The 127,102-nt window shown below is 42.4% G+C and overlaps 2 protein-coding genes across 6 annotated transcripts; one reads left to right on the top strand and one right to left on the bottom strand.

Moving 5' to 3' along the window:
• The first annotated feature begins 12,154 nt into the window (after window positions 1–12,154).
• On the top strand, window positions 12,155–30,056 carry IRF5 (interferon regulatory factor 5). 2 transcript variants are annotated; one of them, XM_003407266.4, is made up of 9 exons: window positions 12,155–12,461; window positions 17,507–17,712; window positions 21,633–21,822; window positions 22,216–22,280; window positions 22,724–22,757; window positions 22,912–23,175; window positions 23,384–23,776; window positions 23,863–23,981; window positions 24,696–30,056. In XM_003407266.4, the coding sequence occupies exons 2-9, from the start codon at window positions 17,518–17,520 to the stop codon at window positions 24,939–24,941; spliced, it is 1,506 nt and encodes a 501-aa protein (XP_003407314.1). In that variant the 5' UTR covers window positions 12,155–12,461; window positions 17,507–17,517; the 3' UTR covers window positions 24,942–30,056. The 2 variants fall into 2 exon arrangements, with proteins under 2 accessions (XP_003407314.1, XP_023400372.1); XM_023544604.2 differs by lacking the exon at window positions 12,155–12,461 and adding an exon at window positions 12,909–12,994.
• Window positions 29,186–120,294, bottom strand: TNPO3 (transportin 3). Of its 4 annotated transcripts, XM_064289740.1 has the most exons (26): window positions 119,799–119,903; window positions 110,252–110,470; window positions 108,734–108,894; window positions 106,284–106,355; window positions 91,226–91,426; window positions 90,232–90,305; window positions 87,330–87,486; window positions 71,392–71,535; window positions 68,023–68,198; window positions 67,355–67,493; window positions 65,486–65,632; window positions 63,124–63,231; window positions 61,312–61,403; window positions 58,905–59,044; window positions 56,810–57,001; window positions 54,308–54,399; window positions 52,982–53,058; window positions 50,988–51,048; window positions 50,053–50,193; window positions 47,131–47,247; window positions 46,151–46,245; window positions 44,818–44,974; window positions 42,582–42,749; window positions 37,355–37,467; window positions 31,887–31,978; window positions 29,186–30,344 (listed from the first exon to the last, which is right to left on the bottom strand). In XM_064289740.1, exons 5-25 carry the CDS (start codon window positions 91,346–91,348, stop codon window positions 31,918–31,920), a joined length of 2,574 nt encoding a protein of 857 aa, XP_064145810.1. In that variant the 5' UTR covers window positions 91,349–91,426; window positions 106,284–106,355; window positions 108,734–108,894; window positions 110,252–110,470; window positions 119,799–119,903; the 3' UTR covers window positions 29,186–30,344; window positions 31,887–31,917. The 4 variants fall into 4 exon arrangements, with proteins under 4 accessions (XP_064145810.1, XP_023400374.1, XP_064145811.1 ...); XM_023544606.2 differs by lacking the exon at window positions 106,284–106,355; XM_064289741.1 differs by lacking the exon at window positions 110,252–110,470 and having other exon boundaries at window positions 119,799–119,886.
• Between the last annotated feature and the right edge of the window lie 6,808 nt (window positions 120,295–127,102).

Below are 127,102 nucleotides of genomic sequence, written 5' to 3'. Positions count from 1 at the left end.
CAATGGAATACTACGCATCAATAAAGAACAATGATGAATCTGTGAAACATTTTATAACATGGAGGAATCTAGAAGGCATTATGCTGAGTGAAATTAGTCAGTTGCAAAAAGACAAATCTTATATGAGACCACTATTACAAGAACTCAAGAAATAGTTTAAACACAGCTGAAAATATTCAAGGGTGGGGAGGGAGGGATGGAGAGGGGTATTCACTAATTAGATAGTAGACAAGAACTATTTTAGGTGAAGGGAAAGACAACACACGATACAGGAGAGGTCGGTACAACTGGACTAAACCAAAAGCAAAGAAGTTTCCTGAGTAAACTGAACGCTTGGAAGGCAGGGATGGGGGTCTGGGGACCACGGTTTCAGGGGACATATAGGTCAATTGCCGTAATAAAATTTGTTAAGAAAACATTCTGCATCCCACTTTGGTGAGTGGCATCTGGGGTCTTAAACACTAGCAAGCAGCCATCTAAGATGCATCAATTGGTTTCAACCCACCCGGAGCAAAGGAGCATGAAGAACACCAAAAACACAAGGTAATTATAAGCCCAAGAGACAGAAAGGGCCAAATAAATCAGAAACTACATCAGCCAGAGACCAGAAGAACTAGATGATGCCCGGCTATAACCGATGACTGTCCTGACAGGGAACACAACAGAGAATCCCTGATGAAGCAGAAGAGCAGTGGAACGCAGACCTCAAATTCTTGTAAAAAGACCAGACTTAATGGTCTGACTGAGTCTCGAAGGACCCCTGAGGTCATGGCCCCCAGACCTTCTGTTAACCCAAGACTGGAGCCATTCCCAAAGCCAACTCTTCAGACGGATTGGACTGGACTATAAGATAGAAAATGATACTGGTGAGGAGTGAGCTTCTTGGCTCAAGTAGGCACATGAAACTATGTGGGCAGCTCCTGTCTGGAGGGGAGACGAGAAGACAGAGGTGGACAGAAACTGGCTGAATGGACACGGGAATACAGGGTGGAGAGAAGGAGTGTGCTGTCTCATTAGGGGGAGAGCAACTAGGAGTGTACAGCAAGGTGTATATAACTTTTTGTATGATAGACTGACTTGATTTGTAAACTTTCACTTAAAGTACAAAAAAAAAATAAAAAACTCAGTGCCCCTTAACCAATAACTTGTGGGATCTCGGGAGGTTATTTGGCCTTTCTAATGTGAAATGGGGGCAGTCGTAGAACCTCTTGTCGAAAGGGTATACTGAGCCTGGGTTCCCGGGAAGGCAGAGCCTGAGGCACAGGCTTACGTGCACGTTTATTTGGAATATGATCCCAGGGAGCAGGGAAGCGGGATGGGCAAGGTGGAAGAGGAAAGCACAGAGAGCCAAGAGAAGGGTGCATTGTGGGGTTGGCTGCTGCTGTGGGCATCTGATGACGTAGTGGTTAAGCGCTTGGCTGCTAACTGAAAGGTCTGAGGTTCAAACCCACCAGCCGTTCTGTGAGAGAAAGATGTGACAGTAGGCTTCCCTAAATATTACAGCCTTGGAAACCCTATGGGGCAGTTCCACTCTGTTCCATAGGGTCACCGTGAGTCTGAATTCACTAGATGTCAATGGGTTTGGGCATCTGAAGGAGCCCCGATGGTGCAGCGGTTAACTACTCGGCTTCTAACCAAAAAGTTGGTGGTTCGAACCCACCCAGCAGCTCCATGGGATCGACTCCCGTAAAGATTACAGTCAAAAAAACCCTATGGAGGAGTTCTACTCTGTCATATGGGGTCACTATGAGTCGAAAATCAGGCACCTAACAATGACAACATGGGCATCTGATCATCCAACCCATGGGGCCATCTGAGCTGGACTGTCCACCAGGGGCAGAAAGTGGGAGCATTTACCCATTGCCATCAGTCCCCCCTTGATCAAGGGTGACCCCAGTTATGCATGGGTAAGTGCTCAAGTAGGTGTTGGAGGTGTCCAATGCCGTGGCGTTGGGGAAACTCCAAGGCAAGAAAGGCGAGATTCGCTACAAGGGGCTGAGGTGAGATGCTGTCCAGATGACCCTGTGTGGAGCTGCTGGGAGCCTGTGCAGAGCTGGAATCAGGGGTGTGGCTGAGAGGCTGTGCGAGAGAGGTGTCCGACACGAGGAGCAAATGGGATAACGCACGTAAAAAACTTTTTACAGCACCTGGCACATTTTAAGCACCCAAAATATATTATTATTTTTATTGTTATAATTATCATCTCCTCCTGAGGGCCAACCTGGAAAACCAATATTAACATTCCTTTATCTGCAACAGAGGTAGAGAAGCTTCTGGAAAACTCATTCAACATCCCTTGTTGATTCTCCTAACCAGGTCCGCAGATCTGTAAATCATCCCTTCTTCGAATTCTCTTTAGCTAAACACTTTCAAGGGGAATTTCAATTTTCTACTGGGTCCTTGGCTGGCGTACTAGCCTTAACCACTTACTCCACCAAGTTATTCAGCCTCCCCAAGCCTAGATGGGAAACCCTGGTGGCATAGTGGTTGAGAGCTACAGCTGCTAACCAAAAGGCTGGCAGTTCAAATCTACCAGGTGCTCCTTGGAAACTCTTTGGGGCAGTTCTACTCTTTCCTGTAGGGTCGCTATGAGTCAGAATTGACTCGATGGCAACTGGTTTGGTTTTGGTTTTTAAGCCTAAATGGTTCCTCTGTAAACGAAGTCATTAAAAACAGACAAACATTGCCATCGAGTAGATTTCAACTCATAGAGACCCTATAGGACAGAGTAGAACTGCCCCAGAGGGTTTTCAAGGAGCGCCTGGTGGATTCAACCTTTTGGTCCGCAGCCAAGGTATTAACCACTGCGCAACCACAACCCCAAGTCCTAGCCCCTACCTTATGTTGGCAAAGCTCAATGAGGCAATGAATGCAAACCTGTGCCTGCTCTATGTGTGGCATCTGGCACAGAGAAGGCCCTGCATAAGTTACTTCCTGTTCCTGATCACCTTCAGGATGTACTATCAATAGGAGCAGGTTGGTTTTCTCTCTGGATTTGGTGGAGAGAAGGACTGTGCTGTCTTGTTAGGGGGAGAGCAGCTAGGAGTACATAGCAAGGTGTATGAAAGACTGACTTGATTTGTAAACTTTCACTTAAAGCACAATAAATTAAAAAAAAAAGGTTACTGTGGGGAGAGAGGGACAGGAGGGATCAGTAAATGATTACATTTTTGTACTTCATTTGATAGTTATCAAATGACAACAGTTATGACAAATGAAATAAGATACTACAAAAAAGTTATAAAGGCAAAGCTCACCATCACACCTGCTCCAGCCCCTTTCCTTGCCCTTCTTGCTCCCAACGAATAACCAATGGTAACAGCCTGAGATGTTCTTCCACACCCTTCCCCTGGCTCCGGCACCCATACAGAAACTTGTGACTGAGTTTGCAATGGTATTTTTGGGACAGGCTATGCAGGATCCCAGTCCCCGTCCCACGCCCCTACAATCCTTGGCACCTTGCCTCCCAGTCACCTCTCTCAAATTCCTCTGAGGTTTCTACCTTCGCCAGCACCCCCTCTCTCTACTCCTACATCTTGTCTCCTTCTGCTCCACCCTAGGCAACAGGACCCCCAGGCTGAGCAGCTGAGCAGCTGCAGAGGGTGGTTATCATAGATCTGAGATGCTAATTCCACAACTCATACCCCAGGACCCAGCTACCTCTCCCACAAATTCAGACAAGTAGCCCACCAGGCCCCTTCTAAGGAGGACCTCTGTTATGGATTCGGTTGTGCTTCCTCCTTCCCCGAAATTTATGTCGAAGCCGTAACTCCTGGTATCTATGATCATGACCTTGTTTGGAATTAGGGTCTTTGAAGATGTTATCACTTAAGTTAACATGAGGTCATTCCAAAGTGCGGTGGGTCTTAATCCAATCTGAGTGCTGTCCTTACAAAAGAGAAGAGACGCAGAGGCAGACCGAGGAAACACGACCATGTAACCACAGAGCTATGCTGTAGCTATAAGCCAAGGAACACCTGGGGCCACCAGGAGCCGGGAGAGACAAGGGAAGATCTTCCCCTAGAGCCTTTGGAGAGAGCGTGGACCTGCCAACAGAGCTGTTCTTATGTCGTTAGTTGCCGTCCAGTCAGCTCTGACTCATGGCAACCCCAAGTACAACAGAATGAAACATTGCCTGATCCTGTGCCGTCTTCATGATAGCTGGCATGCTCAAGTCCATCGTTGCAGCCACTGTGTATTTTGAGTGACTTCCAACCTAGGATCAACCTTCTGAACTCTTTCCTGGGCATCAGGGGCGCAAGATTCTCACCCTGCTGTTCCTCACCCCCAGGGCTCCCAGGGGGATTCAGGACCCCATGAGGGTGGGATTATATTGATTCACATTACATGCTCATGCCCCAGCCTCAGATGGGGGTCCCAGGAAGCCCCTAGCAACAAGGAGAGTTACCTCAGCACCCCATTCCCAGACTCAGGGATGCAGGGGAGCCCCAGGAAGAAGATGAAGGTGGGTGTTGCCTGTGGGCCTGGAATATAAACTAGATCTTGCCTCAATTTCAGATGTCTGGTCAGTTTTCTAGAAGGGCAGTGGAAGGGAGGCCCCTCCCAGACCTCAGAGCCGCAGTACATTTGCACTGGCCTCTGTACACTCCCATAGGCCAGCCTCCCACTCCAACAGTCCCTGCTCCAGTCAGAGGGTGAGGGGGCTTCCTGAACCCAATCCAGTCCCACTTTCTGCACAGGTAGGGCCATTCTCTTCTCCCATGGATGGAAGCCCCCACCTCCCGGGCCCCAGTGCAGACTCCACCTCAAAACTCCTCAGGCTTCAAATGAGGATGTGAGGGGACAGGGAAACTAGATTAATGGAAATGGAACAACCAGAATGGAAATAACGAGAATGTCCACGCACTGTGAAGAACGTAAGCACGTCACTAAACACTTTAAGTAGATGTTGTTGAGTGGGCCCCTAAACTGCTGCGTAAACCCTCTCCAAAAACACAACAAGATGTTATTAAACAAACAAACCAACTCCAGGCTCAGGTACTGCTAGCCTTGCCCTTGCTACATGCCATTCAGCTTCCCACTTGTCCAGGTCCCATGGCCCACTCCACAGGGCCGCTGGCCCTCCTGGGGGTCTCCACCTACCCTCGGGCCTGTCTGACTCCTGAATGGCTGCAGAGTTTCCTCCCAATGACTGAGGAGAGACTGAGTTGGCAGCAAGACCAAGCGCTAGGCAAGGGGATCAGGAAGCCGAGGGACCGGTGCCTCAGAGAAGGAGCTGCCAGCAGCCATGCTAGAGAAGCAGCCCATCTCCAACACCCTGAAGAAACCCCCGCCTCTGGGCCCCAGGCAGGAGCCTAAGCTGCACCGCAGGCCCACGAAAATGAGCCTCAGCGAGCTCCCTGGGCTGTCTCTGTGACTCCCGCACCCAGCCCCCCGAGGCGGGAGTGTTGGGGGGCAGCAAGGAAGCTGCTAGAGGCTTCACATCTGAAGCTGGGCAGCAGCAGTCTCTTCCTGGACACCCCAGGCTCTGGGAGCGCCTTACCTCAGCCAGCAGCTCTGCTCAGAAGCACTGACGCTGAAGTCTACCTGGATGGGACAGGAAGGCGGTATGGTAAGCCGTCCACAGGAAAGGGCCTGGGCAGAGGGTGGGCAGGAAAGCTGCATGAGGAAGGGTGGCCCTGGACTAGGGGAACACAGAGAGGAGGAGCGAGGCCTTGAGGCGGCCACAGGGTGGCAGCAGTGAGCAACACAAGGGTTTTGGCAGCGCTCTGTTAGGGCTGATCTCAGATTGTATGAGTCATGACAGATGCCCAGTGCCTTCCGGAATCAGCCCCTCCCCATTCATTTTGTCACTCATCCATTTACAAGGTCATCATTCATTTAGTCTTTCATTTATTCTTTCCTTCCTTCATTCATTTATTCAGGAGTCCCCAGCCTGAAAGAAGAGCTGGGACACTTGGCTGACCTGGAGAAGCCCAGGGCAATGCAGGCTGTGGTTCCCTCCACTTGCCACCCCTCCCCAACTGTACCTTCAGCTTCTTTCTGCCTTACTCTGTGCCCAGAGCACTGGTCTCTTTGGCCTACATGACCTGGGCTCCTTTACCCTCTCGATTCTGGTAGGAGTTGGCTAACGGGAAGCCGGGAGGACAGAACAGAACTTCTCTTTGCTCCCTACCTTGCTTCTGCCACAGTGCCTGAGGGCACCCCCTGGAGGGTGGCAATTGTCTCCACTGAGGCTCATCCCCAGATGCCCAGCAGTCCACAATGGCTTCTGTAGCCCTGCCCACACTCTTACAAATGCTTCCTACTCTAAACTTTCCTCCTTTTAATGCTACAGATATCCTGACAGGACCCCAAACAGGTACACCTGTCACCAGAGCCACTCACACTGAGGGTGGGCCCTTTCCTGGGTCTTTGAGGCAGTCAGGGAGCTGAGTGGAAGTCATCAAACCCTTGGAGACATTGCTGAGCCTCTGAGAGCTGGAAATCAGGCAGGGCCAGCAGGGCAACTTGGGAGGGTCCACAGGAGCCAGGCTGGGGTACAGGGAGGGAGGGACAGAGAGGACCGGCCCCTGCCGCATAGTGAAGGACACTTCATGCACCTGGAATTTTCTTTGTTTTTACTTAGAATTTTTACTTTAGACTTACTTAGAGAGTTCTTTAACATATTTAGCATATATCAGACTTTTGCTTACATAAGAAGGAAAATACAATTAAAAAAAAAACCTGTTGCTGTTGACTCGATTCTGACTCATAGGAACCCTGTAGGTCAGAGTAGAACTGCCCCATAGGATTTCCAAGGAGCGCCTGGTGGATTCAAACTGCTGAGCTTTGGGTTAGCAGCTGTAGCTCTTAACCACAACAGCACCAGGGTTTCCTTGGTCTCTATCCATTTGCCCGCTGCAGAGATTCGATATAAGTGAAATCATAGTCTATTTGTCCTTTGTTGGCTGACTTGTTTCCCTCAACATAGTGTTTCTAAGGTTCATCCACGTGGTAGCATGTATCAGAACTTCATTTCTCTTTATGGCTGAGTAATAATCCATTGGATGTATGGACCACAGCCTGTTAAGTCGTTCACCTGTTGATGGACCTTTACGTTGTTTCCACCTTTTGGCTATCTTGAACGGTGCTGCAATGAACTTCAGTGAACAAGCATCTGTTTGTGTTCTTGCCTTCAATTCTTTTGAAAGGGACCTAGACCGTCCCTGCAGGTTTGCATGAGCCCGGTCCTAAGGTGAGGTCAGCTGGGGAGCAGTCAGGTTCTTTCAGGGGCCATGCTCATTCCTGGGAACATGGACCACCTTTTCTTCAAGGACACTACCCCAGGCCTGAATATGAGGAACGAGGTCCCTGGCCACCAGCCCTCTCTGGCTTCTCCATCACTGTGTGGGGCCCAGTGGAGGGAAGGAGAGAGGGCGAGGGTGTTATGAAATGAATTATGTCCCCCCAAAATATGTGTTGTAAGCCCTAGCTTCTATGCCTGTGGTTATAATCCCATTTAGGAGTGGGTTATCTTTGTTATGTGAATGAGGCAGGATAAGTGCAAGGGTGTGTCTTGAGTCAATCTCTCCTGAGATATAAAAGAGATTAAACAAGCAAGCGAAAGAAGCAGAGATGGGGGAAAAGAGATGCCAAGCCACATGAAGATCACCCAGGAGCAGAAGCTCAGAGACAAGGACCTTCCTCCAGACAGAGAGAGAAAGCCTTCCTCGAGAACCGGAACCCTGAATTTGGACTTCTAGCCTCCTAAGCTGTGAGAAAATAAATTTTGTTTGTTAAAACCACCCACTTGTGGTATTTCTGTTATTGCAGTACTAGATAACTAAGATGGGGGGGGGGTGCAGCTTGAGGATAGCTATAGGGACCTCTAGGCTGCCAGAGTGTAGGATCTGCCTGCCTCCCTGGCTTGGCCTGACCCAGGGACTCGGCGTGGGCAACTGGTCATGGCAAGGCAGCTGCCCAGAACTGACAGAACATAGGAAGCGCTCCATGGAGCCGCTGCCGACATCTTACCCCACCCCCACTACCCCACCTCAGGGAGGGGGCAAGCAGGCAGACTGAGGCTGGCTTAGGAAGGGGCGGGGCAGGCAGCTCCAAGAACTGAAGTATGCCCACAAGGTGGAGTGGCCACTTGTCAGCAACATGACCTCGGACACATCACTCAGCTTACTTCTCTTAAAATGGGGATACGAATAATATCCACCTCATGGAGGTGATAGTGGCAAGTCAGTGCAGTAAGTATGGGGACTGCTTGACAGTGTAAAACAAATATTGGTGGTGTTGTGTACCTAAAATGTTCAACCCCAACCCCCACCCGGTCCACCCCTCAGGAAGCCAGAGAGGGTCAGCCAGGACATCCCCCACCCACAGTGAGGTGTCAAGAGGTCACAAGGCAGGAAGGTCCTCCCAGGACCTCACACCTCATCTACTCCTGTCCCTGAAGTCCCCTTCCTTCCAGATGACTCTGTCATACCCCCACCACGTGAGCTGAGGAAGACCCCATGCCCCTGCCACCTTCATCCTCTCCCACCGAGTGTCCACCTCAGAGGGACAACTGTCTTGCCCCAGGAAGGACTCCTAGCCTGGCTCTAGGCTGAGGGACTCTAGTTGGAGCTGGTTGATAAGCATTCCAGAGCCTGTCGCCCAGGCCCCCTGCAATGGGTGGATGGGACCCCTCTTCTTGAACCCTGTCCCCAGCAGAGGCACCTACAGACCCTGAGCTTCAGCCAGGTCTGTCCTGGGACAAGAGAGGACACTGGACGTTCCAGTTGGTTCCTGGGGGGCAGACTTAGCCTCTGCCCTCACAAAGCAGGGCCCACCAGTCCCTCTGCAGGCGTTCCAGAAGGCTGGGGTCTCCAGGTTGGGGGTTCCCCCTCTTCTTTTTCCTCCTTGTGCTCTGAAGGAGGTCCTCCAGACAAGCCAGCAGGATGGAGGCCCTGACCCTTCCGTGACAGAGCCCAGGAGCCAGAGGGAAGTGGTTTGGGTGTAATGCTGAGCTAAGCAGAGTTTAGGAGTGCTTTAATCAGACCAATTAAAGTGCTGCTGATGGAGGAGATGAGGATGTCTGGGAGAGGTGTGGTGTCTAGACGGTGAGGACGGGCAGGGCAAGGAGGCCGCACAAGGACCTAGAGAGGTAGAGAGACAGGGCGGAGTAGGGAGGATGCTAACAGACCCAGGGAGCTGAGCTAGGAAAGAACCCCAGGGAAAATCAGAAGTCTTCACTGCCTTTATTTAAAAAGGTGGTGAGAAATCAGAAAATAGTGAAACCCCAGAATCTGAGAGTTTAAACGAGAAAGAGAGGCAGGCACAGGAGGTCAGCAGAGATGGGGGTTTCTGGGGAGCCCTTGAGGATTTCCGGGCCTGCTCGGGCTGTGGGTGCGAGGAGAGGTGCGAAGCCAGGGGTGGATCAGTGGAGGTGGGGCGGTCCAGCTTGCAGGGGTGTAGGTGGGGAGAGGAGGTAACCCGTAAGAAAAGGGAAGTAGCGTGTGTTCCTAATGGGCTGATGGGCGAGGGCGAGGGAGCCAAGAGCCAGGGCCTAGAATGGACATGTGGGCCAGCTTGACCTCGGCCACGTTAAGAGAACAGAAAGCGTAAATCGGACAGGTGGGGACTCAGATCTAGACAGGGGATCATGTGACAGTGCTGGCTGCTAGGGGGACTTCCAGGTTATGCCCCAGAAGGTAGCAGTAGTAAGAAAGGGAGAGAAAGCCCCAGTGGCTGCATCCTGGGCATTGGTCACAATAAAGCCACCGCTTGTATGTGCTAGGATCGTGAAATGCACTTTACCGACAAGCCAGAGTGATGGCATTAAACCTTAGTCAGATCATGCCTGCCTCTGCCCTCCGGCGACCTCCCCTCTCACACAAAGCCAAGGGCCTGCTGGCCTCACCCAAGGCCTAGTCAAGTATGGATCATCCACCTCGTGGCACAGAATGGAAGCTCTGGGAGGGCCAGGTTTGGTCTAGTTTGTGGTGCACAGAGGGCGGGCAGTAAGTATTTGTTGAATTCAAGCCTCACAGCGCAACGGGGACACCAATGTCGTCACTGTCACTTCACAAACGGTAAGGAGGCTCCAGGAGAGTAAGTGGCTAGCTTGAGGCTACACAGTCCCTGAGTGGCAGGGCGAGGATTCTACTCAGTCCTCTTAGGCCTCAGAGCCTACTGTCCAGCCAACAAGCTTCCAGAAACAGGGAATCTGAGAAACAGGCCAGCCTGGGGAACCGTGAGAGCCCAGGCCAGAGGGATGGGTCTTCTGGAGGCCCAGACAACCGCTATCCATCGAGGCCTGCATGGACGGGGCCCCATGCAGTTGCCGCTTGGGCCTCTCTGCCCCCCCTCCCTGTCTCTCACTCAGGCCTTCTTTCAGTTCCCTTTGGTGATATGGCTGTCCCATCCCTACCCCTGACTCATGCAAGCACTCTGGCTGCTACCGGAATGCGGCGGGGGTGGGGGGGGTACCTCTACCACACCCTTAGTCATGATGCTCCAGCAAGGGGAGTTGGGGGCAGGGCCGGCTCCCCAACGGGAGTGAGGGGCCTGGACAGCATCTCTGCTGAGGCCTTCTGGTGTTGTGGAGATGGAGTCTCCCTGTTCCCCACGCGCCCCTACCCACCAGGGGGAACTGGGAGTGATCACATGGGGGGCAGGCCAAGCCTTACTTCCCCTTTGCTTGTGTTTCTGAGGGCAAGACAGTGGCGGGGGGGGGGGTGGCCCTGAGCAGGGACACCCTTCAATTTGGGGGAGCTTAGCACTGCTCCCTGCCCCAGCCCTGGCCCTGGCCCCTTCTCCCCTTGTTCTGATTCTGGCCCAAGGTGGTTCCTGGTCAGGCTGGCTGAGCTGAGCCCTGCACAGCACCATCCCTGGGCCTCCTGCCAATGCGGTGAGCTGGGTCGCATCATCCCCATCTTACATTGAGGAGTGAGACAGCACCTGCCTAAGGACTGAGCTAGAATGCAGCAGAGATAGATGCGAGCTCAGGTGTAGAACTCCTCTTGGATATGGCTCTAGGTATGTTTTCTGGGCCGGTGTAAATATTTTCCTTTTAAGCGTAACTGACCTCTAGCGGAAAAAGATTCCCATTTTGTGGGTGGCCACTCTCAATTAAATGGCAGTTTCTTTTGTAAAGAAAGAAATAGGAGACAATTTATCCATCTACTTTTTCATCATCCACACTTTAAATTGCTCATGGAGGCAGCAATCGAAAAATCAAATGACATATGGCTTTGGGCAAATCTACTGCAAAAGATTTCTTTGGACATGTTATCAGGAGGGACCAGTCCCTGGAGGACATCATGCTTGGTAAAGTAGAAGGTCAGCAAAAGAGAGGAAGACCCTCAATGAGATGGACTGACACAGTGACTGCAATGATGGGCTCAAGCATAACAACAATTGTGAGGATGGCACAGAACCAGGCAGTGTTTCATTCCATTGTATATAGGCTCACTGAGTCAGAACCAACTCGACGGCACCTAACAACGACAACAATAATCACCTCGTGGGCATTAGTTCCCTTGGTTTGGGGGTTTAGGGCTGTGTTCTCATGGGAGGGTGGTCCAGTCAACTGACATAACATACTTCGTAAAGTTTATGTTCTACCTCCCAGTATGGGGAGTAGGGTATGGGGTCTTAAAAGCTTATGAATGGCCCTCTGAGATACAACTATTGGTCTTTATTCATTTGGAACAAAAGAGAAAGAAGGAAACCTAAGAAGGAACTGGACTATGGGATTAATTGTCTGCATGAACCACTGTCTCCTCTGCCCTGAGACTAGACCTACATGGAGCCTGGCTACCACTACTGAACACTCTGATCGGGGGCATAATAGAGAAATTCTGATCAAAAGGGAGAAAATGTGGAGCCAGACTTCAAATTCTTAACGAATACAGACTTACTGGACTTACTGAGTCTGGAGGAGTCCCTGAGACTAAGGCCCTGAGTTGCTCTTCAAACCTTGATCTGAAACTGTTCCCTGAAACCCGCCCCTGAAGTCACCTTTAAATTAAGTAACGGTTTTTAGCCCAAAGAGTACTGCTTGAGTACCCTCGAGTACTGCTAAGACCAAAGGATCAACAGCTATTTTAAAGCACAGACAAGAAGGTTGGGGGGCAGGGAGACTAAGTAAATGGAAGTGAAACTAGGACAGAAATAAGGAGAATGTTGTCACAATGTGAAGAATGTAACCAATGTCACCGATCGTTATGTCTAGAAACTGGAATGGGGGCGGATTTCGCTGTGGCGTGGCCCCTGAGTAAAGCTGAGTCGAGTAGGAATCAGACATAAAAATCACAAGGAAAACCAGCGAGGGGAGCAGAAGTCTAGGTAGACTTCCCGGAGGAGGTGATGTTGAAGCAGAAAATTTGAAGAGCAGGAGTTACTAGTGGAGAAAGAACAGGATGCGTGAAGGTTGAGGCCGGCAAGCGAGGCCCGTTTATGGAACAGAGAAGCGCTCGGAACGCCGATGAATGGTTAATGTGAGGAGGTAGCCAGCAAGCCAGGAGGTGGGACTGGAGACCAGGGCTTGACCCCGAGAGGCCCCGAAGGCGACCTGGGAGGGGGCTGGGGTGAGGATTAGTAAGAGACATAGTGGCCTGAGAGTCACCGCCTGCAGGCGCGTCGGGGAGGGGGTGTCCGGGCTCGTGTCTGCAGCCGGACTTGAGCTCCCGGAGGGCGCGGGCTGAGGAAGCTCCGGGGCCTCGCGGAGCACCGCGGCGGGAGGTTTGTAGAGTGACTGCTTGGCGGCTCCAGGTTGCGAAGGATCCAGTGGTCCCCCAGGGCCCCGCGCTGCCTGGCGTCTCCCGGAGATCCCGGGCTGGGGGGCCCGGCCCGGCACCACGCCCCGCCCGGCCGCGGTCCCGGGTCAGTGCTGGCGGGTGGCTAGGAGTGCGGGGCGTGGCGCTGGCGGCCCAGGGCGGGGGCGGCGCGAGGCGGAAGTGGTGGCTGGCGGCCCGGCGGAGGCGCAGCCTAGGAGATCGCAGCGCCGGCGGCCGCCCGGCCCGGGCTCGGCGCGCACCACGCGGCGCCCCGCACACAGGTAGGTCCGCCCGGCGCGCCCGAGGGGCGGCGGGAGCGGTGCCGGGCACTGCCACCCCCTCCCCAGCCCCAGAGTGGCAGCGCCCCGGACACCTGCCGGCGGCGGGTGGGGGCCGCGTCTAGCCCCGCCTCGCGCCCGGGCCCAGGTGGGCGCCTCCCCTCAGGGTGCGCCCCTCGGCCCAGCGGCCTCCCGAGCGCCTCCTACATCCCGGGAGCTTGGGGTGCCACCACCGCGCGTTGGGGCACCCGGGCCGCCATCTCCCTGCATCTAGTCGCGGTCTGCCTCGCCACCGCCGAGGGCGGGAGCGTCCGGGCGCCCGCGGGGGTCGGGCTTGGTCAACGAGGCCGGCAGAGCGCAGTGCGGGAGCGGGGCCCGACCTCCTCTCTGGGCTTCCTCTCCCCTGTCCCCGGGTATCCCTCGCCCTTTCGGATAAGAAGTTCAGGTTTAAGGCTTTCATCCTCCCAGCGTCTTAAGACCACGGAGAGCAGCTCCAGTGGCAGGACCCAGGCCGAGTTCGTGCGAAGGTAACCCAGAAAAGGAGGTTACGACCCTCCCTTAGTGGCGAAGAACTGGGGGCGCACTTCTTGGGCACTTTCATTACGTTCTTCTCCCGAGTTTAAGAACGAAACAAGAGTCAAAGTGGAGGGAACAGGGAAACTGGTGTGGCGGTGAAGTGAGAAGGAGGTGGAGACACCTGTGCCGCCTTCCCCCTCCCGCGGTTGTCGTCGGGACCCCGCGAGGGCCAGAACCGGTCCGGGACCGGGCGGGGGAGCGTTCTTGGGCGCATCAGGGTGCCAAGGATGAGGAGCACTCGAGAGGCCGACCCTAAGCCAGCGCCCGGGGCTCGCCCTGCGGCCTGACCCGGCACGGTGGGCGGTGCGCCCGGGCGGAGCCTGCGGGGGTGGCCCGGAGGACCAAGTCGGGCTTGAACTGTCCGCGGGCCTTAACGGGATAAACGACCCGGACCAGAAAGGACTCAGGCCGGCGTGGGGAAGCGCGAGGCCCCCAGGAGGGGGCAGGCCGGGAGGCCAAGTCCCCTCCTCTTAGCTGTCAATCCTGGGGCGTTGGGCTGAGGGGATCCCCCGCAAGAGTCTAGGGAGGCACGGGGAAACCACCTTCTTTTCCCAAAGAAGCTACTTTGGGGTTTCCTCCTTCACCTCAGCCTTCCCCTAACCCTACTGTTAAGAAACCGCGGGAGGCTTCTTCCTGACCCATCAGCCAGAGCCTTAGCTTGTGGGACGATGAGGGGAGCAGGACCCGGGTGTGGTCAGCTTTCAGAAAGGCTGGGAGGGGTTGAAAGCCACGCCTGGGGCAGAGAACCCTTTGCTTTCTCCCTGAGCCTGGAATGGGGTTTGCGGGGAGGGGAGGCCATGTAACTAGACAAACCGGGGAGGGGCGAGGGGTGGGAGTATCAGGGAGTAGGTGATAGGGCCTGGTGCCCACCCACCACCCTGGACTGCAGAGCTGCCTCCAGGCTCCTGAGCTGCTGTGCCTGGGTGTGAGCTTCGGGGTCTCTCCACCCCAGCAGGGGCTCCCGAGCTGCCCCTCTAGATTCTTCACACCCCACTCGTGGGGTCTTCCTCAGGTCCTGGCAGCCCACCTCCTGTTGATATTTCCATGGAAGTTGGTAGAGAAGCTACCGGTTTCCCCCCACTCTCTAGGGCTCAAATCCCCAGACCTGGGTTACATACATTCACCTCAGGCTTCCAACCCTTTCCTGAGAAGGCAGACCTGGGTTGTCAAGGGGTCAAGGCAGACACGGTGACCAGGGAGGGAGTGTCGGACTGGACTCTCTGAGGGCTGTGGCTTAGCTTTTGGGCCCCCTGGGAGTCTGGGTCGCTATGAGTTGGAATGGACTCGACGGCACTGGGTTTGGTTTTTGGTTTTGGGAGCCTGGGTCTTTGTTTCCTTCGTCTTTTTTTTTTTTTCTTTAGTATTTAATTGTTTCATAATTTAATAAACAATTTGCATACTGGGGGAGTGCATGAAGGAAATGAGAAAAACATGCTCCCTGGGTGATTGTTTTTATCTGGAGGGAAAGTAGGGATGGGGCACAAAGGCAGAGATTCGGAACACGTGGGCAGTCCCAAGTTAGGACCCTCCCAGTCAGGCCTCCCGCCCAGATAAAACACCCTAAGGGCTAATGCTGAGCCTGGTCCCGCCCAGGGAGATGCCCTTGTGGACCTGGCTCCAGGCTAAACCCCTGAGGCAAAGATCCTTCTGTGGAGGGGGCCCCTTCTTCACACCCTCCCCATGCAGCTGACAGACTGCAGCTTTCTGACCACGAGGCCAGAGTTAAAATTTAAAAACCTTTCTCTGAACTGAAGGGTGGTGCTGGCCAGGCAGCTGGACTCAGCCAGGCTTCCCTCTTGGCTGGGGCAGTTGGGCGCAGAGGAGGAGTAGATCTGTCTGGGCTCCCCAGCTGCTCCGTGCCCCCACCTCACAGCTACAGGCCTGTGTGCATGCATGCGTGCGCGAGTGTGTATGTTTGCTTGTGTGTGTTTGCATGTGTGTGCTTGCATGTGTGTGGGTTTGTGTGTGTATGTTTGTTTGCATGCATGTGTGTTTGCATGTATGTGTATGTATGTTTGCATGTGTATGTGTATGTTTGCGTCTATGTGTGTGTTGATAGTGCTTTCTTTTGCCCACCCCCGCTTGGCCAGAATAGAGGAATGACTCTCCACCTCTATTCTAGGACCGAGGCCTCTCAGGAGGCTACAGATGCAAATACAGTGGAGGGCTACCCAATGTGACCAACCACACCCAATGCAAAGACTGCAGGCTGGGGTTTGAGGGTGAGCTACAGGGGTAGGAAAGTTAGAATTTGGTCTTGGGGACCCACTGTGGATTTTCGCCTGTCCTGTTCTCCCCAGCTCACAGTGCCTCAGTTTCTGAGTTGTCTGGGCTGGCCACTTTCATTTCCCCTGGGGCTGGGTGGAGGCTGGTGCAGAAAGGGGAACTGAGCCACTGGCCTTCCGAGGCCTGGGGGTAGGGCTGGGAGCTGTCCCACCCTCCCTGTCCCAGCCCTGGGCAAGGGAGTGGCCATACCCTTCCTGGGTCTCTGACAGCTCAGCTGACACTGTATTGAGGAGAAGCCACAGATGGAGTCTCCTTAGTGGTGAGGTGCCACTTAGCACCTGCAGCCCAAAAAGGTCCTGGGCAGGGAATTGGAGGGGAAACTGAGGCTCAGTGCTCCAAAGCTAAAGTGGGCCTGGAATGACAGAGGGGGCTCCAGGCCTGAGAGGTCATCTTGGCTAGTCTCCCACCCAAGACCGGTGTGGAAGCCCAGCAGGGCTTGATTACCCCAGAGGGGGAGGCTTCGGCCTCACAGGCAGCAGTCCAGTCTGCGGTTTGGTGCCTTTAGCAGTCAGAAAATTCTTTAACCTGGGCCCAATCTGTCTCAGCGGAGGGTGTTTTGGTGTTGACTCTGAACCTAGTTCATTTGTCACATGGCAGTACCTCGAATGTTAAGGATAGCTCTCTTCCCTCCTCCCGCCTGGCCTTCCCTTCACCAGCCTGGGCACCCAGTGTCCTTCAGCCATTCCTCCCTGACAGCCCTTCCTTTCGGGCCTGGCCCTGCTCCTCTTTCACTTTCCCCTCCGCTGTGATGTGGGTCGGGAGGAGCTTGAGAGAACAGGCTTGGGGGTGGAGGATAAGCAGCTGAGGGAGGGGTGCAGGATGCTTCGATTGTTTCTTAAATCCTCCTTTCGTCCAATACGAGGCAGGGGATCCAGGGAGAGGGCTGGGGGAGTGTGTGGAAGGATGCAGCAGGGACACTCATGCCCACTTGGAAGGTAGAGAAGATGGGTGGGCTAAAAGCCTCAAACCACTTGTCTCAGTGGGAAGAGTTTGGGGCCATTCGTGGCACTATCGAGAGTGGAGTGTCGGTGGAGGGGGGGTGGTGGGCTGATGGGCTGGGGGTACCCACCCACAAGGGGCATTTTTGGTACATGCCCTCACATCAGCCTTGCTCCAGGCATCATGGCCTCCTCGGAATGCCCCCACCCATCCTTTCCCTATCCCACCCTCATTGGTTACCTGTTTTCCTTACTTATGGGGGGTCCTGAGGGAACGCAGATTCCAAGCAAGCGGGAGAAGTGCATGGTCCCTGGGGGCAGTTGTGTGCCCACGAATTCACACATACATGCATGTCTACCACTCAGTTCAATCCGTAACAGGTGGCCTCCCCTCTGGGGTACAGCAGTTGAGAGCAGTTCTCTGGAGGAGGGGCAGCTCTGTTCCGTCAGCAGCCAGTCCTCATGGCAGCAGTGGAATTGCCACCCCAGCCAGTAAAGGGCACCTGGGTAGAGGACCACTACAGCTGTGAACCCCTCCTCCTCTCTTCCCAAAACCCAGAGCACAGACACTGATGGTTGGAAAAGAGAACTGGCCTTGGACACCAGGACCAGTTAGAGGGACTCCAGCACTCCATTCCCGGGGGTAAGGAGCACCCTGAGTGCCCCCTAGCGGCAGATTTGCTGAGGCCTGCCCCCCTCCTGCTTTCTCTTGCAGACACCTTTGCCATGAACCAGCCTGCCCCCGGGGCGCCCCCCGCACCTCGCCGGGTGCGGCTGAAGCCCTGGCTGGTGGCCCAGGTGAACAGCTGCCAGTACCCAGGGCTCCAGTGGGTCAACGGGGAGAGGAGATTCTTCTACATCCCCTGGCGCCACGCCACGCGACATGGCCCCAGCCAGGATGGGGACAACACCATCTTCAAGGTAAGCCCTAGACTGGAGCTGCTGCCTGAACCTCCAAGGCACCCCCCTTCCCAGAGGGGAATCCCCACCAAGTCTCCTTGAGGCTGGGCCACTGTCTCAGCTGCAGGTGGTCCCGGGCCTGGACTAAGAGGACACAGGCATAGCCACAGGGTACACCTTTCCTAACCTGCACCTCAGAGCAAGTTGGGGACCTTCCTGTAACTCCTATTACCCACTCACTGTCCTTGCCTCATTCCTTCGTCCTTATTACATGTGACTACATGTTCAGTGAGCAAATACACATAAGCCAGAGAAGATAACCCATAATCTTAACCTTAGAGGGTAACCTGTTGCTGTACTCACTTTGTTTTTTCTCCTTTTTTTTTTTTAAATTGTACTTTAGGTAAGAGTTTATAGCTCAAGTTAATTTCTCATATAAAAATTTATTACTCATATTGCTGTGTGACAGTAGTTGGAATCTCTATAATGTGACAGCACACTCCCCCTTTCCAGCCCCCATTTCTCCTGTCCATCCAATCAGTTCCTGTCCCTTCCTGCCTTCTCATCCTGCCTCCGGAAAGGAGCCACCCATTTGGTCTCCTGTATCTGCTTGAACTAAGAAGTATACTCTTCATGAGTATTATTTTATGTTTTATAGACCAGCCTAATGTTTGTATGAAGAGTGGGCTTCGGGAATGTTTTAGTTCTGGGTTAACAGAGCGTCGAGGGACCATGGCCTCAGGGGTTCCTCCAGTCTCAGTCAGACCATTAAGCCTGGTCTTTTTACGTGAATTTGAGTTCTGCACCCCACTTTTCTCCCGCTCTGTCAGGGACTCTCTGTTGTGTTCCCTGTCAGGGCGGTCATTGGTGGTAGCCGGGCACCATCTAGTTCTTCTGGTCTCCGGCTGATGGAGTCTCTGGTTTATATGGCGCTTTTGTCTCTTGGGCTAATACTTTCCTTGTGTCTTTGGTGTTCTTCATTCTCCTTTGCTTCGAGTGGGTTGGTACCAATTAATGCATCTTAGATGGCTGATTGCAAGCTTTTAAGACCGCAGACACTATTCCCCAAAGTGGGTTGCAGAACATATTCTTAATAAACTTTATTATGCCAATTGACCTAGATGTTCCCTGAAACCGTGATTCCCAGACCCCAGCCCCAGCTACTCTGTCCCTCAAAGTGTTTGGCTGAGTTCAGAGAACTTCTTAGCTTTTGGTTTAGTCCAGTCGTGCTGACTTCACCTGTATTGTGTGCTGTCCTTCCCTTCACCTAAGATAATTCTTGTCTACTATCTAGTTAGTGAATTCCCCTCCCCCTCCCTCACTACCCTCGTAACCATCAAAGAATATTTTCTTCTATGTTTAAACCTTTTCTTGAGTTCTTATAATAGTGGTCTCATACAATATTTGTCGTACTCACTATTAAGATCCTTTGCTTATTTATATTTTCAGCTTTCTGCATGTGTATATATGAAATGCAAAAATGGAATCAAACCATACATTGTTTTATTACCTGCATTTTTTCACCCAATATCAGGAACAGCTTTCTAAATCCCTCCAACGGAATGTTAGTTACTCAAAGTTATATGGACATACATTGGAAAGGAAAGCATCTGTGCACGTCACTTTTACCTTTTGTGGTCCAGTCAGTTCTGATTCATGTTGATCCCACGTGTCAGAGTAGAACTGTGCTCCACCCACGGTCACTGATTTTTTGAAGTAGATTGCTAGGCCTTTCTTCCCAGGCACCTCTGTGTGGACTCGAACCGCCAGCCTTTTGGTTAGCATAGTAACTGTTTGCACCACCAAGCGACTCTACTGAAGGGGTCACGCAGTCCCCAGGTTTGGGACACTTTAGGTTGCTTCAGTGTGAACATCTAACCGCCATGCACACCCTCCCTCACCTTAAAAATTCAAACCCACTGCCGTTGAGTCGATTCCAACTCACAACGATCCTATAGGACAGAGTAGAACTGTCACATAGGGTTTCCAAGACTGTAAATCTTTACGGAAGCAGACTGTCACATCTTTCTTCCGCAGAGTGGCTGGTGGGTTTGAACTGCCGACCTTCCAGTTAGCAGCCAAGCGCTTAACCATTATGCCACCAGCGCTCCTCAACTCTCACCTTACAGATCCTAAATTATTTCCTTGGGATTAGTTCCTAGAGTTAAAAGTTGCTAGGTCAAAGGGAAGGCATATTTTTAAAACTTTAGATGCGTATTTCTTAACCTTTGCACTTCATCTTTATCCTTTCAAAGTACTTTTTAAAACTCATTTATTATTTCTGAATAGGTAACATAGTCACACAGTTCAAGATGAAAAAGGTATAAAATGGTTTACAGGGAAAAGCCTCTCTCCTTCCCTGTCCCCCAAACACCCTCTTTCCTCCTTGGAGGTAATTGATGTTACGGATTTCCTTTTTTATCATTCCTGAGAGGTTTTTGTACCAACATAAGCAAATGTGCACCTCTCTCCCATTTTTGAGAAAAATGGCAGATGTATGTACCCTCCTCTGCAACTAATATTTCTTTTTTTTAGAAATAATGTTTTATTGGGTTTTCAGTGAAAGTTTACACAGTAAATTAGGTTCCCATTTGACAATCTCTGTACAAATTGTTCAGCAACATTAGTCACATTTTTCACAATGTGTCAACATTCTTTTTAATTGCATTCTGGTTGTTTCATTTCCAGTGCTCTAGTTTTCCTGGTCCATTATCTTCTCATCTTTGCTTTAGGCTAATTGTTGACCTTTTGGAATCATATAGATGTTTTTTTAATGGAGCACCGTACTCACGGGTAATATCTTTTATTTTGTGTGCCACTTTGTTATTTTGCTAAAAGGTGACCTGGCAGGGTGGGGGGCGGGGGGGAGGGGATAGTTTCAGTTCAAAGTTTAAAGAATATCTCAGGGTGATAGTCTCAGGGAGTCCTCTAGTCTCAGCTGGTCCAGTGAGTCTGGACTTTTTAAGATTTTGAGTTCTGTTCCATGTTTTTCTCCCGTTCTGTCAGCATCCACCTACTGTGGCCCTGATCAGAGCAGTTGGTAGTGGTAGCCGGGCACCATCTAGTTCTTCTGGTCTCAGTGTAGATGAGGCTGTGGCTCATATAGGCTGATAGCTCTGTAGACTTCTGAGGCTTTGATTTCCTTCTTTCTTTCTCCTGACCTGTCCCTAATATTTCTTCAATATCACTCCATGTCAGTGTAAAAAGTGTCCTCTTTTTTTTTTTTTTTTTTTGCTGCGCTGTGTTCTATTTTATGGTTTAGCTGTAATTAATAATTTACCCAGCCCCCTATTGATAGACCTTTAGGTAGTTCGGGTCTTTTGCTTTTACTAACAATGCTGCAGAGAATAACTCTGTGTGTGGATAATTGTGCATGGATGCTTATATATCTGTAGGATAAATTCCTTGAAGTTGAAATGCTGGGTCAAAGGGTAGAGATCAATGTAATCCTGATGTCACGAAATTACCTCACAGTGATAGGATAGCATGTAGAGGCTTCCTGCCTACAGGCACAGTGTGAGTGCTTCATGGGCATTAACCCCTGTAGTCTTCGCGTACCACCTTGTGAGGTGAGACAATGGGGAGCCTGAGGCAAGGAGAGGCGAGTGACTCGGCCCTGGCGCACAGCTGGCAGGTGGCAGATTCCAGATTCACACTCAGTCCTGATCTAGATGCCTTTTTTCACCACGTTCCGCTGCTCTCCTTAGAGACTATAGCTGTTTGCTGTCCCAGAAGCAGCATATTCGAATTCCTGCAAAAGCCCTCCAGTTTCATGTGGCTTATTGGAACCCTGAGGGCTGGGGATGGGCAGGCGCCAGATCCCCCATGTGGCAGATGGAGGCTCAGGTGTTGCTGAAGCGTTGTGGATGGGTCAGGCACAGGCTGGGGCTCTGGTGAGGGGTGAGGTTCTCTGTGGTCAGCTGTCTTTTCTTCTTGCCCAGGCCTGGGCCAAGGAGACTGGGAAATACACTGAGGGTGTGGATGAGGCTGACCCGGCCAAGTGGAAGGCCAACCTGCGCTGTGCCCTTAACAAGAGCCGAGACTTCCGGCTCATCTACGATGGGCCCCGGGACATGCCACCTCAGCCCTACAAGATCTACGAGGTCTGCTCCCATGGTCCCGCGCCTACAGGTATGACGCCTGGCTCTCCTGCGTGTGGGAAGGCTCAGGGCCCCTGCAGTGGACAGTGGGCAGGGACCTGCCTGCTGGGCTCCCAGGAGTGGCCAGGGAGTGGGTCATTTGTGGCATCAGACCACGGCCCTGGAGCCCTATCTGGGGTGTTTGTGTTCGTCACCCTGCCCTTGTTCTTAGTGCTTGGAGGGATGTAAACACAACTGCTGGGAATGGGTCAGGGAGCTGAGTGCCATGCGGTGGCTGGGCCCTTCCCCTCCTCCTGGGTTTTGAGGAGGTGACAGCCAGAGCTGGAGCTCCAGACCACCTCTCTGGCTTCCCAGATGAGCCCCAGTGGCCTTCCTCCTCCTCACCGGTTGACTCCCTCATATCTTTCTCTCCCTCACTATACAGAAGCACAGCCCAGTGAGGACTATGCTATTGGGCCAGGAGAGGAGGAAGAGGAGGATGAGGAAGAGGTGAGTAGGGCAGGGACGCTGCTGCTCTGATGAGGCAGGGCCCCTTTTAGGAAGTTTCCACAGCCCTATGCTGCTTCGGGATCAAGCAGCCCCATTCCTGCTGCCATTCCTGTCTCTTCTCTTGGGAGTCTGAATGGTAGGTATGGGGTCAACACCTTGTACCTCCTGGGCTTTACTGTGACAAGCCTGCTCACCCATGATCTGGCCGATTCTTGCCACAGCTGGGGCCCAGTAAGTACTACTGCCTGCAGAGGGCAGGTGAGAGGAAACTAAGGCACTGAAGCTTTAATGCTTAGACGACAGGGTTGAGCAGGAGTCAGGGTCAGGGCCTGCTGAGGTGGACTGCCAGGTGGCTCTCCTATGTCATTTCTTCAGTATCAGATCCGTTTAATGACTTCTCTTTCCTGACCGCTTGCTGTCTCCTCTGCCTGTCTTCCCATTAGCTCCAGAGGATGTTACCAAGCCTGAGTCTCACAGGTGGGCCAGAAGGTGGGGTGGTTGGGGGCTTAGTGTAAGGTACTGGGAGGAGGGTGAAGGGAGGTTGGGGAGAAGCCCAGGGCTGGGAGCAGGTGGACCTGGGAGAAAGTTCTAGAAGTGGCATTAATGGTTCTGCCCACCCCATCCTCTGCAGAAGCAGTGCAGCCTGGCCCCTCCATGGGACCCTATTCTGTACCCAAAGAAGAGCTCAAGTGGCCCCCCACCCTCCAGGCGCCTGTGGTGCTGGGTCCCCCTGCTCCAGAACCCACCCTCCTGGCCCCTCCCCCCAACAACCCTGCTAGCTTTGGGGAGCTGCTCCCTGAAGTCCTGCTGGAGCCTGGGCCCCTGGCCGTCAGCTTGCCCCCTGTAGGAGAACAACTCCTGCCTGACCTGCTGATCAGCCCCCACATGCTGCCCTGTAAGGACCACTGGTGGGCTGGGGTGGGAGCGGACTCCAAGGATGGTGGAGGGTGGGGAAGAAGGAAAGAGCAAACGTTCATGGGTTCCCTCTCTGGGGGGAGTAAGTGGGAGAGCTGCGGACAGGGCGGGCAGGGGATGCTCAGGGGCTGGGGATGGGAGGCCTGGGCTGGCTCAGGAGTGGTGGGCAGCCTGTCCTCTGCCCACAGTGACCGACCTGGAGATCAAGTTCCAGTACCGCGGCCGGCCGCCCCGCTCCCTAACCATCAGCAACCCGCATGGCTGCCGGCTCTTCTACAGCCAGCTGGAGGCCACCCAGGAGCAGGTGGAGCTCTTTGGCCCGGTGAGCCTGGAGCAGGTGCGCTTCCCCAGCCCTGAGGACATCCCCAGCGAGAAGCAGCGCTTCTACACCAATCAGCTGCTGGACGTGCTGGACCGCGGGCTCATCCTGCAGCTGCAGGGCCAGGACCTCTATGCCGTCCGCCTGTGCCAGTGCAAAGTGTTCTGGAGTGGGCCCTGTGCCGAGGCCCACGCTGCGTGCCCCAACCCCATCCAGCGGGAGGTGAAGACCAAGCTCTTTAGCCTCGAGCAGTTTCTCCACGGTGAGGCCCCATGTCGGCTCCTCCTGGCCTCTGTCACCCAGGAGTGTGGTTCTAGCCTCTGACTTGGGCTCTTGATCTTGCTTCAGAGCTCATTCTGTTCCAGAAGGGCCAGACCAACACCCCACCACCGTTTGAGATCTTCTTCTGCTTTGGGGAGGAGTGGCCCGACCGCAAACCCCGCGAGAAGAAGCTCATCACTGTACAGGTCCGCTTACACCCCAACCCTGCCTTGGCTTGAATATTGGGTGACCCTGGGGCTAGATCCTTGTCCCTGGGTGGAAGCTCTGTGCTCTCTGGTCTGTGGGAACTCAGCTGCCAGAGATAATCAAGGTGCAGGGCTGCCCGCACATAAGCAGCCTTTGTGCAAAGTAGAAACAGGCACTCCTCCTTCTTGGTGGGGAGCCCTGGTGGCACAGTGGTTAAGCGTTCTGCTGACCAAAAGTTTGGCAGTTCGAATCCACCAGCCGCTCCTTGGAAACCCTATAGGGCAGTTCTACTCTGTCCTATAGGGTCGCTATGAGTCAGAACTGACTCAATGGAAATAGGTTCGTTTGTTTGTTTTTGGTTTTCTTCCTCATGGAGTCCCTGGGTGGTGTAAATGATTAATGCTTTTTGGCTGCCAACTTAAAGGTTGGAGGTTTGAGTCCACCTAGAGGAGCCTTGGAAAAAGGCCTGGCAATCTACTTCTGAAAAGTAACAGAACCCACCAGAACAGCCATTGAAAACCCTATGGAGCACAGTTCTACTCTGACTCATATGGGGTCACCATGAATCAGAGTCAACTAGATGGCAACTGTTTGGATGGCTTTCTTCTTGGGGGTTGCAGTCCACCACCTGTCCCCTGGTGGATGCCCTCCTGCACAGCTGGATCCAACAGCCTGCCAAGTCCTTCCTGTCCCCTCTGCTCTTCTCCCCCCAGGTGGTGCCTGTGGCAGCTCGGTTGCTGCTGGAGATGTTCTCAGGGGAGCTTTCCTGGTCGGCTGACAGTATCCGGCTTCAGATCTCAAACCCAGACCTCAAGGACCGCATGGTGGAGCAGTTTAAGGAGCTCCATCACCTCTGGCAGTCCCAGCAGCGGGTGCACCCCGTGGCTCAGGCCCCTCCTGGGCCAGGCCTCGGGGCTGACCAGGGGCCCTGGGCCATGCACCCAGTTGGCATGCAGTAATGAGGCTGCACATAGTGACTGGCCTGGGCTTCACGGGTGGCTGTGAGGACTGAGGTGGAGGTGCAGTGGCCCAGTGGGCACTGGGTCTGGGTCTCCTAGAAGTAGATTTGGGCCAAGAAGGTGAGGGAAGAAAGACCAAGCCCCGGGTCTTCCTTGGATCTGCCTCTCCTGTGCTAATTCCCGTGTGCCTGGCTCTTGGGGAAACTTGGCTCTGAGCGCCAGTGAGCGTAGAGGGACTCCCCAACTCAGGTGCCTAGTTGCACAGGGCGGATGGTCCCAAGGCTGGCCACTCTTGTGGCTGTCCCCATTTCCTGTGGCAAAAAGAGCAAGGAGTGCTGTGAGCTGAGTTCCGTCTCCACCCCTCAACCCCGCAGCAGGGCCTCTGCAGGGCATGGGCCTGATTCGGGGGTTCCCTAGTTTGAGCCTCACTTCCTTGCCTTATGGCCTTCTGAGACAAGTATGAGCACTGAGGTATCACACCAGATGCTTAAGGCTGGCAGCTGTCCCTCCTTGAAAGCCTAAGAACCTGGGGTAGAAAGTGGAATTTTATGTATTTTTGGATTAATAAATGTTAAAAGCAGAGCTGGGTATTTTTTCTCCAGTACCGGTTGCTGTTCTCCCAGACCTTAATATTTCTGATGCCAGCTGCCCCTCTATCCCCTAGCCCCTGCCTCCATCTCAGGCCATTGACATACACCTTTCCTCCCATCCCCTCACCCCCTAAGCTGAAGAAAGTCAGCTGGCCTTCCTTCCTAAGCCTTCACCTGGCTGGCTTTGCTTTCCAGAAGGTGGACTGGAGCATGGGTGTGGACAGTCTAAACCAAAAAACCAAACCTGTTGCCGTCGAGTCGATTCCAACTCATAGTGACCCTACAGAGTAAAACTGCCCCTAGGGTTTTCAAGGAGTGGCTGGTGGATTCAAACTGCTGACCTTTTGGTTAGCAGCTGAGTTTTTAACCACTGTGCCACCAGGGGTTCAGACAATCTAAAAGCCTGTTCAACTCAAGAAACGGCGGAAAAGGGTTGGTATTCCAGCTGCGTTTGGGCATCGTCACCATCTTGTTATCCTCACATATACTCATTTGCTGTTAAATGAGGATGCTGCTTGCAGTTGGTAGCTTATGTTTTGAATCTGGCTCACAGATGTGATTTTTCTGGCCTCAACAGTTTATTTTTTAGATCTCTTTTATTTTGGGAGATTCATTAAAGTAGGGAGGAATGGTATGAAATCCCATGCATCAGCTTTGACAATTAAGTCATGATCAGTCTTAATCTTCTCATCTGTGCGCCCATCCACGCCCCCACTCTGAGATTATTTTGAGGCAAATCCCAGGCATAACATTTCATGTGTAAATATTTGAGCATGTATTATCACACCTAAATGTGAAGATGTTCTTACCTCATAGTGTCTAAAAAAAATTAAGATAATTGGAGAAACTTACAGTTAGAATGGGATCCAAGTAAGGTCCATACAATGCAATAGATTTTGTTTTATTCTATAGGTTCTACCTCTTAAGTTTTTATTCCCTTGCAATTTATTTGTTGACAAAACCAGTTTGCTCTGGATTTTGTTTTTGCCCAGATGTCATTGACTGTGCTTGTTAACACCTTGTCTCCTGCATTCCCTGAAAATTGATACTTAAATCTAGACTGGATTCTAGAGGCTTGGTTGGATTTAGGTTTCTGTTTTGATGACCTACTAATGGACATTTGAGTTGGTTCCATCTTTAAAGAATTCTGCAGTGAATAGGTTCCACTTGGCAGTGGCCTGTGTCGGTGCTTTTTAAGTCCACGGAACACTGATCTCGTGGCCCTGGGGGTGAACACAGCCCTCCAGCATCCAGTACAGTGGATCTCCCTTCCTTCCTCCAAGCCCTTTCTCCCCACCAAGCTCATCCTCAAATCCAACTAAATATTCCCTTTTAATTCAAGACTCCTTCCTCTTACTCAGCTTTTCATTGACATAAAGAACCTAACACTTCTCAGTCTATGAAGAGTAGAAGATATTGGCTGTTCCCATTTTTGCTAGGGTTACGTTCTTGGAAGACAACTTCTTCGTCTGCTGGTAAAAAAAATAATAAATTAAAAAAAATCAGGCATCTCCCTGTGCTGGTCACCTTGCTCGAGAAGCTCAAATTTTAACTTTTTTGGAGTTTGGCATTCATTTTTGTAAAATTATTCAGTTAGCAAATGCTTACCAGGTAAATAGGTACATTGCATTTGTGAGGCATTGGTGCCAGTCAAAAACCCAAGCTCCTTATGTCCATGTATCCTACTGTTTCAGTCACTGACCTTTTTACAAGCATTCCCTTCAAACCAAAAACCTGTTGCTGTCGAGTCAATTCCGACTCATAGCGACCCTATAGGACAGAGTGGAACTCTCCCGTAGGGTTCCCAAGGAGTGGGTGGTGGATTCGAACTGCCGACCTTTTGGCTAGCAGTAGAATTCTTAACCACTATGCCACCAGGGCTCTGCCATGAGTCAGAATCGACTCCACGGCAACAGCTTTCCCTTCGAACAGCACCTAAAAATTACAAAACACTTTAATACCTGGAAACCCTGGTGGCATAGTGGTTAAGAGCTACAGCTGCTAACCAAAAGGTCGGCAGTTCAAATCCACCAGGTGCTCCTTGGAAACTCCATGGGGCAGTTCTACTCTGTCCTTTTGGGTTGCTATGAGTTGAAATCAACTCTACAGCAAAGGTTTTTTTTTTTTTTTTTTTAATACAGTCTTGTTGGGAATAGCCCCAGTGGGTAATGTTCCTCATGATCACGACCAAAATTTCTCGGCTAATCCCGTCATGGAAACGAGGGAACAGACAATTCTGTGGGGGACTTGACTTAGGCGAGTTCAGCTGCATGATCAGTTGACCTGCAGGCGAGGAAGAAAGATGCCCGTTCTACTTCCACGAGACAGTGCCATGCAGGAACACAGCATCTACCTTGGAGTACCTGATCCCAAAAGGGTCTTTTTTGAATTAAAATTTAGGTGGGTATCCTTGAAAACCAGGAAGTAGTAAAACTGCTTCAGAGTAGCTCATTTTCAAATAACCTGTAAGGCTTCCAGTGAACAGTGGGCCCCAAAGACCAACAATGAGATAGGCTCCGGGCATTCTTGGTATTAGCCAGGACATGCATCCACAAGACGCTCCAGCGGCTAGGAGGGTTTTTCAGTCCCAGATAACCACTTCTTGTGACAGATACCCAATTCCTTAAATAAAGCAAAGTCAACTTGTTGTTGCAAGGACCTAGGCTTGGACTAGGCTTAAAGGTTTTATTGTTTCGCCAGAAATTGAGAGGGACGGCCAGGGTAATCAGATCTCACTCCTCCCAACACTCTTTAACAGTTTTCTCTCCCCGCTTCTAATAAAACTGCTTTAGAGTAAAACTCTTGAGTTTTTGACGCTGTGCAGGAAGCTCTGTCTCACTGATTCCAAATACTGCTCTGGGGTTTTCCGAGTCAAGCCCAGGAATGAAAAAGTTAGTGATGTGGTGAGGAAAAGACGGCAAAATGTCGGCATCGACAGCTCCGCTGGATGCAGCTCTGCAGACAAGGCTATTAGCTCCAAGTCCAATTACTCTAACATACTATATGACCCCACTCACAGAAAACTCCAGAAAACGCAAACAAACCTACAGAGAGCAGATCAGCGGTTGCGTGCAGATGGGGGTGACGGGAAGGGTGGGAGGCAACACGGGGATAAAGAGTATACTCAGGACCTTGATGGCGGTAATGCTTTCACGGTGTCATGTACATTTCAGCAAACGGTACACTTTAAATATGCACAGTTTATTGCATGTCAATCACACTGCAATAAAGCTGTTTTTTAAAAAAAGACTAATTACTGTAAGTTAGGGAACGATCTGCTTGGTGGCCACCGAGGAAGGAACATACCACACACCTAACGTGCAGGTGTGACGAGGAAGGAATATACCCCACGCCTGTCTAACGTGCAGGAGTGACGAGGAAGGAACATACCCCACGCCTGTCTTACGTGCGGCAGTGACCCTCGCTTGCCCTCTGGGGGTTACCTCTGAGGATGAGCAAGCGTTGTTTCAGGTACGAGCCACTTGCTAAGTATGAAGGCTCTGGCATTTAAGGCAGGGGCCTGAATTTTACCTAGAAATAAACTGCACACACGGATGTATACTAGAAAACAACCAAGACTGCTTACTTAGCTGGTCTAGCTGGGCCACTTCAGAGCTGAGGCAGTGAAAGGAAGTGAAAACAAAGAAACACTGATTAAATTTTAAAAATTTATTGTTGTTGTTTTCCTCTTATTTGTTGCTGTTGATTCGTTCTTCAGACGGCTGCAACCCCAGACAGAACAGTGCCCTACCGTCTAGTCCCTGTGCAGGACTGCACTCCTTCAAACATCAAGGCCTGCTCTGGGCTCCCCTCTCCCGCCCACCCCCCTGAAGTAAAATAATTTCCACGTTTTTTAGTCAAATACAGTCAGCCCTATAAAACTCTTTTTCTCCATATTCCCACCCTCATTTTTTCTCTCTCATCTATGGGGGAAAAATTAACTAAGAAAAAACAACACCGTTAAAAAAACTAAAACCCAGAATATAGATTTATATCCCACCACCTGCCTCAATTTAGGCTCTTTTCTCCAAGGCTGACAATGACCCAGTGTGGACTGGAACTGGGTTTGGAGACTGAGTGCACTCAGGTCTGGGATCTCAGTGAATTCTGGCCCTGGCAGGTCCTGAGTGTTGCCGAGGTGAAAGAAAGCAGAAGACACTCTGTGCTTACTTCTCTTTGTCTGAACAACTCAAAAGGTGGGAAGAAATAGCTGAGCAGGGTGGGCGAAATGTCTACTCACTTGTGTTAAAAGAGGAGGGGGAGAGAGAAAGAACAAACAACAGGAAACTCGAAGAGATGCATTTTACCTTGACTTTCTTTCCCATTGCAGCAATTTAACTCATTTGAACTCCCACATTTTCCCTAAGTAAATGTTTGTTGTTTCACAGAAAGTCTGTACTTTTATTTTTTGTGTGCACACATGTGCGCTTGGATGGGTGTGTGTATATGTGCATACGTGCGTGTGTTATTTGCTACCAGGCAAATGTTTCAGTTCTGGTTTCAATTTACTTTTGTTTTTTTCCTTTTTTATTTCCTTAAAAATTTTTTTTCCTTTTAGAAACAAGTTCACCAGGAAACCAGCTTCCCTCCCACCATGCCGGCCAGGCCACAGCCATCTTTTTTTAAACCGCGCTGATTTCCCCTCACACTCCCAAACAGGAACTCCTCAGGACGGCCTGGGAAGGCTGGAGTCTCTCCCTGTCTGACGGGACGCCCTGGTGGCGGTGAAGGCCCCTCTGCCACATGGAGGTTTCCGATTGTGGGACACAGTCTGGATTTTGTTTTCTTCCCGTCTTCTAATTAAAAGACATTCCTGGCAAAAGAGAGAAGATAATAGTCAATCACTGTGCTCGAGGAGATGGTGAGCATTTTATAAACTCAACCTCAAAGCAGAGATTTCTACTCTTGCTCAGGTACTTCATTCCGGCCTGGCCTTAAGAATTCAGTTAAAAAAAAAAATCAAATAAAAAGCTGGATTTTTACTTGTGATTTCAACTTCTGAAGGGGTTTTCTGTTTTTCCGAGACTGAGTAGTGTACTGTGGAAACAGGATTACATGAGGGGGTAAAGAGTGAGCCGGCAGGTTTCAAGGCCTCCCGTTCCAAGCCAACCAGAAGAGCTCCACTCAGTCTGCTTAAATATTGGGGTCTCAGTCGCCAACAGAAGTTTCAAAAACACTGATTTACACTACTCACAGGGTACTGCGTAAAGGTATTAAGTGGAGTGGTTAGGAGTGAGGACTGTGGTACTGCGAAGTCTACATCTGAATTTTGGCTCTACCAATTACAGACTGTGACATCAAGCCAACTTTGCACCTCAACTTCCTCATCTGTAAAACGGGAGTAATAAAAGTGACTAACCCAGAGAACTGCATGAGGGTTATCTTAGTCAGTAAACATGAAGCACTGAGAACAGTACTGACACCACTAAAGGCCTGTAACTGTTGGCTATAATTTACTCATTTAAGCCATCAACAACCTATGAGGAGTATCGATGTTAGTTAGCTATTACAGATACTATGCAAAACCCGACGGGCCCAAATGATGTTATTACTCATCAAAGAACCAAAGTTTAGAAAACATTTCTGGTGTGGCGAGCCACTGCTGACCACCACGTTCACTTAGTGCATTTATCACAGAAGTCACCCATGAGAGTGCCACTGTGCATCATGACGATGGCCTCTTGGGAGAATTAGTTCTGCTTAAGCTGTCTACGGATGGGCTTAGAGGAGAGGGGCTTTTCTTCTCTCAGTCAAGAGATGGCACCCATATTCCACTACCTAGCCTTTCTTTCCTCAGCTAAGCTTCTTGCTTTGCTTCAGAATCAGGAGTCAGGAAGCACATGGGGAGGAATGATGACTAGAAGGCTGCCAGAGATGCTAGCTCCTTTCCTGTATCTCCTGCCTTGGTCAAAACCGCATTTCAGCATTCAAATCCAGTGATAAGCACCTTGGCTCACTGAATCAGTTTTAGGAGGCTGGTGCCACGCATCATGGACAAGTTTAGGTTAGCACTGCTTTCACCAAAAGAGCCAGGTTTAAAAATAATGTTGGTTGATTACCATATATATTTACCATTCTAGAAGTATCTCTAAGGGGAAGTGGGGAGAAATTTTCTTTGAGGCATTCAGCAATTTCTTATGGGGGCGAAAATGGCACCCAAAAGAAGCTGGTAATTATTTGGCTGTTCTGGTTTAAGAAAATCCAGGCCTTGCATTTCCCAGATGCTCAGCCATGTCACACCAGTAAGTTTTTCTGTGACTAGCTTAGGACTGCTCCCACAATGGCATTAAAGTCAACCCCTACCCCCAAGCATCCCTGCCAGCCAGCAGAAGCACTGCAACTGTATCCCACTCACCTGGGTGACAGGCACAGTGCAGGAGTGCGAGCTATCGAAACAACCTGGTGAAGTCTCTCAAGGCCCAGCAAACTTGCTTACATTCCTCAGCACTAGAAAAGACAGATACAACATGCTGAACAACAACAGCGACACTGAGGTGCACAGGACCGTTCCAAGTCTGCTGGGAGCTCTCTTCATCACCTCGTGTCACCATTCCGGATCTTTCTGTAACTCTAGGGTAAAACTAACCATCGTCTGTGGGAATAATTATAAGCTTGACGGTGCTTAAAGAGTGGGCTGTAGAGACAAACTTCTTGGTTCCACTGTGTCCTCAGGCAAGTTACCTATTACCTCTGCCTCATCTATTATCTACCTCAGAATGTGGTTCTGAGTACCAAATCAGTTCACATGTGTACTTACACAAGAGCAGTGAACAAAATGGTAACTAACAACATAAACGTAACAACAACATTTGGTTGAAGTCATTTATACAAATGCAAGAAAGGCAGAAGCCCTGAAAGTAAACAAGGAAGCTGTTCACTAAGGCTCAGATCCTTGTAACTCCACCAGCTGAGCTAACTCAGGTGCTGTGCTTTCCTCATTCTCCTCCGAAGGCAGATTTTGTTTACTTCGCCACGTCCAGCAGCTAAGTATCTATCAGTCATCGATTTTCTAGTTGAACAGGCTTCCTCCTGGGGGAGGAGGACGTAGAGGAAGGGGAAAGGGTTAAGGCATGGAGGAAAGGAGGAGGAGGAAGAAGGATCTGGCCTTCAGCAAACTGAGATGTGCCGATGGTACAGGTTTTCAAAAAGCCTCAGTGCTCATCAGACCCTATGTTTTCAACAGGTCCCTTTCTCCAAAATTGTCACTAAGAAACTAGTTGATGCTGGCTTCCTTCTTTTGTGTTTGTCTAACAGTTTTTGGTAACTAAACACGAGGCTAAGCTAAAAACGCTGGACAAGGAAGGACTTTCTAATATGCTCTCCCTTCTGGGGACCCCCCTCTCTGGATGAGAAATGCTCAGAGACCAGTGCCTACCGCCAGGACTCAGTGCTAGATTAGAAGAAAGCTCTCTCTCCATCTTGCAATGATTAAACAGCAGGGAGGCAACTGTAAGGGTGATCCAACAGGAAAGAAGGTGAACTGAGAGCTATCACCTTAAGGGCCTACGGCCAAACTTCCCATCTATTCAAAGGTCTACAACACCATTAAGAACCTTGGTTTAGACCCCAGGACTTGATTCAAAAGAGTAGTCTAAAAATTTTCTTCTAGTCTCTCTCCATCCTAAAAATGTAATGAAAATGAGGAAGTTCTTCTGGTTTAATTGAAATTCTGTCACTTGCTCTTCTGTGGATTTAAAAAGCGCCAATAAAAGCGTTACATTTCTCAGTCTGTTTGCAATCTGTACTGACTGTTAAGGAGGCAGGCAGGACAAGGGAACACGCACGTAACTCAAGACAAGTCACTGTGTGGTGGCATTATCACATGGGACTAATAGGAAATCCTGGAACTTAGGGTCATGCTCTACACAAGGTTCTTTCACCATCCTAACATCTCTTACATGTTTTACATCATCCCCTTCTTCACCCAGAAATCTTGGTTTACTCTGGAAAAGAAACGATAGCTCTATCCTTAGCCCCATTTGTGACACATGACAAAAATACTGAAATCGAAATGCAAGTACAGGGGGGCTGCAGTGAGACAGAGGAAATGAGGGCCCGGCCACTGTGTCTCAAGTTAGCTCAGCTTTTGCTCCAACCCCACCAGCAACTGCCTTGGCGTCAAGAGCTCCAAACAAATGTCTACCCCAAGTGTCTTTGGTGATTTAAGCCCTATGAAACGGATTAAAAAAAAGTCCCCTAAAAGCTACAACTATTTTCTGTTCTCAGTCTCAGTCCTTTCCTCAAGCCCTGCAATTCTAGGGGCGTGCTAAGAAACGCAGCCCTTTTTTTCTGATATTCAGGTAGATAAAGGAGACTAATCAAGCCTATTGATGATTCAAGCAGAAAACCACCCCCACGCCGGCCTCTAATTCCAGCGTCAGTGCTTCCTTGTTCAACATCTTTCAACCTTGAAGATCCTTATGTGAGTGGTAAGGGTCACAGAATGCCAGGACAGAGAATGTGAAACAATTGTAGGATTCCTTCTAGTAACTATTAGTTTGGGTCAATGGTGGGCTCATTCGGTGTTTGGAAAGCAAAAATGTTATTTTAGAACGAAATGTCCCAACTTTCTTCAAAATGACCAACTAAAAAAGTTAGGGAATTAATTACTAGTACCATTTAGAAAACAGGCTTGGGCTTGCTGAAATGAAACTCAACCAGTTCATCCTCCCTGCTAGGATGGCAAACAAAGTAGCATGTTGAGGCAGGAGCTGCAGGACCTTAAAACCAAAAGGGAGACTGAGTCATGCATGGACCTGAAGGTTCAAGGGCAGCAGGCATACTAGAGAAAAAGAATTACTAAGAGCAGGTGAGTAGTCTCAAACCCTTTCTTGTGCACCTCAACATTACCTCTTACTTCTGTTCATTTCCCACCGTGATGTCACAACTTAATACAGGAGGAGCGGCAAAACTTGTTTAGCAATGAATGATCAAGTAGGCCAGGTTGGTGGTGCATCTTACTTATCACAGGTATTTTTGTTCACACTATTGCATTATTTAGGCTGTCCCTTCTCCTTGCTCCAAGATTTTCCTTAGAGAATAATGTCCATGACCTTGGTTTCAGACTCACCCTTTTGTTTCGTCTGTCATATATTAGCCCTGTCAAGGGTTATGGGCTTGGTGGAGACTTATTCCAGAATGTGTGGGTGGCTGCCTTAGTGCTGGCAGGAGACATGCCCCAGCTAGTTCTGCAAGAACCTAACAACGCTCTAGCAGTTTTCTTCCCAAGGTGAAAGGAGTTAACATTCACTGATCACCTACTATGTGCCAAACCTTCTGATGGATCTCCATTTGGTATCTCATAATAACCCAGTTTTACAGATGAAGAAACCGAAGTCCATAGTGACAGAGTCAGTAAGTGGAAAGATTCGAACCAACATTCTTGGCTCGAAGCCAGGTCTCTACATTTTACACATGGGCTCTGACTGAAATGTTAAGACAATGCTCCTTTGAGGGTTTTCCGCAGGCTTCCATTTGCACTGAGGACATCAGAGCCAATATGATCCTGCCCTTCTGACCAACATTACATGGGAATCAAGCAGAACCAGAGAGAGGCCACTGTTAAACCTCTTTCCCCTGAGATAGACTGCAGGCAAAATACTACTTCTCCTGGAAGATTCATAGTTAAAAAAAAATCAAATCATTTTGTAAAGCCACCCCAGTCAATGTACACCTACCTAATGGAGGGGCTGCTGGGTTCTAATGGCCCACCTTTCCACCAGCAGTTGAGTGCTTAACCACTGAGCAACCAAGACCCCTTAACCTCTTATTAGGTTAATAGAATTTCAGTTCCTCTAATTGTGCCTACTACTTGATTGTGATGGCATTAGGTATGCAGGAGAAAGATGTGGCAGTCTGCTTCCAAAAACATTACAGCTTTGGAAACCCTATGGGGCAATTCTACTCTGTCCTAAGGGGCGCTATGAGTCAGAATCGACTTGAAAGGAACGGGTTTTGGTTTAATGGAGGGGAAATCTCCACTTGTGGCAAAATATGTCATGAAGACAGTCAGGTGTTACTTTCTGGTCATGCATGTCATTTGATCTATGGCTAAAAATCAGTAACTTCTAGGGCATGACAGTAAGCTATTTAGTAAGCTACAAAATAACAGTTCTCAATAGCTTGGGATTAAAAAACTGTTGGGACACTCTGGCAGGTAAGAAAACAAACTTTTGGAAAGTAACATTAAGAAATCAATTCTCAGAAAAGAAGATTTACTATTGTACCATTGTCCAAAATTTACTTTCTCTAACTTTTAGAAACTAGTTTTTAAAAAGATTATAAAATTAATGCCTGCTCATAGGAAAAAAAAAAAGGGCAAAATACTATGGAAGGTTAGGAAATGAAAAGTCTCCCTTTCTTCCCATTCTGGTCTCACTTGTGTATCTTTCCAGAAATTTACTAAGCATTAAGTAGCCTGTATATATAGAACATACACAATAAAATAGCTTTCAAATGTGTAAAACAGCTTTTAAATGTTATATGAGAGATGCTGTTATTTTCCCCCTTTACAACACAGCTTGTATATCTTTCTGTATCGCTGTATTTTTTCATTATTCCTTTTAGCGACTATTTATAGGTATAGAATAGCATTAATTATTTTACTATACTCTATTGATGGGCAGTTAGAATATCTTCTGCTTTCTCACTATTATCAACCCCACCGCAACACTGACTCTTGGCCCCTTCTACACCTGTATGAATATAACCCATTGCCTACAATTTAGTCAAAATTCTAAAGACTCTAGATATAAAAGGGAGTATCAGGGCAAGGTAACACACAATTAACCAAATTTAAGATGCTGTCAATAATACTATTGAAGACTATTAAAGGTTCAAAACCTTTGGCTCAGTGATTACATTTTATGAAAAATACTAAAAAATGAAGTATCTAGACTTTTAGAGGCAGTGTAAGGAAATCAGGAAACACTGGTGGTGTAGTGGTTAAGAGCTACGGCTGCTAACCAGAAGGTCATGCAGTTCGAATCCACCAGGAGCTCCTTGGAAACCCTAGGGTGGCGGCTGTACTCTGTCCTATAGGGTCGCTATGAGTTGGAATCGACTAGATGGCAAGTCTAGTTTTTTATAAAGAAATCAAGTAACACCTTTGTAAGACTTACACTTTTGTTTCGCCTGTCATATATTATTCCTGTCACAGGAAGACTGTGGAGCTACATTAAAAATGTTTATATGTTCAAGGCAAAAAATGCTCATGCATCCCTAACATCTCAGCTAAACTGTAATCCAGATTGTGAACTGCTGCCCCTGGGCCTGAGGGACCCCAGAGAGGTTCTCTGGCTGCACCACTTCTTTGAAATTAGAATTGAGACGTCTTCAGATACAACACACTTTCTCCAATTTGCTGCTGTCTACATCACTTTCTAATGCTTTACCACCACTGCTTCCCCTATTTAGGTACCTGCATTCTTGACCTCTGAATACGGAAAAGAACTGAAATAGGACTTCAGAAAGAGAAAGACAGCACTTCAGTGGGCTGCTCAGTGCATTTTTCTTTTGGGAGAAAAGAAGTGCTGCCACCTCCCCTTCAGGATCTTACACCAGTTAATGTATATGTATAACACAACTGATGTACATACATGTAGCGCCATTACGATGTTTCCCCCCATTTGGCTTCCAACACCAATTTGTGCTATTCAAGGTGAAACAGACACTAAATTGTGAATTTACAAGGGCATACAACAAGAAACATAACTTGTGGGTAGGTCTGTAACTAAGATGGCATAAGAGACAAAGGTATGCTTTTTTTCTATACATTCCAGCTGCTGTTCACAGTGGTGTTAGGAACGCCCAGCACCCCCTCACCTCGTGACTTGTTTGTGGAAATCTGTAAGTTGTCTGTGTGTCACTGTGACGGCTCCCACGGTTGTCTCCTTTGGTAAACCTTTCAAAGAATTCTCTAACCATCGGCAAAAAGTCTGTAAAGGGAAAAGGGATAATAATTTTAAAAGGCAGGGCTTAACTCAACTGAGGTTCTACAAACACTAACGAAAACCCAGCAGGCTTTCCTCAGCAGCATTTGCTCCCCTAGAGTCGGGGGCCAAAGGAAGGTCATGACAGGGGGCCTATCTTCAGGCCTCAAATCCCCTGGGTTGAGGCAGTCCTCAGGTCCAAGCCTAGACTTCCTTTCAAAGGGGCAGCAGGCATTGTTTCTAAAGCTGAAGTCTCTTCTGGATGAAGCTACTGTTCTGTCCCTATCCTTGAACTTAGATAATTTAAAGAACAAGTACAATCCAAAGCAAAGGTTCAGGTACCAACCAAGAGCAGGAGCAAGAAGTATACTAAGTGAACGGATGCCAGAATGTACACATATAACATGAACCCAGAGTCTTAAAGATTGTAAGGTCATCAACCTCAGCAGAAGTCCTAGTCACTCAGTTCCTTTGTGATATTGGCCTGTTCTTTGTGTTAGAAAATTCTTTCTCTAACAGAGATCTTATGCTTGCCGTGATTTAAAAATTTGTTTCAAGTGGAGAGGGGAAACACCTAAGCATAGTCTCTTTTTATCTTTCATATGCACAAAGTCTCTCTGCCCCCTTGCCCCTACTTCCTGCCTCTTCAAAGTCTTCAAACTATGAATCAAAATTTTAGAGCCTTTCTTCGAATTTGTATTTTTTACTTGAATTGTTCTCCTTTGGATCAGGTCTAGTTTATTTTCATCCCTTTCTTAAGTGAAATGTATACTTTGGTCATAGTTTTCTGACTGTGAAATTACTTTTTTTAATTTTTTTTATTGTTCTTTAGATGAAAGCTTACAGAACAAACCAGTTTCTCATTAAAGAGTCAGTACACACATTGTTCTGTGACATTGGTTAACAACCCCATGACATGTCAACACTCTCCCTTTTCAAACTTGGGTTTCCTATTACCCGCTTCGCTGCTCCCCCCTGCCTTCCAGTCCCTGCCCCTGGGCTGGTGTGCCCCTTTAGTCTTGTTTTGTTTTATGAGCCTGTCCAAACTTTGGGTGAAGGATGAACCTCAGGAGTGACTTCATTACTGAGCTGATAGGGTGTCCAGGGTCCATACTCTCAGGGTTTCTCCAGTCTCTGTCAGGCCAGCAAGTCTGATCTTTCTTTTTGAGTTAGAAGAATTTTGTTCTGCATTTTTCTCCAGCTTTGTCCAGGACCTTCTATTATGATCCCTGTCAGAGCAGTCAGTGGTGCTAGCTGGGCACCATCTAGTTGTACTGGTGGTGGAGGCAGTGGTAGAAGTGGTCCATTAGTCCTTTGGACTAATCTTGCCCTTGTATCTGCAGTTGTTTTTTTTTATTGTGCTTTAAGTGAAAGTTTACAAATCAAGTCAGTATCTTGCACAAAAACTTATATACACCTTGCTGCTTACTCCCAATTGCTCTCCCCCTAATGAGACAGCCCGCTCCCTCCCACCACTCTCTCTTTTCATGTACATTTTGCCAGCTTCTAACCCCCTCTACCCGCTCATCTCCCCTCCAGGCAGGAGATGCCAACATAGTCTCAAGTATCCACCTGATCCAAGAAGCTCACTCCTAACCATCATCCCTCTCCAACCCATTGTCCAGTCCAACCCATGTCTGAAGAACTGGCTTTGGGAATGGTTCCTGTCCTGGGCCAACAGAAGCTCTGGGGGCCATGACCACTGGGGTCCTTCTAGTCTCAGTCAGACCATTAAGCCTGGTCTTACGAGAATTTGGGGTCTGCATCCCACTGTTCTCCTGCTCTCTCAGGGGTTCCCTGTTGTGTTCCCTGTCAGGGCAGTCATCGGTTGTAGCCAGGCACCATGTAGTTCTTCTGGTCTCAGGCTGATGTAGTCTCTGGTTCATGTGGCCCTTTCTGTCTCTTGGGCTCATAATTACCTTGTGTCCTTGGTGTTCTTCATTCTCCTTTGCTCCAGGTAGGTTGAGACCAATTGATGCATCTTAGATGGCTGCTTGCTAGCGTTTAAGACCCCAGATGCCACTCTCCAAAGTGGCATACAGAATGTTCTCTTAATGGATTTTATTATGCCAATTGACTTAGATGTCCCCTGAAACCATGGTCCGCAAATAAAATTACCTTCTCATCCCTAAATTTTTTACGTTGTATATTTCCCCATCATTTTCATTTACGATCATAACAAAGCAGAGCAAAAGTAAATACTGTAATATAAATGAGTCCTTAGGAAGTACTACATGATTCTCCAAATGTGGCCCTTAGGGAAGACAGAACTCCACTCAGAAAAGACAAGCAGGGGCAAAACATTCAGGAAAGGCCCCGTAACTGAGAAAATTTCAGTATCCAAAAGTGGCTCCAAAGTTAAGTATAACACCCTCCAAAAGAAAAACAATGAAAGACAAAAGTAAAAAATAAAAACAAATTAGCTAGCATATAATGGTACTTTCATCTTCCAGTAAAGGAATCTGAAAAATTTGGTCAAAACCACAGAATAAATTTGCCACAAATGGGTGCCCAACAAAAAAGGGGGGAAACAGGGAAAGCGTTTTAACAGTTTATTCAAGTCAAAAGAGAAAGCTGGTGTGTTATCTTCTGTTGTATGAACTTTGAAAATGCTATGATTAAGAAAGTGGCCAAGTCTTAAAAGCCTGTGAGTGGCCATCTAGGATACTCTACTGGTCTCGCCCCTTTGGGAGCAAAGAATAATGAAGAAAACTAAAGACGAAAGGGAAAGATTAGTACAAGGACTAATGGACCACATCTACCATGGCCTCCACCAGACTGAATTCAGTACAACTAGATGGTACCCAGCTACCACCACTGACTGCTCTGATAGGGATCACAACAGAGGGTCCCAGACAGAGCTGGAGGAAAACGTAGAACAAAACTCTAACTCAAAAAGAAAGAACAGGGTTGCTGGCTTGAAAGAGACTGGAGAAACCCTGAGAGTATGGTCCCGGGACACCCTTTCAGCTCAGTAATGAAATCACTCCTGAAGTTCACTCTTTCGCCAAAGACTGAACACGCCCATGGAAGAAAACAAGACTAAAGGGGCACACAAGCCCTGGGGCAGGGACTGAAACGGAGGATGGAGCAGGAAAGCTGGTAATAGGGAATCCAGGGTTGAGAAGGGAAAGTGTTGACATGTCATGGGGTTGTCAACCAGTGTCATAGAACAATGTGTATACTAACTGTTTGATGGGAAGCTAGTTTATTCTGCAAACCTTCATCTAAAGTACAATAAAAAAACAAAACAAAACGAAAGTGGCCAAGAATGTGAGTTTTCTTTGGACTCTTAACCTTAGCTACAATCCCAATCAATTTATAGGGACAGACAACCCAAATTTATTTAAGAGTTCCTTTACCAAAACTCAGATATAAGTTGATGGTTATAGAAGACAACCACTTTAAATTACTTGACAATTAAATGGGTATCTATATAGTAAACTCTTAAAGAGCACATGGCTACCTGGTTTCTGTTCCTGCCCAGACTTGTTGTTCCCATTTTTTATGTTTACAAATCAAGAACGTTTTTGTAAAGTTGGATTTACATAATGAGTCTTGTTACCTGGGGACTAAGCATAGCTGAAAAAAATGAAAGTGGAGTGTAGAGATTTTCTCTATCAAGGAGTTTTGGAATTAATCTTGTTGGTTCCCAGGGATTCACAAAAGAACACTTACTTTAGGAAAAACACAAAAATACTACTGGATTAGACTGAAATGGAACATATGGATTGAACAACCAGCAATGGAAACTACAGGTACTATCCATTCCTGAAGCACCTGAGCTCACATAGAGCTGCTGAGCTATCTGATGAAACCGAAGTTGCATGGGAACTTCAGAGAATTTGGTGGTAAAAATTAAACAGAGTTCATCTGGCTCCCTCTCAAGTACAAACCTGAAGAAAACATTAGAAATATCAAGCATCTGTCCTACCTGTGATTCTAATTTTTGAGGAACTGACTAAGCTAAAGTATGTCCACTAAGACAATATACACCAACCCTCGAATTTTGGAAGTAAATATGCAAGTCCAAGAATCATCCAGAACTTCTGGTTCAGTAATATCGGAGTCTAACTATCAGTAAAGTGCACATTCTCTTGCTGAAATTGAGGCTAAAAACTGCCAGCGATGATGCTATATGGTGGGAGACAACATGAGGATACACACGGGCTACCCTTACAAGATACCTCTGTATCTGGACTTAATACAGTCCATGGTTCTGGGAGAAAGCTCACTGTAACTAGGTCCAACTGTGCAATCTTCTGTACAACTTTTGTATTAATATTAAAAATTAGAGAGAGGGAAGAAGGTAAAATTGGCACGAAACGAGAGACTGTAAGGGCTGACTCAATAGGGGGAGAGCAAGTGGGAGAAGGGAGTAAGATGTATGTAAACCTACATGTGACAGACTGATTGGAATGGTAAATGTTCACTTGAAGCTTAATAAAAATTAAAAAAAAAAAAAAAAAAATTATAAGTTCTGTTTTTAAAATAGTTTACAGGCAGCATTATATTTTGTACTATGCTCAAAACTTTCACACAGTACACATAATGTGATTTATGATCACATGGGCAAGTACTGAAATTATTTGGATATTACTGAATAGCCTAAAAAAATTTTCCATCCTCAGGTGATAAAAGACTTAAGAGCTGGGCTGCAAATAAATCCAAAGGTGAAATAGGTCCAAGTGTCTGGTGTGGGTCAGTTTTACATTCTGAATGCTCTAGCTAGGTTTATTACCAAGGAACAGTACAATGCTATATAAGGAGTTTGATGTGAATTAATACTTCTCGAGTAATCTCTAACTCTGTATAACCGCCATATGGGCAGCTCTCATAAGCGAACACACGTCTCATCGCCAGCCAAATGGCTGAATTCAGTGCTTAGTGCTCACTTCTGGTAATACAGAAACCCTCTGACAATGACACAAACATGCTTCAGGAACACAATAATGCATTACTGACTGACCATCTATGGGCCCCTTCATCTATCAATTAAATGGAGTAATGTGCCTAACTTAGGCTCCACGGACATATAACAGGGCCGGTTTCAAAGTCAGGGCTGATGTCTGTGAGGTTTAGGGACTGTGAGGACACGTTCCTTGTGAAAATGATCTTACCGGTCTGTCAACCTGCATGATCTCCCAGAGCACCTCAGCCACATCAGGAAGGGTGTAGGGGGGGAGACAAAAGCAGCATGTGTGGAGCAGCTGGCTGACAAGCTGCTGTCCAAGCTGGTTCATCACCTGTCCAATCAGTTCTTTTCGTAATTCAAAGTCTTCTTCATGCTATAAGAAAGCAGGAGCAACATATAAGTTCTCGTCTCAACTTTCCAAAGACCAAATACTCTTTCTCCTTTAGTTTAGCAATTTCTTTTTCCTGGGGAAGGAAGTACATGTATTTTACAACAGCTGGATTCACAAAGACCATTAAATATTTTGTCATTAGAAGGGAAATGTTTTGAGTTTACCATCAAGGAAGCGGGCTTGGGTTTCATCTGAGATTAACTTTAACCCTTAGAGTTTTCATGAACAATAGTTAAGGAGTAAAAAACCCATTGCCATCGAGTTGATTCCAACTCATAATGACCCTATAGTTAAGGATTAAGGGTGGCAATTTTCTTAATCTTTTCTCTGTGAAAAATAACTTAAGTATCCTTATTTTCTTTTTTTTAAACAGCTTTATTGAGACAAAATTCACATACAATTCAGTGGTTTTTAGTATCTTCATAAATGGATGCGTACAACCATCACCATAGTCAATTTTAGAAAATATTCATCACCCTAAAAAAAAACCCATATCCTTTAGCTATCGTCCCATACCTCTCCACCTCCCAACCCCCTCACCCTACGCAGCCAGTACACTTTGTCTCTATAGATTTGCTCGTTCTGGACATTTCATATGAATTATATAATATGTGGTCTTTTGTGAATGGTTTCCTTCACTTAGCATAATGTTTTCAAGGCTGATTCATGTTGTAGTACTTCATTCCTTTTATGACTGAATAATATTCTTTTGTATTTATATACTATATTATGTTTATCCATTCATTGTCCGCTGATGTACATTTGGGCTGTTTCTACCTTTTAGGTATTATGACTAATGCTGCTATAAACATCTGGGTACAAGTTTTTGTGTGAATATACTTTCATTTCTCTTGGGTAGATACCTAACAGTAGAATTACCAGGGCCTATGGAAACTCTAAGGACCCCAGTGGTATAATGGTTAAGTGCTCAGCTGCTAACCGAAAGGTCTGCAGTTTGAACTCTCCGTGGGAGAAAAGGCCTGGTGATCTACTCCTCGATGGCATGTAACACAGTAACTCTATGTTTTAATCTTTTGAGAAACTGCCAGACTGTTACCCAAAGGGCTGCACCATTTTACATTCCAACCATCAGTGTATGAGGGTTCCAGTCCCTCCATACCCTCACCAACATTTACTGTCTTTTTTAAAAAAAATAATTAATTTTTGTTATTAATTAATTTTTGTTATACACAGCAAAATATATCTCATTTCCTTTTTATAAAAGCAACTAAAATAAGAGTTGCTTGAAGACTTCTATCAGATATCTAATCCTTTCTGTCAAAAAGATCTTATTTTCTTCCTTCTTGTAGTCTTTGTATACACAGGTTTATAACATACTGAGTATTAAAGTATCTTTTTAAAAACTACCTTTCACTTCTAGTCACTTTCTTCTCCTTCTCTTTTGACCGCCAAACGTAAATAATTAGCCTATTCACAGACCTGCTTACAACTTCACCACTCTTTCTTACCTTCAATTCTACTCCACATCCAGCCAAAATCTACCTTTGAAAAATTTGTGAACCACTTTACTGTTGCAGCCAAACAGCTCTGTAGGTTCTCTACTAACACTCTCAGGGCCAGCCTGGCCTTCTTTGATCATGGTTTATTCCCCAGTTAGACTGTCCTCCCCTCTCCAATCCATCCAATCTTATGGGCCCTTTAAGTCTCTCCTCTTGCAGAAAATGATCCCAAACCACTTCTGCCCAAAGAGCTTTCCCTCCTCTGAACTCACAGCAACCATGACTTTTATTATCACTTACCTGACAATCAAATACTGCCTTACTGTTATTTAACTCTTCACGCATCTCTGTCTCACTAACCAGACACCAGATGGCTTGGGAGCAGGGGTAGTTTTAGACTGCTTTGTATATCCTATAGCACTTAGCACAGATGTCTTAGATCTAACAGTTGATATTTGGCTTACTGAATGATCAACTATGCCTACTAATTCAAATCAAATAAGGAGATACTGGGTTCCCTCTAAGCATCTAGGAAGAGGTATAAGGAGATAATGAGCTGCAAAGTAGAAAGGTACAACGTTTAAACTTACATCGTTGGCAACCCCTGTATGGATGAGATCTCTCAGGAACCTCATGACACTACAATTGGCATCTCGGTGGTCCAGGGTGGTAGAGGCAATGGCCCACTGTAAGATAGGGATGACCACCTGGCTCCTCAGTAAGGTGACAGGGCTACGCTGAATAAACCTGGTGTGGAAAGAGAGGCTAGGTATAAATGACAAGATCAGGCTATAAAAGCAGTCAGGGCAAGGAAGGGACCATATTTTAGATTATCAGCATACGAAAAAATGTGTCCTCGAACCCTATTTCCAACTAAAATTTTATAAGTTAAATAAAACTTGAGTTTCCAGGAAGATTAGTCAAAAAGGGCTTATATATAGAAACTCTCCTAGGTTAGAAAGCCAAGTCTTAAAAATCCTGAACAGCACTTCCCAAACTGTATCTCACAGGGTACTAGTTCCTAGGATGTTAACAGGAACTTCTCAAAGAAAAGGTTCCATGGTCAAGTAAGTTTGGGAGCTGAATTTAAGATAAGTGTTTCTGCACATTTGTTTTTTCTTTTGAACTACTATACGGAGTACCTTGCCAAGGAACACACCCTGGAAAAACAGTGGTTGAAAGTCCACCCAACAATTCTGAGACCAACTAAAAAAAGCTTTTTTCTAATTGTACGAAAACGAACAAAGTGTTCAATGTTCAATCTTGAGATGAAATAGTCAGTACTACTTTATTGGTATTTAAAAAGTAATCTTTTTTTTTTTTTTAATGCTTTTATGCTCACTAACTCAACTGGTTCAAATTCCTTGGCTAAGGACCAAGAAGGAATTCAACAGAAGTTGGGCAGTCATGTGTCCGCTGGGTAGTCAGTACTGGTAAAAGGAATTTAAGGTGGCAGCCTGGAGGTAAAGTTGGGAAATGCAGTACCAGATAACTTCTAAGTCACCTTAAAATCCTAAGGCTTTTTTTAATTCTGATATATGATTATATTTAAACAATGCTGAGCTTTTAAGGAAAAAGTTGAGGGGAAACATGAAACCACAGTAGCATAAAAAGTTAAAACTACAGGGGACTGTAGAGATTAGGTAGTCAAGTGTTTTTGCTAAGCACATTTTTATTGTCTTGTGCTTGCTTCCTCCTTCATGACAAGAACTCAGCAAATTCTCTCCTTGATCCCACCCAACTCTTCTTCCTCACTTCTAGGGATCTACTGGTTCACAATTTAACTCTGGGTTGTGAACTATTAATCTGTCTACTCCAATGACCACATTCCACAGAGAAGGAAACCGCCAAGCACCAGAGGGCACGACCAAGCAGTGATGGGGATGAGCAATAAAAAAAAGGTTGCTGTTTGGTGGGGCTTACCTGGTGGCTAGCCTAAACAGGTCATCTACGGTGTCTGGATGATTCTGGAGACCATTCTGCTGTTCTAACAGTTGAAAGGTGGGGATGCACAGTGCCTAAACAGGACAGTGATTTTAAAAGAAGTGACATATATAAAGTGACCATATATAAAACCCACTTCAGACTTGCTCGATATTACAACAGGTACAAAGTGAACAGAGGGGGAGCACAGGTGGGAAAATAAAAGACTGATGAGAATAAGATCAGGAAAAGAGGTAAATCTTTCTCAGTTGACATAAACGCTTTTTACATTTGAAGTCCACATTTCAGAAAGAGTTGAGAGACCACAGATTTTAGTTGGTGAGACCAAGTCAATGTCATTTCAAAATCCTGGAAGTTTCTGAAAGCAGACGTTGTGCTTATATACTATATATGGATTAGTTCACTAAGGGAATAGAATTTCTAGTTACAATACTAAAAGAACAACTTGAAATTGAAAGACATCTTGGGAAAAAGGAACACTATAATTTAACTCTATTTCCCTTCTCTGACCGGGAGGGGAAAAAGCCTTTTCCAGTAACTGCTTATTACCCTAAGACCCTCCCTGCTGCTAAATAAATGAATCCATTGGCTGTTCCAGGCAAGAAGTTCATGCTATTCAAATCAGAATCATGTTTGAGCCTAGAAAGCTTTCATTTTAAATCCACTTGCTGTCCCACTCCCCCCAAACAAAACGACAACCACAACCACCCTATCTCTGGAGAGCATAGCTCAGCAGTAACATCTGTAATGATCACTACACTGGTGTGGGCAATTCTCCCAAGCAGGCCTGTCCAGAGAGAAACTAGGAAGTCTCTACTTCTTCAAAAAATGGTCCTAACTGTTGATAGGAAATCAGCATGCCCGAGGGCAAGAGAATCAGAGACCTGTGAAGAGCACAGTGGCAGGCCTTCAGAGCCCCCAGGCCCTACGCATCTACAACACCCTCCAGGGAAACGCACCTGCAGCATGTCCAGCAGGCCCTGCCGACAGCCCCCTTCCATGCCATACTCATCCACGAGGATACTGCCAAGGTAGAGGAAACAGGAGTGCTGATGTGCGTGGTAGACGTTCACCATCTGCCAAGGGGGCACACAAACCATTAGCTCCACCCTCTACCCCTCCAAAGAGACAACTTCAGCAGCTGTCTCAAGGAAGAAATGCAAAGACAGATTGGTCTCTTCTCTTCAAGGCAACATAGTAAACCTTGGTGGCAAAATTCTGCAGAACATAGGGCTCAACTCCTCCATGATTTTGAGGCCTTTATTTAAGAGTTCTTTCAAACCTTTGATCTTTTATTTCCCCAAGAAATATTGTAAGAAAACTGTATAATACTTCAAGTTGGAAGCTGTGATCCAAGGCTCGTGCTTGATTTGCAAAACCCTAGATAGTAAACTTAAATTTTCTAACACCTAAAGGTTGCTCTTATTTGCACTGTAAATAAATCATATTTCTTAAATGGCATATACAGCCGCAATGTAGACAAAAATATCAAATACCCTTGTCATGGAGAAGAATGTGAAAGCATGGCTTAAATTTTGAGAGTTGCTCTTAATCTCCCTATTTAACCTTTTTAAGTAAAAAACTGCATTTACAATCAAGATACCTGAATCTCAGCAGCATAAAAAATTTCAATCAACATACTTATATAAATGTAATTGATTTTAGGATTTTTACCTCGCAATGGGTTTTATCCTCCAAAAGGGGCTCTGGTGGCGCAGTGGTTAAGGGCTCCGCTGCTAATCAAAAGGTCGGCAGTTCGAATCCACCATCTGCTCCCTCGGGAACCCTATGGGGCAGTTCTACTCTGTGCTATAGGGTTTCTATGAGTCAGAATCGACGCAATGGAAATGCGTTTGGTTTTTTTGTTTTGTTTCGTTTATCCTTCAAAAGGGGACCCTGATGGTATAGTGGTTAAGTGCTTGGCTGCTAACCAAAATAGGTTGGTGGTTTGAACCCAGCAGCAGCTCTGTGGGAGAAAGATATGCCAGTCTGCTTCTGCAGAGGTTTACAGCCTTGAAAGCCCTATAGGACAGTAGTGCTCGGTGCTACAGGGTTGCTGTGAGTCGGAACCGACTCTATGGCAGTGGGTGTGGTTTTCGGTTACCCTCCAAGAGTCCTTGGATGGTGCAAAGGGCTAAGCACTCGACTCCAACTACTAGCCCACGGTTTGAACCCACTCGGAGGCACCTCAAAGACAGGCCTGGCTTCCAAAAGGTCCCAGGCTTTAGAACCCTATGGAGTAGTTCTACTCTACACACATGGGGTCACCCTAAGTCAGAACTAACTCAACGGCCACTAACAATAACATCCCCCTCCAAAACTAAGAGACATCTACACTGTCATCTATTTAAAATGCTATCACAACACACATATATTGATCTTACATCAATATTACTCTATGAATGTGATGGGGGCTGAAGAAAAAGGGAAAAAGTGAGTCCAGTTTAAACAGATTAACTGGCTCTTCTATCAGCACATGCCAAGGAATGCGTGTGAGATGGGAGATAGAATCTGTTCAGTGTTGTACTCACAAACTATATATTCTACTTAATGAATGATTTAAGGTAGGGGGTTAAATTAAACTTTTTCTTAAAGGGCTAGATACTAAAAACTTTAGGTTCTGCTGGTCAGCTGGTCTCTGGCTACTCAACTCTGCCAATGTAGCCCAAACCAGCAAAAGAAACACTTAAATTAATAAGCACAGCTATTTCCCAATAAAACTTTATTCACAAAAACAGGTGGCAGGACCACTGGCTGTTCTTTGCTGACCCCTGATTTAAGGGATTTTTAAGAATAATTCTGATATTTGTCACAAGTACTGACTTCAGAACGTATCTCCTGTATAAGGTGCTACCCTACTCTATTGGGTTGGTCACATTATCAGGAATAAAAAACAACATCAAAGTCAACAGCAAAGGTGGTAAATAGTTATATTAAACCTGGAATGTACTGCACTGAGGGGGACACTTAACCAGAGGTGGATAGATCTTAAACATGAACTTATATTGTTGTACTCAAGATACTACGAATGTGGAAAATCACCAACAATTAAAATTCTGTAAAAAATTTGCCTATGTAAAAATTTACCTAAGTGTGTTTTACTCAAACACACAATTTAAGGAGGCAAGGTTGGGCAAGCGCACTGCATAAGGCTGCCTGAAGTAGTGCTTCCTTTAGAGTGAGCCACCCTAGATGCCTGGCCCAGGTGAAGGGCAGGTATGGAGCTGTTTTCCCCATAGCATGGGAGCATAATTTAAGAAGATGGTCTGTCAGAACCCTGCAGATGCAGGACGGGCACTTGCACAATCCTACCTCCCTAAGTTTTGTGCCCTAAGCCCCTCACTTGCCTCACCCTATTCTGGTCCTGCTGTAAGATCAACATCAACACAAACTGCTAAGTGATCTAAGCAGAGGGTCTCATAGAGAGCAGCTGTGGGTGTGAATATGATCTTGGAGAACATTATACAGTGAGTCACGCCACCATAATTTTATATCAATCTTTATGATTCAAAGAGTCCATTATATTTTTTGACAAGTAAGAGGCTACATAAGCAACTATGACCAAGACAGAAAAACATCCCCTTGGGCCAAGAAATCACAAAGTTTGATTTGTCTTTTTCAAGGAAATTGAAAGTAAGATGCGCTAGCACTAGTTACTTTTTAACATAATTTCACACTGAAATGTGTTACTACTTAGAGTGCCACTATACAGAATACAGACTTACTTATAGACAATATACCTACCATAGGCACAATGTATCATTCTCAAATATTTGGTAATTTGTATTTAATATAAATACAAACTCGTTTCACTTCATTAGCAGAGCTTTTGTCCCAAAGGCTCCTATTTCAAATTCTGTACATTTACCATTTTCCCTTACCTGTGTGACTAGTGGCTGCAGTAAGGCTGCAGATCCTTTGCCTACACAGCGAACAGCAAAGCGGAGGCACCTGCAACAACGCTCTACAATTCGATTATCAGCCCGGTGCTTATTTAGCGTCTCGGATAAAACTGGCCATATCTGAGTCAGAGTGAAAGGGCACAAGAAAGAAATTAATGAACAACTAAGAGCTGGAAGAGCACCCTATGATGATAACATTTGATTTGGCTCTTCAGTGACTTGGATAAAGCTTTCTTTATAGGAGTATGTGTGGCCTATCTTTAAAACACACCACTTCTTAAGAGAAACATAACATGGAAGTGACTCTAGAACAGAAAGAAGAGTATGTCTTAGCTTTACTAAAAAATATACACATTTTCCTTAACTTTGGACTTCCCGAATTAGGAAGAAAAGAATTAGTATGTGATAGAGGAAGAGATGAGTAAAGTCAGCCCCAGAAGTCAGAAGACCTTGAACAAAAAGGAGTGGAGTTCAGGAAAGGGCATCATTTAATCCCACTGAACACTTAAGAAAATGACATAAAAGGTATTTATGTCATCTTCTCCCCTGAAGTCTGAAAAGCACATCTCAAAACATGCCCCTAGATTTGGTGAAAAAAGTTATCCATGGGGAAACTGAAGGCACAGAGTTAACTGGCTTTGCCTAAAATACGTTGCTAGTTGATCAGGGATCCTATCAATTCTAGGAGTCATACAAGTTACTCCCTTTCTACTTTTCCCTTAGCCTTTCAGCTGGTTTTCTTATCAAATATAAAATATTATTTGGATGGTTCTACTCCTCATCTCATTGAAATTATAATCATCTCAACAAACCGAACCTCTCTGTGAACCTGGAACCTTCCTGCTTTAGTTGCGCAAAGCCTTGTAAGGAAAAAAGAAGAGAGCCTCAGTCTGCAGGCATCCAGTAGCACTTACTTCCTGTATGACTTTTTGGCACGGATGAGTCTGTCCATTTTCCACAATGGGATTAGTGTGTCTGGAAAGATAACAGTCCAAAACAGTAAAAGAAGAGTAGTTTCACCAAGGACCCAGAGCCCTGTTCACTCACTCAGTATCACTTTCACCAAATAAAGATAATCAGATAATCAAGTCATTCTAAAGACTCAACGCTTTTACTCCTACTTTACTCAGAGAAACACAAGCACAAACTTTAAATCATCCTATCATTTTTTCTACCTTCAAGTTACTCCCATTAGAACCTGCAAACCCAAGTCAAGTCTGGGCTGAGGGGCACAAATACCTTTTCCATCTTTCTCCCTTTATAAACTTGAATATGCAGTCAATGAATCAGAAATATGCACAGGATGCCCCTAAACACCCTTTTAGCTCAGTAATGAAGTCATTCCTGAGGTTCACCCTTCAGTGAAAGATTAGACAGGCCCATAAAACAAAATAAGACTAAATGGGCACACCAGCCCGGGGGCAAGGACGAGAATGCAGGAGGGAACAGAAAAGCTGGTAACAGGGAGCCCAAGGTTAAGACGAGAGTGTCGACATATCGTGGGGTTGGCAACCAATGTCACAAAACAATTTTTGTAGTAATTGTTTAATGAGAAGCTAGTTTGTTCTGTAAATCTTCATCTAAAGCACAAAAAAGAAATATGCACCAGTTGTCTGAATCCACTATGAGAAACCAAGAATCGCTCCGTTCCCACCATTAATAGAGTCAAAGCTGGGGTTTCAATTCAGGACAAAAGGAAAATAGGGAACCTAAGAAGGAAACGGGGGAGAGGGCAGGCACATTGTGGGGAACGGAACTAACGTCATGGAACACTTTGTGTACAAACTATCAAATGGGAAACTAATTTGCTACGTAAGCTTTCACCTAATGCACAATAAAAAAAAAAAAAAAAAAAAAGAGTAAAAGCTTTAAGAACTCTAGTCTACCAAAGCCATTTCTCAGTTTTAATCTGAACCCAATGGCACACAGTACAGGCCCACCCACAGTACGTCAAGTCCAACTCCTTTGTTTAGTTCCAGAGTTCACTTAATTTGTAGAAAAAACAGGGAAAAAAATTTGCATGACTAAGTACCAACCTCTTGAAAGGAAAGCAATTCTTTAAAAAGCCTCAGAACAACACAAAAACCAACTAATTTTAATTCAGGCATTTCCATCTATTACGGATTTTCATTCATTTATTATGAAACAGGAGTTATTAATAACAGGGTCTCAGACTGGCATGTAATAGGGCTCTCCTAATTAAATAATTCGGAAAGCATCTCACCAGCTCAGAGAAAGATACCTGCTGACAATAACTAATAAGCAAAACAATGGCTCCATTTTGACTTCTACGCAGCTATCACTCTGCGCCTCACTCTACCTATGGGGCTCACAAATGATAGATTACGTAATTCAGTAAGTATCATCTCTTGAACATTGTCACTTAAATGCCTTTTCCATCATTAAATGTCTATTGACTTCAAAGGATTAATATCATTATTATTTTATACTCATGCACTGTATGGCAATGGCTCTCAAAGCATGGTCCCTGGAACGGGAAGCAGCAGCATCAGCAGGACCTGGGAACTTGTTAGAAATGCAAATTCTTTGGTCCTAGTCAAGATCCAATGAATCAGAAGCTCTGGGGGTGGGACCCAGAAATTTTTGTGTTTTGATAAGCGCTCCAGGTGATTCTGATGCATGTTAAAAAGTTTGAGAACCACTGAACTAGATACCAAAAAATATCAATTACCTTCTTAAAGGATCTTTTGACAAAGATCTACCAACAACAAATTATTAGAATTTGTCTTTGCCCCAGAACTTTAGGTAACAACAGGCTTAATTAGTCTCCTGAAAAGGGAGATTATAGAAGAGGCTTGCAAGTTTGAGAAAAAAATGCTTGCTTATTTCAATACAGAATATTTCATTTGAGCTTTTAACCCAATGCACTCGGAGTCTCCTCTCTTACCTAAATATTACTGCAAGGCGATCTAAGAACACAGTGGGATCTGAGGATATGCCATTGCTGGGCTCCTGAGACAACAGCTGAAGAGACAGAGAGATATCAACACCCAGTAGTCCCACGTACAAACCTATAGCAAATACTGTAACATATATCTTTATACAACAACCTTGTCTCAATCTCTGCTTATTTCCTTATAATAGGTTCCTAAAAGCCCCTACTCATCTTGTCAAATTACTTTCTTCCATCTCACTGTATCCTGGCCAAGACTAAAAACTACAAATGCTTTATTATCTGATCACTGGGCAGTGGAAAACAGTATCATTTGATTTTTCCATTTCCTTTTATTATGATTAAGATTTTTTTCATGTTTAACAGCCATTTGTGTTCCCTCTTCACTGAATTATCCATTCCTGCTCATTAATATCCATTGTCCATTTTTCTGTTGTAGTCTTGAATATACTTCTCAGCCATCTGCGTGAGCTCTTCAAATACTATGCGAATAGTGTCTCTATCACGTATGTTGCAAACAATCCCTAATTTGAGGTCTGCCTTTTTTATTTATAACTTATATAAAATTTAAGTATATAACGTTTCATACCATCAATCTATCATTCTTCGATTTCTTCCACTGCTTTTACACTTAGAAAGTTGCTACCCATCCAAGCTGTGGTGTGAGGTAACCATCTGAGCCTGTCTTTCCCCACAGATTTTCAAGTTTCTTAAGTATTTACTGAAATGGCCATTTCTTCCTCAGCGGTTTTTGACACTTTGCCATTTACGTAAAATCACACACACATACACCTATGTATTAGATATTACTCCTATGTGTGAACCTATTTATGAACTAATCTGTGAAACAAATGCTGTTCATTCTTGGTACCAGCATCATACTTCAAAAATCATTATCACTTTATAAAACATTTTAAGAGATGAAAGGACAAATTGCCTCTCATTCTTTTTTTTTTTGTCTAAAATATCTTAGATGCTTTTATCAGTATATCATTAGAGATGAACATCAAAATCATTACGTTAAGTTCTCCTAAAAATCCCACTGGTATGTATACTGCATTGCACTACACACGTAACTTAAGACAAGCTGACATCTTGACAATATTTATCAAGGAAACATGGTAGCTTATGGTTGCTAATACAAATGGGAACTCTTCTGATTATATAATTGGTTACTACTGACACAGTGAAACCTACTGATTTGTATGCTTTTCTAGGTAGATAAAAGATCATCCGTAGATAATTGTCTTTTTCTTTCAAACATGTAAACACCTTTCATTTTGTTTTCATTTGTTTCACATCCTACTTAATTGGACTCACCTTTTTCAATGCCATAACCTGAACAGAACACAGTTCACTAAGACATTCAGTAATCTTATCCAAAGGTAATCTGGCTAGGACAAGTGCTGTTCCTGAAAAACAAAGGAAGATACAGAGAAAACAAAAGCTGAATTGAGGTAATGTACTGGTCTACATCATATACTTAACAGATTAGCCGGCTGGTTCATTTTTTTCAGATGAAGAGTACTACTTCAAAAATTACAGTATTTTTTTACTTATGGTTGTTTTTTAATTTGGCTCGGAAGACTACAGACTCATTTTCACATTGACATTTACAACTGAAGTTACTGTTACAGTGTTTCCCCTCAGCAGCCTATTAGTGTAAAGATATTTAAAATAAGTCTCCCCTTCCAATTCTTTAAAGACTTTTAAAAACTCTTCACAAAACGAATGCCAAAGCTTTCCAAACCTCCCAGGGATTCTGACTCAAGGAGTCTAAACAGCCTTTAATTTTGACTTGTATCTCAGGGCAACTCTTATTATCCTAGAAGTCTGAGAAATGTTGATATAATGCTTTTAGAAAAGATGGGCTGAAGTTAAAGAGATCTAATTCTAGTTGTACTACAACGAGAGGAGCCCTGGTAGTACAATGGTTAAGAGCTCAACTGCTAACCTAAAGGCTGGCAGTTCAAGCCCAGCTGCCCTGCAGGAGAAATATGTGGTAGTCTGTTTTTATAAAGATTTACAGCCTTGGAAACCCTGTCAGGCAGTTCTACTCTGTCCTATATGATCACTATGAATCAGAATTGACTTGACTTGACAGGGTTTGGATTGGTTTTTTGGTACTTTCTTGGTACGCTCATTGAGCTTATGTAAAGCATTCTCTCTAGGCTGCAGTTTATCTGTGAAATGAGTGGTTTGAACAAAAGAGTAACGGTCAAGTTTGCCTTTCCTGCTTTTTAAAATAGTTGCAAAGTCTTCCCTCTCTTTTCTTTCCCCCAAATAATAATTTACTTGGCGCTTACATAAAATACACAAAAAAGAGGTAGTTACGATGATGTGGGGCTAGAAGGCCCAGGCCCTTTCAACTCTGCTTCCCTCTTGCTACTACTGTCTCCTCTCCAATCCCACCAACTGCTAAAGTATCTCCTCAAAATCCAAAAGATTATATACTAGTTTTAGGTCCCTTCTAGGAAAAAATTCCTTGACGATGACTTTTTCCCACCTCCTAAGGTTTTATTCAATAAAACAGTAATTACTCCTTAAATTTTCAATTTGAATAAAAAAACAAAATGATTTTTCCTGGCAATATGAAAGTCATAGGTGAGTTAGACTTTTATTTAAAACCGAGGAGGAATGATTTTTTGTTTTAATTTATTCCTATAAGAAAAAAAAAAGTTTCTGACACCTACAAGATACCATTGATAACATATGCTAACAGTAATGCAGGATTGCCACGGTCTACTATAGGTTAGATGTCACTTCGGTATTGTTAAATTTCACTAGAAAATGATAAGATGGCAGCAATGACCACTAGCAGTAGATAGTTAAGTAGTAAGAATCTCTGACTTCGTTTTAAGCCTTATCATCTATGCCTATGGAGGAAACAACAAAAATTCATGGTACAAAAAGAAAAACGTTGTAAAACGTGTAATCACACCAGTTGGTAAGGAAACTGGTCACAAAATGAGAAAGAACAGAACTAGTTGACACACAGGTTGCCCAATCTTGTCAAGGCTAACTCTGTCACTCACAGATGTTTAGAAGAGATTGTACTGGTCATATTACACTGTCCTTTATTTGATATACCCAAACCCCTTTAAACCACCAGCTATAAGGATTTCACTGACTCATGGGAGACTCCAATCTGTTTTCAGAAAGTTTGGTTAGAAAGTGTTTTCTTTCACTGGGCCCGTATATGCTTCCCTACTAATTGCCAACGATCGATTATTCACATAGTAAATCTGATCCTTTCTATAAGATAATCTTTCAAATACTTAAAAATAGCCATCATGTTTAAGGTCTGCCCAGAGTCTTTTTTCCTAGCCTTGGAATCTCTGGTTCTTTTATTACTCTGAGCCTGACCCTCACCCTGAGCCTCAACAAACTCTGGCCCGCTGCATCTGGATAGGTAATCCAGTCAGTGGAAGCTGATCAGTACCTGTTAAAGTCTACTGAAAGACCAGCACCCTGGGCTTCTACTATGGTACTGAACCATGCACACTACTTTAAAAATCTCCACTTACTATTTTAGCATGGCAATGCTAATTTGGTTTCCTTTTTCATTCTTCTCCCTTAAAGTGGAACTACCTTAATTCAAATGTGCTCTCTCTACACAAAATCTAGGTCTGCGCTATACATACCACAAGCAGTGTGAATTAATTACATAGCCTTAAAATATTCTAAGAATGCATGTGCACATAGCCCACGCCACGTTCACTAAGTACCTTACAACTGAAAAACTGGGCTATGACTGAGGTAAAATAATCACCAAGAAATGGCTTACAGGAGACTACTACTGGTTACTCTTGTAGTAAATACCTTTCAGCAAGCCCACAGCAGCTTCTGGAGACAACATGAAGGAATCGAGGGAACGGGCAATCTCTAAGAGTCCATTAAAGTGCTGAGCCATGTGATCTCGGCAGACAGAGCAAATGTTATGAATGGCTTTGGCTGCAGCAGAAGCCAGGGGCTTTTCACACAGCCCTTTCATCAAGTAGCCCAACACCGGGTCTAGGGATAAAACCAATACAGCAGAGATTATATGTCTGAAACTTGAGGAAAGCTTCTAGTTTGTCACAGCAGAGATTTACATATCATCTTTCCTCTTTAAGCAAAAGAACCCTTCTGAAAAATGAAATGTGATTCAGAACCCCAAGATGTGAAGCATAAAAATGGAGCCAATCTCGCTGGCATAGTGTCAGGAGGCCATGAGCCCATCTATTCATCTTTCATCTTTTCCTTCATGGCAGCTGACTGCTCCTTGCAACCTTAGGGCTTCACAGAGTGGTTTGAAAACCACTGACTTAAGAGCATATATGACCATTCCAGCTATTAAGAATAGGGTGATATAAGAAAGAAGGCAAAGCTCAGAGAACTATCATTGTTCCCAGAGACGAATTACTTGGTTAAAAATAGCCTACACTGATTAGGACAATGACAGTTGCCTAAAGCTGATACTTTTGTACTTGCTTCTTTATAGTTACAAAAGGTCTTAAAACATACAGATTAATCTTCAGCACTTCTAGATGAATTCAGTCATTATGTCTTACTTTTTACGAAGAGTTCCAAGAAAGCTGATTATAAAGGAGAATTTCAAGAGTAAATTATACTTATCCTTTACCTTCCTTTATAAAAATCAGAATGCTTTTCTATGGAAGGAACCCTAAGAAAAACCATATGTGGTTAAAGAGCATGTTATGAATACTTTAGAGCAACCTTACAGCAAACCATCAAAGAACTGAGGAATCAAAGGATTAGAATTTTAAAGCCCATTTAAAACAGTAATCTCCATTTCCAGTACAACAATTGAATATCTACCCAGCCAAAAAAATCAAAAAAGCCTATACAGCCTAGAAATCAGAAGTCCTAGAACCTACTTCAAACAACTCTAATGCTGTAGACTTTTGTGATTGTCAAATTGATTATTTGTGGTTTTGACTATTCTGGTGTGAAAGTCCAAGATATAGCAATCTGTCTTCCTGCTGGGGCACAGATCTGAATGAGAAAACTGCAAGGTGGTACTGAATGGTAAGTCTTGCTAAGAGTCTGCATTTCAAATTAGCTTTGCTGCTTACTGGGCATGATCTGAAAAATATTAAATGAAACAAACAAACAAAAAAGCCATTTTCTTTCTTTGTGAAAATGGTTTAGAAAAGAAAGCCAAATGCTGAGGCAGATAATAAAAGTGAAGAAATCTAATAAGGATTAAAAAATGGGCATTTTGAGTAAGTTTTAAACTGGTATGTTGAAGTGAGGAGTGGCCCAGCTAGGACGTGAGTGTGTTGAACATAAGCTCTGTATACAGAAATGGAGTACGTATCACTCTTTTCAGCAAGTGCTTCAGTCACTAAAAAAAGAAAAAAAAATCACGTACAAAATAAAATACAGTCCAAATGGTGGTAATAAAGATACATGCAGCAAACACATCAAACAGTGATATAACCGTATTCACAAATATGGATATTATTTAAATTCTCAGAACATATCACTCTTAAATGTCAGGGGCTTAAGATATATCACCCTGGACAAGATATTTAGTTTTGAATGATAAGTCTCAAGTTTTTAAATGGACCATGTATTTAACACTGAAAAAACTCTCTCCTTTAACTTACAGGTAGCTCTAATTAGCTTAAGAATATGCCAAAGACTGAGAAAGAACGCTGGTGCTTATGCAGGGTTCTAGAAGCAAACTGTATCCCTGTCCGGAGCTAATCTTTTGAAGGTCCTTCCTCCGAGGTTGAGCAGATTATAAATGTTGCTTCAACTAAGCACTAACTTAAAATATTTAGTCTCAGTATCCACAAACATTCTACCTGTCAAATAAAAGAGAGAGTGGGAGAACAAGAGCAAAAGTAAAAGAGTAGAGAGAAGAAAATCAGAAGTTGCAGCAGCAGAGTGGAGAGCTCACACATACCAAGAAACTGAGGATTTCGATCAACCACTTCGCTCATCTCTCCGACCAGTTCAATGCTGGTGTATCGCACAGCTGTATGCACTGTCTCTGGCAGACGAACAACTCCTTCCAGGACCTCGACAAGCGTAGGATTGTTCTCCCTAAATACAGAAGGCAAGTACTCACGGTTACGGATTTCAGGTTATGCTCTGGCCAAAAAACAGGCTGCAATGATGCATATCTAAATAAATGGTATTCGAGTAAAAGTATAAAAGTGTTCAACACTGGGCATGAAAGTTTTTCAAATTCTCAAAAAGGGAGAAAGACAGAAATGGAAGATATCTTTGTTGCAGGAGAAGCAGACTATTCCTTAATCTTCAGAATGACAGTAAAGAGTCTAAAGCCGTATCATGCTATTAAATAGAGGCTCTTCAAATTGGAGAGAGGCATTTACTGCAACAAAAAAAAAAAAAAATTTTTTTTTTTAAAGAATCAGTTTTATTTATTCCTATATCTACAGCACCTAGAACAGTGCCTGGCACATAGGGGCACTCAACAGCTGAATGGCTACAAGAATAAATAATACTCACAGACCATTTTCTATTAGTTGTTATTCTCCAAAAGATTTCATATAGCTGGATACTGGAAACTCTAAGGGCATTAAAATTTTCCTCACTAACTTAAGGAGCAAGGAAACAAGCAGGAAAAGGTAAAGGTGGCCCAATTTGGAATGCGAGGGAAAATGAAAATTAACCACTTTCCACAGCTCCATGAATTTACTTTTCCCTTTCCCTTTCTTCTCTCCTCAAGTATACTGAACGAAGTTCCTTTGAGCAGAGTGGAGGATGTCCCCAAAATGGTAGAACTTAATCCATAAATGAAAGAAGTTTCAAATGGAATAACACCCTGGATTAGAGCAAGAGCACTCCCTGTTGATAAAGTAAGTCTATTAAGTCCTTTATACCAAAAACCAAAAAAAACCCACTGCCATCGAGTCAACTCTGACTCATAGTGACCCTACAGGACAGGGAAGAACTGCCCCGCAGGGTTTTCAAGGCTGTAAATCTTTATGAAAGCAGACTGCCACATCTTTCTCCCATACAGCGGCTGGTGGGTTTGTGCCACTGACCTTTTGGTTAGCAGCCAAGTGCTTTGCCACCATGCCACCAGGGCTCCAAGTTGGCTTGAAATGTGGATAGATAAAATATATATACAATCTCTCATTTATGCTTATGTTTCTTAGGGACACTAGGCTAATTATTGAGCCTATCTATTCATCCTTCTTCAAACCACATATAATTACTAGAATATCAGTGATTTTAATAATCTTTAGATTTATTAAACCCTGGTGGCATAGTGGTTAAGTGCTACGGCTGCTAACCAAAGGGTCGGCAGTTTGAATCTGCCAGGCATTCCTTGGAAACTCTATGGGGCAGTTCTACTCTGTCCTATAGGGTCGCTATGAGTCGGAATCAACTCAACAGCACTGAGTTTGGTTTGGTTTTTGGTTTAGATTTATTACCAACTGAAAGTTTCAAAGGATACTAAAATGGGTTTAAGAGCAAATAGTATGGTATGAAATTAAGGACCAGAACGTCTTGATAAAGAAAAATAGACCTACTATACCTCCTTGAATATTTACTGGATTAGAAACAATATAAGATTTTATTGACTAGGCCCAGAAAAGCTGCTAAGAAAAAAGCACTGTACTTTTTATAAATATCTGCCTGAACCATCTCTCCAGTAGGGGCTCAACTGTATGCACCTGATCATAATACAAGGTAACTTGTCAGATATTAATTACTGATTTATAAATTCATGTCACAAAATAAATTTTATCTTTAGGAATTCATGTTAAGATCATGTATAGAATTTCTATGCTAAGCAATTAAAAATTGATTCCAATAATTAAAAAAACTCCCAATGGCAATGTAGATATGTAGATTTTCTAACTACCCTTTAGATTCTGCTGTTCTTTTACGGGAAACAGTGCCCATGCTGTCTGCGCCTCTCTCAGACTCACAAATGATTCTCTAAGACAGGAATACAGAGAACAACATAATGAAAACATTTGTAAGGATAACTTACCCGAGGTTACAAAAGCAGATGAGACCAAACTAGTTCCTATTTAGTACCAGCAATTAAATTCTTAATCAAAACAAACTTTCACAAGGGCACCTCAGTTGGAAAAATAAATCAGTATTCTATTCCTAGCGTCGATGACAAAATAATTTTAACTTTAAGAAATGTTGATCTTAGCAATGTAGGCTGTCCTGGACTAGATTCTAGAAGTAAGAAGACTAGACGGCACTATAGAAGTAAGACGTTCTAAGGGTTCCCGAGCATATACCATGTAAGAGAAAAATGGTGTAATTTTCCTTCCTCTCAATATTTAGCGTTTCCAGCAAAAGACTTGTTAGACACTCACGGATCAACACTCTTTGCTATAGCAGCCATGATAAAGAGAACCGCTTCTGTCACCTCCCAGGGTGGGTTGCCTTCTTTCAGAGTAGAATATAACTAGAGAAGAAGAGGTGGATTATGGATCCATTAAAAGGAAAATAGAGCAGAAGTCCAAAAACAAATAAAACCAAAAACCCTGTTAGTTAAAATACATCCGGTCCCTTGTTTCTAACTAAATTATCTCTCAGAGCCAGGGGAGAATATCATTTCCATTCTTTACATCCTCATTAACTAGAAGCAACTAGTAATTTAACATCTGAAATAAACTCATTTAGATCCCCAAGAGTATATCGAGATTATCATCTGCTCCTAGAAAATGAATATTATGGAAAAAACAAAACATATCACATGAGTGTCTTCTCCTGGTCCCGTTATCATTAATGAATACATAAACACACCAAACATTGATACGCAGCGTAAATCCTCCACATACGTACTGACTTTACATTGCTATTGTTTTAACTATTTGTCCACATCAGCACTGGTAGTAGAGCTTAAATTCCTAAAAAGCAGCCGTTTAGAAGCGCTTATAACAATACCATATCCAAGCAGAATTAACAAAAATCAAAGTAGACCTAGCAGAATACTCAGAGATATTCTAGTCAAGAATTTCTCGAAGTATATCCACCTGTGGAATGCAACTAGGTGTTAGTCTAAATAAGATTTCTGCAGTCAAATAATGGGCACAGGTAGGTAGAACAAAATTGAGCAATTCTCTTGTAGAACTTTACAGAACCTTTGATACACTATTTATACCATTCCCCAATTTTAACTGCTTGAACTTTTTTTTTTTTTTTTGCCAAAGAGCATCTCATGAGGCTGGTACTCCAAAGAACACATCTTGGACAATGGTGCTAATTTATATAAATTTGTAAAGTGAGGTCTGGAGAAGATCAAGTGACTTGTTCAAAGGCACAGAGGCGGTTGAGAGCAGAGCAGCTCATCTGTCTTGTGACTCAAGGATCTCGCTCCTAAGAACCCCAATTTGTTGTAGGTAGGTCATTAAACACACATTGCTTAATACAATAAAAAAGTTATAATTCTGTTAACATTTCCTAGATCAGATTATTCCCAAATATATACAAAATGGCTAGATTACAAAAAGAAAATTAGGTTAGTTCAGTCTTGCTCTGACAAAGCATTCAATCTAGATTTCAGAGCCCATTAGAGCATGATCTAGTGATGTGAAAACCACCTGAAATTATGCTGATGTTAAGTGACATGGAATGGGGATGGCTGCACCACAACATCTTACAAGGTAAAATGTTACTCACTGCTTGTCAGGGAAAACACAGGACTATGAATCTTCTACTCTAGCTTAGTCACCTTGGGGATGAAACCTCACAGGAATCTAACCACAGTGTGGACAAAGGAAATGCCAAATAACCAACAGAGTTGCCAGGAATGGGTACATAATTATTAAAGCAGGAAAAGTTGCCTATTTCTCCTGCACTAGTCCAAATTCCCTGTTAGTATCCTGGGAGCTTTAATGCTTATCTATGGATCTTCCATACCAGTTGCAAATGCGGAACAGCTCTCATTAGCAAGAGTAACAGAGTAACCCATTACTGAACCATCCAATAGACTGCAACTGGCTTGTAAGATATTAAATAAACATAGCTACTATATGCCAGGCAGTGTGCTAGGCACCTGCATATCTATGATCCCACTCAGCCACTGAGATTGAAGACATAAGATGGGACATTTACAGAAGACATAGAAGTAAACATAATTAGGGTGATCAGTAAGACTGACAGTAATCTCCAAACGGGCTTACCTGAGCAAAACACTCCATAGACCCAATCAGGAAAATTAAGTCCTTCACCAGGTCTGATACCCTCATCCGGAACTCTCCAAAGTCATCAGTCTCCTCAGGAACCCCCTCCTGAAATTTCAAATAAGATGACCTTTGTTTTAAACTCACTGAGGCTTTCACTGACCTCTATAAAATCAAGAAGAAAAAGTCATCAAGCAATCAAGTCCCAATGAACAGAAGATAAGTTGCCCAAGTCATAAAAATATTTTACTATAGACACAGGTCTCCCAAACTATTAGGTATGACAAGTCAATACCATTTATCCTCTACTTTTACTATGAGAAATGTTTAAGTTTTCTTAAGAGTCATAAGTCTATCTAGATAAGGTCCAGCTCATTAGTCCTGATCTAGCCTACGAAGCTTTATAGCTCAATAGCTACCAAAATCAACCATTATCACAATAACTTCACAAAGAACAGATTTTAGACTTTAAAAAGAATTTCATACAGGAGGACAGATATATCATAGAACTAGTATAGTAAAATATTAATGGTAGAATTTAGGTGGTGGGTATATAGGTGTTTATTATAAAATTATTTTACCTTTGCTTTATGTTTGAAATTTTTCATTAAAAAATTTAGAGATCATTTACATTCTCTGATCGTAAATTTTTCCTATTCTACTACACTGCTATGAGTAAGCAAAGGTTTACCAATTGTGATATGGTTGAGGACGTGTGTAAGAGCCTTAGACCAGGAATAACTGGAAAAAGTTCTCAGTACTATCAAGAATTGCTAATCGAGTTCAACCTCCTTATTTTAAGATGAAGAAATTAAGGTCGACGGATGAGGAGGAAATAAATAATGGCTGTCTCAGATCCGGAAAAGGATAAAATGATAAACACTATACAAATTACTAAGCACTTGACACTTGCAAGTGTAAGAAATTACCTGAAATGGTCCATGGAACTAGCAAAGGGAAGACAGAGACCAAACAATCAAAGACATTTAAACCAGAGCAGTCCTGCTTTTATTTACATAGCGGGCTTCCAAATAAGAGTTAACTGAAAATAGGGCTCCTCAGTTAAAAAAAGTTTAAAAACCACTAGATTAGATCATCTTTACAGTTTCTTAAAGATACAAAATACTATGACTCAAACAGTAATATTAACATTAAAATTAAGAGAATGAACAGTTTTTATTTCAGATTTAGTTGTGAGCAATGCAACAACAATAAAGAACAAACAACGTCAGGTCCTAGATTAAAAGATGAAAGTTAAACAAAAAATCAAAATGAAATAAATGAGGTCCAAATTTGAAGAGACTAAGCAAAGCAAAGCATGGAGCTCTGGTGGTGCAATACTTAAAAGCTTGGCTAATAACCAGAAGGCCAGCAGTTCAAATCCCTGGAAACCCCGTGGGGCAGTTCTACTCTGTCCTATAGGGTCCCTATGTGTCGGAATTGACTTGATGGCAATGGAATTTTTTTTTTTTTTTTCTTTTTTTAAGCAAAGGATGGAAGGTGAAGAGTTTTCTCATGGACTGTTTTATAACATTTTTAGTATTTTTTTTTCTATATTTTCCTTCTAATTATAAGATCAATATAAACATATAAAGAAAAAAATGTGTGTTGTGTGTTGGGGAACTCATGTAATTTTCAACATCCCTATACAAATATTTCACTTTTATATTTTAGTCCAACCACATATTTTGCACTATTAAAAACAGTATACATTTTACATTCTGATTTTTTTCACTCAGTATACAAACTACCCTTTTTATTTCAGTAATTATTTTTAACTGCTGCATAATGGTTCATTAAGTTGCTATGTCAAATTTATGTAACTCTTGTTATACAGCTATTCATGGGTTTACTACCATTTTTTACATTTGTAGATAATGCTTTGTACATAAAATAGCTATTTTTTTTCCTTCTGCAGCATAATTTAAGATAAATCCCCAGGAGAAGAATTACTGGTTCAGCAAGAGTGATTTTTTTCTACACAGTTCTAATGTTAGCTGCTGTTGAGCTGATTCCCACTCATGGTGACCCAGTGTGTGCAGAGTAGAACTGCTGCACAGGGTTTTCAAGGCTATGACCTTTCTTTCAGATGCAGATTACCAGGCCTATATTCCGAGGTGCCTCTGAGTGGGTCTGAACTGTTAACCTTTTGGCTAGGAGTTGAGCGCTTAATCATTTGTGCCACTCGCGGACTAATAGTCTTCATTACAATTGTACTGACGTCTTCAGTGTAGGCTGAAGAATGACAGGGAACTTGTAGATTCTATTAGCTTTGTTTTGATGGAAAGATGAGGAAATTAAGAGGAAAAGAGGAGGAAATAAAGATAACCAGAGATTTGAAGACCAAGAGAAGGGAGCTTACATGGTCTGGTTCCAGCTGGCAGTGTCGAGCCAAGGCATGAAGCAGTCTCTGAATGTACGCTTTGAAGATACCATGAATAACCTCATCGTTAGTTTTGTACAAATGTTCCCCTAGTCGGTACCAGAAGTTAAAGGAAATTTCTACTACCTGTTAAAAGAGAAAAAGAAAATACAGTTTATTTGAATGGAAAAGGGAATGGAATAAGAATACAGTTTTATTATTGCTAAGGCCATATAGGAAAGAAAATATACTTAAAGTAGCATGAGTGGAACTAGGTAAGAAGCCACCTTTTCTCTAGCAGCATTTGTTTTTCTTCGTCACAAGCAGCTTCCCACTTTAGGCCTAAACTCCATTTAGCATGACTGGCTTTACATTCCTTATTTAGCCCTAGAATAACGTCTCCAAAAGTATATCAGATTGTGAACTTAGAAAAACATACAGAAAAGGAAGCCTCTTTTAAAGCCTTTTTCCTAAATTCTAAAATCATTTCCTTGTATGCTTGAAATTAGAACACCTCTTACCAGGCAAACAATCTATACATATAATTCCCTGAACATAAATGAATCAGTCTCATAATTATGTCACTTTTACTCACCTGCTTTCTTAAGTGGAACCCTGGTGGCTCAGTGGTAAGAGCTTGGCTGCTAACCAACAGGTCGGCAGTTGGAATCTACCAGCCACTCCTTGGACACCCTATGGTGCAGTTCTACTCTGTCCTATAGGGCTCCTTTCTTAAGTGGGAGAAAAAGTCCTGGAATTTCATCCACAGTCTATCATGTATATGGCACTGCCTAAAGGAGTGGTACTTAGGAAAACCCCATGGAGCACAGTTCTACTCTGACATACATGGGGTTACCATGAGTCAGAATTGACTCCCTGGCAAGCGGTACTGACAGTATAATTATTATGTAGTCCTACACTTCCTCCCAACAATGTTTTAGGTTTCATCGAACTCTAGATACCCTCGTGAGATTATGTCAAACAAGTAAACATTTGTGGGATAACAGAAAAAAGGGTTGAGAATCACAGCATTAGTGTGCCTCCTCCCTAACAGTGCCCCTCCCCGTATCCTTTTTCCATCACGGATCTAAAATAGAGCTATTTAAAACAGTAACTCAGCTGGGGAGCATTTCTTGTCACTTCCGCTGTGGAGAGGAGGTACAACTTGTCAAATGAATGACTTTTGAATGACGAAGATTCTTAAGTTCTTTCAAATCCCTTTCTCACTCCCATCCTTCATTTGGAGAAAATGTGGGGTGTTAAGACTTGTGAGGTACATCTAGGCTGAGAGTATTTTCAAATTGTAAAGCTCTAGTGAATAACTGGAGCTAGAGCGGCCTGGGGGATCAGTAGAAAGGGAATAGGCTGCTTAAAGAGAAACAGATAATGGGTTCCTTGAGGTGCCTATAAGGAGCCCCGATGGTACAGTGGTTAAGTGCTCAGCTGCCTACTCAAAGATTAGGAATTTGAACCCACCGGCTGCTCCATGGAGAAAGATGTGGCAGTCTGCTTCTAAAGATTTACGGTCTTGGAAACCCTTTGAGGCAGTTCTACTCTGTCCTACCAGGGTTGCCATGAATCGGAACTGACTTGATGGCAACAGGTTTGGTTTGGATTTGAAGGCACCTACAATGGTCACAATGGTCAGCCCAGCTAACAAGGTAAGAAAAGGATTCAAAGCAGAAGCCCAAATCCAACACAAAAAGAAACAGAGGAAAGGTCCACAGAAGGACAAATCTGGCTGTCACATTAATTAAAAACAAGACTACAATTTACCAAGAGTAAAAATGACAGACATGAAGCCATGGAGTACAGATAATACGTAACGTCACTCAGAGGCTAATGGCGTTAGTAGACTATAGACACTACCTCATACTGAGGATGTCCTGCACAGATAAGAAGCAGTTCCAGAGTTCGTAGGTCCCCGAGACCTTGGCCTGGAGTACAAACAATTTTTTCAAGAAAAGTTTCACACAGTTCAGTGAAAATACGGCAGTAATTCAGAACCCTGTAGAAGAAAGAATGAGAACATCAAGCCAGAAATCTGGATATTATAAATACGTATTCACAGGCATAGTTAAATAAAAAGAGGCTCCTCAGCCTAAGGATATCTGATCATTATCTCCTATGCTGTGATCACAATGCTCACGATAGTCACCTTTACTTAGATCATAAACTTCCACACATGTAAGTCAGTTCAAATTCTCAATTACCAAACATTTGAATAAAAATTCCCATTAAATCACACTTGATGCTTTCAAGTTCAATTCTACTTCTTAGAGCCTTATCCATTATTAAGTGCAAAAAATTACTACTTTCCATGACTGCTAACTCCACAACCACTCCTTCTGCATTCAGTTTGCCACTCTAGGTTCCGATGAGAATACCAGGGCATCTTTAGGATGCACTGTTTGTATATTTACCCAGAGCCACTAAGAATCACAAAGGATAGGTGAATAACAAAATGCAACTTAAAAACAAAACAAAAAACCAGATTACAAGTAAAACCCCGGCTCCTGCCTTAAACAATTACTCACTTGTCTAAATCTTCACGTGCCACAGCCATATGATAGGCAGTCTCCAATGTCAAGACTCCCTGAAACAGCTGCATGGCTAATGGCAAGTTAGTCTCCACATTCTCAATGGCATAAAGAGCTGAGCACACACAGTCTGAAGCAGCTTCATGTAGGTTGGATGAGGTCTTATCCTGTTGCTGGGAGACGGCAGGAATAGGGGAGCAAAGAGTAAGATCATTAAGCTGTAACCCAAGTAGCAGGAAAACAATTACAGCCAGTTTGTGAACAAATACTTTAAATGTTTAACAGCCTAGTAGTCATGGCCTTCGACAAGACAACATCCATCAATCTTCCCAGGCCTATTTCTGACTCTTTCCCTATATGCCAAGGAAATCAGCTTATTTGTATACTTCAATCACAGTCATACAATTCCTAATCTCCATGCTTTTGTTCATATAAACAAAAAGTCCCTCCAAATGGAATACCATGTGTTCCCTACCCTATTTTAGTCTGTAGAAATCTTTTCCATCCTTTCTCTGATACTCAAGTACTATCCAAAATGAACAGGTCTATCAAGTACCAAGGACCCATACCTAACTGCCTCACTGTGAAATTTCAGAACATCAAGGTCAGATGTTCCTGAGCTTCTGGGGAGGAGAGAGGATGGTCACTTAGAAAGGAGGAAATATCAGATGGTTATCTAACTTCTCATTAACTATGATGAATACTAGTAGACAAGAGAACAAGGCCTTTGAAATTCCGAAGGGAAATACTATTGAACCCACAACTCTATACCTACCCAAAACTATCAATCAAGAATGAAATAAAAATAAAAATATTTCTCAGGCATGCAAAAGCTCAAAGCTTACTTCCCATGCATCTTTCTGAGGAAGTTTTTTGAGGAGGTTCAAAAAGCAGTTAATCCAACCCAGAAGCATAGCAAAGGGAAGTCCCAGCATGACAACAGGGAGAAGATCTAAAGAAAAACTGTTACAAATTGGAGAAGCTCAAGAGGTTCACGGAAGGAAACCTCAGGTTTTCTAAGAGAGTACAGTTGAGAGGCTGGATACATTTGGTGAAGGCATATTTTGTCTTTTGTGATACATTTCTTTCATGAATAATAAAAAATAAATAAATAAACAGGGTACTTAGAATTTCTAGGGAGAAAAAAAGCTACATAAGCAGGGTTGGGAGAACACACAGATTTAAATTATTCATTAGGCTATTCCTAGGTTGAGTGGTGAGTTCAAAGGTATTTGTTATACTACTATGTCTTAGAGATCACAGAGCTATTCAAATGTATTCTTCTACATATATCAAAATATATACACAAATGTATTATATTTTTAAAAGATTTTTAAAAAGAGCTGTAGGAGAGAAGGCTCTAGAAGAAAGTTGTGGTCCAAACACACGTATGTGCTGCGTAACATCCAACCGTGTACGTCTGCGGTCACCTAGGGTTAGAGTGGAGTTCAGACATCCCAATCAGAGAGCAGGAGGTTATTAGTGCTGTAGATCCAATCTTCTCTCATGCTCTCAGGTTTTGAGTCTGCCCCCAGCCCCGGCTCCAGGGCAGCAGGGGGAGGGGGTCCTGGCATTCACTGGGGGCTGCCTGTCCCACTGACCTAGCCTCAAGCAGGGACCTTGCAGATGTCACTGGAGCTGCCCCATGAGGCCGCTGCACTGCCCCACTTGGCCAGGATGCCCTGTGCATCACACCCAGGCTGAGGATGAGCTCTTCATGGAGGGGTCTGGGCTGTGGCAGTAGTGGGAAGAGCGGGAAAGATGGGCAGGTGGGAGGCCCTGGGCTAGAAGAATTTAAAATCCATTAGGGTGGGGTGGGGGAAGGCAGGAAGGAAGGAAGGAAGGAAAGGGAGCCAGTGGTGCACCTAGGGCTGGATGCTGAGCGTGTGCTTCGAGACCAGGCAGCAATCACACAGGATCTGCGGTGGTAACTGAGCCAAGTTTTTTGCAAAGTCCCTCTGCCCAGGCCAGTGACTGTACTGTGCTCCTCTCTCCTGCATATAATATGGTATTTACACAACATCCAAATCATGTAACGTCCTATTTCACAGAATGGATTGTAGAGGGTAAGCAATGGCATGCCTGCATAAACCAACCTAAAATGTGGCATGATTCTCAACTACTGAATGATTGTAAAAGAGAATGTATTTGACCTTGACTCTAGAAACACTTTAAGAAGAGTGGCAGAAGGGTCCTGACACTAGATCAGTAGAGAAGATAATATAATCCTGGCACACTACTCAGTTTCTTCCTTACACCAATCCTAATTCTCAGCAATCACCATTATTAATTTTGAAATGTAATTTAGATTGTCTTCCATTCATATGCAATTACATTCATAAATCTATTTAATAATGAGGTCTAAATTTATTTATAATGACTACTCTTCACACAATCTGATGAAAAGAGGATCAAAATTACCATTATTTTAGGTGGGATATCAACAGACATGGAAACAAAGACAACGACTAGCAAAAGAGTCAGTATTCTAATGCTCTGGAGTCTCAGCTTCTGATTCAAGAGTGACAGCAGGGTACACTAATAGTGAAATGCCAAAAATGTCTCCTGGCACCTTCTAGATAACAGGGCATCAGCATACACCCAGTATACCATGTCCTTCCATACTGATAAATCTTCACTGAAGGAAGCTCCCCAGGAGCAACAAGGTCATTCACATCTCCCAAACACCTGTTCCATAGCCTGAGATATTGCTATGTCTCTTGTTCTAAAAACCAGTCATATTCTAAGTTCTCGCTTCTATCTTCCAAGGCAGAGGAACATATTACTAGGCACAACTTTCAAAGTTTAAAGAAATATGTAAGTATATATACAGACATTAGTTCTTATTCTACTAATCTCAAAAATGCAAAATCTATAATGCCCACGCCCTGATGTTTAAACTCTCTCAACTACAAAAGTAATATTCTGATCTATAAATGTCTCTGGATACACTAAGGATAAATATTTTTTAATTCTTTCTTTTTCTTGCATTTTCTCAATTTTTGATGTCACGGTAATGCACACTGAGAGGAGACCCAATTAATGACCATTATTAGAAACACATAATTTTATACTTTCAAACAAGGAAGAAGAGACCAATTTTTTGTTATTTGTATTTTAACATGGAAAACATTTACCCGCACAGATAACGATAATACTGTTTTCCTCGTAAATATAACTGATTCTAGTCTAAGTTTATTAAAATTGACACCTCAATTTGGTACTTGGCAGCATGGAAAGAACATTGCTGCTTTCTTACTACACACTTTCCAATCAGTGTGCAGAAATGTGAAACATCGCTATGTTCCCGAAGATTAGTTACTAAAGCTGTAATTGTGTGGCAGAAATTACAAAGTCATTACTCACCAAAACCTCAAAAAGGAGTGCTAGTAATTTATTGTTTGCCATGAAGTTACTGTCCAAAACTCCCAAGTTAAACCAACTTCCCAAACAGCGGAAGACCTTCATAAGCATTTTCTCATCTGTTCCTGCTTTTTCTACACAGGTCATCTGAAAAGATGAGAAAGAAAGTAAAACAAATAATGTTAATCTTTATATTTAAACCATTACTACAATCGCCTTTCAAGTTTAAAAACATCAAGGATGACAATAATACCAGCTAACAGTTATAAGTGACAGATACTGTTCTAAGCACTACTGATTGATTTAATCCTCACTCAAACTCTATACAGCAGATAGGTACTATTATTATCTCCACTCTGCCAATAAGGAAACTAAGGTACAGAGAGGCTACAGAGACTTGTTTAAAGAGACATGCTTCAGAAATAACTTGTTATGTTTCCAGTTTCCACTTGTGTTATTAATATAGTCATATCACTAAAAACGTGTACTAAGTAATATTTATTCATCTCTACACCTGATTTTTATAGGACAGAAATGAGCTCGTCACACCCCTGTAGATTCCCACATGAAAAGCTGATGTTCCACATTCGGCATCTGAATACTCTAGCAAACATGTCATCCTACAGAAAGTGACACTACTATAAACATGGTAGTTTATAAAATAGAAAATATAGAAAAGTCAGGCTAAAACTCAAACCCACTTCTCTTTAGAGACTGTTTTTGTGATGTTTATTTTTTCCAAAGTTAATGTAATTTTTTCTGGATGAAGAATGTTTAAAAAGAACTTTTGCAGGCAATGGAGTCAGGAACATGATTGCCACAGGGTCAGAGGGATGGGGTGGGGGTGGGGGCTCCAATAATGCATAATCAAAACGATCTAAATGCTAACACTGTACTTCCAGGTAGCCAGTTTCTCCCTAACAGATGTATGTTTCCAGTATCAGGCAATAATAATTACATACATACTTATTTGTTTGAACTGTAATAAAGGAAGTGAAAAAGAAATGATTCAAGTCAGTTTATGGCAACCACACCCTAAGCAATAAAATTCTGATATTCATGGTTATACAACCCTTTGCCGCCGAGTCGATTCCAACTCATAGCAGTCCTGTTGGACAGAGTAGGACTGCCCCACAGGGTTTCCAAGGACTGGATCCAAACCGCCAACCTTTTGGTTAGCGGCCGTAGCACCTGTAGCTCTTAACCACTGCACCATCAGGGCTCCATTCATGGTTGTAGTGCTGATAAAAACTGTTCAGGAAAATCTTCCTGACTCAAAGCTTGGTCTATCACACAGCTTACATCGAAGATAGCTGTTTTTATTACTGTGCTCCAAGGAGTGCTAGGTTGCTTCCAAAATGAACAGAAATGAGGGTTCAATACATGACTATATATTTAATGGTTCATGTGCTTAGCTGCTAACTGAAAGGTTGGAGGTTTGAGTCCACAGAGGTACCTTAGAGTCTGGCAATCTACTTCCGAAAAACCAGCCATTGAAAACCCTATGGAGGATAGGAAGACAACACTGCAAAATATCAATACTACCCAAAGCGATCTGTAGATATAATGCAATCCTGATCCAGACTCCATCAATGTTCTTTAAAGAGATGGAAAAACTAATCACCAACTTTCTATGGAAAGGAATGAGATCCTGGGTAAGCAAAGCACAACTGAAGAACAACAAAGTAGGAGGCCTCAAACTTCCAGATCTCAGAACCTAACCTACTATACAGCCTCAGGAGTCAAACAGCCTGATACCAGTACAATGACAGATGCACACACCAACGGAACAGAACTGAGAATCCAGAAGTAAGTCCATCTACTTGTGGACAGCTGATCTTTGACAGTGGGCTGAAATCCATTAAGTGGGGAAGAGAGAGTCTCTTTAACAAATAGTGCTGGCAAAACTAGATATCCATTTGCAGAAAAATTGAACAGTATTCATACTGCCTAACAAATATAAAAATTACGATGGACCAAAGACCTAAATATAAAACCTAAAACTTTACAGATCATGGAAGAAAAATAGAGGAGAAAACATAGGGGCCCTAATTTATGGCATAAATAGACTATCAAACATAACTAAAAATGCATCAACAGCAGAAGATAAACTAGACAACTGGAACTTCCTAAAAATTAAACACTCACATCAAAAGACCTCTTCTAAAGAATAAAACTAGAACCTACCAACTGGGAAAAAATTTTTAGCAATGACATATCTGACAAGGGATTAATCTTTAAAATTTATAGAAAATTTCAGCAACAAAAAGACAAACAATCCAATTAAAAAATACACGAAGACATGAACAGATACTTCACCAAAGAAGACATTCAGGAGGCCAACAAATACAGGAAGAGATGCTCATAATCATTCGCCATTAGAGAGATGCAAACCAAAACAACAATCACCAATCATCTCACCACCCCAGCAATGATAGCAATGAGCGAGAAAAAAAAAAAAAAATGCTGGCGACGGTGTGAAGAGATTGGAACTCTCATGCATTGCTGGTGGGACTGTAAAATGGTATAACCACTGTGAAAAGCAGTATGGTGCTTCCTTTAAATGTTAAAAACAGATACACCACATGACCCAGAAATCCTACTACTAGGTATATACCCTAGAGAAATAAGAGCCGTGACACGAATAGACATAACGCACACCCATGTTTATCACAGCAGTATTTCCAACAGCAAAAAGATGGAAACAACCTAAGTGCCCATCAATTGATGAATGGATAAACAAACTACAGTACATACACACAAAGGAATACTATACAATGTTAAAAGAATAAGGATGAACCCGTGAAACATCTCACAACGTGGATGAACCTGGAGGACATTATGCTGAGTGAAATAAGTCAATCTCAAAAGGACAAATATTGCATGAGACCACTATTATAAAAAGTCAAGAAAAAGCCTACACACAGAAAGAAACATTCTTTGATGGTTACCAGGAATGGGAGGGTAAAGGGAAAATCACTAACTAGACAGTAGACTTGTACTAACTTGGGTGAAGAGAAAGGCAATACACAGTAAGAGGGATGTCAGCACAACGTGACCAAGGCAAAGGAAGACACTGGGAGGAACGCAAGAGTAAAAGGCAACAATGATACATACTATCACATACACAATCCTGCAATAACAAACAATAATTTACAACTGGATATACAGGTAGGTATCCAATTTACAACTGGATACGTAGGTAGATATGTAAGCTAAAAAGTATAAGATGGTGTATAGGAGTACACCTACAAGCATATATACGTTTGCCAGAGAATATTTCTACATACATATTTGCACATACTGCAAGAAATCCATGTACGTAGTAGAGCATACAGGGACAAAGCTATGAAAACTCCTCAGCTGTAACCAAACACCTTGAGGGACTGAGTCACCGGGCTTGAGGGCTTAGGACCACATAGTCTTGGAGGACATCTAGGTCAACAGGCATAACACAGTCCATAAAGACAATGTTCTACATCCTATTTGGTTGAGTAGCTGTTGTTGCTTTTAAGCGCTGTCGAGTCAGTTCCGACTCATAGCGACCCTATGCACAACAGAACGGAACACTGCCCCGTCCTGCACCATCCTTACAATTGTTGTTATGCTTGAGCCCATTGTTGCAGCCACTGTGTCAATCCACCTTGTTGAGGGTCTTCCTCTTTCCCACCGACCCTGTACTCTGCCAAGGATGATGTCCTTCTCCAGGGACTGATCCCTCCTGACAACATGTCCAAAGTATGTAAGATGCAGTCTCGCCACCCTTGCCTCTAAGGAGCATTCTGGCCGCACTTCTTCCAAGACAGGTTTGTTCGTTCTTTTGGCAGTCCATGGTATATTCAATATTCTTTGCCAACACCACAATTCAAAGGCATCAACTTTTCTTCGGTCTTCCTTATTCACGGTCCAGCTTTCATATGCATATGATGTGATTGAAAATACCATGGCTTCGGTCAGGCACACCTTAGTATTCAGGGTGATATCTTTGCTCTTCAACACTTTGAAGAGGTCCTTTGCAGCAGATTTGCCCAATGCAATGTGTCTTTTGATTTCTTGACTGCTGCTTCCATGGCTGTTGATTGTGGATCCAAGTAAAATGAAATCCTTCACAACTTCAATCTTTTCTCCGTTTATCATGATGTTGCTCGTTGGTCCAGTTGTGAGGATTTCTGTTTTCTTTATGTTGAGGTGTAATCCATACTGAAGGCTGTGGTCTTTGATCTTTATTAGTAAGTGCTTCAAGTCCTCTTCACTTTCAGCAAGCAAAGTTGTGTCATCTGCATAACGCAGGTTGTTAACAAGTCTTCCCCTAATCCTGATGCCCCGTTCTTCTTCATATAGTCCAGCTTCTCATATTATTTGTTCAGCATACAGATTAAATAGGTATGGTGAAAGAATACAACCCTGACGCACACCTTTCCTGACTTTAAACCAATCAGTATCCCCTTGTTCTGTCCGAACAACTGCCTCTTGATCTATGTAAAGGTTCCTCACAAGTACAATTAAGTGTTCTGGAATTCCCATTCTTCGCAGTGTTATCCAGAGTTTGTCGTGATCCACACAGTCGAATGCCTTTGCGTAGTCCATAAAGCAGGTAAACAACCTTCTGGTATTCTCTGCTTTCAGCCAGGATCCATCTGACATCAGCAATGATATCCCTGGTTCCACGTCTTCTTCTGAAACTGGTCTGAATTTCTGGCAGTTCCCTGTTGATATACTGCTGCAGCCATTTTTGAATGATCTTCAGCAGAATTTTGCTTGCGCGTGATAGTAATGATATGGTTCTATAATTTCCACATTCGGTTGGATCACCTTTCTTGGGAATAGGCATAAATATGGATCTCTTCCAGTCAGTTGGCCAGGAGGCTGTCTTCCATATTTCTTGGCATAGACGAATGAGCACCTCCAGCATTGCGTCTGTTTGTTGAAACATCTCAATTGATATTCCATCAATTCCTGGAGCCTTGTTTTTCGCCAATGCCTTCAGAGCAGCTTGGACTTCTTCCTTCAGTACCATCGGTTCCTGATCATATGCCACCTCTTGAAATGGCTGAATATCGACTAATTCTTTTTGGTATAATGACTCTGTGTATTCCCTTCCATCTTCTTTTGATGCTTCCCGCGTCGTTTAATATTTTCCCCATGGAATCCTTCACTGTTGCCACTCCAGGCTTGAATTTTTTCTTCAGTTCTTTCAGCTTGAGAAATGCCGAGCATGTTCTTCCCTTTTGGTTTTCCATCTCTGGCTCTTTGCACATGTCATTATAATACTTTGTCTTCTCGAGAGGCCCTTTGAAATCCTCTGTTCAGTTCTTTTACTTCATCAATTCTTCCTTTTGCTTGAGCTGCTTGATGCTCAAAAGCAAGTTTCAGAGTCTCCTCTGACATCCACCTTCGTCTTTTCTTTCTTTCCTGTCTTTTCAGTGACCTCTTGCTTTCTTCATGGATGATGTCCTTGATTTTATTCCACAACTCGTCTGGTCTTCGGTCACTAGTGTTCGATGTGTCAAATCTGTTCTTCAGATGGTCTCTAAATTCAGATGGGATATATTCAAGGTCATATTTTGGTTCTCGTGGACTTGCTCTGATTTTCTTCTGTTTCAGCTTGCACTTGCATATGAGCAATTGATGGTCTGTTCCACAGTCGGCCCCTGGCCTTGCTCCTACTGATGATATTGAACTTTTCCATCGTCTCTTTCCACAGATGTAGTCAATTTGATTTCTGTGTGTTCCATCTGGCGAGGTCCATGTGTATAGTCGCGGTTTATGTTGGTGAAAGAAGGTATTTGCAATGAAGAAGTCGTTGGTCTTGCAAAATTTTATCATTCGATCTCCGGCATTGTTTCTATCACCAAGGTCATATTTTCCAACTACTGATCCTTCTTCTTTGTTTCCAACTTTCGCATTCCAATCACCAGTAATTATCAATGCATCTTGACTGCATGTTCGATCAATTTCAGACTGCAGCAACTGATAAAAATCTTCTATTTCTTCATCTTTGGCCCTAGTGGTTGGTGCGTAAATTTGAATAGTCCTATTAACTGGTCTTCCTTGTAGGCGTATGACAGCATTGTACTTCAGGATAGATCTTGAAATGTTCTTTTTGACGATGAATGCAACACCATTCCTCTTCGAGTTGTCATTCCCAGCATAGTAGACTATATGATTGTCTGATTCAAAATGGCCAATACCAGTTCATTTCAGCTCACTAATGCCTAGAATATCGATGTTTATGCGTCCCACTTCATTTTTGACGATTTCCAATTCTCCTAGATTCGTACATTCCAGGTTCTGATTATTAATGGATGTTTGCAGCTGTTTCTTCTCATTTTTAGTCATGCCACATCAGCAAATGAAGGTCCCAAAAGCTTTACTCCATCTGCATCATTAAGGTCGACTCCACTTTGAGGAAGCAGCTCTTCCCCAGTCATCTTTTGAGTGCCTTCCAACCTGGGGGGCTCATCTTCCAGCACTATATCAGACAATGTTCTGCTGCTATTCATAAGGTTTTCACTGGCCAATGCTTTTCAGAAGTAGACTGCTGGGTCCTTGTTCCTAGTCTGTCTTACTCTGGAAGCTCAGCTGAAACCTGTCCTCCATGGGTGACCCTGCTACTATCTGAATGCCGGTGGCATAGCTTCCAGCATCACAGCAACACACAAGCCTCCAAAGTACCACAAACTGACAGTTTGAGTAGCTACTGCGGTCTTAAAAGCTTGCAAGCGTTCATCTAAGATACAACTATTGGTCTCTTGCTGTCAGGAGCAAAGAGTGAAGAAAATCAAAGATTCAACAAAACAATTAGTCCAAAGGATTAATGGCCCACAGAAACCACAGCATCCATAAGCCTGAAATCAGAAGAACCACATGGTGCCCGGCTACAATTACTGACTACTCCGACCAGGATCACAACAGAAGGACCCAGTTAGAGCAAGAAAAAAAAAATGTAGAACAAAATTCAAATTCATAAAAAAGACTAGACTTACTGGTCTGATAGAGAACTGGTGGAACCCCTGAGACTATGGCCTTTAGATACCCTTCAAACCTGGAACTCAACCCACAACTGGAGGTCACCTTGTAGCCAAACAATAGACAGGCCTATAAAGTGAACAAATAACATCTGTGAGGAAAGTGCCCCTCAGAACAATCAACCATACAAGATCAAAAGGGTAGCATTTTGCCTAAAAAGTAAGTTCAGAAGGCAGGAAGGGATAGGAAAGATGGGTAAATGGAAACGGGAAACCAGGAAGTGGTAGTGTTGTCACACTGAGAGGACTGCAATTAATGTCACAAAACAAAATATGTATAAATTGTTGAATGGGAAACTAATTTGCTCTGTAAACTTTCACCCAACCTACAATAAAATGTGCAAAAAAATAATTAAATCACACACTACACTGATATTAGCTCATTAACATAACAAAGAAAACCCTATTACCAAATGGGATTATATCCACAGGTATAACTCACTGCTGTCAAATCAATTCTGAGACTCATAGCAACCCTATAGGACAGAGTAGAACTGCCCCATAGGGTTTCCAAACAGTGGCTGGTGGTTTCAAACTGCCAATCTTTTGGTTAGCAGCCATAAAATAGCTCTTAACTACTGCTCCACCAGGGCTCCTGTATTGGAATAAGGGTTAGGATTTACACAACACCTATTTTGGGGGGACACAATTCAATCCATAACACCCAATATATTTTGAAAACTCCGAAATATATGAAGTACACAATCTTACTCATCTGAATCCTCAGGGAAGATGAAAGCCAACTGGGTGCTGTTTTAGAAGACCCAAAGTGGTGTGCTGGCAATGTGATTTGAAGGTAAACTGATTAATACCACATTTTTAAGACTGAAAAAGCATTTTCATGCTTCTTTGATCTTTACAAAAAGCATTATACAAAGTCATGGCTGGCCCGGCTTTACAGGTATAATGTGAGAGATTCCATGATATTCATTAAATTGCTATATGCCACAAGCCTAAAAATGGGTGGAGATGAGGCATAAACCTCAATTATCTGACTGAAATCTTGAGCTGCTTCTCTTGATATGCTACACACACATATACACACATCCTATTTAGTGAATCACTCTTAGGCCCAGCCCTGTTAGATGGTAATGATAAATTTCAAACTAGGGACTCAACAAATCTTCTATAACTTATTATTTACTACATTGTCAACTTGTTAGTCTGTCATTTTTCCCAGTGAGAGGTCTGTGAGAAAAGTCACCTTTCTTCTCCCTTTCCTGCCCTATTATTTCCCACTGGGTCTGAATAGTCTGTGAGTCCTGAGTAGTGTGACAGTAAAGCTTTATCACCTTCCAGTGTAAATAGGTGTCTATAGAGCCAGCCTACAGTTAAGGGAATAATGTCCTACATTTTTCCCATGCAAAGAGGCCCTAAGTCTAAACATCTCTGTTGAGCTATAGGATAGCACAGGTACTCCATTTTTTCTCCCTTTTGTAAATGCACAGTCCCTAGGTATGAGCATCCGAGCAGTCCCATCAGTAAAAATATTATGCAAAGATCTCCCCAGTGCACTGAAATTTTATAATGATGTGTCTTGGTATGGATCTTTTTAATTCATTTTGCTTGGCATTCTTTTAGGATACTCTTACGCAGAGACCGGCTAGCTATTCACCAAAATGGTTCATCTTTTTCCTGAGTTCACAAGTAGACTACATTTTCCAGACTCCCATGGAGTTAGATGTGGCCATGTGACTGACTGCTCAATGGAATATGAGCAGAAGGGATCTGGATCTCTTCCAGGGCTGAATCATAAAAACCTTTTGTGGCCAATCCTCCAAGTTCTTTCTCTATTGTCTTAATGCAGACAAACAGAGAAACTTGGAAACCATGCACTGCTGATGGTGAGCCCCAAATTAATAGTGGTTGAGTCCCTGAACCACTGCTTGATTCTAGATTTAAGCAACTGAAGTGACGCTAATAGCTCACTTGTTTGGGTGACTGAAACTTAAACTTAATGGTGGCTTACAGTTAGTAAGGCTGAGCTGCCAGAGTTTCCCTGCCATGACATACATGATGAAACCCAAAGGTTTAGGCAGATCGGAATTTTGAACAGGATTTACCATGTATAGCCACACACCCACCCCCTGATCATGTTCTACAAGAAGGCCCAGAAGACATGTCCTTCAGAAGGCTCTGAGAAATGCATCAGGAGGTCTGCATCTGCATCTCTGAAAAGATCTGTGGTTGCTCTCCTCTGTGCGTCAGGTATGAGTGCTGGGGATGCCACCTTTGAGATGAGCCCTCTCATCTCAATGGGGATAGTGATTCCGGAGTAGAAGAGACCAAGTGGCAGCAGTTAACCACTGTGGACAAGGAAGGTACATCTACTGAAAAGGGCAACAAGGCCATACAGACAATCACAACGCCAGAGAGCTTTGGTGATGACTAAGTGATCACAGTGCCCCTAGAAGGGCAATAGATGAGTGGCCTACTAGAGTACTGCTTGGTCTATAAAAAAAAAACACGCCAAGTCTGGTGGTGAAACACCTGATTCAAGCAGCCACTGTGGACAGTCACGACTCTCACCCAGCTTTCAGATCTAAGACAATTCATAGACCCAGAGCCCCTGGATTAAGGGGGAGATCAAGTCCCCTAGAGGAAAAACCCCACACAATCACCACAAGTATGCACTGTAAATCTTCCTTAAAGACTCCCCCAAAGGAACTTGCAGTTACTTACTAGAGTGACTGTGATCTAAGGAAAATACTTGAATGTTCTGAACATCACTGAACACTAGCTCTGAACTGATGTTAATTCCTGGGGCTCTGAAAGGACACTGTGAATCACCAGTTAAAACTGGAGCTTACAATACTGAGATGATGCAGTTTTAGCTCGGGTTCAATTCAAAACAGGCCTGTTGCTGCTGTTGTTGCTAGGTATCGTTAAGTTAGTTCTGACGCATAGTGACCCTATGTACAATGGAATGAAACACTGCCCTGCCCTTTCCCATCCTCACAATTGTTGTTATGATTGAGCCTGTTGTTGCAGGCACTGTGTCAATCCATCTCGTTGTTGGTCTTCCACTTTTTCGCTGGCCCTCTACTTTACCACGCATGATGTCCTTCTTCAGGGACTAGTCCCTCCTGATTACGTGTCCGAAGTATGTGAGATGAAGTCTCACCATCCTTGCTTCTAAGGAGCATTATGGCTATACTTCAATCCACGGTATATTCAATATTCTTCACCAACACCGTAATTAAAAAGCATCAATTCTTTGGTCTTCCTTATTCACTGTCCACCTTTCACATGCATACGAGGCGACTGAAAGCACCATGGCTTAGGTCAGGTGTACTTTAGTGCTCAAAGTGACATCTTTGCTTTTTAACACTGTAACATCCTTTGCAGCAGATTTGCCCAGTGCAATGCTTTGTTTGATTTCTTGACTGCTGCTTCCATGGGCATTGATCGTGGATTCAAGTAAAAAGGAAGTCCTTGACAACTTCAATCTTTTCTCTGTTTATTATGATGCTGCTTATTGAGCCAACTGTGAGGATTTTTGTTTTATGTTGAAGTATAATCCATACTGAAGGCTATAGTCTTTGATCATCATCAAGTGCTTCAAGTCCTCGTCATTTTCAGCAAACAAGATTGTGTCATCTGCATGTCACTGGTTGTTAATGAGTCTTCCTCCAATCCTGATGCCTCGTTCTTCTTCATGTAATACAGCTTCTCAGATTATTCGCTCAGCATACAGGCTGAATGCGTATGGTGAAATAATACAATCCTGACGCACACCTTTCCTGACTTTAAACCACGCAGTATCCCTTGCTCTGTTCGAATGACCGCCTCTTGGTCTAAGTTCAGGTTCCTCATGAGCACAATTAAGTGTTCTTGAATTCCCATTCTTCGCAGTGTTAATCTGTAATTTGTTATGATCCACAGTCAAATGCCTTTGCGTAGTCAATAAAACACAGGTGAACATCCTTCCGGTATCACTGCTTTTAGCCATCATCTATCTGACATCAACAACGATAACCCTTGTTCCACATCCTCTTCTGAATCCAGCTTGGATTTCTAGCAATTCCCTGCTGATGAACTGCTGCAATCACTTTTGAATGTAGTAGGCTCAGGAGGCCTAGCTGGTCCAAAGACCTACCCTGGGGTTATTTCCCCAGTTTCTGAATATGTAATTGGAACTGACATTCTTAGAAACTGACAGAATCTCCACATCAGTTCATGGGCCCATGATATGAGGACCACTGTAACAGGAAAGGGTAAGTGGAAGCCCCTGAAACTTCCATACCCTTCCAAGTTTGTAAACCAGAGCAATACTGCATCCCTGTGGGAACTGCAGAGATTAATGTCACTCTCAAAGACTTGAAAGAAATGAGGGTGGTGATAACTATTACCTCATCTAACTCACCAGTTTGGTCTGTGCAGAAGTTAGATGATCTTAGAGACTGTGAACTATCATAAACAATCAAACGGTGACTCAAATTGCAGCTGCTATTCCAGATGAAGTATCTTTACCGCACAAACCCTGCACTTGATACGCAGCTATTGTCCTAATGCCTTTTTCTCCATACCAATCTGAAAGGACCAACACCATTCATTTGCTTTTACCTGTCAGGGCTAACAATATATCTTCACAGTGCTGCATAAAAAGATGTTGTATAACAGGGTGCATACCATTTCAGGAGGCAGCATAGGATGAAGAACAGATGGTACTGAAGAAAGAAGTCCAAGCTGCACTGAAGGCACTGGTGAAAAACAAGGCTCCAGATATTGATGAAATACCAGTCGAGAAGTTTCAACAAATGGATGCAGCACTGAAGTGCTCACTTGTCTATGCCAAGAAATTTGGAAGACAGCTACCCAGCCAACTGACTGGAAGAAATCCACATTTATGCCTATTCCAAAGAAAGGTGATCCAACCGAATGTGGAAATTATCACATAATATCATTAATATCACATGCAAGTAAAATTTTGCTGAAGATCATTCAAAAGTGGCTGCAGCAGTAAACTGACAGGGAATTGCCAGGAATTAAGCCAGATTCAGCAGAGGATATGGAACAAGGGGCATCACTGCTGATGTCAGGTGAATCCTGGCTGAAAACAGAGAATACCAGAAAGATAAAACCTGTGTTTTATTGACTATGCAAAGGCATTTGACCACAGACCATAATAAATTACGGATAACATTGTGAAGAATGGAATTCCAGAACATTTAATTGTGCTTATGAAGAACCTGTACATAGATCAAGAGGCAGTTGTTCTAATAGAACAAGGGGATGCTGCATGGTATAAAGTCAGGAAAGGTGTGTGTCAGGACTGTGTCCTTTCACCATACTTATTCAATCTGTATGCTGAGCAAATAATCTGAGAAGATGGATTATATGAAGAATGTGGCATCATTAATAACCTTTGATATGCAGATGACACAAGCTAGCTTGCTGAAAGTGAAGACCTGAAGCAGATAAAGATCAAAGACTACAGCCTTCAGTATGGATTACACCTCAACATAAAGAAAAAAATCCTCACAACTGGGCCAAAAAGCAACATCATGATAAACAGTGAAAAGACTGAAGTTGTCAAGGACTTCATTTTACTTGGATCTGCAATCAACATCCATGGAACAGCAGTCAAGAAATCAAACAATGCATGGCATTGGGCAAATCTGCTGCAAAAGATCTCTTCAAAGTGTTAAAAAGCAAAGATGTCACCTTGATGACTAAGGTAAGCCTGACCAAAGCCATGGTGTTTTCAACTGCCTCATATGCATGCAAAAGCTGGGCAACGAATAAAGAAGACTGCAGAAGAACTGATGCCTTTGCATTATGGTGTTGGTAATGAATCCTGAATATACCACGGACTGCCAAAAGAAAGAACAAATCTGTCCTTGAAGAAGTACAGCCAGAATGCTCCTTAGAAAAAAGGACGGGAAGACTTTGTTTCACATATTTTGGACATATTATCAGGAGTGATCAATGAGACAGAATGACACAGTGCCTGTAACGATGGGCTCAAGCATAACAAGGACTGTGAGGATGGCACAGGACTGGGCAGTGTTTCGTTCTGTAGCACATGGCGTCACTATGAGTCAGAACCGACTCAACGGCACCTAACAACAACGTATGAAAGTTTAGTCAAAGAGGAGGACTGCGGCTCATTACAGATTTATTGCTTCTCAGATCCAAATCCACCCTTTTAAGACCTCTTCGTGAAATCAATCTGGGTCCTTTAAATATTTTTTTTTTCCTGTGCCAGTTTGTCAGTAGGACACAGGAGAGACACTGCAGGAAGAAAAGGTTTTCCTTCCTGATTCCAGCGTGCTCACTGGGCAGCAGCTTCTCCAGCACCAGGCTCCTGAAGCACTAGCAGCGTTTGTGGGACCTGCTCCTACAGTGCAATGACCAGCCAACACTCCCCACACCCAATAATGGTTCTGGGCCAGAGTGTCTCTGGTTAGTTACTGCTCCTTGTACCTGCTCTTTCTATATATTCTTCGGAGTTCTCTTTACTTATTATTAGCCAATCTCACGTTACTGAAATTCTGTTATAATTAATAATTCTTTATATTAAACTCTGCCTATTCAAATTACTGTGGTTTCTCTCTCCTCATTGGACCCAGACTGATACAAACACCATTACTCTTACAAAGATTCCAGATCTGGGGCAGGGAGAGAACAAGACGAGCAAGAGTCATCTTTTTCTTTTGGGGAAGCAAAGAAATGCTCTCAGTATAAAACTAAGACATTCTGAACATCAAAAGAATGATTTTAGTGGGAACTCTGAATCAATGATATTCCATGAGTCTATGACACTCCAAAAAGAGAAAACCAGAAAAAAATAGTAGTATTTGAGTCAGCTTTACAACAAATCCTCACTTTGAAAACAGGTGATTAAACAAAAAAGAATTAAGATTTATCCTACCTTTCTAGTAGGAACTAACACATATATAGGAGAAATGACAGAATTAGAAAAACATCATTTTGCAAACCATAATAATTACTGATTAAGGCAAAGGCTATCAACTGGAATTTAGAACCATTAGGCAAAAGGACAATAGGGAACTGGACATTAGCAAAATAGCAAACTACAATCACACAAATTTCATTGGGAAAAACAAACTGTATAAATGGAAGGGTCAGCCGGTCATCAGCCTCATCCAGCAGTCAATCCTAATGTCACTAACAGAGGGTGAACCAGTGAGTATGTATCTTCTGATGAAATACAGCATGAAGTACCCAGGATGCATTCTAGCCAAAATGTTTAACTTGAATCCATCAAGCTTTTCAGCCTTTCTCAACCAGGGTCCTGGCAAAGAATTAAGCCCCACAGAAAATGCTTTGAGTTTTTTCTGAATTATCCTAAGGACGGTATATAGTTAGTACTATTATTAATGCATAGAAAAGTATTCATTTCATACAAATGGGTGCTTTAGGACACTAAGGCTCAATTTTCTTGAGGAACCCTTGTTTCAGACAGAACTTCCAATAACAGAATATACAGAGAATAGAAAAACAAGCTAAATGAAACAAAGAGGAAACAACCAGAAAATCCAGAAGCGAGGTATTCTATAAAACTGGCCCAATCTCTTCAACAAATCAGTGTAGTTTTAAAAAAAGGAGAGGGACTGTGCCAGATGAACAGACAAAACAACTTAATACAAGGTATGGTCCTAGATTGGATATGGAGTTCGAAAAACTTTAACGGATTATTTTGGGACCAGATGGGAAAATCTGAATGTGGCCTGGGTGTTAGATAATATGAAAATTAACTGAAATGGAAAGATGAAGCTAGATCACTGAAAAAGGTAGCATGCAGGAGGGTAGGTAATATATAATTTCATTTGGGTTTTAAAAGTCTGAACATAATGTTCAAAGAGAAATATGTTCACAGAGAACAGGTTCTAAAAGGTTAACAGTATAGTCTCCAGATGGTTTGAATATAATTTGCTTGGCTGTATTTTCTAAATTTCTACAATACTATTTATTTAAAATAAATGATTAATTGAAAACACCAAGCACACAGTTAAGAACTTTCCAACAAACTTCTAACAAACCGAACACAACTTCAAACAAAATTTTGTTTTCCAAACAAAACAATCTACTGGTAAATGATGTTGTATAAATATAAAACACATTACTGAGAGGACTGAGCTGGACTATAAAGACCCAAAAACGAGATGTGGACTAGATAATCAGTTTAGTATCATCTAGCATTTTTTTAGCTCAGGGGTCAGCAAACGCTTTCTCTAAAGGGCCAGAGAATAAATATTTTAGGCTTTGCAGTCTCTGAGGCAATTACTGAATTTTGCTCTTGTAGCCCAAAATAATGGACATTGACAATATGTAAATGAACGGGCATAGCTGGGCTCTATTAAAAATTTATTTACAAAAATAAGCACCTAGGCTATAGACCATACTTTGCCCATTCTGTTCTAGAGCATGAAAAAATTCTAAATCAAAAAGAACCTAATCACATTTTTTTTTTTTTTTTCAGAAATGTGGAATTAGATAATCTATAACTGTGAGGTGTCCAAAGGTCCAGTAAAGTCCAGTAAAATCTCAAATCATTCCAAGTTGGATTTATTTTTAAGATTTATTTTCCTTAGTAAAATAAGTTTATACATACTTCCCTTAGCATAGCCCTTCATCAAGAGCCAAGAGTTCGTAGCATATATATTCTGAAGACCTGAGCTCAAATTTCCAATTAACAGTTAGGTAACTCTAAAGCCTGTTTCTCATTTATAAAATACAGATAACATTACAAATAATCAAAGGATTATTTAGAAACTCAAGAAGGACAGTTTCTGAAAGTATTTTGTAAAGTGTTATATAAACGTCAAAGTATTATCATTGCCAAATTTTGCAAAAACCATTTTGAACTAAAACAATTGGATCACAATATAACTACCATGGATTTCTGCCCCTTAGGAAGTAACTTAGTGTTTCCAATCTACTCACCAATAGAGATACAACAGTACTAGAGTAAAAGGCCAAATCTTCTATGATTTCTGTACGCCGGTTAGCTCCAATTCGCAAGGAACGACTATGTACTTCTTCGGGTAACACTGTAAGGATCTCCAGCAGAAAAGGTAGAGAAGTTACGTCATTGCTATATCTGGAAAAGAAAAGGGGCAGATACATCTGAAGTTATTCAGAGTCAGAAAGTACACGTGAGGTAACACTCATCAGAATAATCCATAACTACAAAAGAGGCATTCTCACTACTTTGAGGGGGAAAAAAAGTAGATAAAATCTTTTGGAAAGGTATCTGGAAAGATCTTCCAATCAAAAATTTCAACTCGTATAATCTTTGGCCTAGAAATTCCACTTCCAACAATTTCTCTCTCAGAAAAAACTCACATATACATTTGATCTTCATTATTTGAAGATTCCATATTTACAAACTTGCCTACTCGTTAAAATTTATTAGTAACCCCAAAATCAACACTACCTGCCCTTTCATAGTCATTCATGGACATGCACAGAGCAGTGAAAAATATAAGCTGCCCAATGCATGTATTTCCAATTCAAGTTGAACAAGGCTATGCTCTGCCTTCTTGTTTCAGCTTTCTTATGATAAATAAGTATCCTTTGCACAGTCTTTCTGGCGTCCCCTTTTCTCCTTCTCACATTTTTGTGCTTTTTGGTGGTGATTTAGCTGTTGTAAAATGTATTCGCTTACATCTCAGTTAATTAGCCTAATAATGTGTTTAGTGCTTCTTTGCTGTAAATAGTGCCTGGTATCTTAAAGCTTGCAAGTGGCCATCCAAGACACAACTGTCCTCTATTCACCTGCAGCAACAAAGGAGAGTCAGGAGTAGGAGGAGGATATGGGATGTGTGGCTAATAACAACTGACTCATCTGCCACAAGACCAGCAAGAACTGGATGGTACCCAGCTACCATTACTGAACTTTTTGATCCCAGATTCCATAGAAGAATCCTGATCAAAAGGGGAGAAATGCAGAACAGACTCTGGACATTCTGGAACCAGGGAGGGTGGATGAACCCCTGAAACTACTGCCCTGAGAAAATCTTGAAACTTTAAACCAAAAATATCCCCTGAAGTCTTCTTAAAATCTGAACAATACTTTAGCTTAACTAGTAAAAAAGGTCTGTCTTGAACATTGTGTTCTTTTAAGAACTATCTACGTGGGATCAAATTGACAACAGCAACTTGAAAGATTAGACAGGAGCCTTATGGGGCAATGAGTTCATGTTAAGGAGGAACAACTCAGAAAGGAGGGTAAGAATGGTTGTACAACTCTAAAAATGTAATCAGTGTCACTAAATTGTACATGTAGAAATTGCTTAATTGGTATATGCTTTGCTGTGTATATTCTCAACAACAACAACAAAATAAATAAAATTTGGGAAAAAACTAATAAAAAAAAGAGCCCAGGCTTAGTGCTAAAGTGCTGTCTAGCGTTCCTAAGCATAAGAAAGCCGTGATGTGTCTTATGGAGAAAATACAAGCATTAAATAAGCTTTGTTTAGGTGTGAGTTATAGTGTTACTGGCTGTGAGTTCAATGCTAGTGGAATATTTTAAATAAGGTGTCTTTAAACATCAACACACACAAAACAAGGTTTGTATTAATCAGTTGATGAAAATGCTGTGACGAGAGGCTGGGAGAAGCCTCACCCTGTTATTTGCCCTAGGAGCTCACTATACACTAACTCAGTGTTCACGCCGATTTTACAGAAGATGACTACCGTAAATAACAAGAGCCAACTCTACATGCAAAGATAAGCATCAAAGATATTCACTGCAGCACTTTTTTATAATAGCGAAAACATACATGTTCTCCAAAATTAGGGTAAAAAGGATTATAAACAGCTGTACAATAAAACATATGCAGCCATTATAATAAATGAGATATCCGTATATCATAACATGAAAAGATGTCCACAATCTATTAAATGAAAAAAGTATATTAAACATATTACATATGGGTGAACAAATAAATAGGTACATGAAGAGTAAAATTAAAATGTGTGTATCTATTCATGTATTTATTTACTGGCTATCTATTCAACCACTGACAGTGGTTATTTATGAAATACAGGAGTAGGGGGAGAAGAAGGTGTGCACTTTTTACTAGAAAGCTCCCATACTACTAAAATTTTTTCAATAAGCATGTTAATTTTTAAATTAAAAAATTTTTTAAACAAAAAATAAATTACCCATTAAAGGCTTTAATAACATACTTAGGCTTGGAGGTGAAAAGATCATCTACTTTATTAAAAAAATAATTTTCCAACCAAATACCAAAATGCAAGCAGATATCAGATTATTTTGCCAAATCAAAAAACCAAACCCGCTGCTGTTGAGTCGATTCTAACTCACAGTGACTGTACAGGACAGAGTAGAACTGCCCCATAGGGTTTCCAAGGAGCAGCTGGTGGATTCAAATTGCCAAACTTTTGGTTAGTAGCCGAGTTCTTATTCAAAGTACCAGGCTTCATGTATCTAAAAACAATACTGTCTCTATGATGGATATGAAAGAAATAAAGAAAAAAATTAGTAAGAACAACCTTCAATTTAACATAATTTTAAATATTCTGACAATATTTTCCACAGAAATGCCAATATGCCAGTTAGTGGGAATAAAACACAAGGCAACTGCTACTGTTAATTCAGGGGAGATGGATTAGAAATTATGAGGGTCTTTTACATCCCACATAAAACAGTATTTAAATTTTTAAATGACTTTCTTTTAACCTAACAAAGATTAATATATAATTCTACGTTGATTGTTCAGGGAAGTAAGTCCAAACATCTGGCTGCTGCTAACAAATTTCTCCGTTGAAGTTAATGGTAATTCCAAACGCTAGTATACAATCAATACAAGTTACTTACTTTTCCACCAATGTTTGTACACATCCCTTCCAGGAAGGCATCTGCAGGGCAAGGTCTGCTATTGCTAAAGCCAGCTGAATAAAAAGAAAAGAAATTAAATAAATGAACACAAATAGGGTTACCATCAATATGGAAAGCAAAGAAACTAAATTTCTTCCAAAATATATGACAACTAAGATTGCTCCTCAACCCCCCAACTAAACATATACTGGAAACCCTTCTGGCTAGCCACAAACTGCTGAGATTTTGATGCCAACCTTCAAAATCAAAAACAAGAAAACATCAACAAAATGTCTGAAAGAATATAGATTTTCCTCAGAAACTACTAATATTTACTTTTATTTGGCAATACTATAGAACTTCACGGACAGTGATTATAATTTGCCAAAGGCCAAAGCTACTGACAAGGTTAGACCTCTGACTCACTCCTCAAATAATGGGTTGCCATTCCCTCTTCTTTCCATTTCTCATCTTGAAGCCTCAGGCAAAAGTCTCCTCTTCAAGGGCACTTCTGTGCCAGGCAGAGATCATACCTGAGTATGTATTCACTGAAGCTTCCAGTTTTCCTCTCTAACATATCTCCCTATCTAAGGGTAAGGCCAGATGCTCTAGTCCACCCTGCTTCATCCATGAAACTTGTATTAGTCAATCGGCCCAGAAAGGATTCAAAGAAAAGGCAACTATGGCAACCTTTGACCCAGCAGAACACAGTATTTTTATCATCTGCAATTTTAACAGCAGGGACACATGTGTGCCTCTGAAAACGTGCACTTACTCCCCACGTTCCCCACCCCCACTTTTCGTATTTCAGTTAGTTTGAAACCAAATCACCTTAGATTAACACAAAAGCTTTAAATTTTCACTTTCTATCCACTCGTAAGTTTACAGCAATGAGTCTGTAATAAAGCTGTTACCATTACCTCACATGGCCTAGAATGTTAATCAATATAACCTTGATAATCCAAATTTCCCTAATGAGAAGCACAGGATTTACCTGTGTTACAATGACAGGTGACAAATCTTTCAAGTTCTGGATATGGGTTAGCAATGAGTCCCGTAAAGAGGCATGAGAGTCCGTGGGGAGCTCATAAAATGAGGTCTGAATCTTCATTTTCATGGTCTGTGCGGCAAAATAGCACGATTCCACATCCTGCCGGATCTGCAACAACTGGTCTGAAATTTCCCATGCGTGAACCTGCAAGCAGATCAGAAAAAGGTGTCTTAAAGACTTTCTTCTGAATAATTATAACGCCATACAAACAACCTCAATGCATAAACATTTTAGACCAAAGTACAGAAAGAAAAATCTGACAAACCAGGTATTATTCACCAATTCAGCCAACTACAAATTACATTGTTATATAGACTCTGTTCAACAAAACCATTACCTAAAATCTTCCCAACTCATTTGAGGAAGACATGAGAGTTATCAACTGATCATAAGATCTAATGTTACTGATTAGAATCACTAATTGTGTAGGGGAGAAGGATATAAAGAAGATGTTCCAAAAGTTTCTACTACTACCTAAAATACCGCTGTATGACTTCCAACCCTAATCTACGGGATGAATGTTTTGTCTCTTTTTCCACTTAAATAAGCTTTATTCACTCTGAGAATTGAGTCTGGATGCTGTTTTAATTATCTATGAGCAGGAAAATGTATTTCATAGTGGTCTCAACAGGACCACATTTCAATCTCTAGTTCCTAAACAGCAGAAAAACAATCTTGCCTCAAAAGTGAATATTTCACGTACTTCAATTATTTTCTGATGTCTTTATATTTGACAAAGTGCTACACATCCTACTAAAATCATTTTCACAGGAAAAAATAAACTTACCAATGGAAATAACAAAAAGAACAAAAGCATAGAATTTGGTCTCTAACAGCTAGTCAAAATTATATCCTATCTTGAAAGACAACTTTGGGAACAAAATCCTGCAATACACTGTAGACAACTAATTAAGGCCGATAAATTCTAATCCAAGTCTACACCAAAATGTCTCTTCCTGGGAGAAGAAAGCTATCAGATTATTTTGCCAAATCAAAAAACCAAACCCGCTGGCAATTTCGGCCTCAAATCAGGAATAGGGCCAACTGTAAAGAGAAAGCATATGGACTTCTCTAGTCAATTTTTTTTTTTTTAAGTCAATTTCTTAGGAAGACTAAGCACATCACAACAATACATAATTATTCTTCAAAATCTTTCCAAAGATTGATAAGCAGTAAGTCAAGATAAAGAAACAGGTAGAAAAGTAAATGGCCTGATGAATTCTTAAAGTAAACTGAAAATACAGACCTTAAATTTAATAATTTAGGTTTATTGACATAAACCTTAGTTTTCGATCCAATAAGCTGGTGGAAGGTAATCATAAAACATTAACTTTCTTCCAGATATGGTGAATTTTATTACTTTTTAAAATAAAATTAATAACAAGGTAACAAGATAAACAGTAAATATTTAATGAATTACTGCACTACTAACAATATCAATTTTCCTCTCAAGTAAAATTTCCAACCACAGTTGTTTTTTTTTTAAATTGCACTGTAGATGGCTTACAGAGCAAACTAGCTTCTCATTAAACAATACACAAACTGTTTTTGACATTGGTTGCCAACCCCAGGACATGTCAACATTCTTCCCTTCTCAACCTTAGGTTCCCCATTACCAGTTTTCCTGTCCCCTCCTGCCTTCTTGCCCTTAGTCCCTGGGCTAGTGTGACCCTTTAGTCTCGTTTTGTTTTATGGGCCTGTCTAATCTTTGGCTGAAGGGCGAACCTCAGGAGTGACTTCATTACTGAGCTAAAAGGGTGTCTGGGGGCCATACTCTCAGAGTTTCTCCAGTCTCTGTCAGACCAGTAAGTCTGGTCTTTTTTTAGTTAGAATTTTGTTCTACATTTTTATCCAACTCTGTCCAGGACCCTCTATCGTGATCCCTGTCAGAGCAGTCAGTGGTGGTAGCCAAACACCATCTAGTTGTGCGGGGCTCAGTCTGGTAGAGCCAGCCACATAGTTTTTAGCCATTCATTATCTAACCAGTAACCCAAGCACACCTACAACTTAATATGACATCAAAATATATTTTGCTCAGAGTGATATTTTAAAAAATTATAGCAAAAAGATTCTATAAAAGCTTTGGAATCTCTATAAATGCCCTCATAAAAACAGATGGTGCAATTAGACAACAAAACCAAAAAAACTAATGGACAACATTTATAACAAAACTAGGTAACAAGATTATCTCCAAGAACCCCAAAACACAAGCAGATGGGGACAAACTGGTGAAGTCTACAAGACCTGTGTAGTTTCAGCTTCAGTGAAGGTGGAGGCAGAGGGAAACAGCACAGTGGATCTAAGAACAGAGCACCAAAATAGCCAAAAGCTATTTACTGTAAGAAGCCCTAGTGGCGCAGTGGTTAAGAGCTTGGCTGCTAACCAAAAGGTTGGCAGGCTGAGTCCATCAGTTGCTCCTTGGAAAGAAATGGGGCAGTTCTACACTGTCCTATAGGGTTGTTGTGAGTCGGAATCTACTCGACGGCAATGGGTTTGGTTTGGTATTTACTGGAAAGCACAGGAAGCCAATCTTAGAACAGCAAATGAAAACAGAAGAGGTTTTGCCCAGTCTAATTCAGTTAAAGTCTGAAGAGGATGGAAGACTCTAGCCTCTGTTAACTCTTGAAACTGAATAGGCAGGGCAGGACCCCAAACTGAAGAGAAACTGCTATAAATGGGATAAAAATTATACAGGACAAGTATAATAAAGAAAAAGGAAGAAAATGAACGGAGAACAGAGTCAGAAAATCTCAAGACTTCAAACCATCATATTTAAAAACAGTAGCTGAAAACAATCAATCACACCTCATACGCATGGACAATGAATAAGGAAGACTGAAGGAGAACTGATACCTTTGAATCATGATGCTGGCAAAGAATATCAAATATACCACAGACTGCCAGAAGAACAAACAGATCCGTCTTGAAAGAAGTACACCCAGAATGCTCCTTAGAAGCGAGGATGGCGAGACTTCGTCTCACGCACTACTTTGGACGTGTTATCAGGAGAGACCAATCCCTGGAGATGCTTGGTAAAGTAGAGGTTCAGCAAAAAAGAAGAAAATCAACAAGAAGATGGACTGACACTGTGGCTCCAACAATGGGATGAAGCAAAAATAAACGATAGAAAGCAACTTAGGTCAAATGGGATACCTAATTATAAGGGGGGAAAGAAAGGGAATAGTAAGCAGAATAACACCACTACAAGTAGCCAGAAGCAGATAAAAAGTTAACCTACTATTTTAAAATGACCTAAAAGACATTAAGGAAATGATACAAGATAAGAAGAACAGAATTGAAAATTTCAGAAACAGGTAACAGAACTTATAAAAGAATTAGGAATTTAAAAAGAAATCACACCTGAGATGAAGACTAAACTAAGAGAAACTTCACAAGAATGTCTAAACATACCAGATAATACCTTAAGACAGAGTGAAAAGGAAAGCTTTTAAAAAATCAAAAGAAATGAGGAAAGACAAAAGAAGATTCGTGCGAAAGTGACAAATATTGAAGAAAGGCAATGAAGATCTGACATACAGATAACAGGAGTCCGTGGAGGAAACAATCACTAAAAACTGTAATTCAACAAAATATTCCTGAAATCGGGGGGGAGGGGCATGAAATTACACATTGAAAGAGCACATCACATACTGAACATAACCCAAAATACAAGTAATACCAAGACACAATTTAACAAAATTAAAATACTTCAAGAAAAAATAAAATCATTTGGACATCTAGATAAAAAGAGCAAGTGACTTATGAGGGAGAGAAAATCAGATTATCTTCTTCTCTGAAAGGGATCTTCACTGGCAGAAGAAAATGGAATAACAAACTAAAGATATTCTAAGAAAAGAAAATGTGATAAAGATTTTATACCCAGTATAAATGTAACAAACTTGTACATGCAAGAATTCAGAATTTACTGCTCCCATAAGCCCCTCCTAAACAATCTGCTGAAAAATGAGCTTCAGACAACCAAAATGATTAGAGAGAGTGAGACATCAACGAAAGGACTGGGGGTGAATATTAAACATGTAGTTATAAGGACAGCTAAGAGTAAATGAGGATTGAAAAGGAGAAAGATGGTATGTAATGATTACATGCTCTGACAGTGCAGATATAACTACTAAAGAATGTTTTCAGTAAGCATGTCGGTGGCGATATCGTCAGTGCTGTTAGTCTGATGTTCTGTGTTATGTGTTAACACGGAATAAAGCAGATACTATTCTAATTCTATCACCCTTTGTGTCCTCGACAACCTGAATTCTCTGTATGGAAGGAAACATGGAGGTAATTAATATGGAAAACTTTTAAGTTAAAGACCTTCTAGTACTGAGTTTGTATGAAAAGTATGTGTATAAATTCATGAAGTAGTTTGCCTTTAAATATTATTTATACACCTACTTACATATACATAATCTATATACACACATACATACACACACAATTTCCTAGCTCTACCCATTGAAAGCCCTGGATACGATGTCCAACCCACTAGCAACAAGCACTCTAGTGCCCAGGTCGTGGTTTTTAAATTAAATTTCCCACTAAAAGAAACCAGGGCTCCTTGGAGAAATGGCTGATTCCAGGCTAAAGCAAGAAACGTACAAGATGAGCCTATGATATCTGTCATATCAGGTAGCAAGGAAGCTATCTGAGCCTACTAAAGTCATGACAAAAAGTACTGAGGAGCCACCTTAATGAGGCTCTCAGTGGCCAAAGACAGGGCAACTTGAGCTTTAGCAAAGGAATGAAATGATCACATATTTAAATCCATGACAATTCCTAACGATAAAGAAAGAAAAAAAAAAAAACTGGTCACCATAGAAGACATGGTGACCACAATGACAGCACATAAACCCACTATCTTAGAATTCAGTAAATAAAGGGAGGAATCAAGCATTTATCCTAACTTTCCTATATTAATTGTGCCACTGGGTAACCAAATGGTAGATGAGGGGAAGTATCTCTTCATACAAGTATTCCAGCAAATAAATGAAAAAGGAATAATAAATTTAGAATATCGTCATTTTGCAGCCCACAACTAATGCATCCAGGCATTGAGCAACAACAGCTGATTATATCACAAAAAGAGAATGAGGTACATTAAAGGTAACCGTAAATTCCTTGCTACTCCTTCACTGAGGGGTAGGATATAGTTCCCCTCCTCCTGAATCTTGTTTGGCTTAACTAAAAGAATATGGCAGAAATGGCATTCTAAGACTTCCGAGGCTAGGTCAAAAGAAGCTTTGGAGATTCTGTCGTATCTTAAACACTAACTACTCTGAGGAAAGCCAACTGCCATGTAAGAACTCAAAACTACTCTAATGGAGAGACTTGTAGAAAGGCCCTAAGACTACACGGAAAAGCGTGAGGCCTAACTGAGTACAGGCCTCTAGCCACTCCCACCAGAGTGCCAGGCATGTGAACGAAACTGTCTTATAACCTCCAGACCAGCTCATCCACCAAATGGATGCCTCATGGGACAGAAAAATCATCCACTGAGCCCTGCTCAAATTCCTAACCTACAAAACTATGAGGTACAAGAAAATGGTTTTTAAGCCACTAAGTTTCGGGGTAATTTGTTTCACAGCAGTAGATAATCAGAACAGAAAGACATCCAGGTATCATGTGCTTCCTGATAAAGGAACATGATACCCCAATGCCATCGAGCCTCTGGATGTGACTACTAATCTGCAGGAAATACAGAGGAGAGTACAACTGCATCATGACTACATGCTTAGCAAAATCCAGACTGTGGGAAGCTCCACAAGTCAAATAATTGACAGACAATCTATAGAGAGACAGAACCTGCAGGTTAAAAGACACTCAAACAAAAAAGCAAGACTCAACCGCAAGGTCAGGAATGCCCACTGGAGGTATAAAACTCAAAGGAAATGCAAAGTACGGATTATAATAAAAGGACGGTGGTTGTTCTCAGGGAAAGGGAAGCTGTTATGTTAAACAGGGAATAAGAAAGAATCCCAAAGTGGCCAGTAAAATTCCATTTCTTGACTTTGGTCATAGTTATAAGCACGTCCACACACAATAGTTTACTACATGGGTTTTGTGTGGTTTCCTGTATCTGTGTTTAAAAAATAAAACAACAAGAACAAAGGCAATATTGCCTATTAAACTGAACTAGCATAAAAAAAAAAAAATTTTTTTTTTTTTAGTATGAAGTCTGACTGTCAACCCACCAGATAAGGACCCTTGTGAAAACGTTCATTGTGCAGTGCCATGTTCTGCTTTAATTTGATTTGCAGAAACCAGCAAAAAACAAAACTGTATCATTGTTGATTAAGTACGTTTCTTACTTAACCATTTCTGTCTCTTCAAAAGTAGAAAAAAGTAAAGATCTCAAAAACGGAGGGCAGAACCAAAAAATAAAAAAACTATTTGCCTCTAGGGAAGTGATAAACTCAGGGATTGGGAATGTAAAGAAGATTTAGTTTTCAAGCACCTTTAATGATGTCTGAATACTTTTTTACCACATAAATCTGTGTAAAATAGAATCCTTTTTGTAAAAAAAAATTTTTTTTTAATAACTTTTATTAAGCTTCAAGTGAACGTTTACAAATCCAATCCGTCTGTCACATATAAGTTTACATACATCTCACTCCCTACTCCCACTTGCTCTCCCCCTCTTGAGTCAGCCCTTTCAGTCTCTCCTTTCTTGACAATTTTGCTGGCTTCCCTCTCTCTCTATCTTCCCATCCCCCCTCCAGACAAGAGTTGCCAACACAATCTCAAGTGTCCACCTGATATAATTAGCTCACTCTTCATCAGCGTCTCTCTCCCACCCGCTGACCAGTCCCTTTCATGTCTGATGAGTTGTCTTCGGGGATGGTTCCTGTCCTGTGCCAACAGAAGGTTTGGGGACCATGGCCGCCGGGATTCCTCTAGTCTCAGTCAGACCATTAAGTTTGGTCTTTTCATGAGAATTTGGGGTCTGTATCCCACTGATCTCCTGCTCCCTCAGGGGTCCTCTGCTGTGCTCCCTGTCAGGGCAGTCATCTATTGTGGCCGGGCACCAACTAGTTCTTCTGGTCTCAGGATGATGTAGGTCTCTGGTTCATGTGGCCCTTTCTGTCTCTTGGGCTCTTAGTTGTCGTGTGGCCTTGGCGTTCTTCATTTTCCTTTGCTCCAGGTGGGTTGAGACCAATTGATGCATCTTAGATGGCCGCTTGTTAGCATTTAAGACCCAGACGCCACATTTCAAAGTGGGATGCAGAATGATTTCATAATAGAATTATTTTGCCAATTGACTTAGAAGTCCCCACAAACCATGTTCCCCAGACCCCCGCCCCTGCTCCACTGACCTTTGAAGCATTCATTTTATCCCGGAAACTTCTTTGCTTTTGGTCCAGTCCAATTGAGCTGACCTTCCATGTATTGAGTGTTGTCTTTCCCTTCACCTAAAGCAGTTCTTATCTACTGATTAATCAATAAAAAACCCTCTCCCACCCTCCCTCCCTCCCCCCCTCATAACCACAAAAGTATGTGTTCTTCTCAGGTTTACTATTTCTCAAGATTTTATAATAGTGGTCTTATACAATATTTGTCCTTTTGCTTTTTTTTTTTAAACAAAGGGAGTGAAGTTTAACATCATGCAGGAGTTAGTTGTGCATCCTTTCTGCTTCCTAAACAACCTGATGCACTCTCTTCAAGTCAAGAATAACTAGCAAAAATAAATTAAGTACAAAAAATCTGTTTGAAGACATTAAAGCTTTCAGACAGCAAGGACCCAGAGGAAAGGGGAATGAAGAGAGTTCAGCTCAATATCTGGCTCCACTTTTACCCTTAAGGCATTTATTTGCCTATTTGAAAGCAACCTATACGAGGCTGAGAAGCTGAAGAGCGCTGGTCAATCTCCTATGACTGTGAAGATGAAAACTCAAATTCAGAGCCTGCCAAGAAGAAGGGCCCTGGTAAATGCTCCAGACTTTCAGTTGGGACCCCCAAGACTGAAACACAGCTTAGAAATCTGCTCAATCTATCTTGTATTAAAAGATCTGGTTTTATCAAAAAGACCTGCAGGAAGCAAAAGAATATAATCTCAGGAGAAAAACATCATTATTATTCCTTCAACTTTTCATAAACAATATCGAACATCTATCAAACAAAGCAAAACCAGGTGATCAAAAAATAAAAAACATAAGTAAGGAAAAAAGCAGACAATAGAAAGTAACCTATCTAGATAATGAGATTATCAGACAAGGACTTTAAAATAACTGTGATGCCTTAACCAAAGTGATACAACTTGGCATCGCCAATAATGTGACAAACATATTATGTGCCTCCTGATGTGAGGAACTGAAAAGGATAAATTATTACTTATGTAGTATTCTTACGAGGTAAATTCTCAATAAGATATATTAACACGATAGCCCCAACAACGGACTCAAACATACCAACGATCTTGAAGATGGCATAGGATCAGGCAATGTTTAGTTCTCTAATACAGTTGCCATGAGTCAGAGCTAATTTGATAGCAACTAGCAAGTATTCTTGCAAAAAAATGTTTAACCTGAATGTAGTCATGAGGAAACAAGCAGACAAATCCAAATAGCGGGCATATTAAAAATAAATAAAGGTAAAAATGGGCCTGGATTTGTTTATTAACGTTAATATCCTAAAAGAAAAACAGAAATACCCCATGGAACTAAAGAGACATAACAAAGAAGGCAATGCATTATCTTTGATTAGATCCTGCATTAAGAAAACCCATTGCCATCAAGTTGATTCTAACTCACAGCGACCCTATAGGACAGAGTAGAGCTGCCCCATAGAGTTTCCAAGGAGCACCTGGTGGATTTGAACTGCTGACCTTTTGGTTAGCAGCCACAGCACTTAACCACCATGCCACCAGGGTTTCCGGATCCTGCATTAGGGGAGAAAAAAAAACCTAAAAATCTATAACCTGAAACAACTGGGTGAGTTTGAATATGGACTGTATATTACATATTATTATATCAATGTTAAATTTCTTGAGAGTGACAATGGTTTTAGTTTAATTTAGAAGAACGTCCTTGTTCTTAAAACATAAATGTCAAATGTTTAGCGGCAAAGCATAATAAGGTCTATAATTTACTTCCAGAAGGTTAAACACACACACACACACAGAGACAGAGAGACAGAAAAAAGCAAATAGGGGACTGTCAAATTGAGAAGGGTATACAGGTGATCACCATACAACACTTTCAAGTTAAGAGGTTTTTGAAAAACTAAATAGTTGATTAATATATTCAAGGAATTAAGACAAATTCAAGAATTTCTACTAAGAAATGGATGTATAAAAAAAGAAATGGAAACTCTAGAAGTGAAAACTATAATAACTGAAATTAAGCAAAAAAAGAACCCAGTAATAGGTTAAACAGCAAATCAGATAACTGAGGAAAAGATTACTACACTGGACAATAGGTCAACAGAAAATAGCAAGACTGAAGCACAAAGTCAAAAAATGATGGAAAATAATGAAAACGATGCAAATGGAACATGTGGGACAGAGTGGAAAAAGTCTCATATACATGTAATCAAAATCCCAGAAGGAAAAGGGAGAGCATGGCAGAAGCAGTCTCTGAAGAAAATGCTTGAGAATGTTCCAACCTGATTTAAAAAAAAAAACAAGCTACAGATTTAAGAAGCCAAACAAAATCCTAAGGATAAAGACCTAGGCACATCATAATAACAATACTAAAAAACCAGAGACAAAGAAGAAAATCATACAAGCCAGAGAAAAAAGATACATTACCTTCAAAGGAACAACAATTAGGCTGACAACTGACTCCTAAACGGAAACCCAAAACTTACTTTCCAAGTGTTTAAAATAACTACCAATCCGTTATTTTATGCCCACAGGAAACATTCTTCCAAAATGCAAATAAAATAAAGACATTTTCAGACTTAAAGGAATAGGAGACAGTTCATCAGCGACAGAGCTGCAAAGAAGAAAACATTAAAGGGTGTTCCTCAGGCAGAAGAAAAACAATCCTGGACGCAAGCACGGAAATTACAAAGGAACAAAGAGCAATGGAAAGGCTATATAAAGTGAGTAAATCTCAGTGAACACTGACTATATAAAGCAATTGTATCTTGTAGAGTTTAAAATCTATGAATAAAAATACCTGAGAGATGTTCCACTTCCACCTAAGATACAGAAAGATGGAAAGGACACTGCTTTCAAGCCAGCGATTCACAAAAGCAAATAAAGTACAGAAATAACTCCTTAAATGCCTCAGAATGCTGAGATTCCAGGCGATCAAGCAGACTGAAATCCAAGGAAAACAGACCCCTCAGAGACCGGAAGCAAGCACTGGCTTACCAGTGGCTGAGCAAAGAAGGAATAGATGGAGAGCACCAGACAACCAGTTAAGAAAAGTTCAGCTAAAATCTTCAACAAATTGATAAAGGTCAAGTGTAGGTATGCAGAACCCCTAGGACTCACAAACACAAGGGACATTCACAAGCACTTGCGGGATCTTCTTCACAGACCTCCAGCGGGTATTCATGAGAATGACTGAGGGCGGGGCAGGAGACCAGAAAAAACTTTTCGTGGTGCAGCCCTTCCTGGAGAAGAGGAGCAGCCACAACTGCAGAAAAGGCACAAGGCTCTGCCTGGACCCTTCTCCCCTACTGAACAAGATGTCGTAAGTCCCTGGGGTAGGGCTGCAAACCAAGTCACTCTCAAGGCACAGCTTAAGACTTGCTGCAGTTGCAGTAAGGGTGAAAGAAAAACACCTCTATCCCTAGAGGACAGGCATAAACAATTTTGGGCCCACAACACTACACCAATAACACAAGAGGTCTCCGACTATTGTGGGCGGTGCGAAAAAATCCATTCTGCACAGAACTTGCCAGATGCCAGGCATAGTATAGCTGTCACGGGGAAGGATTACTGAGGAAGCCCCACCAACAAGACAATGGACACAGGAACAGCTTAAGATCAAGGGTACTGTTGTAGGCCGCCTTCAAGTTCACCCTCAGATGACGGCAACCTCATATACAATGGGATAAAACCATTGTGATTCACAGGGTTTTCACTAGCTGATTTTTAAAAAGTAGATGGCCAGGCCTTTCTTCCTAGTCTGTCTTAGTCTGGAAGTGCCACTGAAACCTGTTCAGCATCATAGCAAAAACAAGCCTCCACTGATAGACAGGTGGTGGCTACACTTGAGGTACAATGATCAGAATTCAAACCCAGGTCTCACACATGGGAAGTGAGAATTCTACCACTGAAACACCACTGCCCCCCAAAGACTAGGGGCAGACTACAGCAACAGAGAACATCCTGTCCCTATTTCTATACAGTGGCAATGGCAAGCTTAAACTGAAACTAAAACAATTACAATACCATCAAAATACCTAGGAATAAATTTAACAAAAGTGCAAGACATGTACAATAAAAACTATAAAATCTGTTGACAGAAATTTTAAAAGACCTAAATGAAGAAAATCTGTGTTCACGGACTGGAAGACTTAATATTGTCCAGACGGCAACATTCCCCAAATTGATCTGCGATTCAATACAATCCATATCAACATCCCAGCTGGCTTATTTACAGAAATTGACAAGCTGATTCTAAAACTCATTTGGAAATGCAAGGGACCCAGAATAGCCAAAACAATTTGAAAAACAACAAAGTTGGAGGATTCACACTTCCTAATTTCAAAACTTACTACAAAGTTATAGTAATCAAGACGGTGTGGTACTGGTAGAAGGTTAGACAAATACATTACTCAGGCATAAAAAGAAGCGAAGTCCTGATATATGCTACAACACAGATGAATCTTGAAACATCACGCTGTGTAAAATAACTCAGTCACAAAAGGAGAAACACTGTATGACCCCACTTACATGAAATACCTATAACAGGCAAATGTATAGAGACCAAAGTTAATTAGTGGTTCCCAGGTGCGAAAGGGAAAGCAGGAGTCATTGCTTGGCGACACTGAACTTCTGTTAAGGGTGATAAAAAATTTAGAAATTAGATAATAGTGGTGGTTGTACAACATGACGAATGGAATTAATGTCACTATAAAACATTTAAAATGGCAAATGTTTTGTTACATATATATTTACTACAATTGAAAAAACAATTCATGGTGACAGAAGTCAGTATAGTGGTTGTTGCGGGGCGGGGGGATGATTCACTGGGAAGAGGCAGGCTGTTCTATTCCTTCATGTGGTTGGCAGTTACCAAATGTCTACGCAACTAAAAAAACACTCAACTGTACACTTAAGATTGTATACTTTACTATATGCAAGTAAATTATCTCTCAATAAAAAAGTTAAAAAAAAATTTTTTTCTGAAAACAGAAAAATGTATTTTGAGACACTCTTGAAATAATCTAAACTTTAGAGAACTGCAAGGCTCCAACCTAAAAGGGAACAAAATTAATTCTTTTTTTCCAGTAAATATTTACTGACTACCTAATATGTGCCAGGCACTGTACTAGGCACTGGGAATAGAGTGGAGAACAGAACAAATACGATCCATTACCCTCAAGAAAGTCGTCATTTCTCATGGGGAGAAAGACTTTAAACAAGTAAATGTATCATTACAGAGTGTGATAAAAGCTAAGAAGGATTAAAACAGCATGTTATGAGAAGAAAAAAAGTAACCAAAATACAGAGAAAAAAAATTAAACATCAGTGATTACGCCAAGATATCAAGTCAGAAAAACTAATATTATTAGCAGAAAGGGGACCGCTGGGAAGCAGCGGCAAGTTTAGCAGTAGAGTGCGAGGTTAAGTTCATTTTAATATGGCAGACTTGAAGAAATGATAAAAACTATAAATGGAAATGTACTGGTTAGAAATGAAAAGGCCTGGGGAGTAAAAAGAACCACAGATGTTGATACAAAAATTATCAATAGTGAAGAGTTGAAGCCAAGAAAGTGAATGAAAATTCAGATGGAATGAGTACGTACGTAAACATAAAACAGGAGCCCTAGTGGCGGAATGGTTAAGCACTTGGCTGCTAACTGAAAGGCTGGCAGTTCAAACCTACCCGTGGCTCTGCAGGAGAAAGACCTAGGGATCTGGTCCTATAAAGATTATAGCCTAGAAAACTTTATGCGGCAGTTCTACTCTGGCGTATGGGGTCACTATGAGTCGAAAACCGACTCAACAGCACCTAATGACAACATAAAGAAAGAAGGTAAGAAAATTAAATACCTTGAAGCAAGCCCTTTCGGCCAAGGAGCTAAAGAAGGTAAGAAAGAAAAATGAGAAGAAAACCAAGATAATATAGAATCACAAAAGCACAAGTAGGAAAGCTCTGCAGAGTAGCTGACTGTAATGCCAAACGCCACAGAGATGCAAAGTAATACGAGCACTGAGAAAATAATTTAGCTCAGAATATTAGAAATAATAACAATGGTTATTACTAATGCCACCGCCACCAATTTGTCCTGTGTTTTCTAATTTTCAAAGAACTCTCCCTAACATTATACCATTAGTTTAAAAATAATTTTTAATAGTGAATAGTGGGGGGAAATCCCTCTCTTGATTCAGCCTTACAGCTTTAACAACAGACTCGATATAGGAGTATTACATATATACCAAAGAAATATTACATTTACTTGTACGGTGTACATTTATGCCCTTTAAACCTCTTCTATGTTTTAGTCCTAGGAAAAATAAAAGTACTAAAAGGTGAAATAACTTGCCCCATAGTAAGAAAAAAAAAAAATGCTAAGAAATTAAGGTAGACTAGAACAAAGTAATTATAGGTACTCCCGCTATCTCCAAGCTCATACAGAATCTGGAAATACTGCTCAAGAAAAAAAAAGACAGTAAGCTACGGACATAAACTTTGGAGTCTAAAACAAAAAGAGTGATAGCTGTTTATAAAAATTAGAAGGTGATATGGGTAAAACAGGAAAGGGAAGGAACAATATGATGACACGGAATGTTGGACTGAGAAAACTTCATCATCGGATGTTTTAACTCAAACCCAGGGTAGACACATGGATCGGAATAAACTCAGGGTGAAAGATAACCTAACCTTAAGCAAATACACCTAGATCTAAAGGGAAATAAGATCTTCACAACTCCTACATCTAAGAATACCTCATTCTCCTTTTATTCTGAAAATTTTATCCTAATCATTTTTTAAACAAATAATTTTCCTTAAACTTTGCTCGGCTAGTTATAGTGGCACTTCTAAATTATTTATCCAAAGACTGGGCGTTTTCAAAACCAGGATGAATGCAAAGCTTTCCATTAATAGGCCCCTGAGGAGGCTGCTGTCCTGACTTCTGCATAACCAACCTAATAGTTCTCATGTGCACTTCTACATTCTACAGAAGTCCGAAAAAATCTTCCAGAAAGGTTCATTTTAAATGCTAACATGGGATGTACTAATAGCTGTGTAACTCATATAAGGGGGGGAAAAAGACTTGGCAAACACAGAATCACAATTACTCGGATTTCAGAGTGCAAAATAGAATCAAGTTTTAGTTTGAATTATTATATAGCTAAATAAATCCAACATAACTAACTTGAAAACGATGTCTCTAGCAAGAATAAGTGAATCCTTTTACCTTAATACCACAGTACCCTTAACTTTATAAGAGCTCAATTACAGAACTCATTTTCTTTAAACTGCAATTATAATTGCTTTTAATTTTTCAATAGATTGTAAGCTTTTCAAATACAAAAAATAACCTTAATTATCTTTGCATCCTCCAAATGCATAGTTTTGACCACACAGGCATTTTAATGAAGTATACATGAAATGTAAATAAGCAAAATGAGATACCATCATCCCCTAACTCTACAACGTCTCTTGGTCCTCCCAACCATGAGCCCATCCTTTTACAAGGTAGCTGAAATACTTAGACTGGATTGGGCAACAGCTATCAGAACAGAATCCAAAATGTTTACAGCAGGACAATAAAAAACAAGCAAATCAGTTCTTTATAGATAAGAAAAACAGAAGCCCTGAGAAGATGAGACAATTTTCAGAGTCCTCATTTGTACATCACTTGCCTTACGGGGAGAGAGCCTCCGTTTTGTTTTGTTTTAAATATATCTTCTGTTTTAGTGATGAGAAGCTAAAATCTGAAGATTAAAAAAAAATTTCAGTAACAGGAACATCAAAATACAAAAAAAAAAAAAGGAAGTCTTTTCTGGAAGGAGCTTACTTTAAAAATATTACCAGTATTTCAGAAAGAGGATACTACTTAGCCTAAAACAAATATAAAACTTGCATTTTCTAATGCTCATTGTTATTATTCAGTTTTGTTTTTTTTTTAAATAAACTAAAATATAGATGACAGCTATATAAATTTCTTAGGACAATCCTACAGGGTTTTATAACAACTCCCAAATTATTCCTTGTGCACATGTATCAAGTAGAACCAATGGAAAAGAAGAACAACCTTCCTTCTGATTTCAAGCATCCTTATTTATCTCCACACTGTCTCACCTACTGTTCAAATGTGCCTCTTTTCAAATATTTATCTTTTGGAATAAGAACTAAATACAGAATGGAGCTTGAAGACATTATGTTACATAAAATAAATCAGTCACAAAAGGACAAATATTGCACGATTTCAGTTATATAAAAAGACAAGAACAGGCAAATATGTACAGAGACCAAAGTTTATTACCAGTTATCAGGGGCCTGAGAGAGAGGAAAGGGGGGGGCGAGGGGAGAGGGCTGTTGCTTATAGAGTACTGAGTTCAGTTTATGGTGATAGAAAAATCACATTAAGGGAAGGGTTGCAGAACCAATTAAAGCAAATGCTGTCAATAACTTGTACACCTATGAAAAGTGGAACTGGCAAAAACTGTGACACACAATACGGAGTCCTGGACAGAGCCAGAGAAAAATGGAAAACAAAATTCTAACTCACAAGAAAAAAAAGACCAGACTTACTGGCCTGAGAGAGGCTGAAGGAACCCTGAGAGTATGGCCTCCGGACACCCTTTTAGCTCAGTAATTAAGTCACTCCTGAGGTTCACCCTTCAGCTAAAGAGTAGTTCAGGGGCAAGGACTAGAAGGCAGGAGGGGACAGGACAACTGGTAACAGGGAGCCCAAGGTTGAGAAGGGAGGGTGTTGACATGTCGTGGGGTTGTTAACCAACGTCATAAAACACTATGTGCACTAACTTTAATGAGAAGCTAGTTTGTTCTGTTCACATTCATCTAAAGTACAATAAAAAAAATTGTGTGATACATACACTGACAACAATGACAAAAAAAAAAAGCAGCTGCTGAGGCTGCATATGTACAAATACCTTGTGGGATTCAGTTCCTTGGTTTGGAGATTTAGGGTCATGGTTTTATGGGATCCCAGTTAACTGGTCTAGTAACACGTTTAGTACTTCTATTCTACCCCTTAGCTCCTTATATAGTGCCTGGGGTCTAAAAAGTTCATAAGTGACCATCCAAGGCACAAAAATTGGTCTCTATTCACCAAGAGCAACAGAGGAAGGAGAGTCAGGAACAGGAGGAAGAAATGGAATGTGTGCCTAATAGCCTCCATGAACAACTGCCTCCTTTTGCCATGAGACAGAAGAACTGGATGGTGCCCAGGTACCATTACCAAACATTTTGATCAAAGGTTCTATAGAAGAATCCTGATCAAAATGGGAAAAATGCAGAACAGAATTTCTAATTTCCATGGAATCCAGCCTTTCTGGAGCCATGGACACTGGATGAACCCCCAAAACTACTACCCTAAAATAATCTTTAAATCTTAAACCAAAAATATCCCCTGAAGTCTTCTCAAAACCAAACAATAGTTTAGCTTAACTAGTAAAGAATGTCTGCCATGAGTATTATGCTCTTTTGTGGTAATATGGGATCAAATTGACAAGAGCAACTCAAAAACTAGATGGGAACCTTAGGGGGCAGTGAGTTTATGTTAATGGGGGAGGAATAACTCAGAAAAGGAGGGTGAAAATGGTTACACAACTTGAAGAATGTAATCAATGTCACTGAACTGTACACATAAAAACTTGAATTGCTATGTTTTTGCTGTGCATAGTGTCAAAACAACAAAATAAAAAAATTTTTAAAAAAGAACTAAATATAAGAGTAACTTCTAAAGAAACCTGGCAAACTTGAATAGCATAAGCTACTGGAGAAAACTGTCAATGAAAAATTACCGATAATGATACTGCCAGTACTGAATGGTAAGGAGGCATACTTTGATTTTATTTTGAATTCTAGGAAGGTTTAAGAATTGTTGGCATCCATAAAGTAACCTGTAGTTGATCTTGCTATGGTCAATGAGTCATACAGAAAATGCAATGAAATTCTGATACCCTAGACACTACAGTACTGTTCTTCTCCTGTGCTAAACTGCAGAAGGAAGGGAGAGGGAGAAATGGAAGAAGGGAGGAAGGAAGGGAGGGAAAGAAGAAGGGAAGGGAAGAGGGAGGGAGGAAGAGAGGACAGATTCTTTACAAGGAGAGAATAAAGCACTTACACTTCATAGGACTTTCTAGCCACAGATGCCAGGTGCTACCCACTGAAATCCAGGCTTGGACTAAGCTCCACATTTCAGTAAGGACCATCTCAACCGAAGCCTGGGGCTCAGAGTCAGCAGGAGGAAGCTGCAGCTCCCACTAGCAGCACATTTCAAAGAGGCTGCAACAAGAGAACATTTTCCATTTAAGCATCTAATTCCAATCTTCCATTTCACAAAGCAGTAGCAGAACAGGCCTTTATAGCCAAGTCTTTTCAAAGGATTATTTCCATGACTATGTAAATGAATATGAGGCAGGCTACAGCCCAACAATCCTTTCCCTAACATGCTCTAAGTCCTTCATTATACTTCACAGCAGACCCTAAAAGGACTCTCCCCTTTCTTCTTCAATGGTACACTGTTGCTCCAAGGCTCACTTCTACTCCAACAGTTTTAAAACTGCTGAAGTAATTGAAATCACTGAACAGGCCCTCAAGAATACAACCACACCCCGACAGGAGCCTAAGGACTCATCAGCTGCCAAGAACTAGAAGAGGATTACGACCGCTGGTTAATCCCACACAAAAAACTCCTCAAATTAAGCAGAATTACTTAAAATACTTCACTGAGCTCTGACAAATAAAAAATGGGGTTCTGGCAAGACAAATATTTGATTGAGACATGAAAAGTAATATAAAATTGTCAGGTTGCCTTTTTTTTTTGACATTTCAGTTAATGAATAATATATTTATTAAATAAGGACTTTCAAAGATTTGTAGTATACTGGAGTGCGGGGCTACATCAGAGCACAGAGTGAAAAGAATTCTTAAAAAGAAGACTATAAATCGGTCAAACAAAGCAACTTTTTAAGACACATGCCCTGAAACAATATGATATAAAGCTAGAAAATCTGAATTTCTCAAATCAAGAAAAAATTGTTTTCATGAGACAGGTAAAGAAAGAAGTCTAACTTATCTGAAACAGAAAAGGTAATTTTTTAAAGTCAGTCAACTAGTTTTTGTATCTAATACTTCATGGGAATTTTACAAATTTTAGAAAATTGCTACGTGGTATTCTTCGACAATGGTGAGAGAAACTGATCCAAAGGGATCTTATTTAAGAAAAACATAAGCCGAAGGACTTGTAAGATGACCATCACTATCAAAAAAAAATTTTTTTCAATATAACCTATTTTGCAAGATAGTATGAAGTAGAGAAAAGACACCAGGATGAAATGAAACTGAATACCCTTAACACAGCAGTGATAAGTAAACACTCACTTTCAAAGGCAGGGTTTCAAAAGCAAATAATCATAAAGCCTCTAGCAAGCTTCCAGGCTCATAAAATATTCTGGTACGCAAACTAAGTAGCTTTTTTTTTTTTTTTTAATTTCATTTATTTTGTTGTTGTTGAGAACATACAACATTAAGTAACCTGATGCAAAAAAAAAAAAAAAAAAAAACCCTCATTTATAGCCAAATTTCATTTTCACAACCATCTCTAAAATAATTAGATATTTAAAAGGAAAATATTATTTACCTAACAGGAGGGAGGAGATTCCTAATTAAAAATTACTCTTTAAAACATTGTAAGGTATCCAAATTCCAGGATATATACTCCGACACTCTGCGAATCAACTCTGGAAGACGCAGTGCCCATTCGCATCGTTCTACCTTGCTCTCGAAGGAAGGATCGGTAAGACCAAATGGCGTACTGCATAGTGTGGTCTCCTTGGTTTCGGACAAAATTCCAGTGCTTCTAGGATAAACATTATCAAACAATTTTACGTCATAATAAAAACCCGTACCTGTTGCCATCGAGTCAATTCTGACTCATAGCGACCCTAACCCTATAGAACAGCGCAGAACTGTCCCACAGGGTTTCCAAGGAGCAGCTGGTGGATTCGAACTGCCAACTTTTTGGTTAACAGCCGTAGCTCTTAGCCACTGTGCCACCAATAGCCTCTGTCAAATGAATCTTGGCTTAACTTTGTAGCTGTGTCCGCACGTAAGCTGATACCGAGATGCCCTGCTTGAAATTTTTTCATGCCAGGATGTAAAGAATCCCTACCCAAATTTAAAATCCTGTCTATGTGAATATTAACTCCAAGAAGGCCTGAAAAAAGGTAAACAGAAAGTCTGAATACATAAAATCGACTTGGGATGGGATTAATTGAAGCATGCATTCATTCCTTGATAATGACTTAACTGTGGGTCTTGCTAGCTGTACCACACAGCCCTGATTTAAAAGTAGAAAATATCAAGCTTGAAATCATTATGCTTGAAGCAAATGGAGGGCCTGTATTTTTCTATTCCTGAAAGCCAAAAATACAGAAATGCCTTTCCTTTCATCACTGGTCTCTATCCCTGCCTACCTGAGCAAGTTTTAAAACAACTCATTAAAACCAGAAGAATGGGAATTTTACCGACCATATTAAGCATATGCTAACTTGACTACCTTACACAATACTTTTAGCTAGATATCTCGCAAATTTTATAAGTTTGAAAAATTTGTATTTTTAACTTGTACAAAAAATTCAAATTTTTCAAACTTATAAAATTTGCGAGATATCTAGCTAAAAGTATTGTATAAGGTAGTCAAGTGTTAGAAAACAGGATTTTCAAGTCTAGTCCAAGTATATTCTCCCACTTTGGGGTATCTGTTTAAATGGTATTACACTATGGCTGAGATAAAAAATAAAGCAATGAAACAGTGAATACAAAGAAAAACAAGAAAAATTGTGCTATGGGCTTGAGAAAAATTAAGTAAAAACTGTAATGTAAACGCTATTAACAGAAAACCTCTCACCAAAAACAAAAGAATGAGAGGAAAGGATAAGAAAAGAACTTGTATCTTAATATTTTTATTTTGGAAACTCTATCAGAAAGAGGAAAGTTAACTTAGTCCTTTTTAAGGGCTTCTGTATGCCAAACACTACAAAATTATCCTCTTTAGCAGTATTGTGAACTTCCAATAAAGGGAAATAAGGCTTCCCTCTGGGGCTTCACCTGTACAGCAGTAAAGCAGTCTATTGTAAACACTCTGGTAATATTTTAGGACCATGGTGCAAGCTAGAGAAATACAAAAGGTAATCCGAGCAATCTCAAATTCCTATGAATTAAGTTGTTTTTAAAATTCTATACAATTGATTTTCCATTTCCCCTAACAGTATAATCACCATGAAAGAATGCTGAAGAAATGCCTGGAAAGCTTTCGAAGAAAACTGTGTTATAATTAGAAAATGTAGCAGAGCTCTAATAATTTTATATACAGAATCAAACCATCAATCAACTCTGGCTCAAGGCCTCGGAAGACAAGGAATAAAGTAATCCAAATACTGACTACCACGCCAACAGAAATACCATCACAAATTCATACACACAGGCTCCAACACACCAAAGACATGAAATGTTCTATATCTACACTGTCCAGTGCAATAGCACTAACCAAAAGTGGCTACTGGACACTTGAAATACGGCTAGTGCCACTTAGGAAATTATTTTTAATTTTAATTAAATTTAAACAGGTACACATGGCTAGTGACTACTGTATGGATGATGCAGCTAAACTGGTCAGCTCTTTGGGAGAAAAGCTTTTGATTTTTACTATTTACTTATATACCCCATTTCTAGCACAGTACAAGGCATTCATTATTTATACATTCATTGAACTGATCCACAGAAGCTGTATAGAGACATTTTCTATTTTCTAAGAGGCCTTCCTTTAAAAGGTCATTATGTTTTCAGTCTCCACTGGAGAATTAAGGCATGAGAATAAACGATGTCTACATTCTAAGGTAAGTCAAATCAATGACTGCAACTGCTAGAGAAAACCAGCTTTTAGAACTGGCTAAAAGAATCTAGGCTAAAGAATCAAGAAATTCCAAAGAGGAAACACACTGGGAGAGAAGTGTGAAGCTGATTAGTCCATGACCCATGACCTTCCTGATCTGATACTTAGAAAATTCCCCAAGACATATGATAGAAACCAAACATGATAATCCAAACTTAGTCCATCATTTGATTCACGGTTTTCACCATTCCTTTCCAGTTTCTATACAGGACTTTTACAAAACTTTTGAGGTAACCTCTAACCCACAAATTGTCTCTGTAAAAGCAGTGTCCTCTAAGTGTTCAGAACAGGCCCCTGTCAGACAGGCCTCAAAATAATTTTATTTCTTTTACAGCACTTTGAAGATATCACATCTGCCTATCACATAAAGCATAACCACAGCTGTATGTTGTTTACAAGAACTGTGGTGGACAGAAAGTTGAACATAACGAATACTAACTCTTCAGAAAATGGCTCTTTTAAAAACTGGCTTTACATTAAACCAAAAAAAACCAAACCCTTTAGAGAAATGCAAATCAAAACTACAATGAGATACCATCTCACTTCAACGAGGCTGGCTTTAATCCAAAAAACAAAATAATAACTGTTGGAGAGGTTGTGGAGAGACTGGAACACTTATACACTGGTGGTGGGAATGTCAAATGGTACAACCTCTTTAGAAATCATTTGGCGCTTCCTTAAAAAGCTAGAAATAGAACTACCATAAGATCCAGCAATCCCACTCCTTGGAATATATCCAAGAGAAATAAGAGACTTTATACAAACATATAGCACACCCATGTTCACTGCAGCACTGTTTACAATAGCAAAAATATGGAAGCAACCAAGGTGTCCATGAACAGACGAATGGATAAATAAATTATGGTATAGTCAGACAATGGAATACTATGCATCGATAAAGAACACTGATGAATCCGTGAAACATCTCATGACATGGAGGGATCTGGAAGGCATTATGCTGAGTGAAATTAGTCAGTTGCAAAAGGACAAATATTATATGAGAACGTTATTATAAGAACTCAAGAAACAGTTTAAACACAGAAGAAAATATTCTTTGATGGTTATAAGGCTGGGGAGGGAGGGAGGGAGGGAGAGGAGTATTCACCATTAGCAGACAAGAGCTATTTTAGGTTAAGGGAAAGACAACACACAGTACAAGAGAGGTCAGCACAACTGGACTAAACCAAAAGCAAAGAAGTTTCCTGAATAAACCAAACACTTTGAAGGCCAGAGAAGTAGGCTCAGGGGTCTGGGGACCATGGTTTCAGGGGACATCTAAGTCAATCAGCATAATAAAATCTATTAAGAAAACATTCTGCATCCCACTTCGGTGAGGGCCGTCTGGGGTCTTAAACACTATCAAGTGGCGATCTAAGATGCATCAACTGGTCTCAAGCCACCTGGAGCAAAGGAGAATGAAGAACACCAAACACACAAGGTAATTATAAGCCCGAGAGACAGAAAGGGCCACATTAATCAGAGACTACATCAGCCTGAGACCAGAACTAGATGGTGCCTGGCTATAACCAACTACTGCCCTGACAGGGAACACAACAGGGAATCCCTGATGGAGCAGTAGAGCAATGGGATGCAGACCTCAAATCTTCGTAAAAAGACCGGACTCAATGGTCTCACTGAGATTAGAAGGACCCCAGAGGTCATGGTCCCCAGACCTTCTGTTAGTCAGAGACTGGGACCATTCCCAAAGCCACCTCTTCAGACAGGGATTAGACTGGACTATAGGACAGAAAGGAAACCCTGGTGGCATAGTGGTTAAGTGCTATGGCTGCTGACCAAGAGGCTGGCAGTTCGAATTCACCAGGCGCTCCTTGGAAACTGTATTGGGCAGTTCTACTCTGTCCTATAGGGTCGCTATGAGTCGGAATCAACTCGACGGCAGTGGGTTTTTGGTATAGGACAGAAAATGATACTGGTAAGGAGTGAGCTTCTTGGTTCAAGTAGACACATGAGACTACGTGGGCAGTGTCTGGAGGGGAGGTGAGAAGGCAGAGAGGGACAGAAGCTGGCTGAATTGACACAGGAAAAACAGGGTAGAGAGGAGTGTGCTGTCTCATTAGGGGGAGAGCAACTAGGAGTACATAGCAAGGTATGAGACTGACCTGATTTGTAAACTTCCACTCAAAGCACAATCAAAATTTAAAAATTTAAAGAAAAAGGCAAAAAAAAAAAAAACTGGCTTTACAGCAAACCAAGCAAACTGTGTTCTTTACCAATTTCAAACAGAAAATTAAAATACAATGCTTTTTACTATACTAAACCAGGCTTCTGGTTACAAATGCCATTTAATGACTACTTCAAGACAGCTTTACTAAATCAAAAAGTTCCTCTCCCTTTCTGTACCTGACTCTTTCCATGTATGCAATATGAACTTATCTCACAGAACTTTTTTACAAAAGGTTGGAAAGGCTGAAAACAAAGCATCACAGACGGGTGAATAATAATGTTTATATTCAATCATCCATGGATATGCTGGAGTGAGACAGCAAAATAAATGAAATTTACAGATTAAGACAAATTTAAGTCAACTGTCCCTTGGAGGTACTTCCAAGCAGATAATTCATTCAACAAACATTTTTAAGAATCAGACATCTTGATCGTTTCTCTTTCTTAATAATCATGGTTTGTTCCTTCAACTACGGGTACAGGACTACATAAACAAATATAAGTGACAAGAATCCTACAGTCCGGTGGGAAAGATAAAATAAATTTTCAAAAAACAGCAAACGCACGAAATAAAGTGCTCTAGGAGTTCAGTATGGGAAAACTGACTTTCAGCTGAAGAGAACTAGTGACACCTTGAAGGAGAAAGTAGAAATTAGGCTGGGCTTTTAAAAGATGGGTTAGTTTCTGCACTGGAAAACAGAGTTAATAGATAAAAGCAAAAAGGTAAGAAATCAAGGAAGTAACAAAATTGAACAAAGGCAGGGCATCTTTCCCCCCCGCTCCCCCAACCAAAAAAAAAAAAAAGACATTTATTTACTATGGGAGATACTACAAGTATATGAATGCTGACAAAAAGGACCCGATAAAGGATCCTGGAGATAGAGGATAAACAAAATACTAAGGTCCCTGAGAATTCAGAAGATGAAGCACAGGGCACACCTGGGTCTGACAGAAGGCGGAGCAGTGGGATTCACTCATGCAGAAGTTTACTAAATCAGAGGGGAAGGATTTATGGTATGGTATAGCTAGGAAAGTGACTGGAATGACTGACTTTGGAATCCAAAATGGATAAGGAGAGAAGTAAAGACAGGGAGACCTAATAAGGAAAAAGTACAGGAGATAGTCAATGGATTGAGGTTTTGGTGAAATTTAAGAACTAATACAAGGTCTTCTGATTAACAGAACCCTGGTGGAGCATGGTTACAGCATTTAGCTGTCAACGAAAAGGCTGGCAGTTCGAACCCACCAGCAACTCTGCAGGTAAAAGATGTAGCAGTCTGCTTCTGTAAAGATTGTTGCTGTTAATGGGCCACTGAGTCAGTTCCGACTCATAGCAACCCTGTGTAACACAGAATAACACTGCATGATCTTCACAATCGTTGCTATGCTTGAGCCCATTGTTGCAGCCACTGTGTCAATCCATCTCATTGAAGGTCTTCCTCTTTTCCACTGACCCCTCTACTTTACCAAGCATGATGGCCTTCTCCAGGGACTGATCGCTCCTGGCAACATGTCCAAAGTATGTAAGACGCAGTCTCGCCATCCTTGCTTCTAAGGAGCATTTTGGTTGTCCTTCTTCCAAGACAGATTTGTTCATTCTTTTGGCAGTCCATGGTATATTCAACATTCTTCACCAACACCACAATTCAAAGGCATCCACTCCGAGGAACCATCTTTCTCGGGAATAGGCATAGATATGAATCTCTTCCAGTCAGTTGGCCAGGTAGCTGTCTTTCAAATTTCTTGGCATAGATTTGTGAGCACTTCCAGCACTGCATCCATTTGCTGAAACATCTCAATTGGTATTCTGCCAATTCCTTGAGCCTTGTTTTTCACCAATGCCTTCAGTGCAGCTTGGACTTCTTCCTTCAGTACCATCAGTTACTGATCATGTGCTACCTCTTGAAATAGCTGAACGTCAACCAATTCTTTTTGGTATCATGCCTCTGTGTATTCCTTCCATTTTCTTTTGATGCTTCCTGTAAAGATTACAGCCTTGGAAACCCTGTGGTGCAGTTCTACTCTATCCTATAGGGTTGCTATGAGTCAGAATCAACTTAACAGCAATGGGTTTGGGTTTTGTTTTTTGATTTTTTTTTTGGAGGGGGTGGCTGACTGAACGCATTCTGTTTGCCTCAGGGCCCTTCCAAAAATCCACTAAAACGAGAGTAAATTAACAATAAAGGTGGGAATCCACAAAGACAAAGAGAATAGAAACAAATGACAGATGCCAACAAAACTGTGGAGACTAGAAAGCGAATGGGTAAGTGTTGACTGCCTTAGCAGATCTGAGAAGGCTTGTCTGGTGGAGAGAGGGGACACAGGATGAGAATGGGGAAGCCAAGGAGCAACCTGATTCATATTACAAAATCCCAGAAAGGCTCAGAAATTGGAAGCACCAAGTACAGCTGAAGGCAGATGCACAGGTGGAGTTAAAAACAAAGGAGGGGTTGAAAATCTGTAAGAAGCCGTTAGACTCCTAGATTCCCTCCTGATTGAGTGCCAAGGCTACTATCTTCCCACCATCACAGAATATTCAGGGTCTATTTTGGGAAGACTGAAATAGAGGGACTCTGGACTCTTCAACAGAGCCCTGGTGGCACTGTGGTTAAAAGCTCGGCTACTAACCAAAAGGTCAGCAGTTCGAATCCACCAGCCGCTCCTCTGAAACTCTACAGGGCAGTTCTACTCTGTCCTACAGGGTCACTAAGAGTTGGAATTGACTCAACGGCAGCGGGTTTGGTTTTGGTCGGTTGGACTCTTGGACAACAGACTCAGCTAAGGATAGGAATATAATACTGAAAATAAGAAATTAAATTAAAGCCTACGTAGTTATTGGTGAAATCCACTCCCAGCTCATTCCCCAACCTGGCTCTGAGAACACTGGCTGTCTAGCTTATGACTCCCAGGCAGATAATTAGAAGATTCTTCTCAGGGACAAACTGGCCCCCAAAAACCAGACCAACAGGAAGGCAATGGGAGAGAAGCAGCAGAGGTTCTCTTCTCAGCTATCCATCAAATGAGGGATGGACATTGATGATGTGTGACTGTGCTGGATATTTTCCAGGTCCGCTTCCCCACCCTTCTTACCATGCTTTCCGCCCTAGTGGGCTGGCCTGTATGGACTATATCAACAGGTTCTTGTATCCCCTGACTTCTGGTTGGGTTTGGCCAGTGAGGAGTACCAGCAGGAGACCAGACAAGAACGAGGTCGAGATATTTAGTCCTCCAGCTTCCTCCCTACAAGGTCACATCAAACTGTCTGTGTCACTTCAACTGAAAAGTCACCACTCCTCTCAAGGCACCAAACTCTATACACTTTTTTCAAGTTTGAGTAACCACTTCATTTCCTATCGCCCCTTCAGACCTAAGGATGTTAACGGTTTGGCTACAAATAGTACCTTTATAAAATAAGCCCTTCTCTAATTATTCTATTCCAAATGTGCCATCTGCTTCTGTTGGGATCCTGACTATTAACAGTAGTGATGAAGATGACAATAGGTTGTAAGAGTGGTGGAAAATACAGAAAAGTGACTGACATTAAATAACATATTTTGAGCTGTATGTGTCAAGAACTTTTCTAAGTTCTTTGTAGGTATTGACTCATTTAATCACAAGTACCCCTATATGGTAAGTAGGACTTTTTGCCTGGCTCATTTCCATATACCAAGGCCAAGAACAGCTGCTAGTACATGCTAAGTACTCAAATACTGATTTAAATACATACACGATAAGCAGGTTTAGAAGGGAAGTGCTGGCTTCTGTAGTATGATGTAGCATTACTCCTATTTATACTTTAGGCACATAAGGGATATGTGACTCCCCACGTCACGGAAACAGACTACTAAATGAGAGCATAATATGAATGATTTTCTTATGTAGCTTAAAGTGAGTCTTATCTTTCCAAGTAAACCAGGATCTCGGCTTTGATTCTAAAAACTAACTGTAATAAATGACACATACTGAGTTGAGAAATGTTTCTGTAATCTATATTTTTTACAACTTTTTAAAAACTGTAATACTCAAAGTCAAAGTCACAAATTTTAAAAGATTTACTACGTGCTTGCAGCCTACTAGTTATGAGTTTTTTGTCTTTTTTTTAGAGGGAAATTTTTTAGAAAGTATGCTTGGGACTATAAAACACAAAAACAAGAAAGTTAAGGTGCGTATTTTGTCCGCTTGTATAAGCCTCTCGGTTTGCAAAGTACTTTGCAATTCGTAAATTAAATCCTGCTTCAAGGACCTAAGGCAGGACAGTAAAGGTGAGTGTGAAAATTTGAGGTTGGAAGCATAAGTGAGTCAAAGAATGCTGAAATAATAGATAGGTATGATAGTTTGTAATTATAGATAACAAGCAGCTTTTCTCAAACACCTCACAGGATGCTTACAACAGTTCTATGGAACCGTGATATCCCAGCTTAATTAAAAAAAAAAAAAACTGAAAGTCAGGGAAGTGACAAAATCAGAAAACCAATATGCAGCAAAATGAGAATTCCAAAGATTTTCTAAAGCAGAATTGACACTTTTTTCTTTACACTGTTACACCCCCAAAACAAGGGGAAAACTCACATGTACAACAATCCAGGCACCTAGTAAGTTTCAAGAATAAGGAGCTCAAACCAGAGTGAGCATCGGCGAGCAAGAGTGAGGTGTGAGATGGGAAGAAACTGCCAGATGTAACACCTGGAAACGGGGTGACCACGGATAAAGGCTGGCATTGGACTGATGGAAGACGAAACGGAAGGGCAGGACCACAGAAGCAATAGCAAGTGTAAAACTTAAGGCAGGCTAGATCGATGCCACAAGCGAAAAGTACAGGATTTACCAAGCAGGTTCTACGGGTTGGGAAAAGGGCCAGTTCGCGAAGCAGCTGCTGCGACTAGTTTCCGAGAAGCGGCAAAGCAGCAGCTTCGCAGCCCCACCCCGCGGCAGCCGCTCCTCCCCAAGGAGGACCTCACGAGGCCCAAAGCCAGGCTGAGGCTGCCCCCTCGAGCCGGGGTCTCACTCCGCCCTGCCCCGCGGCGCAGAACGGCCTCTTCAGGCCCCTCACCGAGCGCTGCAGCTCCCCCAGCCAAAACGAGGCGCGCTCCTTTCCGCTGGGATCTGGGTCGTGGTAAAGCGCCTGTACTGCCTGATACACGAGCTGCAGAGTCGGCTTCGCCCCTTCCATGGTGCTGGTGGCAGTGGCGGCAGCGATGGCTCTGGCTCCCTTCCCAAGGCTTCTCCGGTTGCTCCGCCTTTGCGCTTCCTCACTGCCTCGGCCACGACCGCTCCCTGACTGGCGCCATCTCCTCCTCTTTGGCCGTTACCAGGGCAGGGGGGTTCAGCGTAGAAGTTGCCCCCTCGGAAACAGCGGTCAGGCCGTATTCAGGTTCCTGCCCTTTTTCCCGATCCTTCCACTAGGGTCCAGAGTTCTGAGTCCGGACGCTGATGCTCGCGTCCTTAGCCACCGTCTTTTCCTCAGAAGTCTATTCCCAATAGACAGAAACCACGCTCAGGACCTCAGCCGCGTTTACCCGGACCGGAAGCGGCAGCACAGATACCTTTAGCACACTTCCGCCGGGTGCTCTATAAACGGCCTCCTCCCCGCCACGCCTCCTCGTCCTCCCGCCCCTTCCGGAAGTGACCCTGCTGTGCCAGGACCCTGGGAGACAGGGTTGGGTTAGGTGCTCTCCGTTTCTTCCGTCCGGCTGGAGCATTAGGACCAGTTTGTGGCCCAACCCTGAGCTGGTCTCCTCTTCTAGGCATTGTAGCATGTGTCTTTACTCCCCCTTCTGACTTCCCCATCCCTCTTCAAAGAACCTTTTCTGGCCCTCAAGAACCAGACGTGTCAGTTTAACCATATGTAGAGTGTCTGCTGTACTGGAGACCCAAAGATGACTTAAATCACCGTACTTGGCGCTAACTCTGCTGGAGAAGTTAAGACCTAAAATAGGTGCCGTACTGAAATAATGCAAAATGACTAGAATTCCAAGCTCTTCCACCCTAAAGGGGTCTTTGATTCTACTGCCTGGGATGCTCTGAACTCAAAGATTAAGTGTTCTGGAATTCTCATTCATGGAAATGTTATCCATAATTTGTTGTGATACACTCAGTCGAATGACTTTGCATAGTCAATAAAACAAGTAAACATCTGTCTTAGCCATCTAGTGCTGCTATAACGGAAGTACCACAGGTGGATGGCATTAACAAAGAGAAATTAATTTTCTCACAGTCTAGTAGGTTACAAGTCCAAATTCAGGGTGTCCGCTCTAGGGGTTGGCTTTCTCTCTCTGTCAGCTCTGGAGGAAGATTCCTTGTGATGCCTCAGTTTTCCCTTGGTCTGGGAGCATCTCAGCGCAGGAACCCCAAAGACTGAGCTCTGCTCTGCTTTCTTGGTATTATGAGGGTCCCACTCCCTGCTAGCATCCTTTTCCTTTTATCTCTTGAAAGATAAAATGTGGTGCAGGCCACACCCCAGAGAAACTCCCTTTACATTGGATCAGGGATGTGAGACCTGTAAGGGTGTTACAATCCCACCCTAATCCTCTTAAACATAAAATTACAATTCCACCCTAATCCTCTCTAACATAAAATTACAGTCAAAAAAATAGAGGGCAATCACACAATATGGGGAATCATGGCCCCGCCAAATTGATACATACATTTTTGGGGGGACATAATTCAGTCCATGACAACATCTTTCTGATATCCTCTGCTTTCAGCCAAGATCCATCTGTCATCAGCAGTGATATCCCTCATTCCACGTCCTCTTCAGAATTCAACCTGAATTTCTGGCAGTTCCCTGTGGATGTACTGCTGCAACCATTTTCGAGTTATCTTCAGCAAAATTTTACTTGCTTGTGATATTAATGGTATTATTAGATAATTTTAGCATTCTGTTGGATCACCTTTCTCTGGAATGGGCACAAATATGGATCTCTTCCAGTCGGTTGGCCAGGTAGTAGTTGTCTTCCAAATTTCTTGGCATAGATGAGTGAGTGCTTCCAGCCTTGTATCTGTTTGTTGAAACATCTCACTTGGTATTCTGTCAATTCCTGGAGCCTCGTCTTTCACCAATGCCTTCAGTGCAGCTTGGACTTATTCATTCAATACCACTGGTTCTTGATCATATGCCACCTCCTGATATGGTTCAATGTTGACCAATTCCTTTTGGTACAGTGACTGTGTATTATTTCTCTCTACTTTTGATGTTCCTGCATCATTCAGTATTTTGTCCATAGAGTCCTTCAGCATTGCAACTGAGGGTTCCAATTTTTCTTCAGTTCCTTCAGCTTGAGAAATGCGAAGAGCATTCTTCCCTTTTGGTTTTGTAACTCCAGGTCTTTGCACATTTCATTATAATCCTTTACTTCATCTTCTTGAGCTGCTTTTGAAATCTTCTGTTCGGCTTTTTTACTTCATCATTTCTTCCATTTGCTTTAGCTACTCTATGTTCAAGAGCAACTTTCAGAGTCTCTTCTGATATCCGTTTTGGTCTTTTCTTTCTTTCCTGTCTTTTTAATGTTTTTTTTTGCTTTCTTTGTGTATGATGTCCTTGATGTCATCCCATAACCCATCTGGACTTTGATCATTAGTGTTCAACGTGTCAAATCTATTCTTTAGATGGTCTCTAAATTCAGGTGGGATATATTCAAGGTCATACTTTGGCTCTTGTGAACTTGCTTTAATTTTCTTCAGTTTCAACTTGAAATTGCCTATGAGCAATTGATGGTCTGTTCTGCAGTTGACTCCTGGCCTTGTTCTGACTGATGATACTGAGCTCCATTGTGTCTTTCCACAGATGTAGTGATTTGATTCCTGTGTATTCCATGCAGGGATGTCGAAATGTATAGTCACCGTTTGTGTTATTGACGAAAGGTATTTGCAACAAATGAGTTGTTGGTCTTGCAAAATTCTATCATGTGATCTCCAGCATTGTTTCTGTCACGAAGGCCATATTTTCCAACTCCAGATCCTTCTTTGTTTCCAACTTCCCCATTCCAATCACAGTAATTATCAATCCATCTTAATTGCATGTTATCAATTTCTGACTGCAGAAGTTGGTAAAGTTTTTCAGTTTCTTCATCTTTGGCTTTAGTGATTGGTGCATAAATTTGAGTAATAGTTGTATTAACTGGTCTTCCTTGTAGGCATATGGATATTATCCTATCACTGACAGCATTGTACTTTAGGATAGATCTTGAAATGTTCTTTTTGGCAACCAGTGCAATGCCATTCCTCTTCAATTTATCATGCCCAGCAGAGTAGACCATACAATTGTCCAATTAAAAATGGCAACCAATCACTGTAAAACCCCCCCACCTGAAGTTGTCCTGCCTCCTGATTTTGCAACTTCCATAATCAGAATATTGTAACCTAGTTCCTGATTTCCGCCCTATATCTGTCCCTGGGAAGCAGCCACCCCTTGGAATTGTTAGTTTTCACTCTGTGTGGGGGTAACATCTCCCCATTTGAATGTCTCTTATGCTTTCAATAAAACTCTTTGTTTCACCTTAACAGAGTCTGGGAGTTTTACTCCTGGACACGCTGTAATTGAAAAGAAAGAAAAGCAATTCAATACAGTGTAAAAAGAGTGTAGTTGGATCCCCTACCTCACACCATATTTAAAAAAAAAAGGATCATAGAACTTAAACCTAAGATCTAAAGATATAAAACTCTTAAAACATGACCTTGGGTTAGGCAATGGTTTCTTAGATATGGCACTTACACCAGAATCAACAAAAGGAAAAATAGATTAATTGGATTTTATCAAAATTAAAGACATGTATGTCAAACAACACTACCAAGAAAGTGAAATTACAATTCACAGAACGAGAGAAAATACTCGCAGATCACATATCTGATAAGGCATTATTATCTAGACTATATAAGGAATTCTTACAACTCAATAATGAAAAGACAACCAGGCAAATGATTAGCATACACATTTCTCCAAAGAATATGCAAGTGGACAGTAAATACTTGAAAAGCTGCTCAACATCATTAGCAATCAGAGAAATGCAAATCAAAACCACAGTGAGATACCACTTCACACTCATTGGGAAGTCTAAAATTAAAAAGATAATAAGTTTTGGTGAAGATGTGGAGAAATTGGTACCCTGATACACTGCTGGTGGGAATGTAAATTGGTACAGCTGTTTTGGAAAACTGCCTGGCAGTGCCTCAAAAGGTTAAACATAGTATTACTATATAACCTAGCAACTCCACTCCTAGGTACACACCCAAGAAAAAGAATAAACATATGCCCACACAGAAACGTGTACACAAATGATTATAGCCTCAGTATTCATAATAAAAAAAAATTGAAAACAACTCAAATATCTATTAATTTATGAATGGATAAATAAAATGTGTTTATACATACAAAGATTTCCTGAGTGGCATAAACAGTTAAACAATCAACTACCAACCGAGAGGTTGGCAGTTTGAACTTACCCAGAGACACCTTGGAAAAGTACAGGACGCAAGATAACATGGTGTTCACACAACCATATCATGGAACTCAAAGGTGAAGCTAACCCCTTATCTTAGCTTCTGTGGCGCCTGATGTTACCATTGTTCTTCTAGCTCCTGTTTACTTTGAACACCATTTCCTGGGCAATGTCACCTGGTCGGACCTCCTCTGAGCTCACACTGAAAAGATTTTTAATATCACCTACAAGTATTTCAAGAGTGGTTGTTGTTATTAGTGGCTGTCGAGTTGGCTCCACAATAATACGTTGCCCAGCCATGGATCATCTTCGTAATCAACCACCGTGTGCACCTTCCGATCTATGGGGCTCATCTTCCCAGCGCTGCCTCAGACAACCTTCAGTTGTGAATCCACAGGGTTTTCATTGGCTAGTTTTCCAAAGTAGATCTTAGTCTGGAAGCTCCACTGAAACCTGTCCACTATAGTAACATGCAAGACAGATACCACAGTGTGACAAACAGATATAGTAACACCAGAAGCTACCAGAAAGGCAGGGTACAGATTCCCCCCAGAGCCTTCAGTGAGAGCCAGGCCCTGCTAACAACTCCAGAACAGTGAGAGAATACACTTCTGTTGTTTTAAAAATTTCTGTTGTTACAGCAGCCCTACCAAACTAATACGGACCCACACAGACCATAAAAGAAAGAGTAGCTGCTGCTGCCTATCCAGCTGAAGTTCAGGCCCCAGAAAAGTTCTCTATAGATAGTGTCTAATTTAATCCTATCACCTACATTTTATAGATAAGGGAATTGAGTCTGAGAAGTTAAAAAAAAGTCCTGGTGATCTGCTTCTGAAAGGCCACAACCTTGAAAACACTATGGAGTACAATTCTATTCTGATCCACATGGGGTCACCATGAGTTGAAATCAACTTAATAGTAATGAGTTTGCTTTTTTTGTTCTGCTCTTTATATAACTCAAAGGTAATTAAGACCCACCCTAATCTGGCATGGCTCATTAACATAACAAAAGAAAATCCCTAAACAAGATCATATCTACAGGTACAGGGGTTATGACTTCAACACATATTTTTTTTTGGTGGGGGTGGACACAATTCAATCCATAACAACATGGAATATTTGAAATTCCAAGGCCTCTATATCTTTTGTTCTTAGGCACAATAGTCACACAGGAAAAGTTGGACTCTGATGCAAAGTTTGATGTGTCCAACCCTAACCCCAGCATTGTTGTTGTTATTAGGTACCATCCAGTCGGTTCCAATTCACAGAGACTCTATGTGCAACAGAATGAAACAACTGCCCAGTCCTGTGCCATCTTCACAATCATGGTTATGTTTGAAACCACTGTGCCAGCCACTGTGTCAATCCATCTTGTCCAGGGTCTTCCTCTTTTTCTCTGACCCTATACTTTACCAAGCATGATGTCCTTTTCCAGGGACTGTTGTTGTTGTTGTTAGGTACCGTCAAGTCAGTTCTGACTCATAGGGACCCTATATACAAAAGAATGAAACACTGCCCAGTCCTGTGCCATCCTCGCAATCGTTGTTATGCTTGAGCCCATTGTTGCAGCCACTGTATCAATTCATCTCTTTGAGAGTCTTCCTCTTTTTCGCTGATCCTGTACTTTACCAAGCATGATGTCCTTTCCCAGGGACTGATCCCTCCTGATAACATGTCCAAAGCATGTGAGATGTAGTCTCGCCATCCTTGCTTCTAAGGATCATTTGTGTTGTACTTCTTCCAAGACAGATTTTTCTTTATTCTGGGAGTCCGTGGTATATTCGATATTCTTCTCCAACGCCATAATTCAAAGGCACCCATTCTCTCATTTTCCTTATTCATCGTCCAGCTCTCACATGCACATAAGGCGATTGAAAACACATGGCTTGGGTCAGGCATACCTTAATCTTCAAAGTAAGATCTTTGCTTCTTAACACTTTAAAGGGGTCTTTTGCAGCAGATTTGCCCAATGCATTGAGTCATTTGATTTCTTGACTGCTGCATCCATGGGTGTGGATCCAAGTAAAATGAAATCCTTGACAACTTCAATCTTTTCTCCGTTTATCATGATGTTGTTTATTGGTCCAGTTGTGAGGATTTTTGTTTTCTTTATGTTGAGGCATAATCTATACTGAAGTCTGTGGTCTTTGATCTTCATCAGTAATTGCTTCAAGTCCTCTTTGTTTTCAGCAAGCAAGGTTGTGTCATCTGCATAACGCAGGTTGTTAATGAGTCTTCCTCCAATCCTGATGCCCTGTTCTTCTTCATATAGTCCAGCTTCTCTGATTATTTGCTCAGCATACAGATTGAATAAGTATGGTAAAAGGGTACAACCCTGATGCACACCTTTCCTGACTTTAAACCATGCAGTATCCCCTTGTTCTGTTCGAACAACTGCCTCTTGGTCTAAGTACAGATTCCTCATGAGCACAATTAAGTGCTCTGGATTTCCTGTTCTTCGAAATGTTATCCATAATATGGTCCAAATTGGTTCCTGAGCATATGCTACCTCCTGAAATGGTTGAATGTCAACCAGTCCTTTTTGGTATAGTGACTTTGTATATTCTTTCCACACAGTACCTCCTAATAATGTGTCCAAAATACGTGAGACAAAGTGTCACCATCCTTGCTTCTGAGGAGCACTCTGCTGTACTTCTTCCAAGACAGACTTGTTCGTTCTTCTGGCAGTCCATGGTATAATTTAAAGGCATCAATTCTTTGATCTTCCTTATTCATTTTCCAGCTTTCCCATGAATATGAGGTGATTAAAGATATCATGGCTTGGGTCAGGTACACCTTAGTCCTCAAAGTGACATCTTTGCTTTTTAACATTTTAAAGGGGTCTTTTGCAGCAGATTTGCCTAATGCAATATGTCTTGATTTCCTGACTGCTGCTTCCCTGGGTGTTGATTGTAGATCC

This window comes from Loxodonta africana, chromosome 8, assembly GCF_030014295.1.
Source record: "Loxodonta africana isolate mLoxAfr1 chromosome 8, mLoxAfr1.hap2, whole genome shotgun sequence".
In the NCBI taxonomy this organism is placed as follows: domain Eukaryota; kingdom Metazoa; phylum Chordata; class Mammalia; order Proboscidea; family Elephantidae; genus Loxodonta; species Loxodonta africana.
This window is presented reverse-complemented; position numbering and strand designations above follow the sequence as displayed.

Coding starts and splice junctions, on each gene's coding strand:
- TNPO3 (XM_003407268.4), bottom strand. CDS start 119,918: ATGGAAGGGGCGAAGCCGACTCTGCAGCTCGTGTATCAGGCAGTACAG. Junction 68,199..71,391: donor CACTCCTTTTTGAGGTTTTG/GTGAGTAATGAC, acceptor GCCGTCTCCCAG/CAACAGGATAAGACCTCATC. Junction 51,049..52,981: donor CGCCTTGCAGTAATATTTAG/GTAAGAGAGGAG, acceptor TTATCTTTCCAG/ACACACTAATCCCATTGTGG.
- IRF5 (XM_003407266.4), top strand. CDS start 17,518: ATGAACCAGCCTGCCCCCGGGGCGCCCCCCGCACCTCGCCGGGTGCGG. Junction 22,281..22,723: donor AAGAGGAGGATGAGGAAGAG/GTGAGTAGGGCA, acceptor TCTTCCCATTAG/CTCCAGAGGATGTTACCAAG. Junction 23,176..23,383: donor CAGCCCCCACATGCTGCCCT/GTAAGGACCACT, acceptor CTCTGCCCACAG/TGACCGACCTGGAGATCAAG.